This window comes from Amblyraja radiata, chromosome 34 (assembly GCF_010909765.2).
Source record: "Amblyraja radiata isolate CabotCenter1 chromosome 34, sAmbRad1.1.pri, whole genome shotgun sequence".
Classification (NCBI taxonomy): Eukaryota; Metazoa; Chordata; class Chondrichthyes; order Rajiformes; family Rajidae; genus Amblyraja; species Amblyraja radiata.
The window spans coordinates 18,740,181-18,879,830 of record NC_045989.1 but is presented as its reverse complement, the minus strand read 5'-3'; the positions used below and the strand labels follow the sequence as shown (position 1 = coordinate 18,879,830).

At 42.3% G+C, this 139,650-nt stretch overlaps 2 protein-coding genes across 6 annotated transcripts in view; both read left to right on the top strand.

The window, feature by feature from the left end:
* The first annotated feature begins 24,883 nt into the window (after window positions 1-24,883).
* igdcc4 (immunoglobulin superfamily DCC subclass member 4) lies at window positions 24,884-102,909 on the top strand. 4 transcript variants are annotated; one of them, XM_033050451.1, is made up of 21 exons: window positions 24,884-24,959; window positions 24,991-25,091; window positions 50,175-50,489; window positions 54,128-54,269; window positions 60,151-60,284; window positions 66,066-66,200; window positions 69,088-69,243; window positions 70,254-70,664; window positions 72,715-72,879; window positions 75,355-75,492; window positions 77,335-77,505; window positions 78,440-78,670; window positions 82,004-82,111; window positions 82,395-82,569; window positions 88,429-88,556; window positions 89,433-89,603; window positions 92,801-92,938; window positions 94,718-94,832; window positions 96,391-96,622; window positions 97,321-97,485; window positions 100,132-102,909. In XM_033050451.1, exons 1-21 carry the CDS (start codon window positions 24,946-24,948, stop codon window positions 100,816-100,818), a joined length of 4,032 nt encoding a protein of 1,343 aa, XP_032906342.1. In that variant the 5' UTR covers window positions 24,884-24,945; the 3' UTR covers window positions 100,819-102,909. The 4 variants fall into 4 exon arrangements, with proteins under 4 accessions (XP_032906342.1, XP_032906341.1, XP_032906344.1 ...); XM_033050450.1 differs by having other exon boundaries at window positions 50,175-50,495; window positions 100,132-101,320; XM_033050453.1 differs by lacking the exon at window positions 70,254-70,664 and having other exon boundaries at window positions 50,175-50,495; window positions 100,132-101,320.
* A 12,614-nt stretch (window positions 102,910-115,523) lies between these two features.
* The window catches only part of igdcc3 (immunoglobulin superfamily DCC subclass member 3), a 103,929-nt gene continuing 79,802 nt past the window's right edge, over window positions 115,524-139,650 (top strand). The window contains exons 1-2 of one of the 2 annotated variants that reach the window (XM_033050588.1): window positions 115,524-116,360; window positions 123,932-124,237. In XM_033050588.1, coding sequence (XP_032906479.1) covers window positions 116,303-116,360; window positions 123,932-124,237 — 364 coding nt within the window. In that variant the 5' untranslated portion in view covers window positions 115,524-116,302. The remainder of the gene's footprint in view (window positions 116,361-123,931; window positions 124,238-139,650) is intronic. The other variant, XM_033050587.1, reaches the window with a different exon arrangement.

The window sequence follows — 139,650 nt, the reverse complement described above, 5'->3', positions numbered from 1 at the left end:
CATTGGAAAATTGTAATAAATGCATGTTGAACCCATAAATCTGGACTTGTTGTTGATGAGGAGAGTAGCTGTTGGTGAATCGTTTCTACATGTAGAGGCTTCCACCTGCCCTTCTTGCTGCCTGCCACTCTCATCCATTGGCCTCTGGCCTCTTGCACTGTCATAGTGAGGCCAAACACAAGCTCGTAACAGGACCTCATCTTCCATCTGGGCACGGTACAGCCTCCTGGACTTGATGTTAAACGCTACAACTTCAGGTAAGGTGATTTCTCGGTCTGCATCAGTAGTCCATCTGTGGTCTTGATGGAACACATTCCTGCCTGATCTGCTGGCCAGCTCTTCCTGTTCTGTGTTTCCTACATTCTTCTGTGAATGTTCTTCCTCTAACTACTCCCATTCATTCATTAACCAGATGTACTTTATATCCATGGTCACCCCAAATTTACCGTATCGGAGGATTGCCCCCTCTGCCTGCAGCTGAACAGGCTTTGCCCTCCTTCCCAGAACTAACAAATGGTCCTCAACCTGAAACATCGCAGAAGCTTGAACAACCGGGTATTTACAGCATCTGCAGTTTTATCAGTTTCAATTTGGTGAATGGTCAGAAGATAGACACAAAATGTTGGAGTAACGCAGCGGATCAGGCAGCATCTCTGGAGAAAAGGAATAGGTGATGTATTGAGTTGAGACCCTTCATCAGACTCACCAGTGTCGGTAACAGTCAGTATAAATTCTGTGCTTTTGGGAATAAGCTAAGATCAGATGATAAGATCACCAGAAGCGAGAATCAGTGGTCTTCCGGTTTGCCAGTTTTGATGTTTTCCTCCACCTTGTGTCCCTTTTGTACTTTGGACTGAGAAATCATTTTGGGATCAAGGATTGATACCGACATGCAGAGTTTGACACAGTTGAATCCCTAAATAAAACCCAGTTAAAGAGAACTCCAAATGCTGGAGTAACTCAGCAGGCCAGGAGGAGGAAGTGGATAGGTGACGTTTTGGATCGCGACCCTCCTTGAGAGATGCTGCCCAACCCGCTGAGTTACTCCAGCATTTTGTGTTCTATGCAAGATTCCAGCATCTGTAATTTCTTGTCTCCAGTTAAACAGAAATTGCATTTTGCAGAATCTCTGAATAAAAGTGTTGTGGGGGTAAGCTCATGGTTAATGGAAACTGCTGTTAAATCTTGCATGGAGAACTCTGATGGTTAACTGTGAGCAAAACACAAAGTACTGGAGGAACTCCAGCAGGCAACTCAGTGATGCAGCGGTAGAGTTGCTGCCTGATAGTGCCAGAGATCCGTGTTTGATCCTGACTACGGATGCTGTCTGTACAGAGTTTGCACGTTCTCCCTGTGACTGCGTGGATTTTCTCCAGATGCTCCAGTTCCCTCCTACACCAAAGATGTGCGGGTTTGTAAATTAATTGCCTTTGGTAAAACCGTAAAATTCTCCTTAGTGTGTAGGATGATAGTGCTGGTCGGCACAGTTCATGTTTTCGCGCTGTATCTCTAAGGTCTAATGTAAAGTAAACTCAGCGGGTCAGGCAGCATCTGTGGAGGGAATGGGTAGGCGATGTTTAGGGTCAGGACACATCTTCAGACTTATCCATTCCCTCCATGGATACTGCCTGACAGAGTTCCTCCAGCACTTTGTATTTTGCTCTAGATTCCAGAGTCTGCAGTTCCTTGTGTCTCCATTTGGCTGAGTTCTAGGGTAGGGGAGGGGAAAGGGTAAAAACATTCATCATAACCATTCTCATTGGAGAAGGGAATGCAGTTAGGCCTTGGGCAGTACAACTTCTGTTGACACAATGGCATTTCTTCATCACTTATGAGAAACAGACCAAATTGAAATGTTTCATGAAGGGCCGTCACTGCTCTGTCTGTGTGGTTTTGCTTCATACAATTTTGGACAATTTGCACATTAGTGAAAAAATGGTCTTGAAAATTACCTACAAACAGTATCACAAAGTAAATGGACGTATTTTTATTAAGGATATAAGAAATAGACGCAGAACTGACCACGTGACCTCCTGAGTCACTTCTACAATTCACAATAATCGGAGATAATCTTCTGTCTCACAAACCCATTCCCGCATGATCCCATCCTTCCATTTGCTCTATGTTCAAGGATCATTCAATCCAATTTTTCGATACACACTGACGGAGCATCCTGAGAGATCTATGAAAATGCACAGAAAGAAGTGTCTACATTGTGCGCCTGAACGGCCAGCCCTGGTCTATTGCACATTAGTGATATATTTTATGTGTGTAAAAAGTTTTTTTTTTGATTTGAATGAAGAGTTTTGTAGAGAACAAGCATCTATGTGACGGGACTTTAACAATAGTGATCTGCATTCATGCTTAGCGGGAATTTAGTCATTATACTTTGAAACTTGGGATAAATTGTGTTCAGAAGTCATAGGTGCAAAGTATAACTATAATTTCAGCAGGTACACAAAATTGCTGGGGAAACTCAGCGGGTGCAGCAGCATCTATGGAGCGAAGGAAATAGGCGACGTTTCGGGCCGAAACCCTTCTTCAGACTGACGGGGGGTGGGGGAAAGAAAGAAGGAAAAGGGGAGGAGGAGGAGGAGGAGCCCGAGGGCGGGCGGATGGGAGGGTGGGAGGAGACAGCTAGAGGGTTAAGGAAGGGGAGGAGACAGCAAGGGCTAGCCAAATTGGGAGAATTCTATGTTAATGCCATAAGGACGCAAGGTCCCCAGACGGAATATGAGGTGCTGTTCCTCCAATTTCCGCTGTTGCTCACTCTGGCAATGGAGGAGACCCAGGACAGAGAGGTCGGATTGGGAATGGGAGGGGGAGTTGAAGTGCTGAGCCACCGGGAGGTCAGCTAGGTTATTGCGGACTGAGCGGAGGTGTTCGGCGAAACGATCGCCCAACCTACGCTTGGTCTCACCGATGTAAATCAGCTGACATCTAGAGCAGCTGATGCAGTAGATGAGGTTGGAGGAGATACAGGTGAACCTTTGTCGCACCTGGAACGACTGCTTGGGACCTTGGATGGAGTCGAGGGGGGAGGTGAAGGGGCAGGTGTTGCATTTCTTGCGGTTGCAACGGAAAGTGCCCGGGGAGGGGGTGGTGCGGGAGGGAAGGGAAGAATTGACGAGGGAGTTGCGGAGGGAGCGGTCTTTGCGGAAGGCAGACATGGGGGGAGATGGGAAGATGTGGCGAGTGGTGGGGTCACGTTGGAGGTGGCGGAAATGGCGGAGGATTATGTGTTGTATTTGCCGGCTGGTGGGGTGAAAGGTGAGGACCAGAGGGACTCTGCCCTTGTTGCGTGTGCGGGGATGGGGAGAGAGAGCAGTGTTACGGGATATGGATGAGACCCTGGTGTGAGCCTCATCTATGGTGGCGGAGGGGAATCCCCGTTCCCTGAAGAACGAGGACATTTCCGATGCCCTGGTATGAAATGTCTCATCCTGGGAACAGATGCGGCGTAGGCGGAGGAATTGGGAGTAGGGGATGGAGTCTTTACAGGGGGCAGGGTGGGAAGACGTGTAGTCCAGATAGCCATGTGAGTCAGTGGGTTTGTAATGTATGTCGGTCAGGAGTCTGTCCCCTGCGATGGAGATGGTGAGGTCAAGGAATGGTAGGGACGTGTCGGAAATCGTCCAGGTGTATTGGAGTGCCGGATGGAAGTTGGTGGTGAAGTGGATGAAGTCAGTCAGTTGTGTGTAGGTGCAGGAGGTGGCGCCAAAGCAGTCATCAATGTAACGGAGGTAGAGGTCGGGGATGGGGCCCTGGTACGTCTCGAACATGGATTGTTCAACGTACCCGACAAAGAGGCAGGCGTAGCTGGGGCCCATGCGTGTGCCCATAGCTACGCCTTGTGTTTGGAGGAAATGGGAGGAGTCAAATGTAAAGTTGTTGAGGGTGAGGACCAACTCCGCTAAGCGGAGGAGAGTGTCAGTGGCTGGGTATAGGTTGCTCCTCTGGTCGAGGAAGAACCGGAGGGCTCCGAGGCCATCCTGGTGGGGGATGGAGGTGTAACTGTTTCCGTTCTAGTGTGTATAAGAGAGATCACAGGCACAAGGTTCATCACCGTACCTCAGGAAAATTGTCATTGTGACTCAGACACAGGTTTGCCAGAGTGATCATTGAATTTTAACACTGAATTTATTTTATGTTTTTAAGTGCTACCGTTCAATAAAATATGCTGGCATTTTGTGAATGATGAACATAAATAAACGGCCAGTGATGGTTACAGGATTGTAAACCATCGAATAATTTTCACAATTCGCCAAATAAAAAATAATCCTATTCAATTTTGTCTTGAGTGGAGAAATGTTTTTTTTTTTAATCCAAAGGATTAACCTTGGGTTGCAATGTTTGAGGTGACCATTATAACATGATTAGGGCTTGTCAGCAGTTAACCAGGTCTGCATATGTCAGTCGGAAGATGTGACCAGGTAACAGTCCATTGGAATTACTACTGGACAGGAATATTGGGAAAATCACAACTGCAGGAAAACCTATTCAGAGTCTTCATTGCTGCTTGTGTCAACCGTACCCTTTTAATTTGTAAAAGATGTTATGAACTAACATTATGCATTTGTTGGCACAATGGTGCAGTGGTAGAGTTGTTGCCTTTTAGCACCAGAGACCCAGGTTCGATCCTGACTACAGGTGCCGTCTGTACAGAGTTTGCACGTTCTCTTTGAAGCTCCACAAACAACTTTGCACTATGGTTAAATTTACAGCTTTGAACTTCTTTTTAAAACACATTAATTTATTGAATAGCGGGGGTTGTAAGACCAGGTCCTTGTGGACCCTACTGGTTACAGCTGCCCAACTGAAACTAATATTATTGATGACTATTCTCTGTTATCTACTAGCTGGTCAATTAATAATTTAATTTGTAATGTCATCTTGGATCCCCTGAGCAATCAGTTTAAATGTTGCATTCGGAAACTGACTGTAAACAATTTAATCAACACAAATCAATTCTGGGACTGATGGAAGTTGCACTATGAGTATAAATGTATAAATAAATGTATACTCATAGTGCGACTTCCATCAGTCCCAGAATTGATTTGCACAATATACTAACAATATAATTGCAAAATATATGGTGGGATTTTGGTTACGTAAAGGAACTTAAATAAAATACATTTCTTGATTAGCGATAAATTGGTTTTCTATTATGTTGATTTATTGCTCATTTAAGCCTGGCTGTTTCTATGAATTCATGCAATACCACGGTGATCTATTCCTTATTTTAGTTTATTTGTCAGTTTTACAATCATCCATTAGTACCTCCTTAAGACTATTCGTCAATGAGGGGAAAATGAACATCATTTTATACACAAACCAGTTGAAGCATGGTAATCACAGGTCCTGTAATGATGCTGTTAAGTGCATGTTTATCAGCTGCAGTTCGATATTCTATTATTGAACAAATACCCCTTTGATCTAAAACATGAAATAATTCTACGTCACCCTGTGCTACAATAACATGATAAGTCTTCATGCGGTGAAGCTTTTGGCAGCAAATAGCTTAATAAGGAAATAGAAGAATTACCCACACAGCTATTTCTCAAATGATGGATGTAGTGGTGCAGCAACAACTGCACTGTCCCTGATTAAGGAGAACTTTGCACGTTGCAAAATTTATAGTTTGTCGCCTTTCTGAAGTGATGCATTATCACATAAATTATTTCCGACTGCATTTTAACATGTATCTCTATTTGAAAATGTTCTTGGAATTTGGTTTAAATACACAGCAGTTTTATGGTGTATTTAGTGAATGAAAAATAATTAAAAGATATTCTGTTCATCTGTAAATTAATTTCTGTGGGATGTTCATTTGCACATAATGTGATCAAGAAATAAAACGCAACTGTTTTGTGCAGAATGAATCCGTCATCTCCAGGCATACACTCAATTCAGTCTGAAGAAGGGTTTCGGCCCAAAACGTTGCCTATTTCCTTCGCCAAATAGATGCTGCTGCATCCGCTGAGTTTCTCCAGCACTTTTGTCTACACTCAATCACCAGGATGAGTTTCCTTTCATTGACTAAACCAAGAGAACTTGGCAAATTGAAGTTAATTAAGCTACATTTAAGAGGGAGCTAGATGTGGCCCTTGTGGCTAAAGGGATCACGGGGTATGGAGAGAAGGCAAGTACAGGATACTAAGTTGGATGATCAGCCATGATCATATTGAATGGCAGTGCAGGCTCGAAGGGCCAAATGGCTTACTCCTGCACCTATTTTCTATGTTAAGGTAGGGTAGTGAATAATAAACTGATGGGGAAAGTTCACATTATGGGACAAAAATATTTGTTTATTCTGGGGGGTATTGTTCTGAGGTTGGTGTGCATAAGGACTGGCATACAAACAGTCCCTCGTGGACCAAAGCTCTTTTATAGCCAGTAACTCTCTTAAAGTGCAGTCGCTATAGTAATATAGGAAATAAGATAGTCAATTTGCACAAAGCAATTCCTGCAAGGGCAATGTGATAATTATCTTTTTTCGTGATTTTGATTGAGGGATAAATATCTGACATAAGACATGCCAGTTACTTGTAACATCCGCAAAAGATCAAGCCAGACCTTGGGTTAATATCCCAATTGAGGGACAACACCTCGAACAGTGTAGCACAGCCTCAGCCCTGCCCCGGAGCATTGAACTCAACCTTCTGATCAATAGATGAAAGTGCATTCACTATGGTGAAAGAGCATTGATGGAAAAATGAGAATATTAATGCTTTCAAATGTGATTACCTCCTATTAAAAAAAAAGAATTGAGTAAGGTAATTACTGGGGGCAGGGCATCATGGGTGTTCTATGTTGCACTTATTGTTACTTTTGATAAATTTGCAAACACAGTTAAATAAAAAATTATATTTATAAAGAAGATATACACAAAATGCTGGAGTAACTCAGTGGGACAGGCAGCATCTGGAGAGAAGGAATGGGTTGACTAATTTCAGTGAAAAATTATAATGGTGAACATGATTAAATTATCTACCATTCAACAAAATTACTGGATGAAGGAAAATGTGCGCTTTGATCTTCAGCGGTCATTCTGAGATACCCAGAATAGTGTCGGGGAATTGGAATGGTAGATAACTCAAGTCTGCCCGTGTTACTTCTAGAGGAATGCTCCCATCGAATTGTCTACTCTCTAGACTTTAGTATTTTTAATTTTCAATCCAAAATCAATTAAATGGAGTGTACACAGATTTGATACGGCAACCAATTGTGGAAGAAAAAAATGTCTAAAGTTAACAGGCAGTGGGAAAGTGTTTGATTTTTCTGGGAAGTTTACAATGGTGGCGATTAGTTTCCAATTAATTTGTTAGTGAATTCAGGATAAACGCCTTTACCCAAGAAATTGCTACACTGTGGAAATGCCCCCCGCAAGGAATAATTGTGATGAAAGGTTGAGATGTTTTTGAAGGGTGCTGGATAGGACAGCAGAGAAACAAGGCAGATGGTGCAACTGTTTGGTAACCCAAGTGAGTTGGGATTGAATCTAACCTCTGATTTTGCCTGTGTGGAGTTGCCATATTCTCCATGGGTGTTCCAGTTACCAAACATCCCAAAGCCATACTGGCTGTCACTGTACATTAACTAGTTACCGTAACTTGCCCTCGGTCTGAGTGGGTGGTCAGTGAAAGGGGCCATGATGTGTGACAATGGGCATGTGTGAGATAATTGCTCATGGAGAACCAAGTAGGGTAATGGGATTGTCGGGATTGCTCCGAGAGACATGACGGGCCAAATCGTTGTCTCCCGTGTCAAGGGTGTGATGGAGGAATGGAAGGTGATGGGAGATAGCAGGGAGCATTGGGGAAAGACGAGTAGAATATGGACAGCATTACAAACTAGCTTTGTTGAACAATCCTTTCTAATGCTGTAGCGTCTGCAGAAATAAATGTAAAATATTTAAACTTGCACTACTTGAAGACAATGTTTCAATCAATCGCCCTTTCATATTTTATTCCTGACCAGGAAATTTACATTTTTCCTACCATCATCTTCTGGTTATTTTTTCTGAAGCAGAACAGATTTAAATGGGACTTTATAGGAGAATGATTGTGAGGATGCAAGTATGTCATTTGAATTCTCTCCCCTGAGATAATTGGTCATTAATTACAGTACGTCCAAGGATGAGGTATAGATTTCTGGACTATTTTTTAGAAATCTAGGATCACGAGGATCCGGTCATGCTCAGGAAAGTGGTTTTAATGCCAAGGTTATGTGAGCCATAATCATATAGAATTGCAGAGCAGTCTGATAGAATCACGAGGTGGCTCTAATAGTTAATTTGTAATTTAAAATGTCAAGGAAGAATCTCGGAGTGTGAAGACATGAATGCAGTTCAACAGAAAATATGGAAGCAAGACTTGGAGTAATGGTGGTCGGCTGAAAATAATTTGTATACACATTGTTAGTTATCTAATGCTGAAACTCCCACCACTGCTCTTTTCTTAAATGTTAGTGGATTAAACATTCACATATCCTGATAGGTTGAGGGTTAAATGAAAGTCATCCATTTCACGTGCAAAACCAGAAAATGCTGGAAATGCGCAGCAGGTAAGGCAGCATCTCTGGAGAAAGAAACAAATCGACAGATGAGGACCGGATGGTGAACACTGAATGAAATGCAGTGAGCTTTTTCCAATTTATTGCAATGCGCACAATGTGAGCTCTTCTACAATAGGACCACATTTAATCTGCGGGTGACCCTGAGCCCCTGGTTGTTGTTCGTCACTTTATTCATTCGTCCCACACTCGCACTGTCTATGGTTTCCTGCAGGCCGATGTCAGATTGAAGAACGGCATTTCATTGAGCATCGAACGGTGCAGCACAATCAGCCCACAATGTTTGTCGAACATGATGCCAACTTAAACTGATCGAGTCTGTCTGTACATGATCCATATCCCACTATTCCCTATACTTCCATGTGCCTATCTAGAAGCCTGTTCAATGCCACTATCGTATCTGCCTCCACCACCACCCCTGGCAATCTCTAAACTAAGATAACCCACTACTCTATGTAAAAAAACAAAGACTTGCCCCGCACGTCTCCATTAAACTTACCGCTCCCACCTTATGCCAATGCCCTCTTGTATTGGACATTTCCACCCTGGGGGAGAAAAGGTTCTGATTGTCTACTGTACCTGTTTTCCCTGCGTGGATAGATTCCAGGCTCAAGATTATTTAGTTCAAACAATTTCAGGTTGTTTCCTGTGTTTCTGAACAATAGTTCTGTAAGTTATAACCCTCTAATATTCCTATCTCATCATTTCTCCACCGATACTACTTGATCTGCAGTGCGTTTCCCGCAGCCCTGACCTGGATTTCATGGTTTTCACATATCATTTTTTTTGTTTTCTGTATCTATAACTGACCACAATCTATCAACCAGAGAGCTTCAGTACGAGGTGCGGCACAGTGGCGCAGCGGTAGAGTAGCTGCATTACCGCAGTAGGGACTCGGGTTCAATCCTGACTACGAGTACTGTCTGTGTGCAGTTTGCATGTTATCCCTGTGACCACTTGGGGTTTCTCTGGATGCTCCAAAGACTCCTGTAGTCCAAAAACATGCAGGTTCGTAGGTTAATTGGCTTCGATAAATTGTCTCTAGTGTGTCGGATAGAGCTAGTTTACGGTTTGATTGTTGGACAACACGGAGGGCCGAAGGGTCTGCTTCCTCGCTGTATACCTAATGTCTAAATAGTTTATCACGGTAACAGCCCTCCCCCCCCCCCCCCCCCCAGTTCTATGGGAGAACTCTTATCTATGTTTCCCCGCTTCTCTGCAAATTAAAAGCAACTTGCTTTCCACCTGAGCAAAACACAAACTGTCCTTGAATGAGTTCAGTGGGAATCTGACCTACTGTTTCAGATGGCTCCAAAGATATCATGGCAATATTTCCTTAAATATCCAGTGGCTACTGAATCTGGCATCTTGCAGTGTGCGCTAACTCAACTGACCTCTCTATTTCTCTATTCAACTGTAATGCGTATTTACTGTATTGGGACTATATATATGGGGACTAAGATGTGAAGTTGCTTTAGAGTGATGTTTTTTCTTGAATAATCTCCAGCTTGTGGCTCTTTGGTCTGATAAATATATATAACCAAGTTGATCCTGACCATTCTCATCCCTTTGGATTTAATACTCTGCTGCTGCTTTAGCTGATCGGATGATAATATGTTTTACAATAATCATTGGGACGCACGAAAAGGATTTCGCTAAGTAGGCTAACACTCTTTAATCTTTGCTTCTAGTAGCTGTTATTATGTGAGGTAATAATCAAATGGACTGAATTAAACTCACACATTGCAGGACTTAGACCACAGCCCACTGCAGAATGTACTGCTGAGATATGGGCTGGAATTAATTTGCCTCGTGAGACCACTTATTTGGTCTTTGGTAATAAATACTTAGTTTAAATAATGCCGGACCTGTATCCAGCTTCTTTCTCGACAGAGAAGGTTTATCAGGTTGTCTTTCTCCAATTGCTGCATAGTTTCCTCTGCTTTATTATGTTGCTTCCTAGTATGCTTAGGTGTTGGAAGCTCAATTATAATTCTAGTAAACTCTATAAAATGAAGGTAGGTGGAACTAGTATAGATGAGCATCTTGGTCTTCTTTAAGCTGGGAGTAGAAGGTTTGCTTTGAAATTGAAGTGGAAGTAAATGCTGTACTCTGCTGTGCTACACTGTACAGGTTCATTGCACTCTTAGGCGCACAGTAGCGTAGCGCTAGAGTTCCTGCCTTACAGCGCCAGAGACCCTGGTTCGATCCTGTCTGGGTGCTGCCCATATGGAGTTTGTACATTCTCCCTGTGACCGTGTGGATTTGCTTCGGGTGCTCTGAGTTCCTCCCACAGATGTACAGATTTGTAGGTCAATTGGTTTTGGTAAAAATTGTAAATTGTCCCTCGGGTGTAGGATGGTGTTGGTGTGCGGGGTGATCACTGGTCGACATGGACTTGGTGGGTCAAAGGGCCTGTTTCCATGCAATATCTCTGAACTCTTTGCTACACAGAGTCCGCTCACCCGCAGGCTACATGGATCAATTGAGGTACTTGTCAAATCAATCATTAGAACTAAATCCATTGTCCATATGGTCTCTTCCTGTTTTCTCACAGTTTTAATCTTGGCTACATCTGACCTTTAAACTCAAGTTCAAGTTCAAGTTCAAGTGAGTTTATTGTCATGTGTCCCTGTATAGGACAATGAAATTCTTGCTTTGCTTAAGCACACAGAAAATAGTAGGCATTTACTACAAAACAGATAAATGTGTCCATATACCATGATATAAATATATACACACATGAATAAATAAACTGATAGTGCAAATAACAGAAAGTGGTTGGTAATAATCAGAGTTTTGTCCGAGCCAGGTTTAATAGCCTGATGGCTGAGGGGAAGTAACTATTCCTGAACCTGGTTGTTGCAGTCTTCAGGCTCCTGTACCTTCTACCTGAAGGTAGCAGGGAGATGAGTGTGTGGCCAGGATGGTGTGGGTCTTTGATGATACTGCCAGCCTTTTTGAGGCAGCGACTGCGATAAATCCCCTCGATGGAAGGAAGGTCAGAGCCGATGATGGACTGGGCAGTGTTTACTACTTTTTGTAGTCTTTTCCTCTCCAGGGCGCTCAAATTGCCGAACCAAGCCACGATGCAACCGGTCAGCATGCTCTCGACTGTGCACCTGTAGAAGTTAGAGAGAGTCTTCCTTGACAATCCGACTCTCCGTAATCTTCTCAGAAAGTAGAGGCGCTGATGTGCTTTTTTGATGATTGCATTAGTGTTCTCGGACCAGGAAAGATCTTCAGAGATGTGCACGCCCAGGAATTTGAAGCTCTTGACCCTTTCAACCATCGACCCGTTGATATAAATGGGGCTGTGGGTCCCCCTCCTACTCCTTCCAAAGTCCACAATCAGTTCCTTGGTTTTGCTGGTGTTGAGGGCCAGGTTATTGCGCTGGCACCATATGGACAGTTGCTCGATCTCTCTTCTGTACTCTGACTCATCTCCATCAGTGATACGCCCCACAATAGTGGTGTCGTCAGCGAACTTGATGATGGAGTTCGCACTGTGGTTCGCTACGCAGTCATGGGTATAGAGTGAGTACAGCAGGGGGCTGAGCACGCAGCCTTGAGGTGCTCCCGTGCTGATTGTTATTGAGGCTGACACATTTCCACCAATACGAACAGACTGTGGTCTGTGGACGAGGAAGTCAAGGATCCAGTTGCAGAGGGATGCGCAGAGACCCAGTTCTGCGAGTTTGGTAACCAGTTTGGAGGGGATGATTGTGTTAAATGCCGAGCTGTAATCAATGAATAACAGCCTGACATATGAGTTTTTGTTGTCCAAGTTTTGTTGAACCAACTGTGTGGTTCAATGGCTCTGTGGAATGTCCCCCTCTGCTCTGCTTCTCCAATAACTGCAGTCAGTACCTCACTGACCATACGGCACACTTGGCTTCACCAACACCAATACTTTGAAAGTAAAGTTCACTTAGACAAGTTCAATTTCAGGAAGGAGCTTTGTAATCGTTTATATTAAGTCGAATAAAACTTTTCCCAGAAGCAACTAATCCAAATATTTCTTTTTGTCTTTCACAACGGGGCCTCCTCAGAGATTTAACAGCTTAACATTTTGATGACTTTCATGTTCCTTTTTTTGCGCATTATGAAGGATTATAAATTATTCTCAGATCATCCAGCCTTTCCAAGTGAAAGGGTGACAGCACATGACCACTGGTGCATACGTGGCATTGTTTTTCTTCAATAGCCCCATCAAATCTTTATCTAAGGTTATTCCCATCAGTGCCTGAACCCTGTGTAAATGATGAACGATAAATTAATATAAAAAGGATTTATGAGGCAGATGAAAACGTCCAATCTGTAGACGCAGGCCATGTTCCTTGCTGTCTGTCCTCTGAGTGTTGTTTTATTAAATGAAACCAAGTAAAAAAATGGTTCCCAAAATTAAATAAATCCTTCACCTTTTATGTGAAACTGAGCAATGTCAAAGGACTTTTATAGTATGTGCCCTTGGATGTGGTGTTCGTAATGATGCCATCTGTCTCCCTTTGAATTGTTAATAAAGAGCCCATTGTGCACTTAGTCATTCTCTCCAAGGCTGCTCTGCTCGGCACTGTTCCTCTCTGATTTCAACCCACCTCATAAGGTTATATCCCAATCTTTTGTGTGGTGTTGGAATTTTTTTTAACTTGTTTGTTTTACTTTCGATGTAGCTATCTGCAAAGCAACACTCTGAAGGCTTTTGGGGTATTCAAATTAACATTATAATGTTTTTTAGGAATTTTCTTTTAAGGGCAAAGGACAAGGCTTGTTTATGTTTTATTACCCTCTCTTAGGCATCTGTTGAGCGAGCGTATTTAGTAATTTCCAAGCATTGAAATCAGAATGCAACTAGCAGGGAAACGAAGGTGGCGAGGAGGAATCGTGCCGGTATGTTCCTGTTAGATCAGAGCGGAGATTAGTGTACACATTTCAAGCAATGGTTGTGGCATTTTTTTGTGATGGTGAACAGTAATTTCAGGAGTCTATACGACAAGTTAAATGTAGCAGATTGAAGTTGGGTCTGCTGCTCTTAAAGGAGAGGTGCTCTAGCAAGCATAATCATTGCAGTTCATGCTGCAACAATGCTAACAAGCCATGAATGAATGTATTTATGGTTTTATCAGTGACGAGCCTGGTCAAAACACATGGATGGACGATTCAGACTGGGTTCTGGTATTTGGTCACTACTCTTGGCCTGGAGCAGAGGAATCCCATCCCTAGTTTAGTTTAGTTTAGAGATACAGTGTGGAATCAGACCCTTTGGCCCACGGAGTCCACGCAGACCATCGATCACCCGTTCACACTAGTTCTGTTACCCCACTTTTGGCATCCACCTCCTGCACACTTGGGGCAATTTACAGCGGGCAATTAATCTACAAACCCGTATGTCTTTGGGATTTTGAGGAAACCGGAGCACCCGGAGGAAGCCCACGTAGCCACAGGGAGAACTGACAAACTCCATACAGACAGCACCCGAGGTTAGGGTTGAACCCGGTCTCCGGCGCTGTGAAGCAGCAGCAGCACTACCAGCTATGCCACAGTGTCGCCATGGTTGGGAACCGTGCTCTCAGTCTGAAGTCTGCTTGTGTGCAGTTATGTCAACTAGTTGTGAGTTTTCATTGTCTGTGAAATATTGAATGGAGAACATTTGGGGGGGGGGGGGGGGGGGGAGGTGGAGAGGCCGTGCCTGGGATTAGGGGTTTAGGAGGGGGGGGGGGGCTGTACCTGTGGGAGTGGTGTCCCGGGGGACACTGGCACAAGGTGCACGAGAGAAAATCGTGGAGTATTTATTTCACTTCCTTTCAGTCAGAAAACCTAATTGTGAATAGTCGTGATTTCAAAATCTGTGCAATCACAATAATTGTTTCTATATCAATGTTTGACTGCTTCTGAAATATTAATATCACTAGATTATTATTGCCAGAAATCATCCATATGCCATCCTTTTTATGATTTTGAGAGCCGAGGGGCAAAACCATGTCTCTGTGCAGCAGTGCTCGTGATATGAAAGGTAAAGCAGTCTGGAACCAACATTATGTTCGCTGCAGGGAATGAAACCTGCACTTCTAACTGGACTGTAAACTAACCTGTCTGCGCCCAGTGTGAGACACTCTGATGCCTTTTAACGTGACCACAGGCAATCACTGATCAGATTACTCGTAGAAAACTGGCATTTCTGGATCATAATCGAGTTCTCTGCAGATCTGGAAAGGACATAGAGAATGTACTGAGGACAATGGCTCTGATACTCTGAGAGATATTTCACTGCGATTGTAACTCGGGTATTAGATTGTGTCAAGAATTACCATTTGAATGCACAAGTTTAATTGAATAGAACAACATGGGTCTGAATGAAGCAAAGCAGAAAATGAGTAAAACCCTTTCTAATGAACTGAAGGAATAATGGGGCTGGGTCTCTGATCTGAATGTTTGCTGGATTTATTTAAGCTGACTTAAGGACCTGTCCCACTATGGCGTCATTTGTGCGTTACGCAGGTGGCGCGCGAGGATTTTGAGAATCCCAAAATCCTGGGGCACCGCGCGTTACGGCCTACACCACCACGCGCCATGCGCGCGTAATGCACGGCATGCGCGCGTCGTGACGCGTAAATGATGTAGTGTAAATGACTCGCAAATGACGCCCAAGTGAGTCAGCCCTTAACTGACTGGCTGTCTGCCCTCCACAGCCCCCAACCTTATCGTACCCCAGCACTGCAGGGCCTGGTTTTACCTTCTCCCCAAAATCCATAAACGGAACTGCCCTGGATGAGTCTCGACCCGAAACGTCACCTATCCCTTTTCTCCAGAGGTGCTGCCTGACCCACTGAGTTACTCCAGCATTTTGTGTCTCTCTCTTCCTGAAATCACTCGGCAGTTAATAGTTTGGACAATCAGAAAACCCACACTCTCGCCATGATGTTGGGCTTACTACAGCCATGAGGCAACAAACATCTCACACAGTACAAGCAATAGACATCATCTTAAGTCTATTGTGCCTTCTACTTTTTATTTATAAAGCCTCAAAAGCGCATGAAGTGAATGTTCACTATTTGCAGTTGGAATCAGAGTAGTTGCAAGCTATGGAGTATAAGAGACAAGGACTTTAAGACTTTTGCCTTCCATCACAGTGAGGAGGTGCCTGGTAGACTCACTGTGGTGGATGTTAAATCTGTGTTTATTGTGTGTTTTGTTACTCTATTCTATGTTATGACTGCAAGGCACGAAATTTCGTTCAGACTGAAAAGTCTGAATGACAATAAAGGAATGCAATACAATACAATACTTTCTGGCTTGTGTCAGTCCATAAGTGCAGAATGCACAAATAAAAACTGGGATATTGAACAGATGTTTTGCCCAGGATCCTTGCCCACACTGTGCTGCACAATCTACAGGCCATTCTCACTAGTGCGCCCTGTAATGTCAAAATGGAACTAATTATCCAGAAATGATTAGCATCCATCGGCACAGTTTTGTGTACATTGCTCGCCCTAACAAATATGCAATGCACAACTTTTTAGGGAGAGTTTATTTAAATGTAATTTTGACAATGTAAACCTCTTTACGATTTTCAAACCAAAATCAAGCTCTTTCAATCGGATGCCATCATCGGCGAGGTGCATCAGAATCTTTCCATATTGATAACCCCAGTACTGAAGGTCTATACCTCCATCTCATTCAATTTGGCTGTGAATACCACTACGGTGTTGGAATCATCGACTGCTGTGGCTGCTCAGGCATCGAATGATAACATTGGGAAAACTCACAATCGTGCCGGCTGACAGCATTTCTGAATTGGATTGCCCCTTCTCCAGAGTCTAAGTGATGCTGTGGATATCAAGGTGTTCCTCTCTGGGACTCGTACTCTTGGTTGGAATTTTGGTTTCTTCAGCAATGGCTTGTCACGAGTGGAACACTGCACATCCTGTGAACTGGGGCAAGGCTGAGGAGGAATTTCTCCTGCCACAGTCTACTGTATAATGCTGCCAACAGTCTGAGGTCGTCCATACCTGAAACAAGCTTTCAAAGGAAATGATAGAAGCAGATACAATTACTACTTTTAAAAGATTTAATATCAATGGCCCTTGTCAATTAAGCACTGCTGAGTGAAATTCTTTCTACACAGCTCGCACATGCACGAGTCACCATATTTTGGTGAAATGTGAGAAGTACATTAGTAAGAAGAAGGGTCTCAATCTGAAAAGTCACCTATCCATGTTCTCCAGAGATGCTGCCTGTTGGGTCACTCCAGCACTTATTCTTATTGTAAATCAGCATCTGCAGCCCCTTGTATCAAAATTAATACTGAGAAATGTTTACACAAACTGTGTTATATCTTCAGAGTGTTATTAAAATTGGTTAATAATTTTTAACAGTTTATCAAAGGGGTCAAGTCCAAATGCACTGTCAAAGAGTCTTGGCTTAGAGTCATAGAGTGATACAGTGTGGAAACAGGCCCTTCGGCCCGACTGGCCAACATGTCCCAGCTACACTAGTCCGTGCTTGGTTCATATCCCTCCAAACCTGTCCTATCCATGTACCTGTCTAACGGCTTCTTAAATGTTAGAATAGTAATCTATGGGATAGTCTTCTATGATAGACATTTTTTATGTTATTGACAGACTTTTTTCCAGGAGCACTGTATTCCCTGATGGGTGAATATCATTGTTGGAGTTATCATGTATATATACACTTTGAGTCAAGCAGAGATCTCTCCGGCTCGTCTATTTTGACTTCTCCTGCTGCTGCAATGTTTACACAGTGCTGTTTTCCTCTAATCCTGAGACTTCTCCCACAAGACATATTTATGACACAGGAGAAGGCCATTTAGCCTATATGTCTGTGATAGTTAAAAAAGAGCTACGTGACCTAATGGTACCTTTGAGCAGTCATCTGTATCTCCACAGACCAAGACTCTTAAACTGCATAGCCAAATATACTTTAAATGCAATGCTGTTTTTTCCTACAGACACATTTTCAGGCAAAGTCTTATGAACCACTGGATGAATGTTTTTTTCACAACCCCCCCCCCCCCCCCCCCTCTCTAATCCTTATACAATGACTTCAGATATGTGGCCCCTGATTTCTCAGCATCTCTCTGCACCAATAACATTGAAAGCCAATGCCTGGTTATGCAAGCAATGTTGGTCAGGTTGACATTTGGATTACAAGACTAACAGAAGTTATCTTAACATTAAACTCAATGTCTGTGGGTTAGATTTAAAAAATGCAGGCTGACATTCCGAGTTCCTGCTGGCCTGGTTCCGATGCACACAGCCCGCTATGAATTCCTTTACGTGGCAAAGGGGGGAACAAAATGCTCAACGTTTGGGATTGTCTTTGAAGATGTTTGAAGTGAGACCAATTGCAAGATGCTTGTTTAGTTAATACAAGGCTGCATACTGAAGTGGGGGTGGGAAGGGTTTGCACAGTGCAGGCCCCAACAAAAGGGCAGCATTGTTGGTGACACTCGATGGCTCCTTCTTTCCCTCTCAGTGTAAAACTGACAACAATAAAAGGGAATGGGAATTTTTTCATTACAAAATCATTAATTTATACATTACAAAAAATTACAAATAAACTAATGTTTACCTTGAAGCATTGAGACACTTTCAGCATTGGATGTGTTTGGGGAAAGGACAGCGACAGATGCGAATGAACAAAATTAAGTGTCGGAGGATTGAGATCTGGGCTGACACTTGGGGATTGAAAAGTGGGTATGTTTGTAGTTAACATGAATTAGTTTATTTAGCATGTGAGGATTGACTTGGGTTAATATCCACTCTTCAACACATCTTCTTCATATATGACAGATATATTTATGTGGCGGAGATGTATGGGTGGTCTTGTTGGGGTGAATTTATCATTGGACTCTTTGGGATGATGGGATGAGATGTACGAGTGGTTATATTTGGAATAGTGAAGGTAGGATTGCAAGAGAGGATGAGTTTCGGTGAGCTGAGAGCATATAGAAGTTTAATATAAGAATAAAACGACAAAGTGCTGGAGTAACTCAGCGGGTACAGACAGCACAGCATCTCTGGAGAACATGGATAGGTGAAGTTTTGGGTCAGATTGATTGTAGTGAAGGGGTGGGGCAGAAAGTTGTTTGAGTGGTGGGAGTGGGGCAAAGTCTCGCAGATGTGTAAGAGGGAACTGCAGACGTTTCGGGTCGAGACCCTTCTTCAGACTGGTTAGGGATAAGGGAAACGAGAGATATAGACTGATGTGGAGAGATAAAGAACAATGAATGAAAGATATGCAAAAAAGTAACGATGATAAAAGAAACAGGCCATTTAGCTGTTTGTTGGGTGAAAACGAGATGCTAGTGGGCCTTGAGTGGGAGAGGGATAGAGAGAGAGAGAGAGAGAGAGAGAGAGAGAGAAGGAATGCCTGTGTTACTTGAAGTTAGAGAAATCAATATTCATACCACTGGGCTGTTAGCTGCCCAAGTGAAATATACGATGCTGTTCCTCCAATTTGTGTTTAGCCTCACTCTGATAATGGAGACATAAGACAGAAAGGTCTGTGTAGGAATGGGAAGGAGAATTAAAGTGTCCAGCAAGCAGGAGATCAGGTAGGTTCAGGCGGGCTGAGCGAAGGTGTTCCGTGAAACGATCGCCCAGTCTGCGTTTGGCCTCGCCGATGTATAGGAGTCCACATCTTGAACAAAGGATACAGTAGATGAGGTTGGGGGAGGTGCAAGTGAACCTCTGCCTCACCTGAAAGGACTGTCGGGGTACCTGGACAGTATCGAGGGAGGGGGTATAGGGACAGGTGTTGCATCTTCTGCAGATGATAGGTGGATATATGTGAAGAGGGTATTTGACTGGCTGATGGTTGGACAAAGGCGAAAGATGAAAGGGCAAAGTGTGAGATAAGGATAGAAGAGCCATGAAATGTGAAATCGAGGTAGGGATACAAGGGGAAGGGGAGAAATGGATGTACATCCAGGTAGGGCACAGGAAAGAGAGGGAAAAAACAGGGGGGGGGGGGGGGCGGAGAGTTGGAATTGTAGGTTGGTTACCGAAGATTGGAGAATTCAATGTATATACCTAAGATAGACACAAAAAGCTGGAGTTACTCAGCGAGACAGGTACCAGGGCTGGAGAGAAGGAATGGGTAACGTTTCAGGTCAAGACCCTTCTTCAGATGTATATACCATTGGGTTGTAAGCTACCCCAAGGTGCTGTTTCTCCTATTTGCGTGTGTCCTCATTCTGGCAATGGAGGAGGCCCAGAGGTAGAAGAGCTCAACAATATGTCAGGTGCAAATTCCAAGGACAAGAACTGAGATTGGATGAGGGAAGTGGTTGAAGTGGGTGAGGGGATAACAAAAATCACCATTCCCTTCACAGTTAATGTCCAATAAAATCCAAGTTAACAAATTGTGGGTTTTCTCCGAGTTCTTTGGTTTCCTCCCACATTCCAAAGACGAACAGGCATGTAGGTTAATTGGCTTGATGTAAGTGTAAATTGTCCCTAGTGTGTGTAGGATAGGATGGTGTTAATGTGCGGGGATCGCTGGTCGGCGTGGACTCGGTGTGCCAAAGTGCCTGTTTCCACACTGATCCTAAAAAAAAACTTAATGGCTTAATTGGGATATGAAAAATAAGCCGTCAGAGCAAGTAATATCCAACGTCAAAAATCAATGCAATCCCAAAAACCTACTATAGGCCAACAAATTCCTCTTTGCATTTTATCACATATGAAATGAATCTTGTAAGGTTTATTGTGGATTGGGAGATGGAATAGAATATTGATTTTATGCAGTGTGTGTTAATATATTGCCTCATGGGATCCTAAATGGTACTTTGGCTGACTAAAGAAATATTGTGAACAAAGTCACTACTGCATCAGACATGGCGTGATTGGACATCCATCTGATCTGATTCTTATTGGATGCATATGACTCTTGAATCCTTATAAACCAGCAATTTCAATCAGAAAACTTTTGGATATTCTCATTACAAAGATCCATATTTCATAAACCTTTCTTCATTATTCAGATGTAAAATGTAGGAGCATGCCTGCTCAGTGCTGATTTAGTATTTCAGAGAAATGTATAATATTTGAAAGGTTGGCAGGACAATTTAAATCAAACTTGCTCTCCATAAGTCGCAGGGATGAGCGGTTAAAATTGCAAAATTGCCTGGATCACATCAATATTGAATTTCACAACCAAAGTGAAAAAGCTGAGTGGTTAAATTATGGATGCAACATGCCAACAGATTATACCATTGATCCATCGTAGACTGTTCAGGTCCAATCTTGACAGCTTAGAATAATGCATATGTCACACAAAATTTCAATTATACATTCATTGTTGTCACCTCCTCAAGCAATGAGTTGGAGTCTATGGGGGAAGGAGGTCAGTAGTGTTTCTCCCCCCCCCCACCACCCTCCCCATGCCTTCTTCCGAATAAGGACCACCTACAGCAACAACACAGAGCAGCCAGAATTCCCAATTGAATCGAACTTGGTGGTTATACTGCTTTAGGTTAAGGAGACTACCTCTTCTTCTTTCGTGTGGCGTGCACAGCCTAAAGTTGTTGGACAACTTGTTCTATTTGATCATCCGTTTGTTCACGTCGAATTGATTGCATTAGTCAAAACAGAGTAGACCACGTGAAGGTTGCAATCTTCCACCCCAGGTTAAGAAGACTGATCTTACACACTGAATGTATACATATTCATCTGCAATATTCTGAAAAAAAAGTTCTGATTTTACTGGGAGAAGTTGCTTTTATTTGTTTCTTTAAATAGAATGCTCCTTGAGTGAACTGACATTTGTTTGGAGTCATGTGTGCATTGCTTGTATTTGCATCATTGACTGTTAGCTTACACAGATCACTTGCAAAGGCAGCAAAGAAAACGGAGGAAAATCTCTGTAACAAGGAGGCTCGGTTGTTGTGAAAACTTCAAACCCAAACTTGGTGGAACATCAAAGCCAAGGATGTCGCTTTTTAATGTGTGTGTGACAGTTTGGGTTGGCTGGTTGTGCGTGCATGAGCTAATGTAGTGGATGACAGCACTGGTTTATGGAGAAATTATTGATGGGTAGTGTGCCACATATTACTATTGATAAGATGGCTGCTTTTACAATAGGTTGTCCAATCTGGTCACTGTTGTGTAAAAGCCAGAAATAACTGACTCAGCTTTGAAAAAAAGGTATTTTCCATAAAGCCAATTACATGACTGCACTGAAATGACATAAGAAATATGCACTAATTGTCAGGATTGATCATAAGTAATTTTGTGTGGAAGGTTACATCTCGAGTACAGATGAGTCATTGGTAACACAGCCTGTTTAACAAACCATGATATCACAGGTCTTGGCTGCATTGTATAATTCAACAGCTGATATTTTGAATCCTCAAATAGTCGTGAGTAATGGTGCTAACATTTCTGGTGCTGCATCTTGATGGCCTGCATGTTGAAAAGGGTACCGCTTGAATTCCAGGCCAAGGCAGCTTTGATATTACTTACTGTTTGTCCTTTAACGATACACATTGTCTCCTCGGCTGTAAGTCTCAGTGGTAGCTCTATCTTGACCTAAATACTGTGAGACATAGCAAACTTAGCAGAGGATGTTTCAGGACGACATGTAATTCTTGTGTGTACTCTTCTTATATGTTGACCTTTCAAAGTGCTTTTTGAACTATAGATTATAGTTCATCCAAAAGATATCAGTGCAGCATCTTGCAGTGCTGCGGTGGCGTGTCGCCAAGATACCTTTTAATAACATTTCGTGGACTTGGATTTGAATTGTTGGACTCGGAAGCAAGTGTTTTATCATTGAGCCATGACAGGGGAAGGCAGGTTGTATGATACGATACGATAGAACGTTATCATATAGGCGCTGGCCAGGCTGCATTTGGAATATTATGAGCAATTTTGGGCACCATGTCTGAGGAAGGATGTATTGGCTTTGGAGAGGGCCCAGAGGAGGTTTACAAGAATGCTCCCAGGAATGAGTAGGTTAACATACAGTATGATGAGTGTTTGATGGCACTGGGCCTGTACTCGCTGCAGTTTAGAAGAACGAGGGGGGGGGGGGGGGGGCCTCATTCTATAATGTTAAAATCTATAATGGTCTTATAATGGAGACATTGAGTAGACATTGAATAATTGATTAGGTATGGCAATTTTGTAAGATTACTCTACTCGGGTCAAATTGCAAATTAACACAAATAGATGCTGAAATTCCTGGCAGGTGTGGAGGTCAATAAAGCAAGTGCAAAACCAAACTAATGCATATGAATGTTGATGATCTGGAATGGAAATAGAAAATATTGGAATTGCTTAGCAAGTCAAGCATCATCTATGGAGAGAGAAATAATGAATATTCCAATTTAATAGCCTTTATCGGAATGGGAACAGTGTTTTAAAATAAATGGTTTAAGTGAGGAGCGAAAAGAAAGTGAAAGGTGAAAGACAGGACGGAATGCAAGAGAAATTATAGGATAAAATTAATGATAATGCGAAACAAGATAGGTTGGTAATGGAATAAAAAGGATCAGTCTCGTGCAGATGCAAAGGGGCATGGATGCTGTCTTTGTGGAGTTTGCATGTTCTCCCTGTGACTGTGTGGGTATCCTCTGGGTATCCCTATTCCCTCACACATCCCAAAGATGGGTGCGTTTGTAGCTTAATTAGCCTCTGTAAATTGCCCCTTGTAATGTGGTAAGTGGGATAACATAAGAACTAGCGCGAACGAGTGATCGATAGTCAGTTAGGATTTGGTGGGCCAAAGGGCCTGGTTCCATACTGTTGCCCTAAATAAAACTAAACTAAATGGATCCTGTCACTCTATATTTCTATATGTTGCTCAATTTAATTTCTATGAAAAATAAGACATCATTCAAAATCATGGACTGACGAGGTCTGCAAAGACTATGATTTTTGGACACGTGCAGTTATGAGCAATAGTGCCATATTCTTTGACCCGACAGAGTCTAGGCTTCTGGACTCAACACCAATAATTTCAGGTGAGAGCTCTGCTAGTTTTTATTTTAATGATGTTCTCTGGAAAAGCTCAAAAATAAATTTGTGCAAGCTGCTGAGTTCTGTTTCTTTTTAAATGGAAAATAGGTAGGCTTTAGATAATTGATTTTTTTAGCAGAGCATTTGACTAAAACTAACACCAACAAATGTGCATGGTACAATTGAATTAAAAAAATATATATTGGAAGTTAAATAAACTAATTGTTGAAGCATACTTGTTTGGATATTATATGGATATTATATGGACATTATTCTATTTGACAGATTTATATCCAATTCATGCAAAAACACATAAAAATTGGACCTTTAATGTAGGTCACATAGCTATTCACTCTGTCTATTGGGACAGGTCTATATACTGTCAAGCATGAGACAAAATAAATTACTGTATTAGAGCCCAAGTGGATATGGGTAATAGTTCAGAACAACCTGATCTTCCTGCTCACCCAACCATGTGCACTTCACTCAGCCTCCCACTGCCCTGGCATTGCCCTTGGACAGCAAGTACAACCAAGCAGAGCTTGGCCCAGCACAGTCCAGTAGGTCACAACACAACCCAGTAGAGCTCAGCCTGTTCCAACAGAGGCTGGCCAAGCACAGTCCAGTAGATCATAACACAACCCAGCACAGCTCCACCTGTTACAACAGAGCCCGGCCCAGCAGTGCTCAGATCGGCCCAGGATGTTCCAGCAGAGCCCACGCCAGCACAGCACAACCCAGCTGAGCTCAGCCTAGCCGAGCACAGTCCAGCACAACTCAGCTGAGTCCAGCAGAGCCCAGTACCACCCATCTGAGCTGAGTCCAGCACAACCCAGCTGAGCTGAGTCCAGCAGAGCCCAGCACAACCCATCTGAGCTAAGTCCAGCAGAGCCCAGTACAACCCATCTGAGCTGAGTCCAGCACAACCCAGCTGAGCTGAGTCCAGCAGAGCCCAGCACAACCCATCTGAGCTAAGTCAAGCAGAGCCCAGTACAACCCATCTGAGCTGAGTCCAGCACAACCCAGCTGAGCTAAGTCCAGCAGAGCCCAATATAACCCACCTGAGCCGAGTCCAGCAGAGCCCAGCACAACCCATCTGAGCTGAGTCCAGCAGAGCCCAATACAACCCATCTGAGCTGAGTCCAGCACAACCCAGCTGAGCTAAGGCAGGTGAGCTAAGTCCAGCAGAGCCCAGCTGAGCTCAACACAGTCCAGCAGGGTCCTGCCTTCAGTTCAGGTGCGCCTCTGCACCTCGTGGCGCGCGTCGTGCACGCGGATGGGGGGGTGTGTGTGTGTGTGTGAGTGCGAGAGCGCGCGGCGGCGGCGGGAGCGCGCTTGGTGCTGGCGGCGCGTGCCCGCCCTCACACGCACAAGATGGCGATGGGTGATGGAGGGAGGGCCGGCGCTGCCCGCGGTACCTGCTGACGCCTCGGCCGCCGCCCCCGCCCGAGTACATGGCGCTCGGACAGCTGTGCTGGCACTGCCTGCTCGCCGGCGCCCTCGCCCTCGCCCTGCTGCTGCTGGCGGCCCCAGGTGAGCGGGGGGGGGACGGGAGGGTGGTCGGTGCCCGGTGCCCTCTCCTCACCCCCCCCTCCCACCACCACCTTCTCACGACCCCCCTCTTCCTCGGACAGCTCCCCGTCCGCTCCACCCGGACCGGACTCTCTCCTCCCCACGCTGCCCCTCTCCCCTCCCCGGACCCGGTTGCCTGAGGTTGTGGGGTGAGGGTCCCGGCCCCGGACAGACCACCCGCGAGGGCCCGCCACCCAAGCGCTGGTGTTTTGGTTGCGGAGTAAGGCAGGTGGAGGTTGTGTGGGTTGGAGCGGCCCCCGGGGGGTGAGGGCGTGGGTTGATGCCGGGTATTGGGGAGTGGGTTACTGATGTCGGGTGTTGGGGGGACGATGGAGACCCCGGGGGTGAGGGGAACATTATTCGCACCTGGCCTCACAGTGCAACTAATGCAACATGTAATCATGCGTGAGTCTGAAGAAGGGTCTCGACCCGAAACGTCGCCCATTCCTTCTCTCCGGAGATGCTGCCTGTCCCGCTGAGTTCCTCCAGCGTTTTGTGTCTATCTTCGGTTTAAACCAGCATCTGCAGTTCCCTCGTACACATGTAATCATGCAACTGGATCCTGGCGAAAGCCCGTCATTTAAACAGCGCCTTTCACGTCCCTCACCGGCGAAGTAGTTGCAATGTCGGGAAAAAAGCGGCATGTCGTTTGCGCACTGCAAGCTCCCACCCCACAGGTGGCACTTTGATTGTGGTCAACATTGGGAGAGAGTGGCAGAAGAGGATGAAACTTTGCAATAATGGGATCAGAGATTGAAGGAGGGGTCGTTTCTGTGTTGGTAAATTGAGTAGTTCGGGAGATTTGGCTGGAATTTAAGAAGAGGGTAGGGAGGGAGAAAAATTCTGGGCTGATGGAGAGAAGTTTGGGAGATAGGGGGTTTGTGAGATCCATGAGTTTGGAATGGGGTTGGCAGCGTATAGGGCAGTGTGTCATGAGGGGGTATTGGATCTGGGCAGATTGAGATGTGCTGTAGTGTGGATCAGTTACAATGAGAGTGCATACAGGATCAGAGCAGGTATGGGTTGGGGGGATTAATTGGGGCTGAAATAGGGTGATGATAACGTGGACTGGATCAAGTGAAAAGAGCTGCAGGGAGATTGGGTGTGAGCGAAAGAAAGATAACAAAAGGTTAATGCTGCAAATGAGTGAAAAAACAGTTGAAGCAAGCCTGAATGCTTGTGGTGATTAGATTGAGATAATGAAAGCTGAGCAAATAATGTGGTGTTAGGAGGGATCGTTAGATGATGATGGAAGAAAATTGCGTAATACAAATAAAATAAAGGGAAACGTGGGAAAATACTTAGCAGGAAATCGGTTGCTTGATCTACTTTACCTTAACAAGATTATATTGTTGAAAAAGATTATGTTGTCGAGTTTCGGAGTTTGCATTAGCATTACTGCCAAAGGGTAAGCTTTAATCTCAATTGTACGACTAAAATTAATGTAATGGGACCAGTTGAAAAAAAGTTGAAGCTAGCCTGTCAAAATATGTCCTTCATTCAAATCCACTTGCAGTGTAACAACATAAATTCTTAAGCAGCCTGAGAGTTGGGGGTCGGAGAGTTGTTTGTTTTGTTTATCGGCAGAGGGCCACATAACACAAATTCATAACACGGAATCATTCCACACTCTGATTTATAACAAGAATGGAATTAATAAGCTGGTCCTATTTTGTTCACATTTCCACTTAAGCAACAAAATCCTCACAAAGCGGTGAACTCCGTAATAGCAAAGATCCTTGTAAGGAGGAAAAAATGTAAATCGTCTAGATCCCCATTCTATTTTTTGTTTTGCTGCTGCTGCTTGGGTTGAGGAGGTCTTGTGGGCCTCCAGGAGGGTAAACAAGCATGCTTTGTGACTTGGATTCACTTTGCTTCCCAGACTGGAGCAGGTATTTTCTAACGGTTATTTTGTTTGGAAATTTAGATGTGTCGGCAAATGCTAGTCAGGTCATCGGTGGACCCTCCTTTGTTTTTCTAGAATAAATTCCTAGCCCCTTTCATAATAGTTGTCACGTGTGTCCATGCCTTAAGGCTCTGTCTGTTCACTGCAGTCACAGCTTGTGACAACCAGTTATGTTGGTTTGTTGTACCCATCTTTATACTTTTCATTTTAATGTTTAGTAATAAATACAATACTTGTTGAAATATTTTCACAAACTCCCAGAAGAGTATTGTCACACAGTATAACATATTTATTTCTTCATGACTTCTGTGAAGTACTCTGCCAAGTTTTTGTGAAACATTTTGATAACTTCAGGAATCCACTCACATAAAAAAAAGAAATACCGTTTGTTGTTAGGAGACATGAAATAACTTCTAAAAAGTGTGATGTATATTTGCAAAACCATTCTAGCCAGAAAAGTGTCTAGAGTATATGTGCAGGTCTTTTTATTTTTCAAAGCAAATATCAATACAGTAACACACTGTGGTCGTATCACTCCAAGAACAATAAGGATTAATACCCAAACTATGGTAAACATTTGAATTTATACTTGTAGCAAATACATATGGGATGGTTACTTGAAAAAGGAATCAACAGTATAACTGTGCAAACTGTGGAGGACATAGGGCATGAAGTTGTGTCACCTATAAAGCAAAAGCAAGTGAAATACAAGAGGGGACTGAAATGGACATGAGCACAGTTGTCACAAAATAATCATACAAACATATTCTACAAATGGTAAACTATATTGAAACATTTCAGACTCTTAAAGGTGATCTGGAAAGGGAGCAGCATGCTTTGCTGGGAATGATAATATACTGTTAAGCTAATCCACTGGCCTCCAAAGATCACTAAGCTCCAGGTCTCATTATTGTTTTTGTCCAAATTTAAATTAAACAATTCCCTAAGTAAGATGAGAGTAGTTGCTGTCAACGGCAGCAATGTTGAACAATGTTAATGTGGAACTTAAGTTGAAGTAGGAATTTTTCTATTGGCTGAAATCATAGCCTGCAGAAAGGAAAGATATTTGTTGGAGGCAATTAGCTTGGCTGCAGGGGTAACTCAGTGTCCTGGACCTAACAGCCTGCAGGTGCTTCAGCGAATTTGCCTTCATTATAAAGTTAGCAGTGTAACTAACTGTTTGCTGGTGATTCCACAATGTTCAGCTCCATTCTAATTCCCTAGGTAGAGAGGCAGTGCTGCCTGCATGCAGTGAGTTCTAGATAATACTTGGATTTGGTCTGATAAGTGGTGAGAAACATTTGTGCAACACAAATCCCACACAGTGACCATTTCCAACAACTTAATCATATCTCCTTGATATGATTAAGCTTTATTGTGCCCTCCAACATTAGCAACACGAGGAAAAGTGTGGTGGGGAGTTGTCGTCATTGACCAAAAACTCTTAATGTCCTCAGGCATCCGTTAACAGCAAAGACAGTTAAACATTTTAATGAATGATGTTCTGTAAGGAATGGCTTTCTCTTGATTCCTCAAACCTCTGTGCCATCCATGTCAGGAGAATGATGTGTTCACCTATCTGGACATGTAGGGCTCTAGTACTGAAGATGCTTCATACTATTCAGAATGAATAACTTCCTCAGTTGTCTCTGAATCCACTTAACTATTTAAAAAAAAACCATGGCTCTGTGTTACGCAGTACGCAGAATGCACTGCAGCAAGTCAACTGACTTCTAACGACACGGTCTATTAAAGTTGGAAAGTAAAGCAAGTTCACTATTATTTCCACTAGGTTTTTTTTGGAATCACAGCTCACCCGATTGATTTTTTATCATTGCTTCTGTGTCAGAATCCTGTGTAATAGCTTAATGGGGGTAACTTCATCAACATTATTGGACTGGTTCAACAGTCACCACCACCTCTATCACCACTTCAATTGCACCTTGTGGTTATGTGATAAATGCTAGAATTGTACCTAGCTTTACAATCTTTAAAATCTGTTTGTGTGAAGGTCTCCTATTACAGCAGAAAACATGAGGAAAATAGAAATGGATAGCACCTAAAAGGAGAAAATAGTTTTTACCAGATATTAGCAATCATAATTATGAGAGAAATGTTGATAAGATTACAAAGCTACAGATGATCCCTGAACAGCTAAAATTGAGGTTTTCAAGATGTGAAGTTTCATGGGTCATATGGAGAAAGTCGATTCCTCTGAGGAATGGATTCACGTTTATAAACTGATGAGGGACAGATTTAAAACTACTAGCAAAATTCTAGAGGGAAGATGTTGAGAGTATTATTATTGGAAATACTGAGATTTTGTTTGCAGTACCTGAAACGATAGTGCATTCTAACACCTAAGTAATTATCCAACTTCCTTTTATAATTATAGTTACTTGAGAATGAGAAACTTAACAGGTTTGTAGAAAAAAAATGTTCAATTAAACCACATTTGGCTTTCAATTGTCACTATTTAAATATATAAGAAACAAGTTGGTACAACATGTGGTTTGGCATATTATTGTGGGATTTGCTGGTCCAACTGCTCAGTTACTGTCAAAAGGATAAATCACAACAGAGTGACTGAACAATTAGATAGCATTAGCTGATCAAACTGACTCAGCATAAATATATAAAAGACAAGTCACGTCTGACTAATCTAGTTTAGTATTTTGTTTTGGGAGGCCACTACATGATAGATAATGGAATGTTTCTGTAAGAGATTTCCAGAAGACATTTATTAAATTACCACAAGATCATTTGCAAAGATGATAGTATGCAATACTGATGATAACCTTGTGACAAGTCAATGGGCAGTTAGGAAACAGAAGAATAAAGGGAGGGTTCTTGATTTGGATTATAGACACCTATGGCACAGAAGGAGCTATTACATATTTTTGTGTAAATTTAAAGTTCTTGTTTTTAAATAACGAATCAACTCCCCATTAGAAATTATAGACCAAGTGGGACCCGTTGGGACCATGTTCCCCCAACGCAATATTCCACCACTCACCCGTTACCCCAACGAAACGCGTTCCCCCAATGCAATATTCCACCACTCTGGTGCGGCTCATTTCCCCTCATCCCCAGCACTTCCTCCCCTCCCTTATCCCTCCTTCACCTCCCCCACTCCTCACCTCCCCCACTGCCCTCCTCTCCCTCTATTCCCCACTCCCCCCTCCTCTCCCTCTATTCCCCCTCCTCCCCCACTCTCCTCACCCCCACTTTTTCTCCTCTCCCTCCCTACCCCCTCCTCTCCCTCAATGCTCCCACTCTCCCTCTCACACCCCTAGGATCTCGAGGGTGCCGCTCCTTTCCCTCCTTGCGTCCCGGAAGCAGCAGCACCACCGTCCTCGGATCCAGGCTCAGCGCCCAGGCCTCGGATCATTGGCGCGTCCTCAGCCCGGAGCCGGCCGCCACCAGCATCAGTGCCCAGGCCCCGGATCATCGCGTGGCCCCTCCCCGTCCCCGGAGCCGCTGCTACCGTCGCCAGCCTCAGCATCCAGGCACCGGATCGTCGGCGTGGCCTCTCGCCGCCGCCGCTGCAATCTCAATTCTTGAAAGGCCCATAACTGCGCATGCATGGCTGAGGACCCGTTGGGTGCCCTTTGCGACACTAGTAAAGACGCTCACAGGAACTCTTCCCCCAACTGCGCGTGCATGGTTTTTAATGTTTTTTAAACCTTAATAACTTTTAAAATACACCATTGATCTGAACAAAACCTGTTGCATTTATAGCACAGTACAATGGTGAGAAAGGTGGGGGGGAAATGTTAGCGCTACCGTGTACCGTTTTTGTGCAAACAGAAAAACAACGCAAACCTGCTGATAACACGATGAGGGTTTTTTATATATGTATGTGTGTGTGTGTCTGTGTGTGTGTGTGTATATGTATGTATGTGTGTATGTATATGTTTGTATATATATCACACCTTTGGGTCCCTGTCACACGGGAGGCCTAGTCCCCCAACGCAACCTGAACTCTTCTCACCACCCCCAGCGGTGCTGTCCTTTTACATAGGGATAGCCAAGTCTATCTTTCTTGGCTAACATTTCGGGCCTTATTTTAGGGGGAAAAATAGCGTCTTCGTTGCTGGGAAATATGGTAATGCTAAATTAGTTAAGCCATTGAAAAATGAACCCGTAAAGCATTTTTTCACATCAGGATTGGTGAGAAATCTGTAACTTTTTCCCACAGAGGGTTATAAATACAATGAGTGATATTTGAAATTTAAGTCTGAATAGATTAATAGAATAGATTACCAAGGGTTTGTGGAGAAAGAGTTGAAATAAACGTACGCCTTGATTAATTAATTGGTGGAATAGTTTTGAGAAGGCACAATCTTCTACTACCTTTATGTAGCTACTATTCACACAATTAGAAGTTACCAAAAATATGAAAAAGATGCATGCTTTTCATTTCTGTTGAACTTAAAATGGATGATAAAAATACATTTACAGTTTTTTTTTTGTACCTGGAATCAGTGTTGCAAAATCCAGTCCTCCAAAACAGCTTGAACGGAGTTCACTTTGCTCAAACCATCATCTATTCTAGAGTCAAATCCATACAGCTCGGAAACAGGCTCTTTGGCCAACCCGTGCATGCCCACCAAGGTGCCCTTCTAAAGTTCACTTTTTGAGATTTAGCCATAGCATGCTGCATACTTTAGATTATCAAATTGTAGAGGATGGTCTTTATTAATGCGATTCAGGACATATAATTCAATTGCCTTAATGAGTTTTATTAAATTGTTCAGCTCTATGTACAGCAATGATCTAGGATTTTTAATTTGTAATTGATGGAGCAACTAATAGGATGTAGTTTATCCAAGTACAACATGGGCTTTAATAATTGCCTGCAGTAACCTGGGTTGCCCATAAACTGGATTGTAAGCATATATCAGCCTTAAGAGCGATATTTGTAGTATTGCTATATATGAATTGCAGCCACATGGATGAATAAAGGAAGGACTTATTTCATGCTGAAGGCATACAATCTTTGTTAATGTAACTAATATCACTCTTTAGCAACCAAAATGTAAGATGTAGAGTTGCTACATTTTCTGCTTCAGATTGTAATTATCTATATGTTATGACCAGTATGTCTATAGATAGATAATAAGATAATTTGTACTGATTACAAATATAATTCTTAGACAATAGTTCTTTCTTGTGATGTATTTGTCTTTAATGCTGAGTCATGTCGTTCATCCCAGGTACCCAATGATACATTACTTGCTGCAAATAAGGCCTTGTATTGTTTGTAAAACGTATTTAGTTGGTGTTTACTGAAGGCATACAATACAGTGTCCTCCATAATGTTTGGGACAAAGACCCATCATTTAATTATTTGCCTCTGTACTCCACAATTTTAGATTTGTAATAGAAAAAAATCACATGTGGTTAAAGTGCACATTGTCAGATTTTAATAAAGACCATTTTTATACATTTTTGTTTCACCATGTAGAAATTACAGCAGTGTTTATACATAGTCCCCCCATTTTGGGGCACCATAATGTTTGGGACACATAGTTCACAGGTGTTTGTAATTGCTCAGGTATGTTTAAATGCTTCCTTAATGAAGGTATAAGAGCTCTTTCCTCCAGTCTTTCCATCACCCTTTGAAACTTTTATTGCTGTTTATCAACATGAGGACCAAAGTTGTGCCAATGAAAGGAAAAAAAGCCATTATGAGACTGAGAAACAAAAGACATCAGCCAAACCTTAGGCTTACCAAAATCAACTGTTTGGAACATCATTAAGAAGAAAGAGAGCAATGCTAAATTAAAAACTATCTTTTCTTGGGTTGAGTTATGGCGCATCATTACGAACAGGCCTTGTTAATCATCATCGTATAATGCTTTTCTGTGGAATGAATCTGATACGATTAATTTGCCTTGCCGTCATGTATCGTGGGTTTAAATCCAACTCCAGAGACAAAGCGCAAACATTTAAAATATACTCCGGACAACTGAGGGATTATTGGGGGTATCACCGTTTGTTTAAGATATTAAATTATTACTGTAATTTAGGTTTGAAAGATTATATTGTACTATTTTGAAGTGAAGGTTACACTCATGGCTTGTCCAATATTTACATATTAATCAACATCACAGATAATTTTCACGTTATTTTATTTGCTCTGCCACATTTTTTTAAATGACACTAATTGTAAAACACTTTTGAATGTGTCAGAAGATTGTAAATGATACTGTATCTATATATTACTAAAACTCTCATATTGCATTGCGTTGGGGGATCAGGCCTCCCGTGTGACATGGACCCAACGGGCCCCACTTGATCTAGTAAACATTAAAATTGTGTGCTCTGTATAACATTTGGACAACACGCATAATGAATTTGGTGACTTCTTCTTTCGTGTCCATTTTCCATGTTTCAAATGTTGACATCGCTGTCATCGTCCATCCTGAAAAGGATGCAAGCTTCCGGCGACAGTCAGTGAGAGCCATCACTTGTTGCAATGGATGATGGTGGTAGCAGAATTAGCTCAGGATACATCCAGATTCCAGCCCCGCGACGTGGACGCTTCTGCTATGGGGCCAACTTGGTGACAGTAATGCAGTGCACCTCCATGGGCAGTAGGAAAGTCACCCTTGTTTGTTGTTAAATACCCAAGCGGTGATCAATTGAGGAAAATCAGGACGAGTTACCCTGTTGGCTGGTAATAGTGTTTTATTGTTGTGTTCGACATACTCACACAGTTGAAAATGTAAGATCACATCATTGGGACAGTATGATACAGCAGTCAGAAATGTTATGTGATCTTATCATTCAGAAATGTGCAATGCTATTTTGGTTAACTGCTGGTATATTAGGCTTGAGGAATTATCTTGACATTTGAACAGTCAGCCCACTTGTTCAAGGTTTGTAACTTAATAGGTATTGCTGTTCCAAAGCAAAAAATGGATTCTGGGCTTTGCTATAAATGATTCACTGCCTACTTTTTTGATGGGTTCTCAGACTTGCTGCTCTATAGATTAAGTACAAATTTATATTTCTGGATCTTCTGTCAACCTTCTGTCCAAAGTTGTTCTCTGCTTGCCCTCGTGATGCCCAGCACAGCAACAGGGCTCCATGTGAGGTTAGCATGTGGGTGGCCCAGGTTATACTCCAGCTAAGAATTGGACGATAAAATTAACTCGGCTAAATTACACCCAGGTTTTGCTGACATTCAAATATCGAGGACTTTGTATGATCTGAATAAACAAGTTAAAATATTAAAACATATGAAAGAACTAATACTTGAAGATATTAAAACTCTAAATATAAAAATATATTTAAATACATGATTTGTTAAGAAACTATAAATGGAAAGTGTCAATCAACTAAAACCCTTCTCGTTAATCTTTCTTTTTCATTTAAATAAATTGACTTGCTGATTTTGTTCCAGTTTTAATGGGGGCAGATTCTCTGATATAATTGTTGGATACACTATACTTGGTACACTATACTTCAAATGTGGCATAAGCAAAGTTTTATAATGCTGCAACATAACTTCCTGACTCAAGGCACTGACTGATGAAGGCAAGCATACCGTAATCCTTATTTACCACTCTGTCATCTGTTGCTTTTTATCCTTTTTATATTTTACCAAATTTACACTTTCGTCATCCAAGGTTCCCTTGCCAGCCTTGTCTTTCCTCCTTACTGGAATATGCCGATCCTGAACTCTGCTCAGCCAGTCTTTAAGGGCCGGATCATGAACAATGACAAGACGGAGTACAGGAAGAAGATAGCGAACTTGGTAACATGGTGTCAAGTCATGTCATGGTGTCAACCTCTCCCTCAATGTCAGCAAGATGAATGAGCTTGTTATAGACCTTAGGTGTTCTATCCATCGGGTGGCGCCACCGCAGTGGCTGCCTTGCCAGCAGCTCATTAGTCCTTTCACCCCTTTTGTTATTTTTAGTGTGTCTAAATGTATGTTTTAATATTTCTTATTATGTCTTCGGTGGGGGATAGGGCAATAGAGGGAAACGGTTTCTCAGTCACTTACTTGGACGGAGATGCGTCTTTTCTCTGTCGCATCTTCGCCTCCACTCACCCCCCCTCGAGGCCTACCAACTGGGTTGACGCGGCCTTTCCTACCGGAGACCGGCCCAGAGCTTCAGCAGCAGGCGCAGCACGGAATTACAATCGCGGAGCTGGGCGATCCCTTGCCGGGGATCGCTAGTGTTGGAGCTCCGGAGTGTTGGGCCTGCTGACTTTAGTACCATGGAGCTGTGGTCTGCGGAGCTTCTAGCTGCGGGTGCGGCACTGACTTTAACATTGCGGAGCTGGGCGATCCCTTGCCGAAGATCGCAGTGTTGGAGCTCCATCCAGCATCGCCTGTGGTCTCGGAAGCTGCGGTCTCCGGTAAGAAGCGGCCAGTTCGGAAACTCCAAGCCGCAGAGTGTGTTCCGATCCGTTCCGACGCTGGAGTTTCGATCATCCCGACGAGAGGGCCTGTACATCGGGCCGTCTGTAGCGGCGACTGCGGAGGGTTCAAAGGCCCCGACCACGGTTGAACAAAGAGGAAGATGACTGAACTTTATTGCCTTCCATCACAGTGAGAAATGTTGATTCCACTATGGTGGATGTTATACTCTATTGTGTATTGTGTTCTTTTTATTCGTATGGCTGTATGGTAACTCAAATTTCACTGCACCAATTGGGGCCTGTGACAATAAATGTGAACTTGAACTAGACTTCTTGAGTACTTAGGCGAGGACGAAGAAATCGCTGAGACCTTCAGGTTCCTTGGTATTAATATTACCAATGATCTGTATTGGACCAACCACAGTGAAGCAACAGCCAAGATGGCATATTAACACATGTATTTCCTTAGGAGATTGAGGAAATTCACCATGTCTCCAATGAATCTTACAAACCTCTACAGATGCATCCTAGAAAGTATTCTGGGTTGCATCAAAGTTTTGCTTGGGAATAACTCTGCCCAAATAATAACATTGGGAATTAAAACACATTTGATTGCATTCCATTGTCAAACATAGTCAATGTTCGCTCTGAAGACATTTCCGGCACAATAGGGTCGGGGGGGGGGGGGGGGGGGGGATACTGGGAATGTCTGAGGACTGAATAGAGGCGGGAATGGGGATCAGTGTGGGAAGGAGAGGAGGGGTCCCAGGATAAGGGGGTGGAGGGGGACGTACAAGAGAGAGAGAGGGGGAGGGGGAGGTGGGGAGGAAGGCAGATCAGCGCTCATCGGGCAGGGACGGCATAATCGCCCCGCTGCCTTGGCTGTCCCTGTCCACCACCAAGTGCCGCCGCCAAAGGGGGGGAGACAGTTGGGATCTCCTTGCCACCACCTCCCATCCTCCGTCAGCCAACAGGAAGGAGCGGGGGCCGAGTGGTGCAGCTGCTTCAGACGGTGGAAGGACGCCTCCCCCTTCCTCCCTCCTCCCGGACTCACCGTGCGGGAGGGTTTGTTTCTAAAGCAGCGGCCGCTATCAGGGGTGAGGGAGGAGGAGGTGGAGCCGCTGCCACTGTGCGGGGCCCGTCATTCGCTCCGACCCTTCGTCACACCGCACCTAGTATCTTTGCCCGCACTACAGTCGCCGCCGACACGAAATGTCACTTTCCTTTTCTCCAGAGATGCTGCCTGGCCCGCTGAGTTACTCCAGTTTTTTGTGTCTATCTTCGGTATAAACCAGTATCTGCAGTGCCAAGCCGGGCAAAATGACTCGGCATTTAGGTTGCCCGGCGGCACTTTGGGTAGACATTGGCACCCGGGCAACTGCTAATTTCGAGCCCTGAACAAATATGCAAAGGTGTTCCTTGAACACCGTAGAGACAAATGAAGATATGGAAAAAAAATGTATGTCGTGTATACACAACAGAGATGGTAACAGAGTAGAAGAATGTAGAGAATTTGCAGCTGACTTTAAGATAAATGGACAGGCTATTGACATTAATAAAATTGCAGCAGTGCATTGCTTGGTAATGGGTGGAGGCATGTACACTCACAACTTTACCCAAGCATCACTAACTAAGGTTAATGGACTACAGAATACTTTGGAGAACATCCACACTGAGAGAGACGAGGTTCACTTTTGCATAAGTCGAGTCGAGTTTATTGCTAGATATACAAATTCAGTGAGGTACAGGTACAATGTAAATCTTGCTTGCAACATTGTCACAGACACACATAGTTGGACAAACACACAAAAAAAAATATATATAAATTACACAAAGTTCTACTAAACAGCAGAAAGAAAAAAGACTGCAAAATTAGAAAAAGAAAGTCCATAATAACGTCCGTCCGTCCGTGCAAAAGGTGGCCTGTAGAGTTCTATTCTTTAGGGTTATGTGGGACTGGAATGAACCTGATAGTTGTGGGAAACTGTTCCTGAACCCGGTGATGTGGGACTTCAGGCTTCTGGATCTTGTGCCCAATGCTAGCAGTGAGAAGTGGGCATGGCCCAGATGGTGGGGGTCCTTGATAATAGATGCCACCTGCTTGAGACAATGGCTCACGTCATTGCTTTAGATGGTGGGGAGGGCTTTGCTCGTGATGGACCAGGCTGAGACAGCTCTATCTGCAGCCTCTTGTGTTTCTATAGTTTATCTAAACAAAGATGAGGGAAATATATCTGTAGATTGATAATGGAAATTGAGCTACTGACAATTAAGGCAGACTACACCCTAAAATCGAAATTATTTGGCAGTGACACGATAAGGATTTGCTCTTCTGATTAGAGAAAGAAGACAGGGCATTCTAATGAACCAATAGTGCAAACTGTGATGGGCAGTGTCCAGGGGGATTGGAAGTGAAATTGCGGGAAATATGATGGTCACAATCACCCATTCATGGTCATACAGGATAGAAACAGGCCCTTCAGCCCACTCATCCATGCTGACTGAAATGCCACACCTAAACTAATCCCATTTGCCTGCACTTGCTGCAAATGCCTCTGAACCTTTCCCAAAAGGACACATGGTTAAAAGTCTGTATGTCGCAAGAGCAACACTTGGTAATGAATGGCTGTGGTTTTCTGATGCTCAATGAGAATCTGGATGAAACTATTTAAACAAAGCATGGACAGCTTGCTTTCAGGGGAAAAATAAATTTCAAACGTCTGTACAACAGAAGGTCAGTGTACTTTGTTACTGAAGAACATTTTCAAGTGAAAGCACTTGAGTATAATACTAGAAAGTGCATTCACAATGTCAAAGATATCAACTGAACAGACCCAGGTGTAAGAACATGAAAATCTGAGTGATGGCCTCAAAATGAGAGTCAGTATCAAGAAGTCTTGTGGGGGACCATGAAGTGAGTGTGATCTTTGCTGAATCAGATACTTTGGAACAGCACTGTTTAAGAGTCCTCTTTGAATTTATCAAGTTTAGAAAGACAGGCCTGAAGGAACAAATTGCATGGGATTTAGTCTTTTATTGCTTGCTATAACCAATGTATTTGTTTAAAGTTACAACTCTGAATGTATCTGTCTAACTTGCTGTGATGCAGGGTCAATAATGACCTGAAATGAGCTGTTTCTCGCTCCACAGATGTCTGACCTGCTGAGTATTTCCTGCATTCTCTATTTTAACCTGGTTTCTAGCATCTTCTGCATTTTCCTCTTTTCTGTTCTGCATGAAGGTAAAATAATATTTGAATAGCTAAGGAAATACTACCACCGTGGAAATACAGCCCACCCTGACTGGACGTGTCCTGTTGATGGCCTGGTGAAACCGCTGTCGACCAGGGGCTACAATGTGAGTCACAACAACAACCAGCACGGTACAGCAGCTGGTGAAGAAGGGCTCACTGATGCATCTTGTGGAAGATGTCAGCGACTCTGCTGGGAGTTTCTCACCTTCCCAGTGTCACACCGAGTCCAGGCGATGTTTTTATGTCTATGAAGCAGACAGGAAGACCTTGCCATAATCCCGTTGCAATAGCACAGGTCATTGAGAAAATGAGACCACCCATTGTGAATTTTTTTGCGTAGGTCCGAGTTTACATAAGTTGCCTATTACCCAAGTGCCTGTATTGATTTATACACTGTACCCCTTTTAATGTTATCTTTCTGCATGCTGATTTGTTAAATCCAGGTGTCTAAACATTCATGGTAATGTAGCTCCTGTACTCTTAATAAAGAAAAAATATTGGGTGATTTGCTGCAATGAAGCAGTGACTCACTGCCAAGTGGCAGGAAGTCAAGTAATCCATCAAGATAATGTGGAGGGCCTGGTTTTGAGTGGCTTGGGCAGGTGATCTGGATGCTCAGTGTTGAGATGTAGAGATGTGCATTGTGGCTGACAGAATGAATATAGGCCATTACTGGGAACTGGCTGGATTGTCAACAGATTAGAAGACTCAACTTGGTTCTAGGCATAGCACATAGTAGAGGAGAGGCAATGCTGACAGTAAAGTATCTCTCAATGTAATGACTTACCGCTTTCAGCCTCGCTTTCATATCCGGGAGTGCATCCTGAGTGTTAACAGAGGTACTTGTGTATAAATGAAATTTAGTAAGTAATTTAAAATAATTAGATCCAATTTTTCTGTAATGGGATAATCTTGATGTTAATATTTCAATTCTATCGGAATCAAAATACATTTTCTCAAAATTTCAGTGTGGAATAAACAGTTATGGAGGAACAGATATTTTGTATTTGCATGTGATTATGACCCTATACCCATATTTTATCACAGTTTTACTTTGCTGACGGGTGTTAAATGCAGATAATTATTTTCACTATTTTCGTGGCTGCAGTTAATTTGTTGGCTTTTTGTAACTATTGTATGTTGACAGTTTCAATAGCTTCTGGGTGTTAAAACCTATTATACGGGCATGGCTATTACTTGGATCAAATGTTTGGCCTGTTTAGATAAACGTTTATTGTGATTGGTCAGAGGCTATGTTACCCTGTTCTGCCAAATGCAGAAAACATAACTGCTAAATACTTTGTAATGAGAGCTTTCACAAAAAGAATCCTTTGATATGTGTTTTGGTGCTAACAGCACCATGGGTTAAAGTCTTACAGCATGGCACCATCATCTCCCTCCTCCCCCCTCACCCGGCCCAACATGTTCATGCCAACCAAGATCCCATCCAAACTAGTCCCTTTTGCCTGCATTTGGCCCATATCCCTCTTAACCTTTCTTATCCATATGCCTGTTCAATTATTTAATATACCCATCACCATTCTATATGCCCACCACCATCTGAGACAATAAGGCAAGCATATCTAGGACCCATGCGAGTGCCTATGGCGACACCGTAAACTTAGAGAAATTGAGATGAATCAAAAGCGAAGTTGTTGAGAGCAAGGATAGGTTCTGCCAGACAGAGGAAAGTGTTAATAGAGGGACATTGATTGGGTCTCCATTTGGGGAAGAACCTGAGGGCCTTGAGATCTTCCTGATGGAAGATGAAGTTGTAAAGGACCTCGACGTCCATGGTAAAGATGTTTTAATGAGGGGCGAGAAATTGAAAGTTATTGAAGAATTGAAGGGCGTGTGAGGTGTCTGATGTAGGTGGGAAGGGACTGGACAAGAGGGATAGGATGGAATCAAGGTATGTGGAGATAAGTTCAGTGAGGCAGGAGCAGGCAGAAAATACGGGCCTGTCGCAGCAGTCCTGTTTGTAGTTATGGGGAGGAGATAGATGAGAGGCATGTGGGGCCGGGAACGATAAGATTGGAGGTTGTGGAGGGGAGATCGTCAGAGGAGATGAGATCGAAAACAGTCTGGGAGATGATGGCCTGGTGTTCATCTGTGGGGTCAGTATGAGGAGGTGTCCAAGAGCCAAGGTCAGCCAACCAGTATACAACCAGTCTCCCTTGTTGGCTGTTTTAATACCAACGTTGGGATTTCTGCTGAGTGAACAGACGTCTGTGCGTTCAGAGGGGGTAAGATTGGAGTGTGTAAGGGGAGTAGAGATGTCAAGATGGTTGATGTAGCACCTGTTTATTAGAAATAAACAGGTCCATAGAGGGTTGAAGGTCAGCAGGGGGAAGTAAAAGGCTGGAGACGGGAGAAGCGGTCAGAAGCAGAGGCGATGGAAAACAAGCTCTACGTCATGGTAGGCCCGGAATCTTTTGAGCGTTGTATCAATCCCTCCTCCGCATGCCCCCTCTCGACACGCCTATTTCTCCTTTCCCCCCCCTCCCCATTCACCTACATTCCTTTCTCTGGCTTGAAATTTTCAACTCTGCAATCCTCCTGTCTCACACCTTTTTTTAAATCTGTAGCCTTTGCCAACTATCTATCTTTCAACCCCCCCCCCCCCCCCCCGCCTATGTTCACCTATGTATTACCTGCCTGCTTTGTCCTGCCTCTCCTCTCTGCCAGCTTTAATTTTCCCTCGCCCCCCCCCTACAATCAGTCTGAAAAACGATCCCAACCTGAAACGTCATCTTATCTATGTTCTCCAGTGGTGCTGCCAGGTCCACTGAGTAACTAAGTTACTCCAGCATTTTGTCTTTTTTTCAAATATCAGATTCAGATTCAGATTCAGATTCAACTTTAATTGTCATTGTCCGTGTACAGTACAGAGACAACAAAATGCATTTAGCATCTCCCTGGAAGAGCGACATAGCATATGATTTGAATAAATATTTACATTATGATAATACATTTACATATGATAATGATTTAAAGGAAATATCCACCATGGCTTAACTTGGGGGTTATCAAATTATTATTTTACTGTGCTACAAGTAGGTATGTTGCAAAGCCTACCTGAAGCGTCGCTGAAAATCTGTCGCTGCGGGTGTGTGCGATTTTGGCGCCGTTTAGAGGGGGCGAGTTTAAAACGCGATTTTCTCTAGGCTGTTCAAATCGAAGATGTTCAGCCTAGTTAATTATTAACGAAAAATCGCTGGAAGACCCCGTCGCAAAAGCTATTATTAGTTTTAAAGGCCTCGTAAAATAGTTATAGTAGTTTAAAAATCAATCTCTAAACCCGCGACCACCAGCAACCGCAGGGTCTCATAAAGCAAATAATTGAAGGTATGCTGTATATTTTTACATTAAAAAGGGCTTCTAAAGATCCCTTTATACAAAGTTTAATATTGCGAGTAGCTCATTTTGGGCCTATTATATCCCGCAGTATTTTTCTGGGCATTTGAGGCACAAATCTACCGCAATGTGAACGTTCTAAACCAGCGCGTTAACAGGAACCCACTAGAAAGCTGATTTAAATGGGCATTTATTTACAGCAATTAAACACTAAATTCCTTCCATTTGGTCTATAAATTAATGTAAATGAGATTTAAAAATCATGTTTTATTGTGAATTATTTGTGAATATTATTTGGACATTTAGGCTATTTAAAAATGTTAATCATTTATTAAGAAATGGATAGATGTTTAGATCTAGTAATTGAAGTCTGAAATTAGCTACAATTAGGTAACTAACTAATTATATGCTTTAATTTCAGGTCATCCAAGTAAGATTATTTTATATTTGTTTCAGAATCCTTCAATCTATGATAACTGAAAATTTCATTCAGTTCTCTTAATTTTTAAGAAAGTTATGGGCTTTTGACTGTTCACGATCACAGCTTTTTTGTTATGTCCATAGAAAATCAATAGGGAACAAGATGCTCATTTCCCAGTATGAAAATGGCCATAACTTTTTAAATACTTGAGATATGAAAGTGAATTAGGTGTCAAATTAAACTTATTTTTATGCTTTATCTGATGGGATAAATTGCAGACTTGATTTTTAAAATCTCAAAATTTTGTAACATTGCTACTACAAGCTCTCAATTTTTTTTTTCAGCAATTGAAATCAAGCAGTGCACATAAAATGTATGGTGATAGAATTTCAATCAATTTGCATTCAATCAATGTATGGTGATAGAATTTGATACAGATTATGGTATAATAATCATCCAGGAAATGCCCCCTACTGGTTTGGAAGGCTGAGTTGTCGTGTGTGAGGAAGTATTGTGCCAGAACAAATACTTGCACGTGTGATTACATGATAAGCACTGAAACTATATATTTGTCTATTTTTAAATAGATTTTACCTGTTATTGACTTGTAGCTTGTGCAAAGAAATTGTGTTGCAATTATAGCAAAAATAAATATTTTGCTTGGAAAATAAACCACCATATGTTACCACCATCAAACCAAAGTAGTGACCTTTGTGTTTTTTAACTAAAGGTTGTTGGTTATTCTATGACTTTGATCAGTGTGCCCCAAAATATTTTGGTTTATTGATAACTCATTGATAGGGCACTATATAACCTTCAATTCACTGATAATACCACCATTGGACGAATAACGTTTGATTAAAGATACTGGAGGGAGATCAATAATCCGGTTGAATGGTACCAGAGTAACAGCCTTGCTCTCAATATGAGCATGAGCAATGAGCTGATTGTTGACTTCAGGAAGGGAAAGATGGAGATCCATGAACCTGTCGTCATTGACTGGGCAATGGTGGAGAGAGTCACCAGCTTCAAAATCCTGGGTGTTCCCATCTCTGGTGATTCTGTCCTGGGCCCAGCACATTGATGCAATGACAAAAAGAGCTCCACCATTCTACTTCCTGAGGAGGTTTTACATTTTGTTGAATACTCTTTTCGAGCTTCTACAGGTGGAGAGCATACTGACTGGTTGCGAAACATGCATTCAGTAACTTGAATGCCAAAAAAACAAAGAAGGGTACAGAAAGTTCATATGTGATAGGAGCAGAATTAGACCATTTGGCCCATGGTCTACTGGTTCATGACTGCGTACAGAATTGTGACCACGTCATTATTAGATAATTGTTTCAATCATCATTCCCTTTGCTTCAAAAATTGAAGGCAGTAATTTAAGGGACGTAAAAAATCAAGGGATATGGGAAGAAGGCAAGAACGGGGTACAGATTGTGGATGATCAGCCATGATCACAGTAAATGGCGGTGCTGGTACGAAGGGCCGAAGGGCCTACTCCTGCACCAATTGCCGATTGTCTATTGTCTATTAATGGCCTTTGCAAGCCAAAAAATGCTTTGAAAAGACAAAATCTAAAATTGGAATTCAAGGAATTTAGCTTAACCTGTTTGTGCCCTCACAACATTTTTTGAACACCTAGTTTCAACGTTGCTCATTTTAGGAAGGGGATAATATAATTTTAGTGATCATTATTCTTTGGGCATGTTTAGATATACAATAAATGCATGTTCTCTACCAATAACATATGAACCGATTTATATTTGGATTTTATTTTTGTTGCAACATTATGACAAGGCTGATAACATATTTTCTTATTGCTTTCCATGGTGAATGCAGGAAAAAAACCTAAATTGATTACAATATTCTAATATGGCAAAGCTAGTGAATTGTTGTAAATTTGATTTATCCTTAAATGACAATATATGCAAAAAAGTTAAAAACGGCCATGTTATGTGGCACTGCCAATTTGTTAAATGGAATAGTTATAAAATATCTGCCAACTCAACACGGGACATCCTTGGGACACGGGGGGGGGGGGCATTAGGTACAGCAAAAATGTATACCACCCCAATCTCTTATATCATGGCCCTGGCATGTAGTTCATTCCATTCTTACAGTCAAGTCTGGAGCAACCCTTACTCAAAGAAGAATGCATGAGGGCTTGGCAAGAAGGGAATAAACATACCTAGAAACCAAATGTTAACCTAGTAAAGCTGCAATATAGACCTGCAGTGCCCTCCATAATGTTTGGAACAAAGACCCATCATTTATTTATTTGCCTCTGCACACCACAATTTGAGATTTGTAATAGGAAATAAATCACATGTGGTTAAAGTGCACATTGTCATATTTTATTAAAGGTTTTTTTATACATTTTGGTTTCACCATGTAGAAATTACAGCTGTGTTTATACATAGTTCTCACCATCTTAACTCTGTAATGTGTCTTTTGGAAATGGCAGTCCCATAATATAGTTAGAGGATTCTACAACTGAACACTACTTCAAAAATCTGATTATCTACAAAAAGAAAAATGGAAGCTGTGAACTATACTTATTAATTTAGCAGCTCTTAGTTGCTCTGTCATTTTTATTTAAATGCAAGGTGATAATAGTGGAAAAAGTATGACTCCACTGTTTCTCTTCTCCAACCCTAATCAATAAGTCCATATTTCCAATTGTCTGCCTTTGTGCCCTTAAACATAGTTAAAACTTTGCTTCACTTTCCACAGTCTCAAGTTTACCTTTTTAAAATCTTTCTTCTCTGCATTGTTGGATTGATTGGTGATACATACATCAGAATTGGGTCAGGACGTGAGGTTTAGTCAAAAATCCACATTGTCACTCCAGTTCATTATTGAGTAGATGCTGCACCATTGCTAGTGTTTTTTCTTTGTTAGGAGAATAAACCAAGGTCTTGCTAGAACTTTCTTTTTTTTAATGTTTATTTTATTAGCAGTAATTGTACAAGAATAAAGCAATCGGCATGAGAGTTATACAATTTTCGTACAGCTTCATTTTTAACATTTTATAAATTGATAATCGAAAAAAGGAGAAAAAAGGAAAGTATGAAGAAAAAGAAGATGCAAAGGAGAGAGAAGAAAAGACCCCTGAACTACTAAAGAAGTGCGAGAAGAAAAAAGAGAAAAGGAGAGAGAAAAAAATCTGGAGATGTGCCCCTCTGTCCCCCCCGTCCCCCGTCCCCCCCCCCCAGGATTTGCTAGAACTTTAAAGTGGAAGGAAAAACAAAACATCATGATGTTAAAATGAAGAGATGTTGGAGAGTTGGACCATCAACATTGTCTTTACAAAATCCTCCAAATCCATGGATAAGCATCCAAAGACAAGGAGTCTGAAGAAGGGTCTCAAGAGATGCTGCCAGACCTGCTGAGTTAATGGTAACAAATGGAAACGCGACCTACCATCGGACTGGAGCGGCGTTTCCTCCCGGGATCGGCCGGTACTACAGTTTCGGCGGCGGCACAGCGCTGGGACACCATCGCGGAGCGGACGATGCCCTACCCGGGTCGCCGTGCGGTAAGCTCCGGAGTGTTGTGACCGCCGACTCCAATATCCGAGGAGCTGTGGATGCGGGCTTCCAGCCGCGGGCGGCGCTGGATTTAAAACACCGCGGAGTCTGGGATCCGAGATCGCCGGAGTCGGGGCTCCGACCAGCGCGGCCTGTGGACTTCGGGTGCGCGGTCTCCGGGGAGAGAGTGGCCGCTCCAGACATTCTAAGCCGCTGAGGAGTGTTCACCCGACGCCAGTGTTCCATCTTCCCGGCAGGAGGGCCTGAAAACATCGGGCCGCCGTTGTGGCGACTGACTGCGGAGGCCTCAAATGGGCCCTGACCTCGGGTGATCACAGAGGAAGAGGACTGAACTTTCTGATGCCTTTCCCCACAGTGGAAAATTTTGATTCTGCTGTGGGGGGACGTTCATGTTGAACTCTGATGTGTTCTGTCATTTTCTTTCTTTTTTCAATTTTTCTATGGATGTACGGAAACTTAATTATTTTTTCTATGTAAAACACTTTGGTTTCAACGAGGGTTGATTTAAATGTGCTATATAAATAAAATTTACTTACTTACTAAATATATTGGAAGAAATTCCACATGCATTGTGTATGGATAACTTATGACAGGCCATCATGTCTTTGCCAGCCATCAAGTTCCTTTTCCCCCCCTTTACAATCAGTTTGAAGAAAGGTCCCAACACCGAACATCTGGCACTTCTGCAGACAAAGAAAAAAAACATCAGTCACAGCTTCAGCACAATTACCCTTTCCCACCCCATACCATGTTTTTTTGGAGACATTTACATCCGCATTTTGAGTAGGCTCAACTGACTTTGGTGCTCAACATATACAAGAAGAATGCTTCATTATCTTAAATGAAACCAATGGCCATTGCCTTTGGGGGGGATGGGGAATGGCTGACTCCAGCATGCAAGGGAAGCCTTTGACTCAACATACACATTTATCAATGCCCCACTCCCACCCATTTCACAGGCAGAAGATTTGCTGACAAGCCGACTCACTTTTTCTTGCGTATGGCGTGCACAGCCTAAAGTAGGACAACTTGTTTTATTTGATCTTATTTGATTGTGCACGCCAGGTTAATTGCATTTGTCGAAACAGGGCGGACCACGTGAAGGTTGCAATCTTCCACCCCAGCCTACGCACTGATTACGACGTACTTAAAATGGAATGTATGCATTTAGATTTTGGTATAAAATTATTGGCCAATGCAGTGTCAAATGTCTAGTCCTTAAGCACTTTTAATGAGCCTGAAGTATTCACTAGAACCCAGAATTTGTCAGTTGGTGATCAGCACAGCCTTATTTCCCTGCATTAAAATTATATGCCAGAAGGGTTTCAATATTGGCAGTGAATTCTTCTCATTGAAACATCTGTATTGTAAATTTGTATATTAACTGAATATATTGCCTTCATGCAAGATGCAACTGTATGTTCTTGGCTGTGTTCTTAAACTTTATGTTCAGAGTCGTACACTTTTGCTGTCAGCAGTGAAAATTTGAGGTGTGTGGTTTAATGTTCTACTTGAGTTTGTGGAACATTTGCATTAGAGTTCCATTGTGGCTACTCTGAGATATTTGCCTAACAGAATTATGTCACATTTAACTATTCTCCTTGTTAATTTAAATTCTATGTTGGTTTCTATGGTTTCCATTAAATAATTTCATTGCTTTACTGATCAACTTCAGCAATCGGTTGCCTTAAAAAGATTAGGTAGGACCCAGCACATCGATGCAATCATAAAGAATGCCCATCAACGTCTCCACTTCCTTAGAAGATTGAGGAGATTTGGTATGTCGACAAATACTCTCTTGAACGTCTCTAGTTGTACAGCAGAAAGCATATTGACTGGATGCATCACAGCCTGGTTCGGCAACTCGAACGCCCAGGAATGAAGAAGACTGCAAAAAGTGGTGAACACTGCCCAGTCCATCACAGGTACTGACCTCCCCACCATTGAAGGAATATACAGGAGTCGTTGCCTCAAGAAGACAGCCAGCATCGTCAGTGATCCACACCACCTTGACCAAGCTCTCATTGCATTCCTGTCATCAGGAAGAAGGAACCTGATACCTGTAAAGTCCAGGTTCAGGAGCAGCTTCTTCCCAAAAAACATCTGGCTATTAACCACTGCAACTTCCAGATAAACTTTGAACTACAAAGACTTGGGTGGGGTAGTTTTTGTCTTTGAACTATGATTGTTTTTTTTATATACTGAACATTTTTGTTGTTTATTATGGTGCTTACAGCGTACTATGTTTACGTATCTGTTGCGTTGCTGCAAGTAAGAACATAATTGTTTGGGACATGACAATAAAACTCTTGGCTCTTTACTGGTTGTTAAAAAGGTGACCATTTAAAAGTTGATCAGTTATAACACACAACTATTCTGAGGTAACATGTCTATTTGTTGTAAATTTACCAGAAATATAATTAAAATTGCAGTGGTTTAACCAGCAGCCATCTTTTCATGAAGTTCATAATATTTGTCAAATTGGTTGGGTTAATCCAATATATTTATATCCAAATTAGAGGTAATATTTTCCATTTGTTTCTTGCCTCTTTGCCAACTGTTTTCAACCCACAGTTCATGAAACTATTTAGATATGCTTTCACAAGCAGATATCCTACTTTGGGCAGTCACAGTGGCGCAGCGGTAGAGTTGCTGCCTTGCAGCGAATGCAGCGCTGGAGACCCAGGTTCGAACTAGACTACAGGTGCTGCCTGTACGGAGTTTGTTCGTTCTCCCCATGATCTGCGTGGGTTTTCGCCGAGATCTTTGGTTTGCTCACACATTCCTAAGATGTACAGGTTTGCAGGTTAATTCCTTGGTAAATGTAAAAATTGTCCCTAGTGCGTGTAGGATAGTGTTAATGTGCGGGGATCGCTGGTTGGCGCGGACCCGGTAGGCCGAAGGGCCTGCTTCCGCGCTGTATCTCTAAACTCTAAAATCTCAAGGCATTCTTTATAGTAATGTGGGGTAAACATAGATAGACCAAAGAGTTCTTGTTCTCAGCTTATTCTCAACAATAGTTCCAGTTATATTTATGTACCAAGTTTCCAAGGGGGGGGGGCATGCAGCATTCTGACCTGAAACGTCAGCTGTCCATCTCCCTCCACAGATGCTGCCTGGCTGCTGAGTTCCTCCAGCACTTTGCTTTTTGCTGGTGATCCCAGCATCTGCAGTCTCCTGTCTACATAAACACCTGTGTGTCCATTTTTATTTTATTGATACACCAAACAATGGTGAAACTAAATTTGAAAACTGTGAATTGCAAAATAACCATTTCCGTATGAACATTTTAAATTAGATACCACCAACCATTTGTAAGTTGTTGAAATAGAAATCATCATTACAGATCTATCCATACAGAAATATTTTTTGGCAAGTAAGTCAGTTGTGGTCCTGAAACCTGTGCACTAATCTGTTTCTGAATATTAACAGTATATAAAACATCAAATGACTTAGCTTGCAAGTGAGCATTTCCTCGTACTCTAGATCATGCTTTGTTACGTGTATAGTGATACAAGTAATATAGTGAATATAGTGAAAACTTTGTTTTGTGTGTGGTGTCTAGGTAAATCAAACTAAATACTAATACAATAGGTAGTGCAAAGAGAAAATCAACAGAGTGCAGAATATAGTTTTACAGCTGCAGAGAAACTACAGATGTATTTAAAAAAGTGTAATGTCTGCAACAAAGTAGATTGGGAAAGGGCCGGTCGATAATCTGATAACAGCAAGGAAGAAGCTGTTCCTGAATGTACAACCACCATCCAAGCTCCCAGTTATGTGCCATTTTAATTCCTCTTCTCACTCCCTCAACAATGTGTCGAACCTCTGCCTTCTCTGCTGCCAGGGTAAGGCTCAACATAAACTGCAGGAACTGCACCTCGTATTCTGCTAGGGTAGTGCACAACCCAGTGGCCTGAACATTGAATTTTCCAATTTTAGATAACCCACCCCACAAGTATATTTCCCCACTACCCCTCCATTTGATCGTCCTGTCCTCCCATTTTTGAATCCTCCCTCTCATGGTTCTATCCGTATTACAAACACATTCCACCCTCAAGTTCCCCTCACCTCTCTCATATGGGCTGTGTTAATTATGAACTACAATAACTGTTATCTTCAGCTTTCACTTTCTAATGTGATTACCATTTTACTATTTTTCATCTAGACAATGTGAATTCTCTGGAGCTAAGTTGCAGTGTTGGCCCTGTCGAGGTGATACTGCAGCCCAACCAAACTGTGGTGTTGGATTGCAACCTGCCTGCTGTTGATCAGCCTGCTAATACAACGTGGAAGGAAGAGGGAATTCCTCTCGTGGATCAAGAACATCACCGTGTGATTCCGAATGGATCATTATACATCGCTGGAGTGTCAAGATCGTTTACAGATCAAGATGGAGGCAGCAGTGATAGGAGTTATACCTGCATGTCCGAAAATTCCTTTGGAGCCGTAGTTAGTAGGACTGCATTGATCAGATTCTCCAGTAAGTGTATGTGTGGCTAATTTAATGACTTTTAAGAGAAAACCCGCTATTATGATCTTCTGTGTAAATGGGTTGTATTAGTTTAAACCACTAATTGGAACATGCTTCTGTTTGGCTTCTGTGTAAATATTGCTGGAGATATCCATGCCAAATTACACATTTACTAAGTTATAGTAATCATATTAGAAAGCATTCTTGACATTTGGAACGCTTTTCAAAAGATACAAGATCTAAAGTCATAGAATCATACATCAAGGAAACATGTCAATGTACCTAAAGCCTTCTTGACCACCCTATGTACCGGTGACAGCACTTTCAAGGAACTATGTGCCTTCATTCCTAGATCCTTCTGCTTTACTACGGTCTCCAGGGCCCTGCCGTTCACTGTGGAGGTTCTGCTCTGGTATAACTTCCTAAAATACACTACCTCGCACTTATCTGCATTAAACTCCATTAACCATTCCGCATCCAACTTGCCCGACTGATCAAGATCCTGCTGTACCACACGCTTAGTGTCATCTGCAAACTTGCTAATCATGCCTTCTAAATTCACATTGATATAAACAGCAGCAGGCCCAGCACCGATTCTGAGGTGCAACTAGTTGCAGGCCTCCAGTATGAAAAACAAACCTCCGCCATTACCCTCTGCTTCCTTACCTGGAGCCCACCATGCAGAACCAGATCAAATGCCTGTCACAGGCAGCTAATGCAATTTGACTTATATTTGAAGTTTAGAACTGAGCTGCATAGGATCTTTGTGCAGATGCTGCTGAATGTCAGGAATTCTCTATCCTGGATGGTTGTGGAGATAAATCATTGGGGATATTGAAAGACGATGTAAATACATTTTTGAAAGATCATGGATGTGAGAGATATGGGGAACTGGCACAGCCTGGGAGGTGAGGCCTGGGGCATAATCTTATCACATGGCATGGCAGGCTTGAAGGGCTGAAAGGCATGCTACTTTCTTATATTCTTATGTGTTTATTGCCTCAAGAAAACGTTGGCTCCCTTTCATGTTAACTGGCATTCGGTTTTCATTTTATTTCCCTACCGTATTTTCCTCTTCACTTCTCTTAGCGTACAGTATTCAGTCTGGTTCCAATTTCTTTTCATTATTCTGCTGGTTTGCTTCTTCAGCTCCCTCTCATTACCTGATGGTTTTCTGTAATGCAACTTTTCTGGCTGAGTAACTGAAACAGTTTCTCCCATTGACCTTTCAAGGGCATCCTTTCCAGAGCTTTAATATCTTCTTTAATCAGTACTGTCACACTGCCCACGTTTTTTTTTTGCTCTCCTCCTTGACCTTTTTTATAGTCTCTCTCCAGGAATGTTAAGTCGGTGGCCACTCATTTGTCACGGGTGGGGGGGGTGTGGATGGTGGTGCTTTAAAATCAATTATGTGCCAGCAGTTTCTAATCCTTACCACACTTTTTTTCTTACATACAGATATAGTTTCTGTCTCTCCCCTTCCATATACAGTAGTACAGTATAGTCTATTCTAAGGCAATTGCAACCCATGCTTATGTGTACTTTATTCCTACTTTCCGTAACCCAGATATTAACACGAACGAGGTTTGGTGCCAGAAGATGATATGGGTGTATAAGCTTAGCCATAATGTTATTGAATAGCAGAGTAGGAACAAGAAGCTGAATGGCCTATCCCTACATCTATCTCTAATGTTCTTATGATGTTACACATCTTCCTGTCAATTTAGTTCAATGAAACACCTTGTTAGGATGTTGCTGTCAGTCTTTGAGATTTAATCCGTTCATCTTGATAAGATTATGAGAAGCATGGGCTGTCAGAATCATTTTCCAAAGGTGAAAATATCAAAGGCTAGAGAACATAGCTTTAAAATGAGAGGGGAAAAATTGAATGGAATGTACTGGGCAAGTTTTTTACTAATTGAGGCCTTGAACGAGCTGCCAGGTGTGTTGGTGGAGGCAGATACAATTGTGATGCCTTTGGATAGGCATGTAGATACGCAGCGAAGAGAGGGATATGGATCACGTGCAGGCAGATGAGATTGGTTTATCATGGCATCATGTTCTGCACTGACATGATGGGCTGAAGGGCCTGTTCCTGTGATGTACTGTTCTGTGTAGCCTTTCAAGGCCTCAGTTGTCCATAAATGTTTCATAGGTAATTATATCCTTCAAAGTGTCGTCATTGTTTAATTTCAGAGACATGGCAGTCACTTAGTATGCAAGATGTTTTCACAAACGATAATGTCAGGATCTACTTTTGTCATGGTGATTGTGGGATAAATATAGGTCTGGATACCTGAGAGTACTGAATTATCAGATACCAGTGCAGAATTTCCTAAATCCAATGCTAACAATCCATTTAGATTTTTGTTTTTGTGTTTGAGTTTCCTGAGCATCTTGAACTTGCAACCTTTTCATCCAGAGGTGACATTGCTAGCAACTGACATATGGTTAATTCTTAACGTGGCTAGGTTTTGTGAATATAATCTACGAGAGAGATAACCTACATGATTCCATTGCAAGATTTTCCCAACCACATAATTTGATGCTGTAGGGAAATAAATAAAGAAAACCATAGTTAACCTACTTCTTGATTACACATGATCGAGTTTTGAATCCTTTGCCTCTTAGTTGAGACATTGTGGGCATTGACATTCTTATATACATTTTTTAATATATTCATATATGTGAGGATTATTTTATCTGAGGACCTAATTTATTAATTAAATCTAAAAAGAACTTAAGATGCTCAAATTCTGAAATAAAGGCAGAAAATACTGGAAACTCTGAGCAGGTCAGGCAGCATCTGTGGAAAAAGTAACAGTTAATATTTCATGTCTGAGGCCTTTGCCAGAACGATTCCAGCATTTCTTAATCCTTCAGTTGAGTCTTCAGGTCTCTGGCCTGAAACATTAATCATGCTTTTTTCCCACAAATGCTTACTTTCCTGCTTAATCTTTACAGATTTCTATTTTTATAGGTTGTTGAATGCGTTAGAATAATGTACCAAATAGGATCAACAGTAGCTTACCAACAAAAGCCTGCATTATATTTCTAATGCATACGTTCCCAGTTTTGTCCCATTAATAGAAGTCTATGATTATATATATTTTGATATTGGGTTAATTGGAATGGAATACTTTATTGTCACATGTGACTAGGTACAGTGAAATTCTTTACTTGCATGCCCAATGTATACAAATAGCAGGCATCTACGGCGCTGACAAAGTTACAAAGCACACCGGCTCCTCCTTTTGTTCTCCCTCCCCTCCACACAGCAGTTCCCCCATGCCAGGTCCCCATGGTCTTTTGTTCTCCCACCTTTCCCATTGTTCATTCTTCCCCCCCCCCCCCCATGGCGGTCCCCCAACACCGGGTCCTCCATTATTCTTCCCCCCCCCCCGATGGTGGTCCTCCACACGCTCGTCAACCGCGTGTCGACCCGCGAGGCTTCACCACCGCCGAGACCCCATCGTCGCAAGGCTTCACCGCTGCCGCTGGTTCAATGCTGCCGAGGCAACATTGTAGCAAAATGCAGCTAAGGCCGTATTATTTTTAAACCTGAAGTAGAAATTTAGAATATGGTTGTACTGGTGCCACGTGAATTTTTATCTGCTTAAGCTCAAAGGAAATTTATGTTTCTACAGCTTTGTCACAATTTCATCAGCAGCCACAGTCACAGATTGTGGAGGAGAATGGAACTGCCCGCTTTGAGTGTGGAATTGATGGACTCCCATTTCCAGTTATCACATGGGAGAAGAATCAGTCAACTCTTGCAGATCACTTAAGGTAAGCATTCATTATTAAATAGTGATGTTCATACTGTCGGTGGACATGAATTTTTTTTGTAGGTAAGTCACCTTGCATATCCATTTAGTATATCATTTAGTGTATCATTGTAGTGCTGTAGCAATTGATTTATTTAAGTTATAGGTTTACCAAGGTCAGTCTCTCTGTCCTTGTGTTATCTCTGCCTAGCCTCTTAATTTCTCCACATATTACTTTCTCCTGACTCTGGCCATGGGTATATCCTTCCTTGAATGTCATCATTTCTTCCTTCTGACTGGGAAAGTTAAATCTATGACTTCAAGCACACAGGCAGAATGGGTATATGGCCAGCTACAAATTCCCATCAAGGCATCCCAGTGGGAGTGCGTTCAATTGGCATTCTCTCCCTCAGAAGGCAGTGGAGGCCGATTCTCTGGATGCTTTCAAGAGAGACTTAGAAAGAGCTCTTAAAGATAGCGGAGTCAAGGGATATGGGGAGAAGGCAGGAACGCGGTACTGATTGTGGATGATCTGTCATGATCACAGTGAATGGCGGTGCTGGCTCGAAGGGCCGAATGACCTACTCCTGCACCTATTGTCTATTGTCTATTACCCATTCCTAAGGACTCTTGGGAAGATCATGTGAGCAGCTTTCTACAGAACCACTGCAGTCCTTCTATTGAATGCTGTGATGCTTTGGTGGGAATTTGTAGATGGCTATGTAGCCATGCATCTGCTGTCCTTGCACTTCTTGACATTAAAAGTAGCAGGTCTGAGAGGTTCAGAAAGGCTGGGTGAGTGATTGCCTGGCATCTTGAAGACGATACATGCTGCAGCCAACATGTGTTGCTGGTGGGGAGAATGGATGGGTAGAAGTGTTGATGGCGTGTCATTGAAGCAGACTACTTTGATCCAGATTCTGCCACGTTTCTTTCGTGTTGCATTTATCTGGGCAAATGATGGTGAATCTTTGGAACCGAGCATGTTCAAGACAGACCATTACTCTACAGATACTAAAGGTATCAATAATTCTGGTATTGGTGCATAATGGCACTAAGATAAACAATTGCTCCTGATCTCATTATATGGTGGCGCATGGATGAATTGCTGAATCCTGCTTCAAATCATGTGTCGTATTTGGCCGCCTGGTGATTATATTGCATATCTAAGAATAACTGTAGACTCCTGCTTTTCCATCAATAACAAAAAATTCAATAAATAATTTATTTTTTGTAATGCACTTTGGGATGTACTGAATGTAAGTTGGTAAATAAATGCAAGTTATTTATTCTTTTCAGTGTGCGTTCCATCTCCCCTTATAATCACAACATTCCTCTTCACTCCACGAACTGCTGTGGTCAGTTTGCTCGGTCTCATAAACGCTAGAGGGAAATTATAGCAATCTCATCGCCTGTTTGCCAGGAACAATCTGATTTTACATTGATAGTGGATTTCTTTTAGTTTGCTTTTTATGGGTGTGCCTTTTCATTAATCTTTTCAATAAACAACAATGCAATGAATTAGCTCACAGTTATAACTGAAATTGGTGGTGATTTATAGATCAATATCTTTAAAAGAGATGGAAAAACCTGCTGTGTTTATTTAAAAGGTTTTTCTTGTACAATCTAAAACCTTGCTGCAAGTTTCAAAGATCTAAGGCATTGCCTCCAGCTAGGTTTCTCTTCACTGATTTTATGAACGCACCATTCATGTAATAGTAACAATGACATTTCACTTGACATCAGAGTTTTAAATGAAATGGTAATTTTACTTTTGGAAATGCTTGGGGATGATGCAGTATTTTAATGGAGGTCCTGGATATTTTTTTAATTAACTTTTCAATGTACAAAAAATAATCAAATTGCCAGAGATTATGTTCAGTACCACACAATGGTTACATTTCAGCCTCAGAAATGCACACTTCTTGGGTTTTATGATGTGGTGGTAGATGTAACTTAATTTGTATATTTCATTTTTGCATTTTTATTTGCCATATTGGCAATTTAAAATATTCAGTAAGTAAATCCAGAGCTTTTTAAACTGTTAATTACCTATTTCATTGTACATTTGTAACCTGATGCCTTCCATTTTGAGACTAAATGTCTACTTTGTGGCCATGCCTTGTGATCCCATTTTAGATTAGATTAGATTATGATTATTAATCAGTATTTACAATTGAACATTAATGGGAACAGCTGAGCTGTATTTATGGTGCAGCCAAATCCTAAATCATATTTATATTCTCCTTTATTACACTAGTTCAATCATTAGAAAACACCAAGAATTGCAGAGTTATCCAAATTGGCTTTCTTCCAGAAAGGCTCAAGCAACCTACAATACAATACAATACAATACAATTCAATTTATTGTCATTTGGACCCCTTGAGGTCCAAACGAAATGTCGTTTCTGCAGCCATACATTACAAACAAATAGACCCAAGACACAACATAATTTACATAAACATCCATCACATCGCTGTGATGGAAGGCCCAAAAAACTTATCTCTCCACTGCACTCTCCACCCCGATGTCAGAGTCAAAGTCAAAGCCCCTGGCGGGCGATGGCGAATTGTCCCGCTATTAAAGCCATTAAAGCCACGCCGGGTGATGCAAGGTCGCGCACCGGGTCTTGGTGTTAGAGCCCCCGGCGCGCGCTCGCAGTCCCGCAGCCATTCCAAGCCGCGCGGGGCGGTGCTGTAAGGCCCCGCTCAGGTGCTCTTCAACCCCGCAACTCGGGCGGGAGAAGTCGCCGTTGCGGAAGCCCTGAAAAGCGGTCTCCCTCCAGGGACCCGCGGGCTCCCGGTGCCGCCCGCCAAACCCGCAGTTGCAGCCTCCGAATCTCCGGGGGTCGGGTCGCAGCAGCGTCCACCACCGCTCCACCCGCTCTGGACTCGGCCAGCTCCGCGACGGTGAGGTGAGTAGTCGGCACCACAGCCCCCGGTCTTCCTGTTGGAGGCCGCTCCTCGTTGCAGCCCCAACGACAACGGAGACCCGACAAAGAAAAGGTCGGGTCTCCCGTGCAGGGAGAGATTTAAAAGTTACCCCCTCCCCCCCCACACCACCCCCACCCCCCCACACACATACCCCAACAAAAATAACAAAAACTACATAAAAACATAAGACATAAAATAATAAAAACGCAGACGGACTGCAGAGGCCGCTGCTGACGAAAGTCGCGCCGCCCACCGAACCTATTTCAGCTTGTTAGATGCCCTTGTGCTATTCCTGGTATTTTTCCATTTTTGCCCATGGTTTTGGTTTATCTTAATGCTTGAAATGAGTTATGAACAGTTTCACATTTATCTGTTTCATCCATGGATAGCAGATTTGGCACAAAACTAGTTTCTGAGATCAACTTTCATCCAGGCTGTCTGCGAACATCTATACACAGAAGACAGACACAAAAAGCTAGAGTAACTCAGCGGGTCAGGCAGCATCTCTGGAGAAAAGGATTAGGTGACTGAAGAAGGGTCTCGACCCGAAATGTCACCTATTTCATTTCCCCATAGATGTTGCCTAATCCGCTGAGTTACTCCAGCTTTTTGTGTCTGTCTTCGGTTTAAACCAGCATCTGCAGTTCCTCCCTAAACATGTGTATATATGTTGTTATCATACGTTATTTGGCTAGCAGCAATTGCAAGGCAGAGTTTGCATTTTTTCCATATTTTCAATATCAGCAAATTTGTGCGTACTGAATATATGCTCCTTTATTTGGTTTATTTATTTCTCAGTAAATAAAGTGTGGGAGTTCAATTTGAATGTGATCGACATTACTGAAACACACCTTTTCACCAGCCCTGACACTTCTCAGTCATGTATTGACATGTCTCTTTCTCCAACAATGAAGACTCCTCTGTGGTCCCTGTGGTGCTTTTCAGACAGTAATTATTGATCAGACACTTGAGGCAAACTGGGTTAGGGACTGTTTGTAATTCAACGGTATTGCCACCTTGATTGTCCTATCAGATGGTTCCCAAAAATAATCGAAACCAACTTTTCCTGAGTATAAAGAAACTGCAAATGTTGGTTTATACCAAAGATAGACATAAAATGCTGGAATAACTCAGCGGGTCAGGCAGCATTTCTGGAAAAGAAAGAATAGGTGACTACAGGAACCCTTCAGTCCGAAGAATGTTTCCAACCCGAAATGTCACTTATTCTTTTTGTCCAGAAAAACTGATACTTCAAGATTTTCAGAGACAAGATACAGTTCCTATATTATTTGGTGGTTTTATTATTGGAACATAATTTAGTCTGAAGAAGGGTCTCGACCCGAAATGTCATCCATTCCTTCTCTCCATGGATGTTGCCTGTCCCAATGAGTTACTCCAGCAATCTGTGTCTATCTTCGGTATAAACCAGCATCTGCAGTTCTTTCGTACACATGGGACATAATTTACTTGGAAGCTTATTTAATGGCATTAATATTGTTAGACACATGGGTACATTGTAGTAACCTAAGGTTGGTAGGCATATACTTTAAACGAGATGATTCAAAAAAACACATCGTTTTTACATGTTTAAGAAGGAACTGCAGAAGCTGGAAAATTGAAGGTAGACAAAAATGCTGGAGAAACTCAGAGGGTGAGGCAGCATCTATGGAGCGAAGGTAATAGGCAATGTTTCGGGTCGAGACCCTTCTTCAGACCTTTCTTCCGCTATTTCCTTCGCTCCATAGATGCTGCCTCTCCCGCTAAGTTTCTCCAGCATTTTTGTCTACCGAATAATTTTTACATAGTTTCTAAATTGCTAGAAAATGATTTGACTGTTTTGCGGGCCTCTTGAAAAAAATCAGCTTGATTATCTTAAGTTTTATTAATGTTTCAAACTAGTCCTAACTCCTTGTGTACTGATGGAATCCGAATGGAATTCAGTCCCTCAGGTTTGAGGTCTATCAAGCTCCAATTTCAGCGGCTGAACTCAGTAACTAGTTGTAAAAATCAAATTCATTTGTAGCTTTTGTATTCTTAAATTGTTTATGCAATAACTACAGTAGATACCGGGGATTTGCAGCATTTCCGGTGAGGAGAAAGCAAGAATTTGAACGTTGAACTTTGTGAAGTAAAGTTTTTGAAGGCTATCAGTATATTTCTTAAACAGCTTTCCATTGGACATGAACAATTTGATGCAACTGATAGGTTAGTAATGCACATTTAGACACAAGGAACGGCAGAGGCTTGTTTACAAAGGAGACACGAAGTACTGGATTAACTCAGCAGGTCAGGCAGCGTCTCTGGAGAATATGGATAGGTGGCCTTTTGGACCTGCACCCGACTTCACATCCTGATACATCACCTTTCCATGTTTGCAGAGATGCTGCCTGACCCGCTGAGTTGCTCTCGTAATGCACATTTATTTAATTCTTGATTACTGAAACAAGTGGGATATTGTGGTGATATCACAAGAGTAGAAATAAGTATTTGTGTTTTTCTTTGGCTTTAAGAAGCAGGCAGCAATGAATATTCTGTTTAAATTTTGGTCAAGTATCTACACAAAGAATGTCTCCATTATTACAAGACACCTTGATCATATGTTTTATTTGGACTAGCTATTTGGCCAGACAACATTTCTTCTTTTTATCTGTACTTAGTGAAATTTATTAGCAACAAAATAATTATTGAATATTATTGTTATTGAAGTAAAACCTGTGACATTGTTAATTTAAGTACATTTGTTCATTTGAGACTACAGTTTTTTGATCACATTTAGGGATGTTATTTTTTTAACTGACCAATTGGGCAGAAATAAGAGTGGATTTAAATTATACTAACTTAAGGTCACTTGCAAAATCTCCTAAATATTTTGGTTATTTAAATATAAAATGCATTCAATACTGTGGTGCAGTATAAAATTAATTCATTTGGATCTTGTATATTAAAGCAACATTGGTTTTGTTTTTCAGGTATATAGTCCTCCCAAATGGAATTCTGCAAATTGTAGATGTGCAAGTAAGTGATGCTGGAGTATTCCGTTGTGCGGCCACAAATGCAGCTCAGACACGCTACAGTCAGGATGTCTCTCTCACTGTATTACAAGGTAATATGGCACAAACATTACTACAAGGAGATCAATGTAAATGAATTTGTATCAAAGTGGGCTAACAACCATCATTTCTTCTTGAGAAGACAAGTCATTTTGACTTGCTATATAAATATCAGAAATTAACTTTATAAGACTGAGTTTAACAAATCAATAATTCCACCCAAGAAAGTGCCTCTGGAATATCTAGACTCCATCTGGCTTCTGTAACTATGTTGTTGATATGGCTGGTCGAGGTAAACTCTTGGGAAATGGTAGTTCCCCAGATATTGACAGATGTTGAATTGGCTGTGGTTTTCACGGCTCCAGATCAACGATGGTTCAACCTTTTCATGTACGTGCTACCTCATTATGCCGGCTCTCATGAATAGTCTTGAACGCTAGAATTGCCAGTAATGTAAGGTTTAGATTTTTAAGTCCATTTCACAGTTTCACACTGTGAAATTCTGGACATTCATGCTTTGTATGCCATGTACCGTTAGATTTTATTTTACGTGGCACTTGTCAATTTAAGCTATATTGATAGAGATTATTTCTGAGGCGTGATGAATAAGTGCTCAAAATATAATTATTATCAATGTACACCACTCTAAACCAATTGCCGCACAGAATAAATGTTACATTATACATAGCTCTGTCTATTTATATGTGTAAATTTGAAAGATTAATTCTGAGGTAGAATTGCAAGAATCTATTTTAGTAGTTTCTTCCATAGATTTTTATTATCCATATTTATTATCTGTCATTTAACTGAAAACCTGGATTTGTAAAATAATCTAATAAAAAGGAAGATAAATAAATGTTTTTACTTTGCTCTTTATTGAACATTTACATTGCAAGAAGATTGTGAGGAAGAGTGACACGTTTAAATGCTAATGCATTTAAATGATATTGACTCAAAAAATTAATTAATGCATTATTATCTGTGTTACAGAACAAAAACAACATCTGTTAGACTTTGTAATTTATTGATCATTAGATAAACCTCTTTTCTTGCTGTGTGATTGTTTACATTTTTTTTAAATTTAAGCTATTGTTTCATCAAATCCCTTTCTTTATATTGTAACACTCAAAAATTCACATGAAGAATTTGGTTTAAATATAGTGTTTATTGAAATTAGTTCACGGCAAAAAATCATTGCAGATTAATCAAACCCAAATAGCCATTGCCTTTGAGAATAAGGAGAAAGATAAATACATTTACTTGCAACATTCATATCCTCTTCTGCTGTATGAATAATTTCATTAAAACAGTCCACATGCCACCCCAGGTATTCTCAGTCACTTTATTCAGTTTTCTTCAATAATCTACTATCTGATTATTTGGTACACCAGTAACATTTATCTTAATTTTCTTTTTCCTCTTAAATCATTGTTTATTTCTCAATACATTGGCTGACAAGTTACATTTAAATACTCTGCTTTAGGTCTACCTATTCTATATCCCCACCTAATTAATAGTGTATGAAATATTCTTTGGGCTCCGAAACTCCAGAAATACCTGGACTTGAAATTGGATAATTCTTTGTTCATACTGTTGAGTTGTAAGGTCCCCAAGTGGAATACGAGATGTTGTTCCTCCAGTTGAAGCCTAGCCCCACCCTGGCAATGGGGCAGGCCTAAGACCGAAAGGTTGTATGGGAATGGGAAATTATTGTAAGTGCTGTTGAGATCAATGGGCAATTTAAGGAGACTGCAGCTTAAACATACACATTTCTTGAGAAATTTGTGAATCTCATTTAATTATAAGCTTTGGTGGTGCTATTATACTTGGTTTATTTTTAGTTTAAGAAGTATATTCATTTATTCCTGAAGCATGTTGAATGTGAAAACTTAATCAGGTAATATATATGAAGTATATATTACCTCTGCATATATACAGTTATACTTGTAACAAAAGATGTGGGATTTTGTCTTTGTTGTGATTACTATATCCAGCTTAAAGCTTCACGGACCAGTGTTATATTTCTGTTGTTTTTAACACCTCTGAAAGGACCTTACATTAACTATGGCCTGGAGAGCAGCTCTATAACCCCTCATTGGGTTGAACGATAGTGTGATTTGTTAATTTTATTCCAAGAACTCTGGTTATTCTCAATACCTGTAACATTGTATGCATTAATTTTACTTGTTGTAAGGATGTCTCAAAGACAAACAAATAAGATGAAGCCATTTGCAAAAAAATAATAATTTCTTGTATGTGGAAAAATACCATTCTGTGATTTCATGACTTTGAACACCTTATTTTCCTTATGGCTCATTTACAAATGAACATTTTCTGAATTAGCCATTTCTGTTTAACCTATTATTTTCTGTGCATTCACGTTTTGGCTTTTCTGACAACAGTGAGATCTCTTGGTCGTTTTCTCACGGTAGGACTTTGGTTAGGTCATATTTGGAGTATTGTGTGCAGTTCTGATCACCCCATTACAAGAAGGATGTGGAGGCTTTGGAGACGGTGCAGATGAGGTTTACCAGAATGCCGACTAGATTAGAGAGTATTAGCTATAAGGGGTGGTTGGACAAACTTTGATTGTTTTCTCTAGAATGTTGGTTGAGAAAGGCCTGATAGAAGTATAAGATTATGAAAGGCATAGACAGGGTAGGCGGTCAGATCCTTTTCCCCCAAAGATGGAAATGTCAATGACTAGAGGATATAGCTTTAACGTTACAATTCTTTTCGAAACTTGCTATATATAACCTGATAATATTACACGGATAATATTTAAACTTCTACTTGATGGAAGTTATACCGATACAGTTGGTAAAGAAGTATGTACCATTTCACATTTTATAATGAATGTTAGATGCATTGGGTGTTAACTTTAAAACACATTTAGATACAAATTACTGGAGTTTTGTGTGTTTTTATAAAATCTTAAACGGAAGCCTCTCGCTGTGCACCAAATAATCCGTAACACAATTTACATTTATCATGTAGTCTGAAGTCTCATTGATCAGTAGATTAGATTAGTTTATTTTATGAAACCATTGGGAATTCATCCAATTTCATTCTCTACCCGCAATAAATCTAATTATACGTTCAAACGAAGTACAATTAGATGATGAAGGGATCGTATCCATTAATGCCAGTGCTAAAAAAAGCTAACTGACACATTTATTAAAAATAATTATTCATAACCATTTGGATAATTTTCATTTATTTACATAGACAGTGGTCAATCTCCCAAAGTCAGTTGAGTAACCAACAACATATTGTTTTTCCTACTATTTTTGTGCCTCTGATACTCTTTGATCTATTTTTTTTGCATTTCTTAACCAAAAGGCGACATGCATTTTGGCTGTTGTCCATGCCATTCATCATCTTACAATATGTAACACATATATGTCATCAAAATATCATTCTTAATATAATTCATAATATTCACATCAACCCTTCTATTTGCCAGTGGCAAATTGACTCTCCTGAATGTTTCGTTCTATGTGGACTATGAAGACTGACATCCTATAAAAACTGCAGGAAGTTTGTGTAAAAATAATGTGTGGATCTTCTTCCAAGAAGGGGAATTTGTTATGCTTCTCTGGTCTGGTGCTACCATAGAACATGCAGTCAATGGTCAGGCAACTTTGTTCAAAACCGATGAACAACATTTTAAAAATGGATGATTAAGTCACCAGCTAAAGTAATTGTCTCTCATCCCTAATTTGGCTGCACAAATGTAGGGTTCTGATGGCACAAATCTGCCTGTTCTGAGAAATTATGTACACAACACAGCTGATAGATTGACTGCAGTCTGACTACGAGTGCTCCTATCCAAAATGTGAAATTGGTGACAAAAATTCAAGATGATACATACTTGGATGATTTTTAGCAGTTATTTTATTCTGGCATACTGAATATGTTTCTCAATATTTGTGCTGATGAGGTGATGAAATATGATCAGCAGACAAAGAACTTTATTGACATCCTAGGATTCAATATTTGCTCAAAAATAGCTGTATAATATCTACCTTGGTTTCTCAAGTGGCCACATCATGCCTGGCATTTGATTCTATTTCTTTTGCAAACTTGGCAGTGTACAAAATATAAGCTTGATTGGACAGGAAAGACATAGAGAAGAAATAAACGAGTGGATATCAAATGAAAGAAAGAGTACAGCGCAATGCAAATAATGGAGGTTTGAAGAAATGAAGGATGCAATGAATGATAAAGAGAAGACTGATCTGATCAAGATTCACCAAGAAATAGAATCAGGTCTCACAGTCCTCCTGTAGTTTAGGAATGTTTTAAACCAAATAGCACCCTAAAAAATACCCGTAGGATTCTGCATGTTTACATTTTATATGAAAATTAACAGTTACTACAACAATTGTAATACTACAATTAACAGATCCCTTTTTATTGGAAGGAAGCCACTATTATTGGATGATTTCCACTATTATGGTAATTAGCTGATGATATTGTTTGATAACACTGCTAAATTTGCACTTTAATTATTAGTAATCTGGCATAAACAGTACATTCTTACTGGGATGCATTGTTGACTGCTGAGAATAAACAGCATGAGCATGTAGACCATTTACAGTGTAATAGAAGGAGGGAAATAGATTGCGATGAGCCAATTCTTTGTTTCACATCTGGGAAAAGCCAAGAGTTGTATGTTTGTGAGATTGTGATGTTACAAATGGTGATTGTATTACAGCCTCAACATCTCTTTGTGCTAAATGGGCCACTTTATTAATTCCCAGCCAAGGTCAAGTATCTGTACTTGATTCAGAACTTGCATCGAGTACTGCTTTTCTGATCATTAAAATATCCAGTTTTGAAAAGCCAGGAATATTAATGCGAGTGGGAAAAAAAAGATGTTGAATTCAGGGTGAGTATTCAAAAGCAGAGCTTGGATCTTTAGGTTATATACCGCTAACAGATTTAGCACAGCTAGCATTACTAGAGTAAACTCTAGAAAAGCGGACAAACTGGATCGAATACCTGGAGAGGTTCGGAAATTGTGCGCCGATCAACTGACAACACGCTTTGCCGACATCTTCAACCTCCCACTACAGCACTCTATTGTCGTTATCTTCGTCTTGGAATTCTCCATCAGTTCAGTGCCCAAGACAAATAAAATGAATTGTCTCAATGACTACTGCCCAGTAGCTCTAACATTGACCACAATGAAGTGCTTTGAATGATTCGTAATGGTCCACATCTACCTCATACTTCCAGACAATCTAGACTCCTAGAGAAGTCTGGAAGGATGAACAGGTCTCCAGAGGATGCTACCAGTCCTCTCCCCACTACATTCAGTTCTGGCTCACATTGGCAAGAATAGTTATGTCAGGATGCTATTCGTTGACAACAGCTCGGCATTTAATATCGCAACACCAAATAAGCTCATCCCTAAACTTCTGGATTAGGCCTTAGTTCTTTCAACTGCAACTGTCTTTTGGACTTCCTTCCATCCGGTTCGTCTTCACAGTGCATTACATCAGGAAGGCTGAAAGTATCATCAAAGATGCCTGACATTGTCTTTTCTCTCTTACCTTCTTGGAGAAGATACAGGAGCCTGAAAGCTCAGATGGCCACTCTTTAGTACAGCTTCTTCTCCACTGCTATCAGGCTCCAGAATGAATCATCTCTTTCACACCACCTTCCTGGAGATGATGCCACATACTTTTACTCTTAATCCTACGTACTTCGGTTATTCCATTACTTATTGATAAAAAATATTGTCGCACTACTTCAGATTGCAGTTTTCTAAGCGTTGTATTTATTGTTATTTTCACATTCTTTTTGTGTCCAATATCTTTTTTTAGGATTTAAATCTGTGCCTGGAAACGTGGTCATCATTGCTCAGCCAAAAAATGTCACTGTTATTGCTGGTCAAACAGCCATCATGGAATGCATGGCGTATGCTGATCCAACGCCATTTGTCTCTTGGATTCGGCAAGGTAAGTTGCTGTGAACATTCCACGAAAATGAAATCTGCCGTGATGTGAGATGAGGGTTTATTAGAGACAGCTATTTTATAATGATATTTCATTGTAAATCTTAGTTACATTGTGGAGAAGCATAGATTTCATTTATTTTCCCGCACTTTTGATTTCACAACGCATTACCTACCAGTTCCAGTTGAAGATTTATTTCTTACATGAATAATGTATGTTTTGATACTAGTGAGCACCTGACATAGTAGTAATATCTTTTTCACTTAAATTTAGTTACAATGAAATCTATTAATCATTAGCAAGAACAGAAATGCTGGAAGAACAGCCAGTCAAACAGCATCTGTGGAAAGAGAAACAAGCCACGTTTTGCATGATCACCTGGTGTGCATGTTCACGCGAGTGAGAGAGAAAAGGGGGGGAGGGAATGTGTTCATCTGATTTCAGGCATTCTCTTTGTTTCACCCATTTCCCTCTCCCAAACTCTACTACTTACACCAATTTGCTTTCTCTCATGATTTTGTTAAAGTCTTTGACCTGAAACATTAACTGGTTTCATATTCCAGCATGTTACGTTTTATTTGTTTTCAAAACTGCCACCTTAATTTCCAAGAACATTATTTACCATTTCTGTATGCAGATCTGCAATGCTGAAACATTCCACTTTTTAAACAACACATGAACTGTTTCAACGGATTCAGGAGCACTGTGTCTTCAAGTAGTTTTCAATTTGCAGATGGACAGACAGACAACAGAACCATTTTTTGTGGCTCTGATCAATATCTATTTTTAAGATAGCACCACCACAATTGAATATTTCACTTCTTTGCTATGTGTTGTTCTTCTTGTATTCAAATAGTTTGCTATATGATCATACTTTCCAACAGTGAATGGCTTTGACCTATCCAGAAAATGTGAAAGGCAGTTTACAAATGCAAATTTGTATCTATAACTAACACTGGATAGCTTTTTAAAGCTACCTCCATAATGGTAGCCTGAAAATCTACCATATTCATATTCCATGTGGAGTTTTATGTACTGACCTGATTGCCACAGGACTACTAGGTTGGCATGACGGTTTCGAGGAGAACATCTTTAGTCAGAGGGTGGTGAAACTGGAATTCTTTGCCACAAAAGGATGTGGAGGCCAAGTCACTGGATATTTTTACAGCAAAGTTAGATAGATACTCGATTAGTACAGGTGTCAGAGGTTATGGGGAGAAGGCAGGAGAATGTGGTTAGGAGAGATAAATCAGCCATGATTGAATGGCGGTGTAGACTTGATGGGCCGAATGACCTAATTCTACTCCTATCACTTATGACCTTATGAACATTAATCATGGCATTGTGGTAAATGATTTATTTGCAAAAACAACTTAATAGGGCAGAACATTTCAAGCGCAAAAACTTTCAGATTAGTTTTTAGATATGTTTATCTGATAGTTAATGGAATAACACATTTTTAACACTGCACATGTCCTGGAGCACTAGGACTGTTAGACTGAAGGGAAAATTTATAACAAACACTCGAGTATTTCTCTTCTCTGACACTGACTGCCAGAACACACAATTGAAGCCAAGATACAGAATAGTCCAGCAGTGTTAAACTATGATGAAAGAAGTAGAAATGGTATTTTTAAAACAAACTATCAAATAAACTGTTGTCATTCCTTTAGCGAAAGCGATGACTTTTAGCTGCATGGTGCACCAATTACCCAATCAGTGGCGCTTGTCTTCCATGAAGTTTTAGTATCCCAATTTAATAAGTGTAGGCTATTCCAAATTTGGTAGAAACTATATTACTAGAATGGGGATGATACTTAACAATAATGGACAAGCAACATAAGATGAAACTTACGTGAGCTTCTTGTCAAGTGTATAAGAGTGTTGTATAGTTGTTTTTCTCCTTCTCTTAGGACCTCTGGTGGCAGAAACTATGTACTGTTTCTATGGTAGACAAAAATGCTGGAGAAACTCAGCGGGTGAGGCAGCATCTATGGAGGGAAGGAATGAGTGACGTTTCGGGTCGAGACACTTCTTCAGACTGATGAGGGGATTGGGTCTAATCTCTGATGTGTTGGTGAGGAGCGTGTCATACACGTCATCACAAATCACACTGAAAATTATAGGGAATTTCACATATGGAAAGATTGAGATAATTGTTTATTTTTCATCAACTCTCAAAAAGAGTAATCCAACGGGTACATTCATTTAAAAAAAGACACAAAGTGTTGGAATAATTCAGGTGGCCAGGTACCATCTCTGGAGAAAGTGGCTGATGTTTTAGTTTGGGACCCTTCGACAGACTGATTATGGTGGGGAGGGGGTAGAATAGCTTGTGGACAGTAAATATTTTTACAGAATCAGGTATGTAACTGTATGCAAGGTACACAGATAGAATCCTCTGCTTTTCATTTTAATGTCTCCTTCATACCTGGGCGTTTGAGTTGCCGAACCAGGCTGAGATGCAACAAGTTAGTATGCTGTCTACCATGTAAAAATTCACTGGCATCTTCCAAGCTTCAACTCTTCTCCAAGATGGGTGAGTGCTTCTGGCTACAAAAAAACGCCATGTGCATCACCAGAAAGACTGCAATAAATGAAGAAGACAGTCCACCAGCAAATTGGTATCTTGTTTTGAGTGACAAATATTGGGCTTGCCATTGTTGCACAAAACCTAAAACATGAATAAATAAACCAAAGCTAGTTCACTGACAGCGATTGGGTATCGAAGGATATACAAATCCGAAACATCACCTATTCCTTTTCTCCAGAGATGCTGTCTGACCCGCTGAGTTACTCCAGTTTTTTGTGCCTACCTTCGATATACAAAGTAAGCTACAATTACAAGTACAATTACTTGTTTTTATTTCATCCCTTGCTATACCTGCAGATGGTAAACCAATTGCTACTGATGTCATTGTGGTTGGAAGAACAAACCTTATGATTGCTCACACCCAACCGTATCACTCTGGTGTGTATGTCTGCCGTGCCAATAAGCCACGAACCCGACAGTTTGCCACTGCTGCTGCTGAGTTGCGAGTGCTAGGTATGTGTGTCTTCACTTTTATTCACTGCAACATTTGTTGTCATGTACTATTTCAGTTATATAAATGCAATATGCAATAGCAACTTGCAATCAAATGTGCAAGATTGAACATAATTTTTATTTTTTTTTAATTTATTTATTAGAAGTAGACATATTATAAAATGTAGTTACATATTATAGTAAAAAAAAAACTTTTCATATACATCAGTCATACATTATTAAAATTTTCCATTATCAATTACTTCTGCTTCTAGTATTTTTATTTTTTATAGAAAGCGAGAAAAAGAGAGGGTAGAAAGTTACAAATAAAAAAGAAAGCAAAAAAAAAAAAAAAAAAAAACAAAAAAAACAACACAACAGAAAAACAAGGGAGGTGGAATGGGTTACCTGTAATACATCAATGGAGATAGGTTCGTAGGTTATAAAGTATAGAGTATAGTTTTTCATCTGTTCCTGAGTTCAAGTTTCAGCTGGGTCCTCGTGCTGTGCCAATCTATCCCTTCAGATAGTTAATGAATGGAGCCCAAATTTTATGGAAAAGATCTTGTTTGTCCATTAAGACAAGTCTAATTCTTTCTAAGTATAGGGTCTCCGACATTTCCGTAATCCACATTTTGATTGTGGGGGTTGTAGGGCCTTTCCAAAATTTTAATATTAATTTTTTTCCGGTTATTATACTGAAGATTGAACATAATTTTATTCGCAGTATTTAACAATTTATTTTTCAAAATAGGCCGCAAATAAAAGTTATTAAAATATATTGTTGAACTTGTATATCAGTAGTAGACCAGGTTATAATAAATATTAAATGTTATCAAAACCTTTTCTCCAGCTTGATCAATAACAATGTTTTTAATTTCTTTGGTGATTGTTTATATTAGTAGTCGTTTTGTTTTAGCTTTGGTTCATAATTCATTGGACATTATAATTTTTAGGAACCATTTTAGTACATCCCGAATGGTGCAGAAGTTTTTATTTCAAGTTTCTGAAGTTCATTTCTTCTTTTCCAGCCCCACCAATGATCACACAGTTTCCTGAGACAATCTCCCGGATCCGTGCAAGCACGGCTAGATTTTTCTGCAAAGCCAAGGGGGAGCCTGCCCCGAGTATTCGCTGGTTGAAAAACGGAAAAGACATATTGTCCAATGGCCGAGTAAAAATCCAGAGCAGTGGCAGTCTAGTAATTAATCAGATTGGACTGGAAGACGCAGCTTACTACCAGTGCATTGCAGGGAATAGTCTTGGAATGGCTTGCACTACAGCCAAATTAACTGTGACAGTTCGAGAGGGCTTGCCCAGTGCTCCTAAAAGTGTGTATGCCACTACATTATCAAGTACATCAGTATTAGTATCCTGGGAGCGCCCAGAGTACAACAGTGAGCAGATTATTGGATTCTCCCTTCACTATCAAAAAGCTGTGGGTAGGTGCTCTATATTTGCTTTACATCTGTGAATGAGTGCCACCATAAATAAAATCATGCAGGCTATAGAGCTAGCTCTTATTAGCCACAGAAGCAACAAGCACTATTCTGGCTAGTTTGGAGGATGACTGGTAGAAATACATCTCAATGGCCCAGGTTATGCTCACAGGAAGTTACGTATTTTTCCGTTGTTGAAACATATGGCAGGCCAAAGTGGTATTTTAAAATATACAACCATAAGATTTAGAAACAGCAGCAGGACATGCATCTCTGTGAATCTTCCTCAGCAATTGAAAAGTTCATAACTAATCCCATCCCCTTTCAAGACCAATTTCATACCTCTTCTTTTCCTAGAATGCAAAATCTGATTCTCTCGGCTTTGAATATCTCGAAGACCAAGCATCCACCCCCTTCAAGGGTAGAGCATGCCAAAGATTTACAATCGTTTGAATAAAGCCATTTCCCCCCCTCTGTTCTAAATGGCCGACTTTGTATCCTTAAACTGTGTTCCCTCCATCGGACTCTCAGCATCTATACCTGTCAACCTGCCCGCCCCCGCCCTGCTAGAGTATTGTTTGTCTTAGTGAGATCTCGCAGTCTTCCATTCTTCTAAATTGTTCGGAGTACTGAAAGATATATACAAAATAAGCAATCAGATTGATGAAGCAATAACTACTTTATCTCCACTATTCAAACGCTACTGGGTAAAATAAAAACTAATAAAAGAAGGTGCTATTACAGCAATGCGGGCGGGAAATTTTATTACATGGCACACCTTGGTTGTGCATTACCTGGTAGGGTTTCATTAGAAACCTGTCCAAAATATATTTGGGTAATTGTGGGAATATATATGTGTATGATGCATTTACGTGCAAGCATGTTCAGTTGTACACATGCACAGTAGCCCATCAAGCAAGTCAAGGCCTTTTTTAATAATATTTCCATAACTTTGACTTGAGCACATTCACATGGGAGGTCTTCACGTTGATAAGCTTCAGCATAACTTAAAGGGGACCTGTTTAACCAGCTTTTCCACTTAATCAGATCTCCCCTAGGTTCCTGTATCACCAAATACTATCTCTTCTTCATCCACATTCAGTTAAGACCATAACCTGATTCTCAAGGTCCTGATTGTGATCATTCTAACCCTATCAGCCCTGGAGAGAAAGAATGTCTTGGTAAGTCTGTTAACATCAAGGAGCCACAGAAACTCAGATGAAGGAATCTTGAGCAAAAAAAAAGAGGTTGAAGGACAGGCAGCATCAGTGGAGGGAACAAGCAGACAAATTGTCAGGTTGGGACCATTCTTCAGACTGATGGAGTGGGGGGGGGGAGAAATCTGGAGAAATGGGGACGGGGCAAAGCCTGGCAGATGTTGGGGAGAGTCATTGACATTTCCTCCTTGGGATAAACAGTCTGACTGCCAACTCTTTCTATGCCTCTCTTACTTTAATATACTTCAATCAGGTCTCCCCTCAGCCTCTGCTCCAGAGAAAACAATCCAAATTTGCTAATACATTTAAGATACTGTTGAAAGACGATGAGCAGGAATTTCTTGGGAATTGCCAACAGTTTCACAGATGCTGAGGGGTGACCTTAGAAATGTATAAAATCATGAGGAGCATAGATAATGTAAATAGACACAGTCTTTACCCCAGGGAGTCTAAACTTTGAGGGCATAAAATTAAGATGAAGGGGGAAAGATTTAAAAAGAACCCGAGGAACAACTTTTTCACACTGATGGTGGGTGGTGTGTTCAATGGAATGGGTTGCCAGAGTGTTAGGGTTGAGGGGGTGCAATTCTAACATTTAAAAATCACTTGGACAGGCACATAGACAGTAAAGGTTTGGAGAGATAGGGATCAGGCACAGGCAAGTGGGACTAGCTCCGTTAGGTAAGTTTGGTCAGCATGGTCGAGTTGGGCCTAAGGGTCTGTTTCTGTGCTGTATAACATTAGCTCAAGTATAAATCAATAGTCCAGCTTTTTAGGTGTTAAATATTCATTCTTCCTCAATAATTAGCTGTTAGTTAATTTATACTCTTCCACAGGTACAAACAACGTTGAATACCAGTTTGCAGTAAATAATGACACCACCGAGCTTCAAGTGAAAGACTTGCAAGCGAACACTAGCTATGCCTTTTATGTTGTTGCTTACTCTCAACTTGGTGCCAGTAGGACCTCGTATTCTGTTGTTGTAGAAACCAGGGAAGATGGTAAGGATGGGGCAATATTTTTTTAATTTCTTGCAAATCCACTCGTGTCTAATCCATCAGTCAGGGCTTGTCAGGATGTCAGCATATTTTGTCAGTTGCTGCTTCAGAATGTAACTGTCTTGTAAAATGTATGCTCTCATGCTCAAATAATTATTACTTCCTTGGAACAAGATCCCGATGATAGTGATCTCCAGATTACTCGCAATGCCACATGCTAGCGAGGGCAGAAATAGGAAGATAGCATAGATGAATGTGTGGGTCAGGAGTTTTGTGCAGGGGGCAACAATTCAGGATTTTAGACCATTGGGATCTTTTCTGGTGCGTTGTTGACTTGCACAAGGAATGGGTTGCATCTGAAGTGGAGGGCAACCGATATATCTTGGCAGGAAGGTTAGATCGGGAAGGTTTAAACTAGAGAGGAAGGGGGGGATGTGAAAACCAGGTAACCTTGACAGTTAATGGAGATGTCTTGAGGACAGCATGCATTATTATTGATGAGGTGCTGGACATCCTAAAGTGTATGAAGGTAGATACATCTCCTTGGCCTATTCAGATAAATCAGAGGACCCTGTGAAAAGCTTGACAAGAATGTGCAGGAGCCCTGGCTGAGATACAGTGCATTCAGAAAGTATTCAGACCCCTTCACTTTTTCCACATTACAGCCTTATTCTAAAATGGATTAAATTATTTTTTTTATCATCAACCTATACACAATACCCCAGAATAAAAAATCGAAAACAGATGTTTAGAAATTTTTGCAAAGTAATTAAAAATAAATAACTGAAATATCACATTTACATAAGTATTCAGACCCTTTACCCAGTACTTTGTTGAGGCACCTTTGGCAGCGATTACAGCCTCAAGTCTTCTTGGGTATGACTCTACAAGCTTGGCACACCTGGATTTGGGTAATTTCTCCCATTCTTCTCTGCAGATCCTCTCAAGCTCTGTCAGGTTGGATAGGGAACGTTGATGCACAGCTATTTTCAGGGCCCTCAGAGATGTTCGATCGAGTTCAACGGGCTCTGGTTGGGCCACTCGACATTCACAGACTAGTCACAAAGCCACCCCTGCGTTGTCTTGGCTGTGTGCTTAGGGCCATTGGCCACTGGCACGAATTGGTTGCCGCTGCTCTCTCTTCACACTGTGTTTTTGATTTTCTGTTTTTGGAATGAATTCTGTTTTTAATTTGTGTCTCTGTGATGTCTTTATTACTTATTTTATTCTGATTATATGTTTTACTATGTAAGGTGTCCTTGAGATTTTGTATGAAAGGCGCCCATTAAATATAAAATTTATTATTATTATTATTATTGTCCTGTTGGAAGTGGAACCTCCGCCCCAGTCTGAGGTCCAGAATGCTCTGAAGCAGGTTTTCATCGAGGATCTCTCTGTACTTTGTTCCGTTTATCTTTCCCTCGATCCTGACTAGTCTCCCAATTCCTGCCGCTGAAAAACATCCCCACAGCATGATGCTGCCACCATCATGCTTCACCGTGATGAGCGGGGCCTGGTTTTCTCCAGACATGACACTTGGCATTTAGGCCAAATAGTTCAATCTTGGTTTCATCAGACCAGAGAATCTTGTTTCTCATGGTCTGAAAGTCCTTTAGGTGCCTTTTGGCAAACTCCAAGCAGGCTGTCATGTGCCTTTTACTGAGGAGTGGCTTCCGTCTGGCCACTCTACCATAAAGGCCTGGTTGGTGGAGTGCTGCAGATATAGTTGTCCTTCTGGTTTTATTATTTTTATATTTATATTGGTCCATATTATTTTGAGGTAAGGGCCTTTGAATTTATCTGTGCAAGAAAGACACATTAAACAGTTAATACTCAGTGGGCCAGGTTTTGACTTGCTGCCACCGCGGTTTGTAGTGCTGCAGGTCTTTCACTTGCATTTCCTAAAGTGACACCGTGGTGTTCTTCTGCACCATACCACAGGGAAAGAGCTGTACCTTCATAACATTTATTCATAACTGTACTCTCATAACATGCTGTGCACTTCCTCCACCATGTAACTGTGACAATGGCATATAAATTAAATTTCTCATCCCTATTCGTCCTTTGTACCTTGTTATTTTCAGCAACTATTCATAAATGTATTATTGCAGAACCCTTCTTCCTGCTAAACAGTTTAATCTTAAATGTACTTGATCAACAGAGAATTACACAGGTGTAATCTGACAAAATAAAACCCCATTCAATAGTATTTGGCAAATCCCAAACTTAGGGGGTTGTTTTATCTGGAAGCAGCTGATCAGCAATATTTCCTGCATCCACAGTTACAACGAGCACAATTTAGCTAATTGAAAAAAAATCATACACATGCTCTTTTGCGAAAAAACATAAAACGCCTTGGCTTTAATGTAATGTTATATCTGGGGTTTGTTTGATTAACATAGTTTGAATATATTTTGTGGATTTGTCTTTATTCCTTCATTGAAATTGTACTAAAACTCTTTTCCTGTTTCTGAACAGTACCAAGTAGGGGCCCTCAGCCATCCTTGTCCTTCACCACTCTCACTGACATTCGGGTAACATGGCTTCCACTTTCTCCTGAGCTCAGTCATGGCAAAATAACAAAGTACCGAATCGATTACTGCATGTTGAAAGAAGGTATGTATCAAGTATGCTTGCCTGATGCTTGCCTGATTAGTCAGAATTCCGTTGTTTGATCTGAATATTGAATATACTGTACAGATTTTTAATTTTATGAGTTATCTGAAATGCAAGCACGATGCAACAACTCAGAATTTTGCTATTATACCTATTTTTGGAACAGTAACCTTCCATTTTTGAAAGTGACAACCTGTTCTATCAATTTTGTGAAATATCAGTCTCCCTTTGTAACATTATTCGTGGTTGCTATAAAACCCAGTCTCCTGGTTTGATAGCTGTCGTGTTGGTAATTTTCTCGTGCTTTTTCAGTCCGTGCTGGGGACCACAACTGTCACTTTCATACACTCCCTTTTATGCTGCTGGGAAAATGCTGAGGATAGAACAGCAGTAAGGGTGTCCAATGGACTTAGAAATCATTTATCCTCTTGTTTTCTCTGTTCAGCTGCATTCTTGGCATTCATTACTTTTTTATTTCTACAATTAAAGCTTACATATGATTGTAATTTTAGGCTTCCACAGAGCAATAACATAAGCTGGGTTATCCAATGAGGTAATAGCATACGGCTATTTACTCCCTGAATTTAAATTCGGTTAATCACTGGCAGCTGAGAATACTGTCCAAAATATGTATTTAATTCAATGTGCCTAAAATGGCTATGTGTTAAATGAGAGACGGTCGTGAATCATTATCACTCTGATTTGGAGAAGGAATAAGCCTAATATATTGCAACATTAATGTTGGTTGAATGCTTACCCTAAAAGTGAAAGTGGATCACAACAGACGTTATATCTGCAAAGTTGAGGAGCCATCTTAGGGAACGGCTGCTAACCAGCAGCCGTCCGTTTAATTCACTTTTTTTTTGTAGTTTTAGTGAGTCCTATGCTTGTTTGTGGGAGAGATAGACTTTTTAATGTGGGGGGTAGGGGGTAACAATATTTCTAGGTCCCTACTTGGTCGGTGAGGCAGCTTTTTCTCCGGGCTGCCCGGTCGACCCGTCCTCGTGGCCTACCAGCGGGCGTGGAGTGCCGTTTCCTGGCGGGGACCGCCCAGCACCTCGGCTTCGGTGGCGGCGCTATCGCGGAGCGGAGCGGGCGATGCCTTGCCTGGGTCGCCGCGCTGGATCGACGCGCTGGAGCTCTGGTGAGCTGTGACCGCCGAGTTCATCACCTCCGGGCTGCGGGTCTGCGGAGCGGAGCGGGCGGCGCCGACTTCAACATCGGGAGCCTGGGAGCTCCAAACCGGCGCGGCCTTGTCGCCGCGGTCTCCGGTAAGGAAGCGGCCGTTCCAGGTGGCTCAGCCGCTGAGAGGACTCTCCCGACGCCGGGGCAACAGCACCCGGCCAGAACGGCCAGGAACATCGGGCCTCCGTAGAGGCAATAGCGGAGGCCTCAATAGGCCTGACTTTGGGAGAACTGGGGATGTGGACTGGACATTGTGCCTTCCCCCACAGTGGTAACCATTGTGGGGGGATGATTTTTTGTGTGTAAGTGAATATTTTAGTTTGTGTCCTAGATGGCTGTCGGAAGGGAGAGTGTACGCTGGCGCGGTTTAGCTGCCGCTGCTCTCTCTTCACATTGTATTCTTGATTTTTTTGTCTTTGGATCGAATTCTGTCTTTAATTTGTGTATTGGTGATGTCTTTATTATTTATTTTACTCCGATTATATGTTTTTTTACTCTTGTTAATTTCTGTAAGGTGTCCTTGAGACTTTGAAAGGCGCCCGCAAATAAAATTTATTATTATTATTATTAAAGTTCTGATGCTTTTGGGGTGCAGACATACAATTGCAGACATACACTTTTATTCAGGTATTGTTAATGTATAACTTTATGCGACAGATCACATTTATTCAATTGAAGTTGACGGGAATGAGACACAGGTCACACTTCCTACAGTGCAATCTAAGAAAATATACAAAGTTCGGATTGCAGCAAGAACCAGTGTGGGATATGGTGCACCATCAGATTGGACCCAGCACATCATACCCGACAGAAATAAACAAATAATGGGTAGGAACAATCTCTTTCCAGATTAATAAAAGGCAAGCTTCTTTACACTGTACAGGATGATTACCTTATTTTCTCCATTGTTTAGCATATACATGAAGCATTATTGTGTTTGGTAGAGAATTTATAATATCCATTCTTATTTTGAGTTCACTCCAGATAAAATGTCGTCCATTATAATTTAGGATGTAATGTCCATCAGGCATATTCATTAACGATTACACTGGAAATATTTTGACTTTAATATCATTACCTTCATAGAAAAATTAAACTTCCAGAGATGTGTGGGTTGTAACTCGTTCAGTTAATGGCTCCCGTAAATGTATCTGCATATATTTTTGTCAGTGAGTTTATGTAGTTGCAATGTTCAAGCCAGGGGTAAGCACTGCAACACTGCAATTTTATCTGCTTATTTTTAGACAGCTATGATTGTCACAAATCATAGAAAACTCTGGGTTTGGAATACTTGTATAACCAGATTGTTTGCTGGGATTAGTTTCAATTAAAATTGCTCCACAGTAATTCTAAAACCCATCTATCCAATATCATAAGCTCTCATCCCAATCCAGTTCTGATTCCATGTACACTGATTTGCAATGGGTGTAAGAAACGGCAAATTTTATATTTTTCATTGACTAGTGGTTATTGTAGTGAAAAACATAAATTAATGTTATAGTTCTAAGAAAAATCTGGCTAATAGTTAGTTGTGGATTTGCAAAATAGCAAAGCTGCCACCACAACCCAAGATGTCCGATTACACAAGTGAGACCAATGCATTGGAAACATAAATATCAGATGTATGGGATTTAAAGATAACAACAAAAGTAGCCACAACTATCTGTGACTTGAACATAAAAAATAAAAATTAGTTACATCTAATTACTGTTGGCAGGTTGAAATAATCCAGTTGATAATGACCTGTTCTGCTTTGCTCCAGTTCCATTTGCTCCTACAGAAATGAAGGTCAAGACTAAAGTAGACGCTCTGTTGGTCACATGGCAACCACCCTCTAACCATGTCCAGATCCAGGGTTACAAGCTGTTTTACAGAGAGGCAGATGCTGATCCTTCGAGCAAAGAATTAAGTGAAGCTAATGAAGATGAACAGTGGACAAAAGGACCAATCCGCCTTCGAAGAAAAATTAAACAATATGAGATTACTGGATTAGGTTAGTCAAGTTGAACTAACCAGAATTTTAATAACGTTATTGATGCTTTTTTTTATTGAACTGCGTGCCTTTTTGAGAAGTGTGCTTCTCAAAAAGGGTGTGCTTGTCCAAAAATAAACAAATAAAGCTAGAGACTGAAGCATTGGTTGCAATTCTTCACCAATTAGGTTCATTTTTTTACCAAATTGCAAACTGCTAGAGGTACTGGGTTGGCCAGGCAGCATCTGTGGAGGAGAATGGACAGACACATTTCAGGTGGACCCTTCCTCAGTCCATCTCCCTCCACAGATGCTGCCTGACACTCTGAGTTCCTCCAGCATTTTGATTTTTGCTCCAGATTCCAGTGTCTGCAGTCTCTTGCATTTCCAAGTTAATTCCTTAACCTTTGTGTTTGGTCGACTTCTGTGGTTCGGTCACCATTGTACCTCAATCTTTGTGACTAAAATTTCTCACCCATTCAACATCTGCTCCACAATACCAGGTTATGCAATATTATAAAATTGATGTCTTGGGCCCCAATTATTTAATTTGTCCGTCAGAGATGAACTCGGCCAGAATTTTTAGAATACTGCACAGTTGTTAAAAGATTCCAACAGCTCATACTTTTTGTAAGTTAAATAAATCTATTTTGTATCTTTCATTTTCACTTATTTGCCAAAATCTCCACTTGACAGACATTCATCTGTCGGAAATATGAGTTGCATTTCTATTACAGCTAGATTATTTTTACAATCCCAATCGAGTCAATTTATAAGGGGCTAGATCAAGTCCACAAGATTCTCAGAAGTATCAGTTCTCTGTCTAGCTTTAGACGTTACGCTGAAGGAAGCAAACCAAAAACAATTTTTTAAAAATGTAACAGCATATGGAATGCGATACATTTTACCATTTCTTCCCCCTTTCACCTCATCTCTCATAAATCACTGTATGACACAACAGTGACAGGTCTGCTATTGCTGGTGTTCATGTTTCACACTATAACTTATCAATCTTGATACTAAAAATAGTGTGTTGCAAAATGTAAATGAAGACAAAGCACTAATTATTAATCTCAGGGAACTGCTCGTGGAGACATGGCTTAAAACAACAAGCAAAATTAGAATTTAATATGAATTCAGCTTTTATTCCAATCTTTCATCTGGTATTAATATTTATGGTAGGAAAACATCAATAATTAGATGTAATATGCAGCATTTTAATATTTGGTGATGACAGGGTAATGTAAAAAGATCTTTCAGCATTTCAGTTGCTGTGTATTAAGGGATTTGCCAGTTTATCCTAAAAAGATAAACCATTTTAGTAGTTGATGTTTGTAGATTTAAAAAAAAGCTTTGTTTTGGAAACTTGCGGGTAATATAGAAGCATTGAATACTTGAAGGTACAAGCGAAATGCAATCCATGGAAAAATCGTGTATGTCCTGTATTTGGAGAAATTCGGTACAATTCATGAAGTACATTCTTGGGGGAAAGTAGCTTCTGCAAAGTGACAGGGTGACATTGCACATAACCCATTGTGCCACCAGATGGTGTCTGAATACTTACCTAAATTTACCCTAACTATAGAGATCTTGTGAAATATTTAGAAAAATTACTGTATTCCAATGCAGGTGTTTTGGAAGCTATGTTACCTGTTGTAACCATACCTATCCAGCCATGACATAATGAATCCTGTTTCCTCTTGTGCATATTGTCAGTGGTAAGATGAAAGAATCAATGTCCCCGTACTTGAGTAGCCCTGCAGAAAATGTTGTTGATTCTCCTACTCTTACTCAATGCTGAAAAAGAAACTTTTACCAGATAATAATAGCAGACAATTGAATATAAATAGCAGACTTTTATCCCTGGAACAGGTTTTGAATTCCTTTTAAGGCATATGGAAATCTTATTGGCTACATTTTAGCTCATTAACCATGCAAGTTAAGATTTTTCCACTGATGGACATAACACCTGCAGAAATGTCGTGGAATCATGGGTAATGGAGTGAAATTCAGCTTGTCCTTTTCTAGCAGTTTACAAATTCCCGTGAAGAACCTTTGTACAAGAACCAGAGAATTCTGCATGTTTTGTCATCTAATGCAACTAACAGTTGTCCAAAAGCACTTCAGAACTTCATACTGACATATTGAGGATCTGATTTCTCAAGAAGAAAATTTGTACAAGATTTCACATTTCATGCAAAGTACGCTGTTGCGACTATCTGATTTAAAAAAATGTTCCTTACTCTGCTGATAATCTATACTGAAGATGGGTCTCGACCCGAAATGTCACCCATTCCTTCTCTCCAGAGATGCTGCCTGTCCTGCTGAGTTACTCCAGCTTTTTGTGTCTATCTTCATGTATAGATTTCTCCATACCAGTTCGTCAGGCTGTTTTGGACTACTGGCCTTCATGTCTTTAATCTGTAAAAGAAAGATATTCTTAGCTATGATTTTCTCCTTTCAAACTATGCAGTGTTAACTTGCATCTCCTCCCTCTCCATCTCTCCCCCACCCAAGGCATTGTACTATTTCCACCTTCGTCCTGCTGAGTTTCACTCGTTATCACCTTCCCCACAGCCAACAATGGATCATTGTGGGCTCCACCTTTCCTTGATCAACGTTGTTAGCTTTGATCTGTCTTTTTGCATATCTTTCTTTCATTTGTTCTATCATTTTTTTCGTATCTCACGGTTCCCTCTCCCCTGACTCTCAGTCTGAAGAAGGGTCTCAACCTGAAACGTCACCTATTACTTTTCTCCAGAGATGCTGCCTGACCCGCTGAGCAACTCCAGCTTTTTGTGTTTATCTTCAGTGTAAACCAGCATCTGCAGTTCCTTCCTACACATTATATTATCATTCCCTGATACATCTGTAAAGTGACAACACTTCTTCTTCACCTCTTTCATAGCCACAAGAACGGGGTACTGATTGGGGATGATCAGCCATGATCACATTGAATGGCGGTGCTGGCTCGAAGGGCCGAATGGCCTACTCCTGCACCTATTGTCTATTGTCTATCATTACCAGCAAATGGGAGTGTGGGATTGTGAATGAGAATGGATGGAAGATCATGATAATCTGTGCATGGATTGCCCAGTGAAAAATGAATATATTCAATTCAACCATTTAGAATACTATTCTGTATCATGAAAGATCAAGTGCTTACCTTCAATATTCAGGACTGACCTAACCTGTGCTGCTTCCAACCTCCCTAATACTCGTATTGCTCATGTATCTATATACTTGTTAATTTACTAATATGAAATGGTGTCCTTATTCAAAAATGACTGGCCATGTCATCAGTTGTTATAGTGGCAAATTGCTCTTCCAAAAATATTATTATGTTTTCATTCAGCATCAGACAAACTTTATGAAATCAAGTTGATCGCATTTAACAAACAAGACGATGGATATGCAGCTGTTTGGAAAGGAAAAACAGAGAAGCAACCTGTCCTAACCTTAGGTGAGCACCAAAAGATGATGCAATGGTAATCATGTGAAATATATAATACACAGAAGTGCCAAAGCATACACAGCCTAACTATAGCATGGGCTTTTAATTTTCTCGGTACATGAAGCACATATCTGCTAAAGTGTATCTTTCCACATACAGCCTAAGTGTGAAACCAAAGTGTGCTGTTTATATTTTGGCAAGCTATTAGTTTCTGTTTTAGAAATTACAACCAAATATTGGAACTGAAAGGAAGATATGAAAGAATAAATGACCTCTCAGAATATTTCTTTAGATTCTCCTGTGATATTGCCGCCTCCAATTCAACTTTGGGCGGAACCCAATGGATCCCGAGCAATCTGGCTACATTGGACCAGGTCACCATTCACCACAGTCCAGATTGCAAATTATACCGTACGCTGCAGCCCTTGGGGGATCAAGAATGCTTCTCTTGTGACTTACTTTACCAGGTACATTTAAGTTAAAAGCCTTTTATTGGTTGTAATCAATTTCAGTAAAAATTATATGCATATTGTATGAGTATATGTAATATTCATTTTACCAATATCTATGCCCAGCTCAAGTACATGAAGAACTGGTTTGGTTTAGTTTCATTAGCAATAGGAACAGAATTAGGCCATTCAGCCCATCAAGTCTACTCTGCCATTTAATCACGGTTGATCTATCTATCGCTCTTCACCCCATTCCTCTGCCTTCTCCCAATAACCCCATAGTTTAGAGATTCAGCACGGAGACAAGCCCTTTGGCCCACCGAGTCCACGCCAACCACCAACCGCCATACACGAGCACTATCCTACACACTAGGAACAATTCAATTTTATTTTACCGAAGCCAATTAACCTACAAACCTGTACGTCTTTGAAGTGTGTGAGGAAACCGGAGCACCCAGAGAAAACCCACGCGGTCACAGGGAGAACATACAAACTCCGTACTGACAGCACCCGTAGTCAGGATCGAACCTGGGTCTTTTGTGATGTAAGCAATTCTACCGCTGCGCCACCGTGCCACCCTAATTATTATTAATTAAAATTCAGCATTATATGATCTATAAATGGTCATGATTTTTTTGAATATTGTTGGAATTTAAAACTTTAAAACGATTCTTGTAAAAATGACAAATTCCATTTTGAATTTAACTTTGTCTACACAGTGCATTGTGCACATAATGTTCACTGTTATGGTGATTCCTGCAGTGTTTTGGAGTCTGGCCATTGTGAAGGTGATACAAATTATTGTGTTTCAACAATGTTGGACATTAGAGAAACTGATGTCCGTTCCTCTTGACAATTATATTAGAGTATGTAAATTGGAGCCAACCTGGGAAACCTTTATACCAACAGTCAGTTTGTTTTGTTGTCTTTTTTTAGTGCGTTTAAAAAGTTTGTGTAAATGTTCTCTGGTTTTTTTTTTGGGGGGAGGGAGAGGGGGTCGGGGGAACCTTTTTTCAGTCTCTTACCTTGCCGGAGATGCGATTGTTTTTCGGGTTGTATCTCCGGTCGTTCTGCAGCCTTACATCATGGAGCTGGAGGACTTGCTCGGGACTAACTTTGAGCCCCACCGCGGGACCATGGACTTAACATTGGAACCGATCCCTTGCCTGGGATCGCTCCAACCGCGGCCGGCGGTCTTTACATCGAGAGCTCGCAGTCCTGTTAGAGGCCGTCGGGAGCTCCAATGACGCAGAGGTTCGACAAGCCCAGACCCATGGTACGATCGCCCGGCGCGGGGGAGCTGACATCCCCCCGATGCGGGAACTGATCGCCCCGACGCGGAGGGCCCAAACGCCGCCAGCTACCGCTGTCAACATCGTCCCATCAACGGAGGGCTTGAGGCCTCCGACCATGGGAGAACAAAGAAGGGAAGAGATTGAGCTTTTTTCCACCTTCCATCACAGTGAGGAATGTGGAGGAGCCACTGTGGTGGATGTTTATGTTAAAATGTATTTTGTGTGTTCCGTTGCTTTTTATTTGTATGACTGACTTGGCATTTGAAATTCCTCGTATGTTTTAAAACATACTTGGCTAATAAAGTATTATTGTATTGTATTTAAGATAACTGAATAATTTATTGATTCTGGTATGCATGAACTCTGTATGTACCTGTTGATAGAATGATAGAATGATAGAAATAGACAACAAAGAAAGTGGCCCTTTCAGCCCATCTTGTCCACGCCAACCATGACGCATGGGCCCCAGCTACGCCTGCCTCTTTGTCGGGTACGTTGAACAATCCATGTTCGAGACGTACCAGGGCCCCATCCCCGACCTCTACCTCCGTTACATTGACGACTGCTTTGGCGCCACCTCCTGCACCTACACACAACTGACTGACTTCATCCACTTCACCACCAACTTCCATCCGGCACTCCAATACACCTGGACGATTTCCGACACGTCCCTACCATTCCTTGACCTCACCATCTCCATCGCAGGGGGCAGACTCCTGACCGACATACATTACAAACCCACTGACTCACATGGCTATCTGGACTACACGTCTTCCCACCCTGCCCCCTGTAAAGACTCCATCCCCTACTCCCAATTCCTCCGCCTACGCCGCATCTGTTCCCAGGATTTCATACCAGGGCATCGGAAATGTCCTCGTTCTTCAGGGAACGGGGATTCCCCTCCGCCACCATAGATAAGGCTCACACCAGGGTCTCATCCATACCCCGTAACACTGCTCTCTCTCCCCATCCCCGCACACGCAACAAGGGCAGAGTCCCTCTGGTCCTCACCTTTCACCCCACCAGCCGGCAAATACAACACATAATCCTCCGCCATTTCCGCCACCTCCAACGTGACCCCACCACTCGCCACATCTTCCCATCTCCCCCCATGTCTGCCTTCCGCAAAGACCGCTCCCTCCGCAACTCCCTCGTCAATTCTTCCCTTCCCTCCCGCACCACCCCCTCCCCGGGCACTTTCCGTTGCAACCGCAAGAAATGCAACACCTGTCCCTTCACCTCCCCCCTCGACTCCATCCAAGGTCCCAAGCAGTCGTTCCAGGTGCAACAAAGGTTCACCTGTATCTCCTCCAACCTCATCTACTGCATCCGCTGCTCTAGATGTCAGCTGATTTACATCGGTGAGACCAAGCGTAGGTTGGGCGATCGTTTCGCCGAACACCTCCGCTCAGTCCGCAATAACCTACCTGACCTCCCGGTGGCTCAGCACTTCAACTCCCCCTCCCATTCCCAATCCGACCTCTCTGTCCTGGGTCTCCTCCATTGCCAGAGTGAGCAACAGCGGAAATTGGAGGAACAGCACCTCATATTCCGTCTGGGGACCTTGCGTCCTTATGGCATTAACATAGAATTCTCCCAATTTGGCTAGCCCTTGCTGTCTCCTCCCCTTCCTTAACCCTCTAGCTGTCTCCTCCCACCCTCCCATCCGCCCGCCCTCGGGCTCCTCCTCCTCCTCCCCTTTTCCTTCTTTCTTTCCCCCACCCCCCATCAGTCTGAAGAAGGGTTTCGGCCCGAAACGTCGCCTATTTCCTTCGCTCCATAGATGCTGCTGCACCCGCTGAGTTTCCCCAGCAATTTTGTGTACCCATGATGCTTCTCTACCTGTCCAAACATTGTAATTATATCTGCCTCTCTTAACCCTGTGTGGAAAAATGTACCCCCCAGACCCTCTTTAAATTTATTTGTTCATATCTTAAACCTGTGCCCTCTAGTTCCAGACTCCCCTGCTCTGTGATAAAGATTCTGACTATTAATTCTGACTAAAAAAACCTTGATTGTCATCTCTCGACTTCTTATTTTCCAGTGAGAGTGAAATGACCTATCCAATTTTTCCTTATAACTCGAGCCCTCCATTCCAGGCAACATCCTGGTAATTCCTTTCTGCACTCTCTCTATTGCTACCCAAACAGTTCACAATATAATGTCCCAACTTTTATACTCAATACAATATGACGTCAGTGCCTCAGCCGATAAAGGCAAGCATATGAAGTGCATTTTGTTTTCCTCCAAAGTCACTGATTTCAATGAGCTGTGGACTTAGACCCCAAGGTCTCTCCACACACTAGTGCTCCTAAGGTCCCTGTCATTTACTTTATGGCCCTACCAGAAATTGACTTCCAAAAGGACGTTATTGATCTTCTTATATTACGGTTGTTGGCCACGAAGGTCATTTGGAATTGGAATCTCTGAAACTATCAGTCTCAGTTTCAATTGGGATCTCAGTCAAGCTGATCAGTCTTCTCCATCTGATTTTAAAATCCTGTTGTGAAACACTCTTTTTGTAGCTCCAATTTTAGCACAGTGGTAGTCAGTCCTGTTTTTGTATATTTTGATCCATACTTACAAATATGAGAGCAGCATGTTGGCAAAATTGATTTCTCTATAAGATAATAATTATATCACATGTGGGGAATAAGATATGCTTTTCATTATTATTCATGAATAGTTTTCTCAAAAACTTTAGTTGCCATATGTTTGAATATTTGTCTTGTGGGATATTCAACAGTGTTCAACATGTTTTAAACTCATTATATTATAGAAACATAGAAAATAGGTGCAGGAGTAGGCCATTCGGCCCTTCGAGCCAGCACCGCCATTCAATATGATCATGGCTGATCGTCCAAGATCAGTTCCCCATTCCGGCTTTTTCCCCATTTCCCTTGATTTCCTTTGCCCTAAGAGATAAATCTGACTCGCTCTTGAAATTTCCATTTTTGAATTGTTCACAAGAACAGTAGTGATGATATATTTTGTTCTATTTCTTATTGCCATATCAAAGATAACTTTAAAAAATGGGACATCAAAGTAGTTTGAAAATTGTGATATTAAGTCCCCACATACATTTTATAACTAAAATTGGTTTATGATTTTGCAGTCTCCTGAATATAAGCAATTGTAAATTAAGGCAATCAAGATTTTTCTTGATACTACTTAAGCTTGTACATTGTTAACAGTGAAGATCAAAACAGATTTTGACTACATGAGCTTAATGGCAAGTTTATCAAAGAGCCATATTCTTTTGTTTCCCTTCAGGCAAGAGTATGCAAGGTGTCTGAAATTGTTTTGTCCAAGATGAAAGCCAATGCAAGATTAAAAAGTAAAAATATTGTAAATCTGTAATTAAACACATGATATTGGAAAGATACAGGAGGTCAGGCAGGATCTAGAAAGGGAAATTCTGAATTAGAAAATCTTGGATGTCTAAATTTGCGATATTTGTGTTGGTTTTATTAACAACAAAGATTTCTGTCCCGCTCCCCCACAAAAACCCAGCATGGATCAGGTGTAGTCTGTTTATCTGAAGAAGGAACAGTGGTTTCAATGGATGACAACACTTTTAATGTTGCAGGCAATTCATCTAAATTAGTGATTCTCGATCTAAGAGCCTGTGACTCCTGCGGAGGGGCAGGTCAAAGACAGAAGTGTGGCAAAGATTCTGAAGGTTACAGTAATATAGAGGGAATTTTGTTTGAAAGTTCACAAAGTAAAACATTTAAAATAATATCAGAACTCCAGCTGCACTGATAGTAGGTCTGGTCGGGGTCCCAGGTCAGCCACAGTTTCTGTTAAAAAGGCGTCCAAGGGATAATTAAGTGATGGCAAGCGTCCGAATGTTATTGAGAATGAAGAATTGGGGCTATCATTCACAAAGGTTGGGATATATTGGTGGTGTATATTTTGTTAGTATTACCAGTATGCAAATAAGTAATTTGCTCAGAGAATAAAATTTGAAAAGATTGGCATGAGATGGATAGTTTATGTTGCTAGTGCTGGAGATGCCTCATTGCTCCTTTCTGTGGCTGATCCGGTGCCAATCAGTTCAGTTTAGTTTTAGTTTAGAGATACAGCATGAAAACAGGCCCGTCGGCCTGAGTCCACGCCGATCTTCGTTCACCTGTCAACACTAGTTGTATGTTATCCCACTGCTTACCCATTTGGGGCAAGTTTACAGAGACCAATTTACCTACAAATCTGCACGTCTTTGGGATGTGGGAGGAAACCAGAGCACCTGGAGGAAACCCAAGCGGCCACAGGGAGAACATGTGAACTCCACACAGACAGTCCCCTAGATCAGGATTGAACCCGGGTCTCTACCAGCTATGCCACTGTGCTGCCCCTACTAGATTGGACAATTTAGGCATATCTTTAGATACATGTTCATGCAGCTTTTTTATTTAAGCAGAATTATTGAAAAGTAAGTAACAAGGTAACAAATAAATGCAAGTATTTTGTGCATCCATTAAAGCTGAAGCATTTGAACATAAAATGCATTGGCACTAAACTTAACATTTTACATCAGTGTGAATATTTTACATGTTAATTTATTTTTGGCTGTTTACAGCACTGTAGAAGACATTATCATCAGTAGCCTGAAGCCATACACCAGATACGAATTTGCAGTGCAGTCCAATGGATTTGATGTTGATGGGCCTTTCAGTGGCATTGTGAAGGAATCAACTCTGTCTGACAGTGAGTAAATTTTATTGTTATATTGTTAATCAAAAACTGTTTCATGATCCTGATTAGCGATCAATTAATTTGCACTTCTGCATTTCCTTTGATAATTTTTGTGCGATCACTGGCCCAATATCAGTTGAGATTTTTGGACAAGCTTTCACCTTCATATGTTCTTAATTTATAGACAGCTAAGAATAATTTCAAAAGCCAGTCAAAAGATAATATAGTAGTACGGTAGTCCTATAAGTATTCAGAGTCAGGTACAAGTCCATTTTAAAGTAATTGGAACAATTAAAGTGGGATGTTCTGATTGGAGACAGATTCAAAAAGTGTTTGAAGCATCTTGAAAAGAGACATTTCATTCGGACGCCAGGAAACTTGCCGTTTCATTGGGATGCCAAGGCTTGGATAGAGTGGATGTGGAGAGGATATTTCCACTAGTGGGAGAGTCTAAGACTAGAGGTCATAGCCTCATAATTAAAGGACGTTCCTTTAAGAAGGAGAAGTGGAATTTCTTTAGTCAAAGGATGGTCAATCTGTGGAATTCTTTGCCACAAAAGGCTGTAGAGGCCGTCATTGAATATTTTTAAGGTAGAGATAAAAAAATGTTTTTCCTTATCAGCATCTTAGATTATTTAGGATAATTTACTCTGACCCTTTGGTATTTAGTATCAGGCTCTAATGTCCCAGTTGAAATGTACCTCCAACCTCTGAGACGTTGAAGCACCTTGTGGTACAATGCTTTTAACTTTCTCGGTCTCAGACTCGATCTTGTTATCAGATCACCAGGTCGTGCACAAGGAAGATGAGTAAAATATCTTGAATTTTTTAAGTAACAGAGGAACATTAATGTGGGCATTAATTTCTTAATCATTCTTTTTTATTCAGAACCTTCCAGCCCACCATCGGATTTGAAATTAAATCCAATTAATTCCTACTCGGTCAGAGTTCGATGGCAACCTCCAGCTGAACCAAACGGCATTATAATTGAATACATTATTTTGTACAATGCAAACTACACACAGTCAGATGAACTCTGGAATTCATTGTCCAAGGAAGGTGGGTCCCAAGGAAAACTGTTAAAATGATCAGAGATTTATATGTCTATTAATTACCAATCTTATGTCACACAAATGCATGTCCTATCCAGTGTATTGATTCAGGAATGGTAAAGGAATGAACTACAGAAAGTGTTGAGATCTTACTTGATTGAACAGACCAGGAGCATTTGGCATTGGAAAATGTTTTGCCTCTCTCACATTTTTATTTTCAACGGGAAAATATCTTAGCTTGGTCAATCAGATAATATCAAAATGTTCACTTTTATTATTGAAGTGCAAAATTATTTAAATGATTCTGCAAAAGTAATTTCTTTAGAAACCTTTGTTGTTGCAGATAAAGTTCCTCTGTTGACTAAGATCACAATCATTCCTGATAACAAGGGATTAAAAATTCTAAAGGAATTTCTTCAAAAGTAAATATGCCTTTACACTGATATGTAAATATGACATTCATATTCCGGGTACCAAATGAGATAAGTAGGGCTTAAAGATTTCCATTTTTACTTTAGTTTCAGTTTGGAATTTACATTTATTGTTAGTTATCAGTGATGTCAGTTAATTTGGGTTTTTAAATAATATGAATCATTAAAATGCATTGACTTTTTGTCCCTGTTGATTACCATAAGGAAAAACTAAATGGGTATAACAAAGTGATGAGGTGATGAGATGTGTCAGTGCTCATATGTCTGTATCTACTTCTGCAAGCAACATGTGTGAAACGGTTTCCGATTTGAAATCTATTTGCCTTGATTTTAAACAAATATACGTGCCTGACCTTGTTGGGCCCAGTGTGAAAGACAGACTTATTCTGATTTTAAGTAGGTAATAGATGTCATCATTCATGCTAGTGCTTTATTAAAAAGTGCACGGATGTTGATGCCAGCCTACATTGCAATATGTCAGGGAATAGATTGAAGACCAAACATTATCACAATGTCTTGTTGAATTTATTTTAGCTGCTTGCTTTAATACTGGAGATTGTGTATAAAATGTCTGCTCAGTGACATGTCCTCTGGAATGAAATCTATAAGACTGAACAATTTAGTCAAAATTATAGTTGCCCTTATTCTTTTTTTACCTTATTTCTTCCCCCCCGTACTCCCATTTTTTGAACTTACCAATGTTCAAATGTGAGAGGCGTTTGATGTAACATTTGTAAATTAGCTTCACACACTTTAGAACAGAGGAAAGCCATTCGGCCTATCAAGTCTATGCTGACATCCTCTGGCGTAGTTGCCCACACTCACACTTGCTCCATACTTTCCTACAAAGAATTTTCCCGTAAGTCCCAATTCCTATTGAAATCCATGAATTACTTTGCTTCCACTATCACTATAGTGAGTTCAGGATAATAACTTTACTTACTGCAGGAAAAGGAGTTATTTTTCACATTTCCCATTCTTTTTTTTTTTGTCCATCAATTAGAACTATCATTGCCTGGGTCTTGCATATTGGAATGGCTTCTCCATATTTACCTTTATCCCATAATCTTTTTCACCTGAATCAAATCTCCTCATGCTTGGTTTGGTGAAAGAGAGCAAGCACAGATCCTCTAGTTTAGCCTTGTCGTTGAAATCTCTTATCTACAATGTAATTGAGGCAAAATCACGAATACTCTCCATTTCAGTTGGTTGTTATTGTGCAATTGTAGAATTATGTTGTCCTTACACAGTAAATTACTTTAAATGTGGATAACAGAATTAACCCTGCCACCCCAAGTCCCCATATCTGTGCCTCTAATCCATCCTGTTTGCATTGCAATTCCCACTGTTACGAAAGAAAATGCAAGATAGGGAAATAGATCATTCAAATTTAAATACAGCAGCAAAATAGAATGTTCAAAAAGATATAAATGGATGAGATTGGAAGTATACAAGAAAGAACATCGTCAAAAATAACAATGGTCGAGCCAAAGCTGAATGGAAAGAGAAACAGAAAGGTGGTACGAGTGCTTCGGAGTTGTAAAAGGAAGAAACCATGTTTAGAATCTCTTGATGAATTGAAGTAATCTCTGAGATATAAAAAATGTATGACACAATCACAAAATAAGATTGTCATCCATAATCTGTTATGAAACGAAATGACTTGTTCCTGTGACATCGCTAAAATAAAACGATATCTGCGGTTTGCCTTGGCCTCATATGTGGAAGAACAATGAACTTTGTCAACCTAATAATACATTCATATTCCACAAGGTTAGTTTTGGAGTAGGCAAAGCTATGAATCTTCAATACTAAACTTTAATTATTAATTGGATGCCGTACTCGGAAATAATTCAGTAGCACATCAAGACCACCTTTGCTCAAGTCAGTTCTGCATCTAATTTTAGTTTCAGAGATACAGTGTGGAAATAGGCCCTTTGGCCCACCAAGTCCACACCGAACAACGATCACCTGCATACTATTATTATCCTACACACCAGGGACAATTTACAGAAGCCAATTACCCTACAAACCTGCACATCTTCAGAATGTGGGACAAAACAGGAGCACCTGGAGAAGGTACGAACTCCGTACAGACAACACACATGACCAGGATTGAACCCGTCCCTGGTGCTGCTCGGTAGCAACTCCACTGTGCTGCCACGGTGTCATGTTAGGTAGTGTAGATAAACAATATTGCATCTGTGGACTGTAAAATTAATTTGCATCAATAATTTTAAATAGTTGTAATTTGAGACGGAAACATTCAGGCAGAAAAAGTAGCTGATGGGAACTGGTAACATTGGATGCAATATTATTTGTACAAGTTCAAAATAAGATAATTCCACGTGTTTCTAAATCATGTGTTGCCCAATGATTGGCTGAAATCAGAAATAACGATTTGGTGGCGCAGTGGTAGAGTTGCTGCCTTGCAACACTTGCAGGGCCGGAGATCCGGATTCGATCCCGACTACGGGTGCCGTCTACGGAGTTTGTACGTTCTCCCCGTGACCTCCGTGAGTTTTCTCCGGATTCTTCCCACACTCCAAAGACGTACAGGCGTGTAGGTAAATTGGCTTGGTAGGTGTAAACATTGTCCTAGGATAGTCATGTTAATGTGCGGGAATCGCTGGTCGGCGCGGACCCGATGGGCCAAAGGGCCTGCTTCCGCGCTGTATCTCTCAATTAATCTAAAAAATAAACTAATAAGATGTTGACAGGGTTTAGGATGTTGGCAGCAGGTCTCTTCAATTATCAATGTTGTTATATTTAGGGCACATTTTCAGCACTGATGTGCGGGGACTGGAAAGTGACACTCGGTACTTCTTCAAGATGGGTGCAAAGACAGTTGTGGGAAGAGGACCATATTCCACGACAAAAGATGTGCAAACTCTGGCAAAACGAATATTAGGTAAATTTTGATACCTAGAAACTGCAGATATTGGTTATTATTGTATTAGGTAAATTTTTATAGCTTATATTTATTTGGTATTACTGAATACATGTTGTAACACAGCTAACGCATTATCTTATTAACAAGCCAGGAATGAAGCATTAAATTATAAGTGTGAAACACTTTATACACTGAGAAGCCACACTAATATACTGGTGACCTCCATGTTAGGGCTTTCGGGTATTCAAAATTCACCCTTACAGAATTCACAAAGTATTACCCAAAAATTTGCTCTGGCTGATTTTATGTTGGAAAATAAAATAAAATAAATACCATTTATTTATTTTTCAACTTGTTTCATGACACATGCTGAGGATACAGCTTTGCGTTATGGAAAATCGCAACCCCCTCATGCTCCCATCCCCAAAATAACCTGGGGACACTTGTGTACCATCAAGAGTTTTGTGTGTGTAAGTTAAGGAAAAAGTCAATCAAATGCATACAGATGAGATATTGCACAATTTCTCCATGAAGCATTATACAGTGTTCAAGAAGGAACTGCAGATGCTGGAAGATCGAAGGTACACAAAAATGCTGGAGAAACTCAGCGGGTACAGCAGCATCTATGGAGTGAAGGAAATAGGCGACGTTTCGGGCCGAAACCCTTCTTCAGACTGATGGGGGGTGGGGGGGAGAAGGAAGGAAAAAGGGAGGAGGAGGAGCCCGAGGGCGGGGGGATGGGAGGAGACAGCTCGAGGGTTAAGGAAGGGGAGGTGCAGTGCAGTGTTTGATTCACTAGGTGTTAAATTCCCACGACTGTAAAGAGGAGAGAACACCACTCACTTATTGCTCTTCAGTACGTCAACTGTGATTCACCATGATTAATCCCTCAATGTAAATAAAGGTTTTAATGTTTCTGTTTTTTGGTAGTGTTCCTCTTCAGCCAATCTCCCAAAGCATTGTTCAGACGCATTCCGTGAACATTCATATTAATTAATAAAGGAAAGGTTCCAAAGCCCATTTCACCTGTTTTTCCGTCCATTACCTGCCCGCGTGGCTGAAGCAACCTCAGATGGGTATCTTGGGCTGCATGGACGAGCTGGCCATTCTGTGTTATATGACTCTTGGTTGGATGTTTTTTTTTAACTATTCTACCAGCCCTTTAAGCAACCATTTAGATTTGATTCCCTGAACATCCCACACTATTAATGTTACATTAGCATGGATGCCAATTGCTCCATAAAGACTACTTACCCAGGAAAATGTTGGATTAGGAAAGCTTCATTTGGCCCTATCCTCATGAGGAAATCCCATGCCATTATATCACTTAAAAATATTATTTTAAATGAAAAAATCCTACAAGAAATGCCAGGCAGTATTACAGTTAAATGAGAACTAGGCTGATGAATGTGAATCATTTCACATGTCCCTTCACCTGGTGGCATGCTCTGAATGATTGCTCAGGGCTCCTTTTATTATAAATGTGTTAAGCCGACCTGATGATCGAGAGTGAATGATGGAACATTCAGCAAATTAAAAGTGGAGGTCATTAATCTGCTATCCAAAGTGACGAAGTGTTTGTGTTTCCACCAAGCATTAAACAGTGATACAATGCGGGAGAATTAAAAGCCCAACAGAGCTCCTTTCATTGAATTTAATGCTTTAAAACTCTAGTTAATACTTGGGTTGGCTGTGTGCTAATTACATTCTTGGACTAATGATATACACCTTGATTTCTATAATTGTGAATGCATGCTACAGATGTGACAGGCTACTGCTGTTTCCTTTTGTTTTCAGGACTGCATGATCTCCTTGATGTACATTCTGTAACAGGCATCATTGTAGGTGTCTGTCTTGGGCTGCTTTGCATTCTCTTCTGCATCTGTGCCAGTTTCTGGAACAATAAGCGAAGGTAAAGAGCTTGATTGAGCCTAATTTATCTGTGCTTAATTCATTGTGGATAACCAATCTACGGTAACACATTCAGGTTGTGTTAAATATGCACCGGTTACCAATTCCTCGGACGAGATTTGTAGTGTTTGAGTGTAAATGAGTTAATTAATTTGAAAGATTATTGCACAGACTTTGTTCAAAAATGGAAGATCATGGGAAATGGCTGCTTTTACAATTTTGTGACTAAACTTAAAACACAGAAAGAGAAATGTAATAAATGTGAGCTTATATTTTCCTGATTTTTATTTGAAATCAATGTAAATGTGCATTAAGATGCATGATCTCAGTCTTGGGGAATGTAAATGAACAGTTTCCAGCGTTTGCTTGCAGATCAGTATCAAACACACAGGCCATATATAATGCAGTTAACCGACTGTTCCATTACTGGAGAAGGTTTTCTTTTGTTCAATATTTATGGCGCATTACAAACGCCTGTATAAAACCAAGTTTAGGATTTTGCTACAAATAGCAGAAAGCAAAAGATCTCTTTCCATTTTCAAGTTCACCCCCCCCCCCCCCCCCCAACTCTCCAACTTGAGGCCAGTCACTGAATAGTAGATCTATTCCCTGTCGCACTTCTGTGGATTCTGGACAAAAGCATCACTTTATTTCTGAATAGTTTTGCATTGTGCAAATGAGATTAGCAAGAGTTTAAAATGTTGAGACTCACAGCACTTGGGACTGGAGTTGCCAGAGAATTTTAATCCATTAATCTGACTTGAGTTCCAAAGGTGAATGGCCATTGCTATAAAGGATTACATTGCTCAATCTGTGAGCAAATCTTTTAAATGCTGTTTCTATTTTTCTAATAAACTTGGTCCACGAAGGTTATTCTGATTGTGATTACTTTTTTCCTACCGCTCTCCATCCAAGTCTGAAGAAGTGTCTAGACCTGAACGTCACCTATTCCTTTTCTCCAGAGATGCTGTCTGACCCGCTTATTCCAGCTTTTTGTGACTATCACCAGTTAGTGTGTTATAAATGACTGAGGAATGCATCAAGCATGGAACAACTAGGATGAATTTCAATTTATTCCTCTTGGATTTTTTTCCATCCCTAAAATTCCTTTCTATCCTTAACTAACTCAATTGTATGAGTCGGGTGCAGCACGCCAGAACATGACATCTTTAATAGTACTATTAGTCATAGTGTTATTAATTACAACAATAGTGGTAGTTATACATACTATTAGTACGATTAAAATTTTAAGTTCGATGTTTTATTATGCATTAAACACAAAGTTCTGGAGTAATTCAGCGGGTCAGGCAGCATCTGGGGAGGGAATGGCTAGGCGATGTTTTAGGTCAGGACCCTTCAGACTTTAGATTCCAGCACCTGCAGTTCTTTGTGTCTGTATTTTTATATGTTCTGTTTCATTGTAACTGGCATCCCATTAGCGAAAAGAAGACAAGTCTGACCATAATATTAACATAATTTTCCAGCAATTGGTTTCCTTGTTTGACTGATGCTGGAAGAAAAGTATAAATGAATAATGTTGGTCATTCTCTCATTTACAGAGAGCCAGGTCCTGATTCTCACCAGACAACTGAGCAGTCCCACTCTCGCAGGGCAAGGAACGCATCATCAGCTCACAATGCTGCCCTTCCTCATGCTCATGAGCTTGAAACACTAATGTCTACTCTTGGTGAAGATCTATCACTGCCACTTACTGAGATAACTGAACTCACTGACGTGCAAATCTTTATGAATTCCAGCCTTCCAGATGATGACATTCAGATTAAATTAAAGGTATTTTTGTCACTTTATGAATATAGTGGGATTTGGAAATCAAGGGTCAATGTACATTTTACAAATTGATAAGTTTCTACTAAAGGAGGAAGGGTATTGTGGGGAAGGAAACTAATTAGTTTCATTGTTCTTGCTTTACTTATCCCTCATTTCATCTTAAAAGTTTTGAAACGCTAACATGTGGAATCAAGGGAATAAACATTTTAAAGATGCTTTTAACATCATAATGTTGATGACGTAGTCTTCTCTTGCCATAAGACATTGGAGCAGAATTAGGCCTTTTCGCCCATCCGCCATACACCCATGGCTGATCTATTTTTCCTTCTCAGTCCCATTCTCCTGCCTTCTCCCCATGATGCCCTTACTAACACGAATCTATCTATTTCCACTTTAAAATTACCCAATGTCTTGGCCTCCACAGCTGTCTGTGACAATAAATTCCACAGATTCTTGATCCTCTGGCTAAAGAAATTCCTCCATCTCCATTCTAAAGGTAGGTCCTTTTATTCTGAGGCTGTGCCCTCTGGTTCTGGACTGTCCCATTACTGGAAACGCCCTTTCCACATCCACTCCTATCTAGGTCTTCAGGTCTTTCTCTTCCAGAAGGTTTTCTTGCAGTGCTAATTTTAGAATATTTTCCTGTACTTTTCCTTTTATTTATTTTTTGATGAATGATGTTTCTGTTTTGATTCACAAAGCCTGCCTGGAATGGTTCTGTTCATCATCAATGGGCAAAAGATCCGATTTGCTACAGCAGTGCAGTCCATCAAGATTCTACTCGCAAGGCTAGTGAAACACTGCGCTTTGAGCCAGGTCCCAGTGAAGGTGATCTACGTGGAAATATTGTTTTTGACAGTTTTACGGTATGTCATTGATTATTCCTTAATCAACTCCTCCTTGTTTCCTTCAGACAAGTTCAAGGAGTAATTTAAAATCAAGATTGTCCATGAATACACAAAACAATTTCTGAATGGGGAATACAGCAGACTGAAGTGTCTGTGGTTTTACATTTGAATGAATTGAGTTGAGTTTAGTTTATTGTCATGTACAGTGAAAATAACGGTGAGGTACAGTGAAAAGCTTTTGTTACGTGCTAACCAGTCAGCGGAAAGACATGATTACATTCGAGCCATTCACAGTTTTTAAGAGAGAGTTAGATTTAGCTCTTAGTGCTAAAGGAATCAAGGAATATGGGGAAAAAGTTGGAATGGGGTACTGATTTTAGATCAGCCATGATCATATTGAATGGCGGTGCATCTCGAAGGGCTGAATAGCCTACTCCTGCACCTATTTTCTATGTTTCTACAGATACATGATAAAGGGAATAAAGTGAATAATTTTTAGTGCAAGTTAAAGCCAGTAAAGTCCGATCAAAGATATTCCGAGGGTCTCCAATGATGTAGATCATAATTTATGAATGCTCTAGTTGTGGTAGGATGGTTCAGTTGCCTGATAACAGCTGGGAAGAAACGATGGGAGAGGGGAGAAGAAAGAGTGGCCAGGGTACGACTCATCCTTGATTATGCTGGTGACTTTGCCGAAGTGTCGTGAAATTGAGTCAATGGAAGGGAGTTTGGTTGTGAAAGATCCTGTATAAGATGGGGAAACCACTGTTATTTAGCCTGGTCTATACATTTGACGTTGCAGAAGCAGAAGTATCAATACAGTCAATATAGATCAGTGTATTGAATTTCTTACAGAAAACCCACATACGTCATTCTTGGGACAAATATACAAGAAAAAATGTGTTTTCGTTCGTATCTGTCAGCAGTATCATTCTACCAACATCACTTAATTCATCAGCATTATTGTATCAATATTTTTGCCAAAGTTACCCAATTCTTTGAGAAACACTAGAGTTCATCTGATGTGCTTGAAATTCTTGCATGTGAAAAAGAATTAATCTTTGATTTGAGTTAATGAACTGTAAGAGTTTTCTCTAAATCAGGCATATGATGTAACATTCTAACAGACCGTGCTTGTAAACTCAATTGGATATTTACCCCATTGTGCATATAAATTAGAGCATCACCCCGAGTACTTAAATTTGCAAAGTATAAAGTTAATGTACAACTCCATCAATCCAGCCTGAACAGTTATTTTATTTCTTTGCCTCATATAAATGGGCAGCTGATGACATCCTATGTTTATCTTACCTGAAACCCAGAGGTATTGTAAGAAATAATAAGCACATTTTGGCAATTTCATCCCAAATGCCTCATTAAATTGCACAGAAAGTTTAACTCTGTTGTTGTAAGACAATTGGCCTCAAAGATTGGCTTCAATTAGAGGTTTCCTCCTGAATGTGTATATTTAGGACACACACCACCTACAATGCGCTGGGGACTGTGAAGGTTTATACAGTAAAAGACTAGAAGATTTGGGATGGCCGTATGTCAAGTTCACACTTCTACATGTGATCAGCAGATGGTTACTGCAGAATGGTCAACCAGCTGTATGACAACTACCAATATATTTGCTCTGAACTTTTTTCGAATTTTGTAGTTACTTGAATAATGTACGCGGAGAGACAACAAGATTAATGTAGGATCAGAGTCAACGGGGACCTGGGCTGAAGTTTCAAGTTTCCATGCTGTTATGCTATAACTCTAAGGTAGTTAAAATAACTGGGAAATTTGGTGCTTACAGAAAGCTGAATAGTTAGAATTAATTGGTGGAGGTTTTATCCCCCAAGACTGGAACACAGCCTATTCAACATTAAATTAAATGGAATAGACTGTATAGTGCACAGAAGTCAGTATATTTTCCATTCTTCGAATGATATGCTAGATATTGGTTATCATATTTTGCCTCACAGTGCATTGTCAATGCTTTAAGCGGTATGTAATGAAAATCTGGAAATTACAACCTGTCAGATGAATTCTGTGAGGTTTTTTTTTGCAATCTGAGCATTTTCAAGGGAGGTTTAGTGCATTTGTTTCATTGAGTCATAGAGAGAGTGGTGAGCTTCCATTTCAGTGGTGAACTTCCAGTTACAACATGTTCATGGATTTATTATAGAAAGGATGAAGAGGTAGATAACGTGCTTGATTAACAACAGGATATGTGTTCCTCAAAGGTTTCCATGGTGGAGTTCCCCCCCCCCCCCCCCAAAATCTGGCACAGTTACAGCTTATTAATTGAGATTGATTGCTCTGATTAGCCAACAATGCCACTATCGTACCATCACGAGATTACAAAGATGGGAGCAAGTGAACAAAATGTCCACTATTTTCATGTGATCCTTTGAAGTTAGCATCAATTTAGCTTATTGGTCCTTATTAGCTTAATGTGCGATGTATTGTTGTACCGAGCAGCCATTCCCATTGCTTGGGGAACATCAGCAGCAAGTGCTATAATGGCACTAAGTGTGGACAGTTAGGAAATGTACTTGTAGGTTGTATTCTCTAATCATTTATCTACTTCAAAAAACATGATATCTAAATATTGAAAATACAGGATTGGAAGAACCAAATACTAAAGTTTTTTTTTCTTAAATTCTCAAACAGGGTTCAGCAAAGAAAGAAAATCATCATTCAGGCCTGAATCAAGTTGAAGCTGAAGTTATTGTTCATTCTGAGTTATCAGCGTCAGAAAGAAATTCTGTTCTTGAGAACCACGGTTCACAAGGTAATGAAGGTCTTCTGACGAAGTCCTTCACTTCAGAATCCATAGAAGACCTTCCCAGTGAGGATATTATGTTACCTGGTGAGGACTGGAAGACTAAGGAAAATCTTGAGATTGAGTGCACTGCTGAAATACCAGCAAAAGCCCAGAAAGAAGATTATCAGACCAAGTTTACCCTCGCTTTGCCTGCGGCAGAGAGTCGACCTGTGGAGGTTTGCGAGAATTCTTTGTCTCCTGTTGGAAATGGAGTAAAGAACTGCATCGATGCAGAAAATCTCAAAGATGTCAAAGTAGACAATTCATCACTACATTCTAAAACTCAAAGCAAATTGAAGATCGTTGATTGCCACGGACTCAGCAATGGTTTTCAGAGCAGTGAGGGTTGGCAAAGCTCAGTCAATGGTTTAACGTTAACAAACAGAAACTCTGAATCGCCATGTCTAAAAAGTGCAGAGAGCCTCCCTGGGAGAAGTCAGTCTTTGGCTACAGGCGAGGAGGTCTCTGCTTGTCATTTCATTGCCTCCAGTATCACTACTACCTCAACATCTGAGAAAGACTTGTGTCCATAATCATTAACACACTCCCGACTTTGCCAAATACTGGGGTGAATCCTGCAATTACACACTCTGCGAGTGCCTATTACCACATCCACCAAGGATCCTTGCACAGCACTGGGTCATGAAAGAACCTGGGACCACTTACCAGGTTCCTGTACCTTGTATTTTAGATACATGCTCCTCTGTGATGGAATGATCTAATTTTATTTTCTGAGAGGAATTTTGCTTATTTAATATGATAAAGTAAAATTGTATGTTTTAGTGTAGCATTTATAATACTTCCACCTTCCTTCAATACAACAGAACTACCTCAAGTCTGTTTAAAATATTGAGTGGTATTGTACTCCATTAGTTTTGTCGCTTGTTTCTATAGATGTTTTATTTTCATTTTCTTTGCACAGGTTTTGTTCCAACTGGAAATTACTTAAGCAACTGTGCTGATGAAATGCTATAATGAAATTAACTTTAAGAAACAGATGCATCTGTCCACCATTTCAACCATACCCCCACTGCATCTGTCCACCTTTTCAACCATACCCCACTGCATCTGTCAGACACAAGATCCATCAGATCACAATCACAATAATACTTTATTAACCAAGTATGTTTTGCAATATACGAGGAATTTAATTTGCCAAGTCAGTCATACAAATAAAAAACAACGGAACACACAAAACACATTTTAACAAAAACATCCATCACAGTGACTCCTCCACATTCCTCACTGTGATGGAAGGTGAATAAAAGTTCAATTGTTGTCGGGTAACTTTGAGAGAGGTTTTAGATGTATACATTGCGAATGGAAAATAACTATTTTTCTTATGGAAAGTGTGCCAAATTGCAAGATGTTTGTACATTATCATTCTGTCAGATTACTGATTTGGCTCGAAGGTGTGTTTGTAACTTCTGAATCTGTGACGTGTGAAAGAGTCATTTCTTCTGGGTTGCTCCTCATCTTCCACAGGTTTGTGGGAAAATACAAGGAGACATTGAAATGGGTTTACACCACGGGCGAGGTGGATGATGAGGAGAAACCAATGAAGGAATTCACGATGCTGATCTGTAACTTGTAATGGAAAATAATTACATGTGGGGGGGGGGGGGGGGGGGGGGGGGGGGAGAGGAGTGTACTGTGAACGATGGCAATTTCAATTTGAAACTCAAGCCTTACTTTGAACCCACCACCATCCCCTAACTATAAAATGAAGATTAAGCCTTATGAAGACCCAATGCCACATGTTATGTGCAATTGAAAACACTTCATCACCGCTTCAAATTTATATTTTATTACAAAAAAATTGCATAGTCTTGATTTGTGTTTACAAGTTTGAGATTGAAGACTGGTAAAATAATGCACATTTATGACTTGTTAAAGTGCATCAACTACTGTTTCACAATTTTAGGAATGCTGTACATAACTAACAGTTTTACTGTGTACATATTCTCTATTGAACATCTGTCATATATAGAGCAAGTTTCTTGTGTGAAGCACACCTTTCCATTTATTGCACTGTTCTATAATAGAGCAGTATACTTTGACTCAATAGAGCAGCATTGTAGAACATCTAATTTAATTAAAATCTATCTACACAGCTTAATATCCATTATTATTTCAGGATAGATTATGGCACATGTCACTTCTAGGTCAATCATCTCTTGTCTTGAAATTGCCGGTAATTTGTCATCTTGCAAAACTGCCTATTTAAAATCCATCAGCAGTCTAATGTACTTGATCATTTACTCTCTTGTGGACAACATCTTATTTTATCTCTGTTCAGGATCTGTTTTGAAAAGTACAGAGACATTATGAGGCTTGGCACAAGAGGTGTATTGATTATCCAGGATTGACAGATTAGACTCTCTGCATTGAATATTGATAACAGCAACTGTATTGACCTGCATAATGGTGTTCATGTTCGCAAATAACCTGATCACTTATTGTTGAATTCTTACAAGATATTCCATTTTGCAAAAGGTCTTGTGGAGCAATCTGTGACACCACGTTTTTCATGGAGTTTGCCACTCTGTACAATTGCACGTTCCCTTATAGATGATGGTTATTAAATGAGCATTTCCAATAAATAATACAACTGAGATACTTCAGCGCGCTCCCAATGGACTTGTGTTTGTGATATTGCCAGTGCCATACGGTGATTACTGTGCTGTCTAAAATTTGCTTGTGTTGTGATTTTTATAGCCACAGCCAGAGCCAACTTTGCAGGCTTTAGATTTGCTTACAGCCTACCGCAGTTACAGCTCACAGATCAATTACATATTTTGCTACCATCGTTTCTTTTTGAGCAAAACAGTGCCTGCTTATATTGTAAAGTTGAGTTTATGTCAGATCTACAAGTACGGTGTGGTACAGGTGCTATGAAAATATTGCTTGCAGCTGTATCGTATTCACATAGACGCGGATGAACACACACAACAACAAATGATACACACAAAATTCTAAAAGAAGACTGCTACAAAAATGTAATTAGTGCAAAATCATAATTGGAAGATAAAACAAGTACTTAGTGGTCTAAAAAAAAGGTGGGCAATAGTGTTCTGTCGACAAGGTAGGATTTGAGTTGTGCAAATTGGTTCAAGAAGCTGATAGTTGTTCCTGATGGTGTGGGACTTTAAGCTTCTGTACCTTCTGTTTGATGGTTGCAGTGAAAAGACCGCATGACCTGGATGGTGGGGATCCTTGTAATCATAGTCATACAACACGGAAACAGGCCCCTCGGCCTAACTCGTCCATGCCGACCAAGATGCCCCATCTATGCTGGTCCCAACTGCCACATTTGGCCCATGTCCCTCTAAACATTTTCCTATCCATGTTACTATCCATATGTGTTTTAAATTTTGTTACACTCCCTGCCTCAACTACCTCTTCTGGCAACTCATTCCATATACCCATCATCCAAAAGTTGCCCCTCATCTTTCCTCCCTCACCTTAAAACTATGTCCTCTTGTTCTGATTCCCTTAGTATGGGTGGAAATATTCACCCTATCTATTCCTCTCATAATTTTATACAACTCTATAAGATCACCCTCAGATTCCTGCGATCCAAGATATAAAGTCCTGGTCTGCTCAATCTCACCCTATTGTTCAAGTCCCTTGATTCCTGGTAGCACCCTTGTAAATCATCTCTGTACTCTATCGTCTTCCAGGAGTGAAATAAAAGCTTGGCCAGGTTGGTGTGGGTCCTTGGTAATGCGGGCTGCCTTTTTGAGACAGTTTCTCATAGGCTTCATTAATAGTTAATATTCATTATGGCGTCATTAATAATTTCACCCATAGTGGACCTATCAAAAATTATCCAAGGCCATGTTGCACCCAATGATCTAACGTAACAAATTGGGAAGACTAACTTTAGGTGTTAACAGTGCCTTCACATGATAGTGTAAGGAAGGATATTAAGTCCTTATGATGCAGAATTAACCAGAATAGCACCAGAGATCAGTGACTGAGAGACTAGAAAAGATGGGACTGTCATTACGATAGAATAAAGAGGAGTTAATACAGGGATACAAAATCAAGTGTCTTTACCCAGTGGGAAGGTTGACGATGAATAGAATATGAATGAATGAATAGAATAGAAAGGAATTTCACTGTACCTAGATACATGTGACAATAAAGTGCCATTGAACGTTGAATAGATTTCATGGATAAAGGTAAAGACATTTTTAAAAGAGGTGGGAGCGGGGCAAAGCCTGACAAGTGATAGGTGGGTGCAGGTGAGGAGGGTGGACTAAGTGACAGAGGTTAGAGGTGAAATGGTGACAAAAGGGTGTCAGATAAAGAAAACGAGTGAAATATTAAGCCAGGGGGAGGGGTGTAGATGGAAGGAGACAGGGAAGGGGGGATAAAAAGAAATTGAGAGACTTGAGGATGGCGCACAAAGGAGGGGGAAGGAGCAGGGTGACTGAAGGGGGTGAGAGAGGGAGAAATGAATGCAAATCAGGGTGGGCAGAGCACAGGAAAGAGGTGAGAGGAAGCTTTACTTGAAATTGTGTGATTTGATTTTCATGCCGTTGGGTTATGAAGTACTCTTAACAGAGGTGTTGTTCCTCCAGTTTGCAATGGAGGAGGCCCAGGACTATGGAAATGGGAAGAGGAGTTAAAATGATTAGCAATCAAGTGATCCAGCAGGCCTCAGTGGTCCAAATATGTTTTCTGCAAAATGGTTACTTAGTCTACACTCGGATGTTGCCTCCGGTACTTTGCGTTTTCTTCAAGATTTCAGCGTCTGCAGTTCCTGTGTCTGCGGATAAAAAAAACTCTGATAACATGATTAGATCAACGAGCTGCCAGAAATCCATGAACATCTGCCTTGACCCTAAATGAGCGTTTCTATTTAGTGCAAGGTAACCTGTTCCAGAGTTTTCTTAAAAGTACTTGTTCAGGTGACAAATGACACGTGAATGGTTGTTTTCAGAAAGCTGTATAGAGAGGAAAACTTGAGTGATGCTTTAAGCACGTCCTTTGGACACTCAGAACGTGGAATTTGTCTCTTCAGATGATTGCCCTATTATACACAATTTATTTCGCCTATTGATACTTGGTTCAGCCACTTGCTGTTACATTGTAGGTAGAAAGTTACGAACTGCTGCAGATATAAGTGGGACCCTCACATCTGCCTCCAGAGCTTACAAATACAATTGTCATGTTATGTGGAAGCTCCAAATGTTATATGGAGAATTGGAAGATGTGGCAAATACACTGTTTGCACATGGACTATTGTTTGTGCCAGCAGCTTCACGTTTAGAAGTTATTTATATATGTACTTGCAAATCACTCTGGATAGTAAATAGTTTAGCAAGGCTGGGGAATGAATTGAGACCTAATGCATTTTTTTTCCACTTGAAGTTGGGAACCTGAAAGTGATTTTGCTAAGACTAATATGCTGGACAGATTTTAGGGCATTTTCATAAAGGTGTGTTGTGTAACAGTTGCCCTGCCTATGCCACAGCCAATTTCCAAACATGCACATCGATCGCATCTTGCACATTTCACACACTCACCAATGTATGGTGACGATTATGTGGATCCGATGATGTGAGTATGTCAGACTTGATCTGCGTTTGCCCTTACACCATTTACATAAATGGTTCAACCTCGAATGAAAAGAACTATTCTTACAAATTAGTCATTTGTGGATATCTTCTCAAATTTATATTTAGATTTATTATTGTCACTTGTACCGAGGTACAGTGAATGCATTGTTTTACATGCTATCCAATCATATCAGATAATACTATATATAAGTATAATCATGCCAAACTCAAGTATAATAGATCGAGCAAAGGGATACGGAATGCAGAATATTGTTCTCAGCATTATAGCGCAACAGTTCCAGAGACAAAGTCCAATGTCAGCAATGAGGTGGAGGAGAATGGAACAATTCCCCAGCCTATGGGAGAACCATTTAAAATCTGATAACAGAGGGGAAGAATCTGTTTCTGAGTCTGGTGGTGTGCGCTTTCAAGCTTCTGCACCATCTGCCTGACAGGAGCAAGGAGAAGAAGTAATGATCGGGTTGCGACAAGTCTTTGACTATGTTGGCTGCTTTTCTGAGGCAGCCTGGTGTAGATGGAATCAATGGTAGGATGTCTGGCCTGTGTGATGGACTGGGCTATTTCCCCAACTCACTGCAATTTCTTGTGGTCTTGGCAAGAGCTGTTCTCAAACCAAGCTTTGAGACAATCTAACAATTTACTTTCTATGGTGCATCTGTAGATGTTTGTAAGAGTCATTGCATGCATGTTGAATTTCTCAGTCTCTTGAGGAAGTGGAGGCATTGGTGAACCTTCTTCACAGTCATCTCAATGTGGTTAGTCCATGCCAGATCATTGGTAATATTTACATACAGGCACTTTATAGAGTTGTGGATATTGGTTAAGGTCATAAGGTCGTAGACTTAGACCATTTGGCCCATCAAGTCTACTCCACCATTCAACCATGGCTGATCTATCTCTCCCTCCTAACCCCATTCTCCCGCCTTCTCCCTATAACCTCTTGACACCTGTACCAATCAAGAATCTATCTATCTCTGCCTTAAAAATATCCACTGACTTGGCCTCCACAGCCTTCTGTGGCAAAGAATTCCACAGATTCACCGCCCTTTGACTAAAGAAATTTCTCCTCATCTCCTTCCTAAATGACCATCCTTTAATTCTGAGGCTATGACCTCTAGTCCTAGACTCTCCCACAAGTGGAAACATCTTTTCCACATCCACTCTACCCAGGCCTTTCACTATTCTGTATGTTTCAATGAGGTCCCCCCCCCCCCTCATTCTTCTAAATTCCAGCGAGTACTGGCCCAGTGCCGACAAACGGTCATCATAAGGTAACCTACTCATTCTTGGGATCTTTCTTGGAAACCTCCTCTGGACCCTCCCCAGAGCCAGCACTTCCTTCCTCAGATTCCCCAAGTTTATTCAAGAATCCATAATGATTCAAAAGAGTTTGCCAAATGGATTTGTTGTTTAATAGAAGTATGTACTTCTTAATAGAATAAAGGTGGGCAGAACCAAATATAAAAGTCATCTGTGCTTATGGTTGCTGCCTTTGCACTGATGTCCGACTATTTCCAACATGCATGGTTAAGGAATAGTGTTATTTGTTTCTTCCAGATCATTGAAACCAGAAGTATCATTGTATCATCTTCATCTTTCTTCATATTTAGTCCAGAGTTTGCTGGGTTGTGTCTAGATGCAACTGGGTTCCCTCTCTGCCTAGTAGATAGCCATGAACAATTTCAACATTGGAGATTTTTTGTTCTAATTTCATGCCATATTGTATAATGGTTGAGTTTGTACAAAGAGCTTCACTTCGCCTGCAATACTTTTGCATTCTTCCTCTGCATCACAGATACTGTAGTAACTGTGCATGTTAGGATGCATTGTTGTCATAATACTAGTATCTGTACTAAGAGCATGTCAAGCTAAACCAAACTAAACGGGCCGTTTATTCCTGGTGCATCCAATTACTGCAACTCAAACACATATAGTCTTAGCTCAATACATACAGTATCTAAATACATTACAATTATTTCATATGCACTGTTAGAATTTGCCTTATGGATATCAGCAAAGAATAACATTTGAATTATGTACAAAATGCGCAAGTTTTTAACTATAAAGAATTTAACTTGTAATTTCCAGATTTTATGATTGTACTTGTTGGAAAATAAGTTTAACATTAGTTGGGATTTTCATTCAGGGCCAGTCCTTATTCTGCAATCTTTATTTAATTAACTGGCTTTGATGTGCTCATATGGATTTTTTTAACGACAGACAATAAATTTGTAATTGTGGTAACAAAAATTAAATACGATCCTGTTTCTTCATGTTTGTTTTGAAACTTTCTGGGATTGCACACCGAACCGAGGCTCCACAAAATAATCTGTTGCCTGTTAATAATTTAACACCTATAAAAGTGTGAGTTGTGCAAAAGTGTTCAATTGTGCAAATGCTTAAGTGTACAGGGAGGCAAGATGACCAAAAAAAATGTTCATTGTTTTCCATTTCCAAAGTGCATTGTGCAAATTTGCAGTTGGTGATTGAAGTTCGGCATTTGCCTTTTACCGTATCTTAAGTATAAATACCTAGATCGACTTAGAATTGTGAATAACACTAGATTGTAAAATTGTGCCTTGTGTATTTTAAGTTTGTTGTCCTGCTTCCTTTATCTATCAGTTTTGTGAAAACCTGTTACTGATGTGTTATCTATTTCAAAGCGTCGTTGCAGTGTAATGATGATTTTTCTTTTAAAATCAGTGTATTGCAAAATGGTTGATATGCGGTTCTATACTACTTGTTGCTGCTGTTGTGATCAAGAACCCCAAACTTTCTATTTCAAACTTAACCTGCAAATTATTTAACGTGTACGAGGACTAACAAGTGTTACCACTAATGAAAAATATTTAATATTTGAAAGTTTTAAGTTTTACAAATTTAGTGTGGAAAGGATTTTGTCAAATTAATTCAAATTAACCTTTAGGTGAGAACTCCTATTTCATTTTTGGTAATTTTGTTTCTTCAAGGTTAAGAAATGTATTATCTTCCAGTGTTGTTGCAAATAATGTAACACAATGTACTTTGCAACAGTTACAACTGTGTGTAAAATATTTTTCAAGGTTGGAACATTTGAGTTAACTGTCAGCATCTTCAAAGTATTTAAAGTGTTAAATCATGCACCACTGTGTTTTCCATTTTCCTTGTAGAATGAGCAAACTACTGTTTTATCGTTCATACTCCATTAATTTTTAAGTTTGTCTGGTTTTGACTGTGTGGTGCCTGCAACCTGTTTCCTTATGATTCACTACTTGCTCAAAAACAAATGCACGAGTATTGTCTGTTTACGGGTTCAAATAGCTGTGGAGAGAAGCTGTTTTTCTTTTTATTGCATAAAAATGTCAGTTTGGTACAGCAGCTCTTTTTATTGCAAACAACTCCATTCCTTGTACTTACAGTAGGATATGTCCTGATTCCCTATTCTTCGCCCTCGTGGGGGAAAGTGATTCTGCCAATTTATTGTTAAAACACCTCCTTTACAGAATGCACAGAATGCTAATCTGGAGTGGGGAATGCTGAACCTGGTGACTGCCATTAATTAGAAAATGTACAATAACATCTACATTGATTTTTTTTTTAAAAGCTTCAGTGCAGAAGGAACTCTCTCGAATGTTATGATCGTTTATCTGCTCGCACAATTTCACTCCACGGAACCAAGAGTTAGATAGAGTTCACTGGTGGTTCATTGGATAGACACACAAGAATGTTGAAGCAGGGGAATCGTCTGTAATCTTGCTGCTGTTCAGTCCATTCCTGCAATCTCTTGACCAGGCTACAGCTTCTGTGTCTTCATAACCTCATCTGCTTTTCTCAGGTGACATTTTGTCCATTAGAGACGGCTTTCATACCCCTTGCTATCTCACCACTGTTGCTGAAACCCTCATTGTGCTCTTGTTACTGCAGAACAACGGTCCCAAAGTCATTAAAAACCCAACTCTCTATATCTTATTAAGACACAAAGTGAAGTGGAGTGACACAGCCTTCAGTTTATTGTCACATGTACTGAGGTACAGTGAAAAGCTTTGTTGCGTGCTATCCAGTCAGCAGAAAGACAATACGTGATTACAATCGAGCCATTTACCATGTATAGTTACATGAAAAGTAAATAACGTTTAGTGCAACATAAATCCAACGTATCAGGCAACATCGCTTGAGAACATGGTTAAGCAACATTTCAGGTCTGGACCCTTCAGACCTGAAACATCACCTATATATTCTCCAGAGGAGATGACTGACCTGCTGAGTTACTCCAGCACTGTGCCTGTTTCAGTAAACCAGCATCTACAGTTCCTTGTGTCTCTATATCCAATACTGCACTGATGCTGACTGCCTCAAGTATTAAATTCCAGCTTTTTTACAAAAATCCATTCATAATTTTGGTCCTCCACAACTGTAAATTTAAGCAAACGTCCAACCTTTTGCACTTTCCAACTAGAGAAGCGATAATTAAAGAAAAGTAGAATGTTGCTGTTCCATAAATCATCAAACTATAACTTTACTTGAGTTTGCCTATCTTGTAGGTTCAGTGAAATGAAGTATTGCAAATGTCTCTTGAGAGATGTTGAATATATAAAAAATACATCCGCCTAGCTGTGGACTCATTTGGCAATTCATGATATATTTAACTTCAGGTATCTATGGCAATAAAAGTAAGGAAAGAAAATGTTTCTGAAAGGAAGCAGTGGATGATTCATCAATTGCGGATTATTTGTAGTGAATGAAAGTTCCTAGTTAATTTTAAGAATTAGAAAGTGCCACCAACATAGAATATGAACTTTATAAATAATAAATCATACAGTAATGAAAACCCATGAATCTAAAAAATGACCAATTTATGTTTCAGCATAATGTTTGCAAATCCAATTTTTATCAAGAATTACACAAGTTTTGCAAAGTTCAACTGATTGGAATGAACATGTTGGAGCATGAACCAAAAAATCACACTTCTGAATGGCTGAATTAATTAATAACAACACCGATTGCTATTGTGAAATTGATGACCATTGGTGCAAGATTGGCAAATCTCAAAGGTAACTTCAAATTGAAAAGTACCCCTTCATCAACCTATCTCCAAAACTGACATCTACTGTTACTGGACGGACCTTGTGGGCATGGAAGTCAAGACCCCTGTTCACTGTCCTACTGTCCGTTAGCCCGTTCCTCTCCAGTCTCTGGTCTTTGGGGACAAACAGGGTGGCTTGGCGGTTCCCCCTACAGGGCCGTGACCTGCCGGGTCTTCTGCGTGCGGCCCTCAGCTTCCTATTAAAACTTAGCCCACTCATCTTAAACATATAATCTCTGGTTCTTGACCATTCGCCCTATTTATTTCCCTCATCATTGATCATAAATACCTCTATAAACTCACCCAACCTCCATGGAATAAATTCCAAGGCTGCACAACTTTGTCCTATACCGCAGGCCCTCAAGTTCTGGCAAAATCCTCGTAAATCTTTTCTGCTCTCGTTCCAAGTTAACAACAATCTTTCTCTAGCGAGATTAGCAAAAATTGAACCCAATACTGCAATTGCAGACTCACTGATGTATGATACAATTGTAATGTAACATCCCAACTTCTATACTCAATACCCTGACTGATGAAGGACAATGCACTAAAATACTTCTTGACCACCACATCTACTTGTGCTACTGCTTTCAGGGAACTATGCACCGACACTCCTAGATCCCTCTATTCTACAACACTCCCCAGGGCCCAACCATTCATTCACTAAGAAGGTCCTGGCCCTGGTTTGACTTCTTGAAATGCAAGACTACTCAAACTCCAGTAACCATCCCTTAGCCCACTTGCCCAACTAATCAAGATCCTACTGCAATTTTTGATGACAATCTTTGCTATTTAGTGTCACTTTAGTGTCATCTGCAAACTTACTAATCATGTCTTCTACATTCTCATCCAAATCGTTGATAGAAGCCGCCAACAACAATAGGCCCAACACCCATTTCCTTGGACACACCACTAGTCACCGTCTTACAGTCCAAAAACAGCCTTACACCGTCACCCTCTGCTTCCATCCATGAAGCCAATTCTTTATCCAGTTGGCTAGCTCTCCTTGGATTCCATGTGGTCTAACCTTCCAGAGCAACTTACCATGTGGAACCTTATCATGGAAACATAGAAACAGAAAATAGGTGAAGGAGCAGGCCATTCGGTCCTTCGAGCCTGCACTGCCATTCAATATGATCATGGCTGATCATCCAGAATCAGAGATGCTTTTTCCTCATCCCTTGATTCTATTAGGCCTAAGAGTTATATCTAACTCTCTCTTGAATACATCCAGTGAACGCAATCCACTGCCTTTTGTGGCAGAGAAATCCGCAGATTCACAACTCTCTGGCTGAAAAGGTTTTTCCTCTTATAATGTGACCCCTGGTTCTGGACACCCCAACACCAGGAACATTTTGCCCGCATTTAGCCTGTCCAATCCCTTAAGAATTTTATTTGTTTCTGTAAGAACCCCTCTCATCCTTCTAATTTCCAGTGCATATAAGCCCGGTTGATCCATTATTTCATCATATGTCAGTCCTGCCATCCAAGGAATTAACCTGGTGAACCTATGCTGCACTCCCTCAATAGCAAGAGTGTCCTTGCTCATAAGGTCATAAGTGATAGTAGAATTAGGCCATTAGTCCCATCAAGTCTACTCAACATAGAAACATAGAAATTAGGTGCAGGAGTAGGCCATTCGGCCCTTCGAGCCTGCACCGCCATTCAATATGATCATGGCTGATCATCCAACTCAGTATCCCGTACCTGCCTTCTCTCCATACCCTCTGATCCCCTTAGCCACAAGGGCCACATCTAACTCCTTCTTAAATATAGCCAATGAACTGGCCTCGACTGTGGCAGAGAGTTCCAGAGATTCACCACTCTCTGTGTGAAAAAAGTTCTTCTCATCTCGGTTTTAAAGGATTTCCCCCTTATCCTTAAGCTGTGACCCCCTTGTCCTGGACTTCCCCAACATCGGGAGCAATCTTCCTGCATCTAGCCTGTCCAACCCCTTAAGAATTTTATAAGTTTCTATAAGATCCCCTCTCAATCTCCTAAATTCTAGAGAGTATAAACCAAGTCTAACCATTCAATCATGGCTGATCTCTCGCCCTCCTAACCCCATTCTCCTGCCTTTTCAACCATAACCTCTGACACCTGCATTAATCAATAATTTATCTATATCTGCCTTAAAAAATACCCACTGACTTGGCCTCCACAGCCTTCTGTGGCAAATAATTCCACAGATTCACCACCCTCTGACTAAAGAAATGTCTCCTCATCATCTCCTTCTTGAAAGAACGTTCTCTAATTCTGAGGCTATGACCTCTAGTCCGAGACTCTCCCACCAGTGGAAACATCCTCTCGACGTCCACTCTGTCCAAGACTTTCACTATTCTGTATGGTTCAATGAGGTTGCCCCCTCATTCTTCTAAACTCCAGCGAGTACAGGTCAAGTGCCGCCAAGCGCTTATCATAGGTTAACCTACTCATTCCTGTGATCATTCTTGTAAATCTCCTCTGGACCCTCTCCAGAGCCAGCACATCCTTCCTCAAATATATTATTTTATCCTGGGGATCTAGTGCAGAAAATGGGTCTTCAAAGTGCGCTCAACCCACAACTGACAGTAGAACTGAATCAATGCTATCTCCCGGGTAGACAAAAGTGCTGGAGAAACTCAGCGGGTGCATTAGCATCTGTGGAGCGAAGGAAATAGGCAACGTTTCGGGCTGAAAACCTTCTTCAGACTCCACTGCGAAATGTTATCTCCCCATCCACTGATCTAGGGGTGTACGGCGTTCGGGGATAGTTTCATTCTAGTCTATTCTTCTCTTTGGGGTGTTGTCTGGCCATTAATGAACCACGTGCTCTACTCCAAAATGCTAAAATAAAGTTGCTTCATTGTGATCTGAAATTGTGGAAGTTTTAAATATTTCTAGAATAATAGAGTTTGATTTTAAAACAATGAAAGGAAAACCACGCCCATATAGCTTTCTACAGAATATTTAAGCGAAATCGAATTATTCATATAGTTTTAGTTTAGTTTAGCGATACACGTGGAAGCAGGCCCTTCGGCCCTAGTCCACGCCGCCCATCGACACTAATTCTCTGCCACCCAGCGTTGTGTTTAAAGAAGGGTCCCGACCCGCTGAGTTGCTCCAGCACTTTGTATCCTTTTCTATGTCCCTGCACGGTGCGGGCAATGTACAGAAATCAAGTGACCTACAAACCCGCACGTCTTTGGGATGTGAAACCGAAGCACCCAGGGGAAGCACACGCGGTAACAAGGAGAACTTGCAAACTCCACACAAACAGCACATGAAGCCAGGATCGAACCCGAGTCCCTAGCGCTCTGCGCCCGTCCAACTTGCCCACGCCGGCTAAGATCCCCATCCACACTAGTCCCACCTGCTTGCGTTTGACCCATATCTCTTTCAACCTTTCCTATCCGCGTAGACACAGGATGCTGGAGTAACTCAGCGGGACAGGCAGCATCTATGGAGAGAAGGAATGGGTGACGTTTCGGGCTGAGACCTGCGTACCTGTCCAAATTCATTTTAAATGTTGTAATAGAATGTGTGAACAGTGACCACAGTATTCTCTGCTCTGTCGTTCAATTTAAAGTAGTCACGTATTTTAAATTTGTCGTTTGCCATAAAACAGAATAAGCTCCGTGTCAAACATTTGCTGTGGATAGTTGTGACATGCGCACCATGAGACCAGGGCACCGTGCGTGGATGATCACAGTGAGCCCAGAGGTGAATTTACCCCAAAAACAGATAATAGTTTTGAAAATCCGAATTAAAACAAAATCCGTTTTAATACCGTAATACCGTCTTTAAAAAATCATCGCGCAATGTATTAATTTCAATGTTCATGACTGCGTTCTGCATTACTGCTTTAAAATTGTCCATTATGTTGTTTGTGTCACTTTATAAACATCTTTGTAACAGGCACTGTTCTCTAACAGTTTATTATTGGAGAAAAAAATTACCAGTAACAGTCCTAAACAATAGAAGGGTCTCGACCCGAAACGTCACCCATTCCCTTCTCTCCAGAGATGCTGCCTGTCCCGCTGAGTTACTCCAGCTTTTTGTGTCTACCCTAAACAACAGAATATATATATATTTATACAGAATATAATATTTATCTATTTATTTATCCATTTATCTATCTATTTATTTATTTATATATAATAGGAATGATGAGTATTTCGGTCAAATATTCTGTAGAAAGGTAAATGGGCGCGGTTTTATTTTCATTACATTCAAATTGCACGATGCATCTCACCCGATAAGCGGCACTAGATACCCCTAGAGCTACATCTGTTGTGATTTCACCATTCCACAGAAAGCGTTCCATTCTGTGGGCAACTTCAGGGTTTACCGTGTGCATGTGTGTGTGTGTATATATATATGTGTGTGTGTGTGTATATATATATGCGTGTGTGTGTATATATATGTGTGTGTTTGTATTTATATATATGTGTGTGTGTGTGTGTATATATATATATGTATGTGTGGGTATATGTGTGTATGTATGAATATATATATATATATACGCGCATTCTCAGCGTTTACACATATATGTATATGTTTATAACGCACACAAAACAAGAACAGTGCAACAACTCTCCCTATATTCTCAACGTTTACAGTTTCATTGGAGTAACATTGGGTCGTGTTCACAAACTGTTGTTGTTCCTCATCCAGTAAACACAGGAGTTGCCGATAGAGACAGGCTCTCTGTGGAATGGTTAAATCACAACTCGTGTGGGGATGTTTTCGGTGCCACTTATTGGGTGAGACGCGCCGTGCACAGAGTGGGACTCTCCCTTTCTCTCTCGCGTCATTGTCCTAAACACACCAAGGAAGCCTAAACACCACCTTTTTAAAACATTTGTCCAGCTTGGCTGCATAAAACGTGCACTCCCAATCTCCCGGGACGGGAGCAGGTAGACCCCCGAGGCGTCTTTGCCAATACGTGAACGAACGCACGGTGGTGAGGCTGGAAGTTTAAAGGTGCTGCGGGAGTGGGTCTGTGGCCGGTTCGCTTTGCTGGGAGTCCAGGTCGGGCAGCGGCTGTAGCTGAGGTTTGCTGTGTGGCCCGAGGGGGAGTGGGGGGCGGCGTGGCCGTGACCCCCGGGGGCAGTCCCAGTGACCCGGCTGAATGTACAGCGGCTCTGGCCGGAGGCGGCAATAAGGTGGCTAGAACTCTCCCCCCTTCCTCCCTCCCTCCCTCCCCCGACCGCGGCCTCCAGAGAGAGAGAGAGAGAGAGAGAGTGGAGGGGACGCGGGCGATCCTGACACAAGCTGATAGATGAGCATCAAGAGCCAGCGCTCGCAAGCCCAGCCCCTCGCCCCGTGTCCGCGCAGCGATGCCCGCCGCCGGCCCCCGGCTCGGACACTGATCGGGGAGTGATGGCGAGCCGACGGCCCGCGCCCCGCTGCTTGCTCCCGCTGCTGCTGCTGCTCGGAGGTGAGTGACCGGCGCCGCCGCCTCTCTTTGTCTCCGCTCCGCGCTCCGGCCGCTTGACCTTGGGGGCAACTTGGGAGCTCAACGCGGCCCGACTGCGGGGCAACACGGCGCCGACCCGGGGCTGCCCGCTCCCTCTCCCCGGGGCTGCCCGCTCCCTCTTCCCGGGGCAGCTCGCTCCCTCTCCCCGGGTCTGCCCGCTCCCTCTCCCCGGGGCAGCCCGTTCTCTCTCCCCGGGGCTGCCCGCTCCCTCTCCCCGGGGCTGCCCGCTCCCTCTCCCGGGGCAGCTCGCTCCCTCTCCCGGGGCTGCCCGCTCCCTCTCCCCGGGGCTGCCCGCTCCCTCTCCCCGGGGCTGCCCGCTCCCTCTCCCCGGGGCTGCCCGCTCCCTCTCCCCGGGGCAGCTCGCTCCCTCTCCCGGGGCTGCCCGCTCCCTCTCCCGGGGCTGCCCGGAGGCTGACAGATGGAGAGTACAAGGCGCCTCCAACCGTCCGCTGGAGTTCCCCCTGTACCCCACCCCATCATCCCCTCTCCCTCCTTCCTCTCTCCCCTCTCTCCCGTCCCCGCTCCCCCCTCTCATCTCCCCCCCCCCCCTCTCTATCTCTCCCCCTCCCTACTCTACCCCTCTCTCCATCCTCTCCCATCCCTCCCCATCGCCACCTCACCCCCCCCCCCCCCCCCCCCGTGTCCCTCCCTCCCTCCCTCTCCCTCCGCTCCCCTGTCCCACATCCACGACTGTCCCCCCCTCTCGGCTGCTGCAGGGCTCCGGGACCGGGGCGGGATGCGCGGCTGAGGCCGGGGTCCGGCCGCATCTTCCCGGGGGAGGGGAGGGGGATGCGCGGAGGGTCTTTGTTTACTCGCAGCCGGGGCGAGCGACGCCGGGTCCCGGGGCATCTGTTCCCGGGAGAGGAGTGGGTTGAGGGGGGTCGAGGGAGGGAGGGAGCAGCGGTAACCTGAGTGTGGGGCAAACTTTCTTTTGTTTTTGTGCTTGGATGATGTGCCGGAGGGTGTAAACATGCGGGGGGGGGGAGACGGGCTCATGCTCCGGGGGGCTTGGGCAGACTCGGCCTCCCAGCCCCTACAGTGGACCCCTCTCCCCTCCCCTTTCTCCCCGAGACCACCCCACTCCCCCCGGGTCAGAGCCCCGGGATAGAGAGAGAGTTTGTGGAAGAGCCCACGTGGGGAACGCCCCTTCTCCAGGGCTGCGGCGAGTTCACCCTTTCCCAGCCTCTCTCCCTCTAAACCTCACTGGTCCCGCCGCCGCTCTTTGTCCGAGGGGCCGCTGTCGGTGACCATGTCCCGCGGGGGTTACAGCTCGCAAGGAGGGGGGAAGTCGGCGCAACTTGAGAAGCTTGCAGCCCCGGGAGAAGGGGAGAGCCCGGAGACGGGGCAGCTTCCTTTGTGAATCTGCCTGGACCCAAGCTCCCGCCCCACTGTAACCCACGGACCTGCCCAGCCCAGCCCAGCCCAGACCCCGGGGGAAATCTAAACACAGCCCCGGTTTAAAGAGTCAGGATAGACACACAAAGTGCTGGAGTAACTCAGCGGTACAGGCAGCGTCTCTGGAGAGGAGGAATGGATGGACGTTTCGGGTCGACAGCCTTCTTCAGACGGGTCGGGCATGGTCCACGTTTTGCAAACCAACTTATCCTGGCCGCTTCAACCGAGCCCTGATTGTGCCCGGCAGCGCAGCGCAGCGCAGCACAGGGAGATCTCTCAACCCACTACCTAGTGAGTGGAGAAAAGTCATCCATTCATTCCTTCTCTCCAGGGATGCTGCCTGTCCCGCCGAGTTACTCCAGCTTTTTGTGTCTCTCTTCGGTTTAAACCAGTATCTGCAGTTCCTTCCTACACCCGATGTATGTCGCCTGGATAACACTACCGGAGAAATGTCTCCGCCAGCATCCAGGACTAACAAAAACACACCACAAGGTCCGACTTTAATCCCAGCAGCCGACCATCGCAGTACCCCCTCCCCCAGCCGTTCACTCAAACCCTCGCCCTATGTTGTTCCTTTAGGAGTCACTTGGTCTTTCCCACCCAAGTTTGTGACCCATCAAACACTCAGAGTATGAAGAAGGGTCCCGACCCGAACCGCCTCCACAGATGCTGCCTGACCCGCTGAGTTCCTCCAGCACGTCGTGTTTTGCACACACACACACACGCGCACGCGTACGCACACACACGCACACACACACACACACACACACACACACACACACACACACACACACACTCATCGCTAAAACAACTATTCTTCAAAATTGTTCATCGTTTTTCAAATGTTGCTGCAAAAACCATCCCCATCACCTCTAAGTTGTCGGAAAAAAACTCCAAGATCTCCTGATTTGATGATCCATCTTCAGCTACCAAGTCCTGAGATCTGGAGGTCAATGTTCAGTCTCTCTGTCCACGTGTCCCTTCAGCAAACGTCGCCAATCCGTTCTCTCCAAAAAATAGACGCTGCCTCACCCGCTGAGTTTCATCAGCAATTTTTGTCTACCTTCGATTTTTCCAGCATCTGCAGTTCTTTCTTAAACATCAGTCCTTTACTTACTGGTGGTGTCAAAGGAGCCACCCAAATGTAAACAGTTGTCGTAGCCTAACTAATCCAACAGTGAATGCTGATTGAATATTACAATGGGATCCACACTTGGATTTGCAACTGTGGTTGTGTCTCAGCGTGGAACCTGAAATAGCTGCCTATGAAATAATTTTTTAAACAAACAGAAAATGCTGAAAATACCCAGCAGATCAGACAGCATCTGTGGAAAGAGAGAAATAATATTTCAGATCTGGGATTCATCAGTCTTGGCAGAAGTCTGGGATGTGATACATTAACTATATCTCATTCCAAGGATGCTACCCAACCTGCTGAGCATTTCTGGTACTTTCTGCTTTCATTTCAGATTAGCAGCGTCAGCAGTTTTTGATCACCATTCATTTCTGAGAGATTGTTCTCTGAGTGTAGAATGCTTGCAGTAGCTTACACGTTGCTCTGGTGAACACAGAGCTCAAGCATGGTTTTGGTTTGGGACATCCATTTGTGGAATTCCCTGCCACAGAGGGCAGTGGAGGCCAAGTCATTGGATAGATTTAAGAGAGAGTTAGATAGTGCTCTAGGGGCTAGTGGAATCAAGGGATATGGGGAGAAGGCGTTATTGATTGGGGACGATCAGCCATGATCACAATGAATGGCGGTGCTGGCTCGAAGGGCCGAATGGCCTCCTCCTGCACCTATTTTCTATGTTTCTATGTGTCATATAAATGCAATCTTTCATGTGCTCCATACACATTGTTGTTGAAGTCAAATAATATCAAAGAATGTCAGGCAGCACATGTGGAATGAGAAACAGGATGGAGAAAGTTAGGCCAGCTCCTAGTTGCAGAAATAGTAGGCAGGGGTGGTGAGTCATAGAGCCATACAGCATGAAAACTGCCTCACATCTCAACAGATGCCCCATCTAAGCTGGGCCCATTTGTCCATGTTAGGCCCATATCTATCTAAACCTTCCCTATCCATGTACCTGTCCAAATGTATTTTAAATGTTCTTATTGTACTTGCCTTAACTACCTCCTCTTGCAGTTCATTCACCCTCTGAGTGAAAAAATATGTTCCTCAAGTTCCTACTAAATCTTGCCTCTCATCTTGAATCTATGACGGCTAATCTTTGATTCCTCTGTTCTGGGGTAAAAGACTGTGCATTCACCCTATCTATTCTCCTGATTTCATACACCTCTATAAGATCCCCCCCCCATCCTCTCCCTATAACTCAACTCAGCCCCTCGAGTCATGGCCACATCCTCATAAATCTTCTCGGCAATCTTTTCCAACATAATGACATCCTTCCCAAAGCAGGGGACTAAAATTAAACACCCCACACCAAAGGTGGCCTCAAGAACCTCTTGTATCTCAGTATCATAACGACCCAACATCTATACTCAATACCCTGACCTATTAAGGTCAATGTACCAAAAGCCTTCTTTACCATCAGATCTACCCACTTTCAGGGAACTATTTACAGGTACTCTTAGATCCCACAGCTCAATACTACTCCCCCGAACCCTACCATTCACTGGGAAGTTCCTGCCTAGGTTTCACTCCCCAAAAACGCAATTTCTGATCACAATCTTTGTTCTTTATGATTACCGCCTACTGTAATGTCGTCTGCAAACATACCGGAAACATAAAACGAGTCAGCACCTCAAGGCAGAGTTAATGGGAAAAAACATATTATTTTGTTTGAATTACTGCAGGAGATATGAGGAACAAGGGAAATGACTGTAAAACAAAACCAAAATTGGCAGTCAATGCCATGAAGTCAGGCAGACAGAGAGCACTCCTGAGATGTTATTTCTACACTCTCCACTATTGCCCTGCTGCTTGCTGAATGTTCCCAGATTTTTCTGTTTCATATTTCCAGCGTTGTTCTTGAAGGGACATCATGCTGTGTGGGATGGCATTCCTGCAAGTGGCAATGTTGTACAGTGTTTCATGCATTATGTGTAATCAGTGCTGAGATCGGCTGTGCACGTTCATGAACCTAATGTGGTTGTTGTGTGCTTAGTAATCATCATCATCGCACACTCACTCTTTGCCACAAGGACCAGAGCCATGAATTTAATGCCGACAGAAAAAAGATCATCCCTAACTGCAGGAAAGAACTGCAGATGCTGGTTTAAACCAAAGATAGACACAAAGTGCTGGAGTAACTCAGCAGGACAGGCAGCATCTCTGGAGAGAAGAAATGGGTGACGCTTCAGGTCGAGACCCTTCTTCGGACTGAAAGTCACGGGAAAAGGAAACAAAAAATATAGGCGATGATATAAAGAGATATAGAACAATGATTGAATATGCAAAAAAGTAACGGAAACGGGCCATTGTTAGCTGTTTGCTGGGTGAGAAGGAGAAGCTGGTGTGACTTGGGTGGGGGAGGGATGGAGAGAGAGGGAATGCCGGGGTTACTTGAAATTACATCATCGTCTATATCTCTTGTTTCCCTTTCCCCTGACTCTCAGTCTGAAGAAGGGTCTCGACCTGAAACGTCACCCATTCCTTCTCTCCAGAGATGCTGCCTGTCCCGTTGAGTTACTCCAGCATTTTACGTCCATTGATGTTTTATGGTGTCACAGACAATCACCCCTCCACGGTTCAGTGGTAATGAATGAATTTTTCAGTCCTTTCCTCAATGGTGTATTTGCAGAACTATGGTCGTGCTTTGAAGACGCCAGAAGTGAAATGAAATGGAATGGTAAATAGTTCACCTCTGCAGGGAGTAAGTTGTGTGGGGCAGATGTGTTGTGTTGGTGCACAGCTGTATGCAAATCATGCAGCTGTGTTGGGTGAGGAGCACATCAGTCAGGGCATCTGTGAATGAATAGCGGGATGTTGATGCTGATTAATGTGTGTTCTCTTGGCTCAGTTGAGAGATAATCATGGCTGCATGTTGAACAGCAGTTTCATGGAAGTCACGCTCAATAGTAAGGAGCTAACGGCAGTAAAAGCTAGTGTTAAATGTGTGCCAGGGATTTAACGAAGTGTGGTAAAGTGATGGTGAACATACCTGTTGAAGGCGATTGAAGAACAGCCGTTCCAAGTGCTTAGGAAGAAGCTGCAGATGCTGGTTTACACCAAAGATAGACACAAAATGCTGGAGTGACTCAGCAGGTCAGGCAGCATCTATGGAGAAAAAAAGAATGGGTGACGTTTCGGGTTGTGACCCTTCTTCAGTTTGACCCAAAACATCACCCATCCTTTTGCTCCAGAGATGCTGCCTGACTCGCTGAGTTACTCCAGCACTTTGTGTGCATCTTGGTTCCAAGTGTAATGAATTGGATGTAACGCTGAACAGGAGCGATGCGGGCGGGCGGAAGGAAGATCTTCCTTTGTGCATTCACATTGTTGGGAAGTTACTGTCGGGCAGAGGGTGAAGGGTCAATGAGTGGCCTTAACACCACTTTACACATCCTGAGATTCGTTCAACACAACAGTGAACGATTACCACACAGAACTAGCTGGTTATTAGGGTCAGGTTCAATGAGTTGAAATGGTGATGTATACTCGAACATTTCAAACACCTTGCATCACAGACACTGTAAACCTCATCTGGACATATTATTTTATTGCCACCGGCAGGGATTAAACACTGTGCTTGCAGTTCTCAAATGACATTTTCTGTCGTATAGTGGGGCTTAAAGCTGAGGCGTTGGGGTGGAGTAGCACTGATGTATGTTCAGTGTTGCGGCCACATTGAATGTGTTGCATCGTGCAGTGAATTAACACTTCAAGTAACCCTCCCCCTCCATCCCTCCCCCATCCCAGGTCTCCGACTAGTTTCACTGCCCTCCTGATTAAATATTACTGTTCGTATGCCTTGTTGCCACCTTGCCCTGAACTAACAATGTACAATTCACCATTTCCCTGATCATCATCTCCTTTCGATCTGTGTTTTCACACCTTACCTTTCCATATCTCTCGTCTCCCTCTCCCCTGACTCTTAGTCTGAATAAGAGTCTCCACCAGTAGCGTCACCCACTCCTTTGCTCCAGAGATGCTGCCTGTCCCGCTGAGTTACTCCAGCATCTTGTGTGTGTGTCTAACACGCAGGGAGGTTTTGCATAGGCAACAATTGGAACATGTGGAGCAAGTCCAGGGAGAGGTGACAGAAACACAGGACAGTCACAGGGTGCGATTATGGCCACAGAAGCAACACAGTGGTGCTTTCATTCCCATGAATGAAGTGGGGATGTTTGCTCCAGAATATTCGAAGGATGAGGGACGGCCTGATTCATTGGAAGAGGACGTTCTCGCCCTGGCTTCAGATGGCAAGAGATACTGTATGGAGTTAGCCTCTGAGTCACAGAGCGATACAGCGTGGAAACAGGCACCAGCCACTTTGGCCCAGCTACACTAGTCCCACCTGCCCGCGTTTGGCCCATATCCCTCTCAACCTGTCCTATCCATGTACCTGTCTAATCATTACTTAAACGTTGGGATAGTCCCTGCCTCAGTTACCTCCTCTGGCAACTTGTTCCTTACACTCACAACCCTCTGTGTAAAAAAGTTACCCCTCAGATTCCTATTAAATCTTTTCCCCTTCACCTTAAACCTATGTCCTCTGGTCCACGATTCCCCTACTCTGGGCAAGAGACTCTGCCCAGAGTCTCTGAGATTTGACAGTACTAGAATGTGCACCTTCAGTTCACCACAGTTCAGTGTAGTTTATTGTCACGTGTACCGAGGTACAGTGAAAAGCTTTTTGTTGCGAGCTAACCAGTCAGTGGAAAGACAATACATGATTACAATCGATCCGTCCGCAGTGTACAGATACATGATAAGGGAATAACGTTTAGTGCAAGATAAAGCCCTTCTTTATCTTGAAGTCTTCACTATCGTGAAAGATTTCACTCTCTTTGAAGTTCGATCAAAGATAGTCTGAGGGTCACCAATGGGGTAGAAATTAGTTCCGGACTGCACCCTAGTTGCAGCAGGTTATAGTGAATGCTTATTCTAATTGCAACTAAATGGAAAGAGATGTAACATGCCATGGTGTCATTCTGTGCTCCTTTCTTTAAAGATTTGGGCCACTCCTCAGAACTGACCTTCACTATGGAGCCGAGCGATGTGGTGGCGGTGGAAGACCACCCGCTCAAGCTGCAGTGCCAGGTGGAAGGGCTGGAGCCCATTAGCAAGTCGTGGAGGAAGAATGGGGAGCTGCTGTTGGACAGCCAGCACGTCTCCTTGCTTGTCAATGGTTCGATCTACATCAGAAAGTTCCACAAGCTGCTGGACGACGGCTCCTCCGATGAGGGCGAGTACGACTGCACCGCCCAGAACCGCCTGGGCCTCGTGGTCAGTCGGAAGGCCAAAGTTCAAGTTGCAAGTAAGTCATTCATAAGATCATAAGAACATAAGTGATAGGATTAGAATTAGGCCATCTCTCCCTCCTAACCACATTCTCCAGCCTTCCCCCCATAACCTCTGATACCCGCACTAATCAAGGATTAATCTAACTCTGCCCTAATTTAAATGTGATTGAAATTCTTCTGGGAGCTCTGGCAGCAGCAGAGAGATGATGCTCTGGGTAAAGAGCATTCTGTCGCTTAGCGATGTATTGTGCTGGTGACGACTTTAATATCAGAAGCATCAGCTCAGAACCCACTCCCTCCCGATCTGTTTATTTATTTTATTCCATTGGGGAATATATGTTTGCTTTAGTTCAAGAGATACAACACAGAAACAGGTCCTTCGGCCCACCAAATACACAGCGACCATCGATCACACATTTATTCGAGTTCTATGTTATCCCACCTTCTCATCCACACTAGGGGCAAGTTACACAGACCAATTTACCTACAAACCCGCACGTCTTTTGGGAGGTGTGAGGAAACCGGAACACCTGGGGGAAACCCACACAGTCACAGAAAGAACATGCAAAGTCAACACAGACAGCACCAGAGTTGAGGATCGAACTGGGGTCTCTGGTGCTGTGAGGCAGCAGCTCTACCACTGTGCTGCCCATTTGCCTCTATAAGGTCTTCATACAAAACAATTTGAGGTTTGAACTTAGCTGATTGTACTCGCGACTGACTTGCCCAAGGTTGGTACATACATGGGTAAAGCTAATGATACATTGGCCGGTCTCACCACACGGATCAGTGATGGCTTGCTGCAGTGGTCACTGGTGCATGATAAGATCTATTAGCCAAGGGAGAGTTTGTGGGGGAAAATGTCACAGTCTACCTGATGCTGTGAACTGCTCCCAATATGTAAACCTTATTCTGAATCACACTGCACAGGATGCACTTCACCCCAGGAGTATATTTGTATTTATGTTTATGCGGCAAGGTCATTGAATCAGAGAAAAGTAGTTCCAATGGGTGTGGATAGACAAAGTGCATTTATGCTCAGTATTTTTCACATAGATAGATAGATAGATAGATAGATAGATAGATAGATAGATAGATAGATAGATAGATAGATAGATAGATAGATAGATAGATAGATAGATAGATAGATAGATAGATAGATAGATAGATAGATAGATAGATAGATAGATAGATAGATAGATAGATAGATACTTTATTAATCCCCTTATTCAGGGGAAATTCTGATGTCCTTGCAGCACACTAATAAAAATACAACACAGTATTCATAAAGAAATTCAACACCAAAACATCCCCCCACAGTGATTCCCACTGTGGGGGAAGGCACAAAGTCCAGTCCCCATCCTCTTGTCCACCCATAGTCGGGCCTATTGAGGCCTCCACAGTCGCCGCCACGGCGCCCGATGTTCTCGCCGGGTGATGGTACTCCGGCGTCGGGAGAACCCCCAGCAGCTTGGGGTGCCAGGAACGGCCGCCTTCCCACCGGAGCCTAATAATAATATCTTTTATTGTCATTGCACATAAGCGCAACGAGATTTGGTATGCAGATGTCATAACATAAATAACTAATTAAATTTTGATTTAGATATCCCGAGAACATGGATTGTAAAAAGAACAGTAAAATAGTCAAAACAGTTCAAACAGACTAAAGTGCAGATGTGTCTGTGCGACATGACCATCCGAGGGAGACAGTCCAGGGGGGATGGGGTCACTCAGCAGGGCCGGTTCAGAGCCGCTATAGCTCTGGGAATGAAGCTGTTCCTGAGTCTGGAGATTCGGGCATAGAAGGCCTTGTAACGTCTGCCGGAGGGAAGTAGTTCGAACAGTCCATTACAAGGGTGTGAGGAGTCTTTATGGATGCTGACGGCCTTCCTGAGGCACCGTGTGTGGTAGATGCCCTCCAAGTCTGGTAGCTGTGTCCCTTATTCCAGAATAGCCCAAAGTACCAACTGGACAATGTTTCAATGTCTCAGCCCAGAACTTGTGGAACTTGCTCCCATGATGTTCCTGCCCAGGGACAGAAGTCCATGCTTGTGCCATGGTGGGTACCAGGGTTGATACTGCAGTTGGTGCCATGGTGGCAGTTGATAGTTAGTCGTTCTTCATTCAGAAGGTTCTCACTGCACCACAGGAGTAACAATGGAAGGCAAGCATGTTTCCACAGGAAGGCAGTGGGCGGTGGTGGAGCAGCTGTGTGTGAAACAGGATTGGGTGAGGAGTGTGGGCCAAAGGATTCTCACGAGCAGTGAATCTCCATGAACCGGCAAGGCTCGAAGATGGAAAATGCCGAACAGTCGGTAACCAAAAATAATGTTTACACAATGAACGAGTGTAAGGTTGCAGGTGTTAGAGTTGAGGCCAAGAGCTCTTGATCGTGACAACCAATGTAGCCAGTGGACACTTCTCCTGTGCAGAGTCGACCATTTCTAAAGCCTTCTCGCCATTTCACAAAGACTATGTTCCCAAAGCATTAGCATGGTCAATACTAAATATATTTTCCAAAATCATCCTGTCCAGGCACTTAAGTGTATAATTAATTTAAGGACTGACCTGCACTGAGTGGAGTAGAACCTTTGTTAGCTTTGATTATTTAAACCTGACCTGAAATGAGCAGGTCAACCATTAGACGTATGCCATTGCATTGACCGCACTTGGCCAATACTTCATTGGATTTATTGTGTTCTGTTTGTGGAAACAAATGGACTTAATTGCATTTATTTGCCGGAGATCGGGTACTGGGAATTGACAGGCGGCTTTGGAGCGCGTACGATGAGAGGCTTGGAGAGCGGCCAATAATCGGGTTAGGCGAGGTGGTCTGTCATTCGCTTGCGGTGAAGATTGTAAAGGAACTTAACGTTAGGTTGAGCCACATGCTCAGAAAGGGGTGGAATACGGATCCTGTCCTTTTGTTTGGTTTATTCATCGCTTCACAGCTGCCCGCAAGCATTAAGCTGTTCAATGTAGGCTTCTTTTGATTAAACTACCTCGTTGGCCGTTGAGTCATAGTTCTATTGTGTTGTGCTGTAAAATGTGACCCAGTCACTCACAGGTTGGGAAGAGAGTGGTCCTGGCCTGGTACGAGATCCTATCCACAGTGCATAGGGCGATTAGCAAAAAATCAAAGCGTTGCAGATGCTGGAATTCTGAAATAAAAGATTGAAACTGCTCAGCAGATCAGGAGCGTCCGTGGAGCAAGAAACAGGGTTAATGCCTCAGGGCAAAGAGTAGAAAAAAGGTAATCAATTTGAAACATCATTTCTGTTTCTCTTTGCACAGATGCCCCCTGACCTGCTGAGTGTTTCAGACAATTTCTGTAAGGCTGGTCTTTTTCTCCGTTTGGTTGGTCTTTCCCTGTTCACTGCTACTCCCCAGCACCAGGGGTTCGGCAGTTCAGCGGTTACTTAAATTGGAAAAAAAAACCTACCTTGAAACAACTAGTCCTCAAGAAGCTAATCCAACCACAGGGCACTCATGCAGCCACCAGTTGGCCAGGTAATCTAACTGAGATGTGGGTAGCTCTTCGGAGGAGTGTAGCCAACCGCTGGGACGATGCGAGGTGATGCAGCTTTTCCCATATCCTTGGTACTTGGCTTATTTCATTTTAGTTCAGCTTAATGAGATGTTTACCAAGGTACAGTGAAGAGCTTTTGTTGCGTGCGGTTCATCGGGAAAGATGATACATTATTACATTCGAGCCATCCACAGAGCGCAGATACATGAAATACAAAATTCTTCAGGGGTTGGACAGGCTAGATGCAGGAAGATTGTTCCCGATGTTGGGGAAGTCCAGAACAAGGGGTCACAGTTTAAGGATAAAGGGGAAATCTTTTAGTACTGAGATGAGAAAAAACATTTTTTACACAGAGAGTGGTGAATCTCTGGAATTCTCCGCCACAGAATGTAGTTGAGGCCAGTTCATTGGCTATATTTAAGAGGGAGTTAGATGTGGCTCTTGTGGCTAAAGGGATCATGGAGTATGGAGAGAAGGCAGGTACAGGATACTGAGTTGGATGATCAACCATGATCATATTGAATGGCGGTGCAGGCTCGAAGGGCCGAATGGCCTACTCCTGCACCTATTTTCTATGTTTCTATGACACGGGGAATAACGTTTTTTGCAAGGTAATGTCAGATTAAAGATAGTCTGAGAGTCTCCAATGAGGTAGATGGTAGCTCAGGACAGCTCTCTAGGAGTTGATAGGATGGTTCAGTTGCCTGATATATCTGGGAAGAAACTGTCCTTGAATCTGGAGGTGTGCTTATGTACTCCTCGTCTGATGGGAGAGGTGAGAAGAGGGGTATATACGAAGGAATGATCTACAGATAGACACAAAAAGCTGCAGTATCTCAGGCAGCATCTCTCGACAGAAGGAATGGTGACGTTTCAGGTCGAGACCCGATATGTCACCCATTCCTTCTCTCCAGAGATACTGTTACTAAGAGAGAGAGAGAGAGAGAGGAGAGAGAAAGAGAGAATTACTAAGTTACTCCAGCTTTTTGTATCCTTCAGTTTAAACCAGCATGTGCAGTTCCTTCCTTCACAAGCAATGATCTACCCCAGCTGCCGAGTTTTCATTGATTTCAGCTATTCTGAGCACATGCTCTGACTGCACGAGGGCTGCGTCACTACTCTGACACGCTGCTCTTTCAAGCTGCCTCACTTCACGCTTCCTGTTGAATGAATTCTCGAGCAGGTGACAAAGATGTGCCATGTTCGACCTTCTGAAGGGAAAGTTTAGCTTAGTTCGGAGATACAGCACAGAAACAGGCCCTTCGGCCCACTGAATCCATGCTGACCAGCCATCTCCACACACTAACGCTATCCTACACACACTCGGGACAATATTTACAATTGTACCGAAGCGAATTAATAGGAAGGAACTGCAGATGCTGGTTTAAACACAAGATAGACACAAAATGCTGGACAGGCTGATTTGCATGACTGTTTTGGAGGTTAGCTCATAGTGATGGTCTTTATGGGAAACTATTAGGTTGAACAGAGTAAGTTAGGAAATGCATAAAACTCAGCCAATGTTGGGCGAGTCCAGAACCAGGGGCCACAGTCTTAGAATAAAGGGGAGGTCATTTAGTCTTAAGGACTAAAGAGGTGAGAAAAAACTTTTTCACCCAGAGAGTTGTGAATTTATTGAATTCCCTGCCACAGAGGGCAGTGGAGGCCAAATCACTGGGTGGATTTAAGAGAGAGTTAGATAGAGCTCTAGGGGCGAGTGGAGTCAAGGGATATGGGGAGAAGGCAGGCACGGGTTATTGATAGGGGACGATCAGCCATGATCACAATGAATGGCGGTGCTGGCTCGAAGGGCCGAATGGCCTCCTCCTGCACCTATTTTCTATGTTTCTATGTTTCTAAAACTGCAGAAGAAAGTGAATCCAAAATTGCTACAGAATTGTTGCTACCAGGTCAAAGGCATTTATTTAAGAGTAAGATTGAATCCTAAACCACTAATGTATCAGAGGGATTTGGTTTGCTGACTTTGTGCAGTAGAAATGGTTTATTATTTTTGTATATACATGATGACAGATTCTCGACTGTGGTGTTCCTGAGTCTCGGAACGCCCCTGTCTGCCAAAAGTGGCAAAGTGGTAGGAAACATGAACTCGGCTTCCAGCTTGGCCGCAGGAGGGCAGCAGACAGACTCCTGCCACTCATAAAATCATAAGAGATAGGAGCAGAATTAGGCCATTCGGCCCATCAAGTCTACAGTGTCATTCAATCATGGCTGATCTAGCTCTCCCTCCTAACCCCATTCTCCTGCCTTCTCCCCATTACCTCTGACACTTGCACTTTCTCTCCGTCCCTTCAGATCATGCCTCATTTCCCCTCTCAGTGCCACTCTCAGCACTGCCCTCGCATTCCTCGATTCCCTTAAGAGCCTGTCCCACTTAGGTGACATTTTAGGCAACTGTGGCGACCGTCACTGTCGCGGTGTGATGCCGGAAATGCACCCACCCCATGACCATGTCCACGACAAGCTGCCACCTAGTCGATGTCAAGCTGCGTCAACCAGCGACACTATTCCTCGCCACTCGGGACGTCTGTTGTCACCTGTGTGGTCGAAGGTTGTCGTAGGTGTGGTCATAGGTGGACGTCCCTGAGTGGCGAGGAATTGTGTCGCTGGTTGCCGTAGCTTGATGTCGACTAGGCGGTAGCTTGTCACGGACATTGTCCTGGGGTGGGTGCGTTTGTGGCATCGCACTGCGACAGTGATTGTCACCACAGTTGCCTAAAGTATCGCCTAAGTGGGACAGGCCCTTTAATATCCACTAACTCTACTGATCTCTGTTTTGAATGAGCCCAACTCCAAAGCCTCTACAGACCACTGGGCTAGCAATGTCCACTGCCCTCTGAGTGAAGGCATCTCTCCTCAACTCAGTCCTGAAGGGACTAGGCCTGATTCCAAAACATTGCCCTCTGATTCAGGAAAAACATTCTCCTGCAACCAGCCTGCCAAGTCCTTGAAGTTTGGACGTTTTGACGAGATCGATTTCCAATCATTCTTTCAACTTTGGAGAATAAAGTTCCTTTCTCCACTGTCTAACCTCAAGTTCTCCAGTAAATCCTAGTTACACTCCCTCCTATCCCAGGTAGACCAAGCTTCACGTTGTACTCCACACACAATCTCACTAATGCCCTACTCTACTGCAATCAGACTCACTTCAAATCCACTTGTCCTAGCATGACTTGTCCTAGCCTAACCGGAAGTGGCGGCGCTGGGAACGGCTGCGGCTCGCCTGCAGTCCGTTTGTCTTTACTTTTTTGTGTTGTTTTTTTCGTTTTGTGTAGTTACGTTTTTGGTTTTTAAGTTGTGTTTATGTGGGGGTGGGGGGTTGAAACGGGGCTTGCTGTCTCTCCCTTCGGGGGAATACGACTTTTTGTCGTATCCCCCTTCTCTGCCTCCGTCTGCGCTGTGGCCTAATGGCGGAGCTGGCGACCTCGAGGCTCCGGAGGCAGAGCCTGTCAGGACTCGCTCCCATGAGGGCGACCTGACGAGGGGCTGAGACTCTCTCGTGAGGGGCTGTGACGCTCCCGTCGGAGTGGCCCAGCTCGAGGGAGGAACGGCACTCACGTGAGGGCGATCCGGCTCGGGGCTGGAACGGTGCTCCGGTGGCTGGGACGGCGTTCTGGCGGCGGCGACCTGAGTCCTGGGTTCAGCCACGGGCCAGCGGCTGCATCCGCTGGACTGGAGGGTGGCAGCTTCGACCACCCCGGGCCGCGGTGTTTGAACCGGCCCGTTCGCGGGGTTCGGTGAGCCGCGGGACTGTTGTGCCATCGCCCGGTGGGGAATCGCCTCAGCGCAGAGGGAGAAGAGGAGGGAAGAGACAGTAACCCTAAGATTTTTGCCTCCACCACAGTGAGGAGGTGCTTGGAGGATACACTGTGGTGGATGTTAATTTGTGTTTATTGTTGTTTTTTATTGTATGTATGACTGCAGGCACGAAATTTCGTTCAGACCATACGGTCTGAATGACAATAAAGGTATTCAATTCAATTCAATTCAATGACAAGCCACTGGCCCTCTCAGTCAAAATGTGTCAGAAGGAACTGCAAGTGCTGGCTTACACTGAAGATACACAGACGGCCAAAGGTGTTGTTTGCATCTTCCCGCTGCACTGAGGGTGATAATCGATGCCTGCCTTCTCCAAGATGTGTTTCCTGGGATATGGAGATCGGCCAATATTTTCTTGCACCTTGTGGGACTTTGTGCAGCAGTTGCTACAATTCAAAGTACTATAGGACATCTAAAGGCCCTGAAAGTTTCTATATAAATAGAAATCAATACATTATGGGGGAGCCAGATTCAGGAACAATTAGTAGACCACTGAACAGACCTCTCATACACTAAGAGTCTTCCAACCTACCTCAATGGGGTCCTTACACTTTAAAAAAAAATCTGCACTTTCTCTATAAGTGTAATGCTATAAGGCTGTAACATTATATTCTGCACGCTGTTTATTTTTCACTTTGCATTATTGGTTGATTGTACGCATGTATGGCACGATTTGACTGGATAGCACGCACACACAACAGTTTTCACTGTAATTTGCTACAAGTGGCAATAATGATCCAATACCAAAATCAATGCTAGAATATAGACACAAAATGCTGGAGTAACTCAGCCGGTTGGGCAGCATCTCTGGTGAAAAGGATTAGGTGACGTTTCAGGTGGAGACCCTTGATCAGACTGAGAGACGGGGTGGGGGGAAAATGGAGGTATCAGGTAGCCTGCTGCTCGGGGCTCAGATGGTCCATGGCTCGGATAACAGCTCTCCTTGGACAGATGAGCAAGATGGCTGAACTTCACCTATTCCTTCTCTCCAGATCCGCTGAGTTACTCCAGCATGTTGTATCCTCTCAGTCAGTTGCTTCACCTCCATGTTCGTCTTCAGCAACTTGTGACACGCCCATCTACGCCCATCTCTGCAGCTGCCCCACCCAGTATCTCACCAGTTGCAGCACCAAAGTGATCACTTCACGTCTATGTCCAGCTTGGAAATGAAGTAACTAGTTTGAAAACCCATCTCCCAATCTGTACAAAGTCCCATGTATGTTGAATTGATCAGTAATCTAATTCCCTTGGAATGAGTCTGACCATCTGCAACTGATGTAATTTGATGAAACTGTCTGCCAGGTTCGTAAATCACAACCTGACCCCTGGAACACTCCCCTGATGAAGACTATTGATTGTATTGGTCAATAAGCAGGATTTACGACCAGCAGTCTATTGTCCTTCCATCTGTCTCCGCGGAGAGCTGCGTCTCCCGACAAGAGAAAAGCTGCTGAGAGGGACGGAGAGGACGTGGACACAAGTTTCACTAACTTACCGAACAGCAAAAAGCCTGGATAGAGTGGATGTGGAGAGGATGTTTCCACTAGTGTGAGAATCTCGGACTAGAGGTCATAGCCTCAGAATTAAAGGACTTTCTTTTTGGAAGGAGATGAGGAGGAACTTCTTTAGTCAGAGGGTGGTGAATCTGTGGAATTCTTTGCCACAAAAGGCTGTGGAGGCTGTCAGTGGATATTTTTAAGGCAGAGATTGATAGATAGATTCTTGATTAGTACGGGTGTCAATGGTTATGGGTAGAGGGCAGGAGAATGGGGTTAGGAGGGAGAGATAGATCAGCCATGATTGAATGACGGAGTAGACTTGATGGGCCGAATGGTCTAATTCTGCTCCTATCACTTCTGACCTTATGACCTCTTCTAGAGCCGTTGTCAGTCTGTGAGGGGTTTGGGGTCTGCAGTGGCTGAAGATCTTTTTTCTGATAGATTGTGTGCACACTTGGAGTCATGGAGTCACACAGCATGGAAACGGGCCCTTCGACCCAACATGTCCCATCTACACTAGTCCCAACTGCCTGAGTGTGGCCCATATCCTTCTAACCTATCCTACCCGTGTACCTGTCTAAATGTTTCTGAAATAACGCGAAAGTACCTGCCTCAACTATCTCCTCCGACAGCTTGTTCCATACACCCACTAACCTCTGTGCGAAATTGTTGCCCCCCCCCCCCCCCCAGCGGGTCTAACGCAGCGGGTCAGGCAGCATCTCTGGAGGGAATGAATGGGCGACGTTTCGGGTCGAGACCCTTCTTCAGATCGATGCCGTTCCCGCACTAAATTTGCCTGATCTGCTGAGTGTATCCGGACTGCTTCCCCTTGCCTCTGAAGCAGGACTAAGATCTGTAGACACGCATCAGTCGCCAACCTTTTGTTGTGGTTTGAAATCCGAGGCAGCGTTTGGCTGCAGGTCATTGTCAGGGAGGCTTGACGCAGCGTCCCAGAGTGAGAGAGGTGAGATTTTTCTCATATCTCACACTGAGCCGCTGGCCTCGGGCATTTGACAAGGGAGGCGCTGCCCATCCTTAGTGCAAGGCAGAGAGAGAGGAATGAAACAGCAGGCTGGGAGCTCCTTGCCTCTGATCCAGCAAACATCGCCCATCCAGGCAGCCTCGAACCAGAACACGCAGAAACCTGCCGAGCAGCGTAAATACAGAGGTCAAAGGAAGGCAGACCAGAAGTGGTGTCTCGGCTTAGTTGAGTTTATCGTCATGTGTACATTGAAAAGCTTTTGTCGTGTGCTAACCAGTCAGCGGAAAGACCATACACGAGCCATCCACAGTGTACACGATAAAGGGAATAATGTTTAGTGCAAGATAAGGTCCAATGAAGTACGATTCAATGGTACATAAAAATGCTGGAGAAACTCAGCGGGTGCAGCAGCATCTATGGAGCGAAGGAAATAGGCAACGTTTCGGGCCGAAACGTTGCCTATTTCCTTCGCTCCATAGATGCTGCTGCACCCGCTGAGTTTCTCCAGCTTTTTTGTGTACCTTCGATTTTCCAGCATCTGCAGTTCCTTCTTAAACTCTTAAGTACGATTCAATATTGTCCGAGGTAGATAGTAGCTCAGGACGGCTCTCTGGTTGTTGGTAGGATGGTTCAGTTGCCTGATAGTAGCTGGGAAGAAACTGTCCCCGAATCTGGAGGTGTGCGTTTTTACACATTATGAGATTATCAGCTTTTTAGTTTAATTTAGTTTGTTACTGACACACGCACCAAGGTAAAGTGAAAAGCTTTTGTTTGCATGCTATCCAGTCAAAGAAAATAATATAATTAAGGTGTCCACAGTTCACAGATAAGGGATAAAGTGTAAAGCATTTAGTGCACCAAATAGCATTGTCGGATGGAGCAGATAAATGAGGTCGATATTTATTTCTTCATGGGATGTTGATGTCACTCGTTGTTCATCTTGAATCAACCACGGAGGTGGGCATGGAGTTACATGTTGATGAAAGTGGCTAAGGATGGCAGCGATGGATCCTTCTCCGGAGAGCACGGTGAACCAATTGCAATAATGACTGGGGCAGATGGTGCCAGGAAGAGGTACACATCATCTTTAATTAAAACAGGCATTGTAGCCGAGGTGAAGAGAGGTCACATTCTCCCATTGAAGGGCTTGTCACATGTGTAACAGATGGGTGGACAGTCCAGGTACAAAAGGCAGGAGTTGCTGAGTTTCACGTTGAAGAATGCAGGCGTGGAGAACACTGTGTGTGTGGAAACAAATAGCCAGAATCTCAGAGGGTGTTGAATGTCAGATCTGTCAGCAGTAGGGCAGATAGATGAGCAGATGCAGAATGCATTACTGCCTGAAACACTTTGTTTATTGCGCAGCAAGTCAGTGAAAAGCCATTCACTGAAAATCTGATACGTTTTTTTTAAATTTGTACAAAACAGAATATGTCGATATAAATGGGCCAATGCTTATATTCCTTACAGGAGTCAGACGTGTCACTGAGCTGAGTCATGGTTGGAAATTAGTTTAGTTTACAGTGTGGAAATGGGCCCATCGGCCCACCCAGTGCCCGCCAACAATCCACCACCCGTCCACACTAGTTCTATGTGAGGCCACTTTTCTCATCCAAACCCTCCACACAGGGGCAATTTACGAGACCACACTTCTTTGAGACGTGAGCGGAAACTAGGGCACCCAGAGGAAACCCACGCGGTCACAGGGAGAACGTGCAAACTCTACACAGACAGCACCCAAAGTCAGGATCAAACCCGGGTCTCTGACGTTGTGATGCAGCAGCACTACCCGCTGCGCCACTGTACCGCCCATGTAATAAAGTGCATCTTATTTTTATAAATCATTGAATTGATAGTTTGCTGAGGTTTGTTGTAAGAGGTTTGGTCTTGGGTGCTGGGAATTATTTATTGCTTAACATCACTCCAATAGATTTCCTAATCCATGTCTTCCAAGACTGTTATTTTTGGGAGCTTGCTGTGTGCATTTCTGGTGTCCAAATTGCGATAGTCTACTTCTAAGACGGATCAAGGATGACTTGCTTCCACCGTAATTTTGTGGGTTCTGAGGAGCATTTGTTGGGGAACAGATGGGGTGAGTGGCGGAATGTGTTTACACTGGGCTTCTGTCTTTCTCTGGTGAATAGAGCTGAGCTTCCTCATGCCTCCCCAAATGGTCCTTCCTTCAGTCTGAGTTGTTATGGCCCAGAGATTCATTTGAGTTGTGGGCATGGTACACGTTTGCAAGGAGGCGCTGAGAACCCCCTGTCAGTATTTATGGGGAGAAGGCAGGAGAATGGGGTTAGGAGGGAGAGATAGATCAGCCATGATTGAATGGCAGAATAGACTTGATGGGCAGAATGGCCTAATTCTTCTCCTATCACACCTGAACTTATGAACCCCCTTGAATCTTTTCCTCTGTCCCCCTGGCAATACTTTGCTTTGACAGGCCTCAGATGAAGAGTGCCTGTTTCCCGAGTCCGATGGTGGAATGTATAAGGTGTGGTCTGCCCACTGGAGCTGACTGAGTGTAACTGGAGCCTTCATGCGGGGGATTGTTGGCTGGGAGAGGATGCTGATTTTAGTTTAGAGGTACAGCATGGAAACGGGCCCTTCTGCCCACTGAGTCTGTGCCGACCAGCGATTCTCACACGCTAACACTATCCTACACAGACTAAAGACAATTTTCTATTTTACCAAGCCAATTAACCTACAAACCTGAACGTCTTTGGAGTGTGGGAGGAAACCGGAGCACCTGGAGAAAACCCAGGCAAGTCCTGGGGAGAATGTGCAAACGCTGCACAGACTGCACCCATAGTCGGGATGGAACCCAGGTTTCTGGTGCTGTAAAGCAGCAACTCTACCGCTGCGACATTAATGGTGATAGTGATGATAGTTTGCCTGTCATGTCAGTGGATTAGGAGGATTTAGCGGTGTTATCTTTGGTGGTATCTCTCCGGTGTCCGTTGTGTGCTAGTCCATGAGCTTTGTGGTGGGTTTGAAGTCTTGATCATCGAACAATCTTTTCCTCAGACGGCCAAAGGTGTTGTTTGCATCTTCCCGCTGCACTGAGGGTGATAATCGATGCCTGCCTTCTCCAAGATGTGTTTCTTGGGATATGGAGATCGGCCAATATTTTCTCGTACCTTGTGGTACTTTGTGCAGCAGTTTCTACACTTCAAAGTACTATAGGACATCTAAAGACCCTGAAAGTTTCTATATAAATGGAAATCAATACATTATGGGAGAGCCAGATTCAGGAATAGTTAGTAGACCACTGAACAGACCTCTCATACACTAAGAGTCTTCCAACCTACCTCAATGCGGTCCTTACACTTAAAAAAAAAATCTGCACTTTCTCTATAACTGTGATGCTATAAGGCTGTAACATTATATTCTGCACACTGTTTATTTTTCTCTTTGCATTATTGGTTGATTGTACACATGTATAGCACGATTTGACTGGATAGCACGCACACAACGGTTTTCACTGTAATTTGCTACAAGTGGCAATAATGATACAATACCAAAACCAATGCTGGAATATAGACACAAAATGCTGGAGTAACTCAGCGGGCCAGGCTGCATCTCTGGATAGAAGGAAGTGACATTTCTGTTTCGGGTCAAAACCCTTCTTCAGACTGAGTGTCAGGGGAGAGGGATGTACAGAGATAAGGAAGTGTAAGGTGTGAAACTGCCTCAGTTAGAAAGAGTGAAGCCACTATTTTAAAACTACCTTCACAACTTGGCGGTGACAGTTTCTGTAAGGAGGAACTGCAGATGCTGGTCTAAACTGACGATGGACACAAAAAGCTGGAGTAACTCAGCGGGCCAGACAGCATCTCTGGAGAAGGAATGGGTCGAGACACTTCTTCAGGAGTTTGTTTGCTTCTGTGAATGAGATCACATCCAAGAAGCACTTTACCCCTTCCACCGTTATCTCTTTGATGCCTTTTACTTTCCCTTTCGTGGCCCTCATTACATTTCACTCTTGTTTGTCCCCGGGAAGCTATTCATCATCTCCACATCCCTGCAGGGATAACGATGGGTCAGAAGAGCAGTCCCTCTCATTGTTCCCTCACAATCCAGTCACCAAGCAACTGCATAAACCACGCACACTACAGGGAAATGAGCCTAATTGTCGCCTCACAAGAGCCCTCTGCTTAGACTATCCTCGGGAAACGGTGAAGTGGTGCAGATATGCAGTCGGGCGTTTGAAGCCATTTTGTTTGAAACCTACCCACTGATTAAAGGCTGGAACCCGACCCCTTTTTTTCTCCATCGGCGCTTCTGAACATCCGTTTTATATTTTTTTCTTAAGAAGACAGGATTGAAACATTGCTTTTTTAAAGAAAAAAAGTGGTGGCAGAAAGCAAAATGTTTAGACCGGCCTCCTAACAAGTGAAAGTGAGATGGTCTGTTTTCCAACGTCTGAAATGCGGTTTCTATTCATATTCAAATGTTGCCATTCAGATGCAAAGAATAGGCTTCACTTCTAGGAGCCCACAGTGGACACAGAGCCAAACTGCCGTCTCTCGTGTAATCCTCACAGATATGGCTAATCCGTTCCCTGGCAGCTTCTACAGGCCATACTGTTGGAATGTATTAAACCCCTGCCGCTGTTTGATGGACGAGGGGACTGGGTTAGTGTGGGCTGGAGGGGGGCGGGGGGTAGGGGAGGGATGGGGAGGGGGAGGGGGTGTTGTCCTGAGACCATAACCAGGTAGAGGACGAGAGGAAAGGCTGTAAACACGACCCGAAACGACCCGTCACGCATTCCTTATCTCCAGAGATGCTGCCTGTCCCGCTGAGTTACTCCAGTTTTTTTTTGTTTAAGAAGGAACTGCAGATGCTGGAAAATCGAAGGCAGACAAAAGTGCTGGAACCCCCCCCCCCCCCCCCCTACATCATTCTGAGGAGGGGTTTCGGCCCGAAACGTTGCCTATTTTCTTCGCTCCATAGATGCTGCTGCACCCGCTGAGTTTCTCCAGCACTTTTGTCTACCTCCAGTTTGTTTTGTGTCTATCTTCGATCCAATACACATCTCAGGCTAAATTCTGCCACAAACCAGGACGGGTCACATCCTGCAAGATTACATCATTTAGCCAGTGAAGAATTACTCCATTAGATTCAAGTGGAGAGGGCACTTTTGTATTGGGCAGCGGTTACCTCATGAAAGAGGCCGTGACTGTACGTGGGGGACGAAGGGCGAGGACGGCATCATAGTAAATGCCCAACATAGACACACAAGGCTGGAGTAACTCAGCGGGTCGGGCAGCGTCTCTGGAGAAAAGGAATAGGTGACGTTTCTGGTCGGGACCGTTGTTCGGAAGCTATTCCTTTTCTCCAGAGTTGCTGCCTGACCCGCCGAGTTACTCCAGCACTTTGTGTTGTCGACCCTCGGTGTAAACCAGCACCTGCAGTTCCTTCCTACACATGATAGTAAAAGCCATCGTTCCCCTTTCAAGCTCCGGGGTCTTGACTTGATTGAATGGCACACATAAAAACCCTCCAGCTACATCCATTCCCACTGTTTGTCGTGCTACATTTGTCCCCCGTCTCACCCAGATTCCGAAGAGCAGG

Excerpts from the sequence above, each read along its gene's own strand:
- igdcc4 (XM_033050450.1), top strand. Across the intron at positions 66,201-69,087 it reads TGTCTCTTGGATTCGGCAAG|ATGGTAAACCAATTGCTACT; the intron begins GTAAGTTGCTGT and ends CTATACCTGCAG. Across the intron at positions 97,486-100,131 it reads TTGTTTTTGACAGTTTTACG|GGTTCAGCAAAGAAAGAAAA; the intron begins GTATGTCATTGA and ends ATTCTCAAACAG.